At 34.5% G+C, this 144,179-nt stretch overlaps 2 protein-coding genes across 2 annotated transcripts in view; both read left to right on the top strand.

Annotated features, from left to right (window-relative positions):
- LOC136033665 (regulation of nuclear pre-mRNA domain-containing protein 1B-like) overlaps nucleotides 1-15,174 on the top strand; it is a 42,597-nt gene extending 27,423 nt beyond the window's left edge. Inside the window, exons 5-6 of the mRNA XM_065714497.1 lie at nucleotides 8,081-8,256; nucleotides 13,597-15,174. Coding sequence (XP_065570569.1) covers nucleotides 8,081-8,256; nucleotides 13,597-13,734 — 314 coding nt within the window. The 3' untranslated portion in view covers nucleotides 13,735-15,174. The remainder of the gene's footprint in view (nucleotides 1-8,080; nucleotides 8,257-13,596) is intronic.
- Nucleotides 15,175-29,757: 14,583 nt separating this feature from the next.
- Nucleotides 29,758-139,938, top strand: LOC136033663 (ABC-type organic anion transporter ABCA8-like). Its single transcript, XM_065714496.1, has 24 exons — nucleotides 29,758-29,908; nucleotides 42,315-42,887; nucleotides 55,361-55,596; nucleotides 57,564-57,750; nucleotides 61,154-61,297; nucleotides 63,398-63,616; nucleotides 75,215-75,458; nucleotides 87,663-87,829; nucleotides 91,937-92,086; nucleotides 92,975-93,204; nucleotides 96,419-96,644; nucleotides 102,715-102,839; nucleotides 104,881-104,992; nucleotides 106,779-106,887; nucleotides 110,786-110,922; nucleotides 119,199-119,347; nucleotides 121,555-121,741; nucleotides 124,113-124,751; nucleotides 126,891-127,040; nucleotides 128,968-129,168; nucleotides 130,362-130,522; nucleotides 132,332-132,631; nucleotides 134,362-134,603; nucleotides 138,896-139,938. Exons 1-24 carry the CDS (start codon nucleotides 29,795-29,797, stop codon nucleotides 139,003-139,005), a joined length of 5,112 nt encoding a protein of 1,703 aa, XP_065570568.1. The 5' UTR covers nucleotides 29,758-29,794; the 3' UTR covers nucleotides 139,006-139,938.
- The last annotated feature ends 4,241 nt before the right edge of the window (nucleotides 139,939-144,179 follow it).

The raw sequence follows: 144,179 nt of genomic DNA, 5'->3' as shown, positions 1-144,179 counted from the left end.
TGGATTAAGAAAATGCTTCTAGATAATATTTTTCGTTTTTGTCTTTAATTTAAAACAGAGATAAGCTTAAGCTTATGGTCACGGCTAAACTGTGGAGCGAAATTAATCAGTTTTTGGTTAAGAAATAAAATATTTCTAAAACATGGCTCTAAAAAAACTTTTTACTCTGAGTTTGAAAATGCAGTTTTTTGAAAATGTAGAGTTTTTCCAGCATCCTTAGGTATTGCGGCATCTTTTTTAAAAGATTTTTCTGTCAAACTCTTAAATACCAATAATTCTATGCAAAAGCGTGAAAGGTTATCTTAAAAAAAGACTCAAAAAAGTGATCGTAATATAATATTTAGCTTACTAAGGGACATAGTGTTCATTCAGCTTTTGACTAATTAACATATTAGTGACTAACAAAAACTGATCCTTCCCTAAAAAATAACCACGTATTCAGGTTTGGAGTTACCAAAAAGCCCACTAGGCCAGGGTCTTGGGGCGCACAATGCCCGGGGGCGCAATAAATTAACACCGAGTAATTCTTTTCCTAACAAAACTGGACTGACGTTTTTTATCGTCAAAGTACCTGGTACTCTCCGCCGCCGTGTGGCCTTACCTTAGAAAAGTGATCTTAAAACAACACAGGAATTGTGGCTACTTATAAATGGTCAGATGTCTCCCAAGAATGGCAGCTGAGAATTCGGTATCACCTCTCTTTTTTATTACTTTTAGCTCATCAGGTGCATTCTGTTCATTGCTGCCACTATCTCCAATTTTTGGGATTTCCCCGAAAATCTCTCATAAACGGAGCGGCAAAAACGCTTGGGCCTAGAAGCCTCAAAGCTTTAATTCCGGTTATGCACCTATTCATTTCTCTTGGTTTACAATCAGTTGCAGTTTGAACTTTGTCAAATTTGGAAAATGAGCAACGCTATCTATATTTAGGACCCGCAACTAAAAGTCGATCATACGCCTTATGCGCCATCAGTGGCGCATTAGAAGCTCAAGGTGCTATGGTGATTTTATTAAGAAGCCCCAAGCTACCACTCAGACTTGAGCTACATACAATCTGAAGGATCAATGGGTGAAACACCACTTAATAGTGTTTTGTTCAAAAGACTCGAAATTGGAACGATATAGTAATGGGTCTCTAGCAGAAACATTTATAAAGTGCGAAATAATTTTATCATTTCAAAGTCGGGTATGATCTACGCTGCAGGAAAGCTTAAACGAGGACAAGAACTGCGTCTTGATGGTATTTGTCCTGATCGTTTGCGTTGCGGCTCACCTATTCATTTTGTTCATTTTTACGCCTATGTTCCTGATATGTGTTTATAGGGCCACAGTTCCTCAGTTTTGTTTTTGATGGTATTGCATTTGAACATACCTAAAAACGCTAAAGACCCAAACAAATGTACTGGGTGTGGGCCAATTGCTACGTGTGATGTCCTGGGAAATATTTTGGAGCTACTGCTCATTCCCAAGATCTTTGAGGTTCGACTACTGGTAATTTGGCTTTTGTCGATAGCTCAGTTGTGTATTTGTTCACAAACTTCTAAGGATAATTATTAGAAAAGTAGATGATCCCGGATTGTTCCTATTTCTGGGTGGTATAACATTTCAGTTGCTTTTGATTTCGTAGTGAAATCTCAGATTTTATTAATGGTACTCGTCAAACTGTTGAGAATTCAGATGACCCATTTTAGTTTCAGAGCCATCGTCAGATGGCTCTTATCATTATTTAATGGTCCCATTAGGCTTATCTGTTGTCTTAGAAAAGGGTCCGTCCTGAATCCTGCACTATTTAATATATTGAATTAAGTTTTAACTGTGAGTATTGCAGGAGGATTTAGCATTGATCTATGCGACCTGAAGAGCATTCGTACGAGCTACAGAATACGCATTTCTTTAAAAGTGATCTAAATGTTGGCAAAATAATATTCAGCTGTAGCCTTCTCCACCTTGTTTACGTATTGCCTTTTTGGATTGGTTAAACCAAACTGATAGATCTAAACTTGGTCTACTTATTGCAAATACTCAGATACCCGCTTTGTGTGATAAACACTTACGTTCTGCGTTTGAAAAAAAAACTGAACCCAATTGAAATGTTATTGTCTTCTGAATCTACAGCCGCGAAAAGAGCAGTTAAATATTCGTTGTAATATTTATCTGTTCACGTATTTTTTTAGCGCAAATTACATATTGTATGGGTCCAAAATCATAGAAGCGTTGACCTCAAGTTTATGAAAAGCAAACCAAACTTATTATTGGCATACACATGTCAAATGTGGAAAAATCTAAAGTACAAAAATAAAGAGTATAGCCATTGAACGAGAGGCCAGTGAGCATATTGCCAACTATGCTTTTCTCTGAAAGCAAATTATTATTAATAAAACAAATTTATTGGTGCCCTCTCAAACAAATTTATTCTTCAAAATTCGCAAATTTTATTTCAAACAAAGGACATGGGAGTTGTTCTGATCTCAGTGTCCTAGGGATGTTAAAATGAACCTTCAGCTATGGTACCCGAAGATTGTTTGAATCTTAATAAGTTTTATCTGACTATACTCCTGATTTGGTGACCGTTCAATGCTGTTTTATACCGGTGTTATTAGTATTTTTAATTGTGGTGACTAAGAACGGGTCAAGACTGACTATTACCGATATCTTAAATTTTTGCTTTGCCTTTCTAAATATTTCCCTAAGGGTAAATTAGTTACTGTATGCACGGCAGCAGATATCATGCCAACAGTTCAAACCAGTACATTCGTCTGCTGACGAAGTTAGACTGGGTATAAAAAGTTGGAGCTGTTTCGGTGTTGTGAGATGATTTGAGATTCCCGTAATAAGTTCTTTCCCTTGAAGGGAAATACTGTTTGTGTGACCTCATAGTGGCGTCAGGATGGCCCTTTCGTGAGTTTGCCTTATCAGAACCGTGAATGCAATCGTCGCATCAGGCTGACCCCTCGAGGAAAGTATAGCCTAGTAAACGACACAATATTTGCTCTGAATTTTGATTCATGGATATTTCTTCTGGGATTTGTTGGGATTTGTTTGTTTTGGTGTGCTGAAAAACGTCTTCCTAGCTAAGTTATCTATTATGGGCTGCCTCGCTATATTAGCCGGGGTGGCAGAATGGATTGATCCTCTGCTTGGCAATACAAGGCCTAGGGATCGATCCCCGCTGCGGCAAGGCTGGACGACAGGCTTCCTACTTGTCCCTGTGAAAAAGACCCAGCAAGTGAAACGTCAATTTGACGCCCTGTGTGCCAGCAATAGCTCTGGAGGATCTTTTTTTTTTATCCTCATAGCGGCATAATATTTACAAGCATATTTAATGAATATATAAGGAATGAGAGGCAAAAGGTTTAAGATTGCTTACGCAGGAATTTTTGACTGTAGTTGATACGATGTAATGATATTACGCTGCTATGACTGTAGTTGAATCTGTTGATGTAATTATATAAAATTGAATGAAAAAGTTTGTGACACTTTGGAAGCGAGGGAAGATTTAATTTGGGAGGATGAATTAGTGAAAGTGCTAAAAGGGATAAAAATAGTAAGGCCCTTTGCGCTGATAGTGTGTTACACGATTTTTTTCAATATGGGGGTTTTAAAGTTGGAGGTAAATTACTGAAGATTATGAATATGATTTTTGAAAAGCGGGAAGTACCTAGCGATTTTAAGAAAACTTTAATTAAAACTCTCTATAAGACGGATTATAAGAGTGAGTGTGGTAAAAATAGAGGCATTAGCTTGGTTTATACAGAAAGCAGATTACTTAGTATAATGATACTTTTTAGACTTAGAGATGCTGTAGATGAAGTTTTAAGACAAGAACAGTTTTGTTTTTGGAAGGGGAGAGGATGCTTCTATCAATTCTTACTCTTAAATTAATGATTGATAAATGGCTGAGTCATCAGACCCCCTTAGCCCTTAGTTTGATAAATTATGAGCAAGTGTTTGGTTAAGCCGATAGAAGAGCTTTAGCGAAGGTCCTATCCTTGTATGGTATAGCACATAAATGCAGTAAACTGATTCAAGCTATGTACGGAAATAACATTGGTGCGTTTAAGGTAGGAAATGGGGTTAGTAGCGGTTCCGTATTGAGTCAAGAGTTTTGCAGGGTTGTGTTCTTTCCCTGTTTGTATGGATCACTTTGATCGACTTTGTCCTACGGAACTTGGCAACGGCTACGGGAAAGGATGGGACCAATTGGCATAGTAGAACCCTCCTACTCTAGATTATGCTGATGATTTGAGTCTTCTAGATGAAAATGATTTCAAAAGGAATGATTGTTTGAAAGTTATGAGAATTCAGAGTGGAGGAATAGGTCTGAAAATGAATTTTAAGAAGACTAAACCGCTAAAGCTGGGAATAAGTGAAGGTGGAGAAGTGATACTGGGTAACGTGAAGATTGATAAGTAGATAGTTTCACTTACCTAGGTAGCATTATTAGTTAAGATGTTGCAGTGAAGTTAAAAGGCTGCAGTGAAGATGCTAAAAGTAGAATTATCAAGGCCCAGGTTTCTTTTTTCCTCACTTGGAAAAAAGCTTGGAAGAATAGGAAGAAAAGTCTTAAAACCAAAATTAGAAGTTGGAAGCCACTGTAATGGTAGTGGTCAAGTATGGTTCTGAAACGTGGGTACTCCGAAAGACGGAGGAACATTTATTTGATGTTATCCAGAGGAATTGACAACGGATTCTTTTGAGTACCAGTCGGACTGCCTGCATTCCAAACAATGAGCTGTACCGAAAATGTGGTTCTTTTCCACTTTTTAGGCCTATAATGAGAGAAAGGTTTTGATGGCTAGGACACGTCTTGCGGATGACAGATTGCTAAAGATCGTCCTTTTCGGCTAACCATCTAGGGCCAGACGAAAAGCAGGTCGTCCCAGAATGGGCTAGGAAGAGGTCGCAAGGAAGGATTAAAGGGAAATTTGAACTTCTTTGGGAGTGTAAGAGGGAGGCTTTGAATAGATTGGGATGGAGGAGGAGCATGCGATGCTGTGTGGGCCTCAGGCAGCATGGTGCTGCGGTGGGTCGGTAGTAGTAGTAGTAGTATTTCAAACATCAAGTTCTTGATTATTAAATAAAGCGCCGTTAGACCTTGGTCTCTTCCACCGTCTTATCTGTGTTTTCCCGTAATTAGCTTTGTTACCTTATGTTTTTGATGATTTTTGTGATCATTCATTTCTTTTTTTTTCTTTTTTATGTACTGAGCTTTTGGGAAAGAGTGGGTTGCAATTCAACTGTAATCATAGAATGTTCTATAACAACCATAATCATTTTTTTTTTCTTTAATCCTAAACAACCAAAACTTACAAAAAAATGATTCGATAAAACTATTACGTACTAGCTGTGATTGGTAAAAAAATATTTTAGTTCATTAGTTGAATCCAGTTAAAAAGTTGTAATAGCAACACGAAGGCATCCTCTTGAATTCGAAATATTTTCCAATGTAGATGAAGTAGCAAAACTGCTTCAAATATGCAATGCTGCTCTTTAATTATACATAAAATGTAATGAAAACCAAATGGAGACATCAAATATTAAGAATCCCTGGCTGATTTTTTTCTTCGGGGGAGGGGGGTAGACGGTAGCTTAGGTTTGATTAAGTCCAATCTATTGATGTGGGTGAGGAGAAAACATTCATTTGATGATGTCAAGTCTTCTAAATTGCCATTCCTCTCCCTCCCTCCCTGTGTAAGTATGAATGTTAGTATTCGCCGCATGAATTTTCTAGTAGCTGCTATTTTCAAGCTTATGAGTGATTCTTCAGAATATGACACATTCAACTTCAAGGAAAAGTTTGCTCTAATTGTCTGCAGATTTCTGTTCATGTTGCATGATTGAATATTAAAAAGCTTTGTCTTATACGAAAAACTTATCCTTTATACAAGGGGGCCTGCTGTCTCCCTAAATCCTGATCTGCTTATTATACGGAAGTTTAACTTCCGTATCAACGTCGATCTCGTATAATAAGAGGAAACATTGGCGCAAAGGGTGATGAGGGGATATGGTGTTTAGTGGGTATGATGTTTAGGAGAGCAGCAGCCTCTTGACGTATAGCATAATGTATGTTCGTTTTAAGATCAACGTTGCTCTCTATATCATTTGAAAAAAGATCACTATTTTTTAGGATCAAACTCAGGCTTTTCCTAAATAAAAGGGAGAGGGGTTACCATCCCCTTCGTCCCCCCGCTCTTTAATTTTGAATGTTTCTTCTAAGTAACGGTCTTCCTCTCCGTAGTAAGTATAAAAACATGCAATAATGTGTAACCCTTAAAAATATTATCGATATCTTCTGAATAATTACCATTCATCTTACAAGTGAAGGAGTACCAATACTACTCCGAATGGCGTAATAGCCTCTAAATCTTAGAGAATATGTAAATAGTTTTTTGATAGCTGTACATTGATTGGCTATCTGAACGATTTTACCCAACTGTGTTTTGGCCCTAATCTGTCCAAAATTGTTCTTTTGTAGCAAAACATGACAGAAACCAAAATCTTGCTGCTCCAACATCTCTTCTTTTTTTTTTACTTAAAATGGACATTGTAAATTTAATTTCCATTCAAATAATCACTTCCTGATATTATGTGGCCACTGGCTTATAACAAATCTTGGTGAAAAAAAGAAGATAATATACAAACTCGAATTCAAGACCAGTCCCCTCAGGAATTTTTTTTTTTTTGGAGACACAGACTTGAAAACTTCCGGTAAGAGGTGGATGAAAACCTTAAATTTGATGGCGTAGTTCTCACTTCACTGGATGTAAATAATCATGTGCATATAAATACATTATAACTATAAACATATTCCTAAATAAACAAGCATCATCTAAATTATTATAATTATCAGTTGTATTCTATAAATTATTACGTCTGAAAATTTAAGAGAAGTTATTGACCGGAAATATCAATTGGGATGGGAGAGGAATGGGCAGTTGACCCCCTAAACATTTAAAATTCTTTTATATGTAATATTTTTAAAAGATTGAAAAAATCGTTCTCCCCCTCCCATATTTCTGTGAGTTGGCGCGACTGCTATTGACTTTTTTATGTTTATGCTTTTTGGGCTCTCAGAGAAGGGAGAGGGGTGATGTAAATACAAGGGCAATACTTTTTCAGAAACTAACCTTTAAAAAAATTATTTCAGAGATGAAATATTTCTGTAAGTCTTGAAGCATTTGATGTTGACACACTTAAACAAAATACTATTGTTTTATCTTGACTATTGTTTAATCGATTAAAACTGTTGTTTTATCGATGTCTATTAACTATTTATGAAAATGTGTACTTTTGGAGAGGTTTTTTCGATGATGTTTCGCTTTATTTCTCTATTTGATTTTTTTTTTTAAGACTTATATAGAGCAATTATATAGTGGAAAAAAAATAAGAGCTTGTATTATTGCATTTTACTTATTACATTCCCACAAAGCTTAATAGTAATTGAAATTTTAGGGTTTGAACAGTTGAAAAATTTACTTTTAATCCTGCTCATTTAACGTTATTGTAACATTCTCTTCTTGGCGTCTACTTTGTTCCGGAAACCCTAACCAGTGGCGGTTTTGGCCTCTCTTGCGCCTGAGGATAAATTTTAACAAAATTTTCATTTATTAACAAAATTTTTATTAATAAAAAAAAGTTTCATTCCTTTAAGTCTGTTTTTTTTTTCGTAGTTTGTATGGGAAAAGATATAGGAAAAATGAAAATTTTGTATTCAATTTGCTTATACTTACTTTCAACTGCGCCCTCTACTTTATTTTAGTAAAAACAAATTTTCAAAAATTACAAATCCTTATAAATGTTAGATTATTTATTTTAAATTTTACACCCCTAAAATTTCTCCGCCTGGGGCAAGTACTCCCTCTTACTATAACTCTAAGTGTGATTTTCTACTCTAAATGTGGTTGGAAGGTTTCCCCTTTGGAGGGAGAAGAGGGAAATAGCCTTTGAGTTATTTTATCAGAGCAAGATATCGTCCTCCCTCTATTCAAGTATTAATTCCTACTATTTTAGTGTGTCACCTTAGATTTTTTTTTTTTTTTTTTTTTTTATACAATTACGTTATTATTGTTGCATATTTTAGACCCCGTGATGATGCAGAAGTTCATAACCCAAGTCAACGAGGCAATGTTACTGCTTTCAGAGTATAATAAACGACTTTCAGAAGAAATGGATGAAAGACGAAACGTTAGCCGAATGCTTAAAGATTATCTATTATCTCAAGAAGAGTTGCTTGATCAAGCCCAGCAAAGGCTTGAGGTGTGTTTTGATTTTGTTACAGATTTGCTTGTAGTAAAAGCTCAATTTTTTACATGATATATTTTCTAGGATTTCCCATTCCTTTGGTTATATCTTAAGACTTTATTGTTACAGTAGTTACTGGTTATTCAAAAATTTAATCCATCCGTCTTTAATTAAGTGTGCATGTGTTGTAATTTGATTTGATGTGAACTACACAAAGTTTAAAAAAAATTAGTGGGTTTCGACAAGAATGAAATGTGTGACAAAAGAAAAATCTATACCAATGGGATTTGAACTTGCGACCAATATTATTGATTTTTACGAATATTTGACATGTTTGAAGACTGGTCGAAAAACATTTGGTAAGATTGGGTTGGATATTTCAGCAGAAGAAAGGGAGGGTAAAAAAAGAGAACCCAGTATCAGACAAACTTGATTGAAGACATATAAATTTATTTTATTACTTTTCGTCTATACATTTTAACTTTTTTCTGTTCCATATTCATTGCCTATTAAGAAAGTTTTAATATTTCCTGAAAGTGAGATTTTTTGCAATCACACTTAGTAAAAAGAAAAAAAATAACATAGATTTCTCCAAGTGATTTAATTTTCTATATCAGTTTTTCCGTATGATTTAATTTTCTATACGTAAGAGCGTTTTTTATGTTATTCGAGGCAAAACGAGCATGTTGATTAGAATCCTAATTTTGAAAAGTTCGAAATTAAAATATTAATTTATGTTAAGTTATGTTGTTTTATACTCTGAGTGTATTTTTGGATTTAAATAAGATAGTTTTGTAATGAAATGTTTTTTTGCATTAGTTCTTTGCAGTTTAAACGATAAGATACATTTCATTGGGGTGGGGCTATGCATTGATGCTTAGGAGGTGGTGTAAGGACTTTTTTGAACAGCACATAGCTTTAAAAATGGTTGTACTTAAATACTTTTTGTGGCAAGGGAAGGGAGATCCAGGATTCTCTGGGAGGGCGTCTCTTTCCAATTAGATGCCTAGACTCTGAGCAGGGTTACGCTAAAAAAGTGATCTATTATGAAACTTAATAACCGAAACAATGGTTTAGCATATTATACTTGAGAAGAAAATATGCTTTTTCCATTTTAGTCGAGGAATATATATTTTTTTTTCTTACAATTGTAACTTGAAAATTTGGATTTCAACAATTTTCAGTTTTAAAGTAGTCTGCTTTCCAGCTGAAATTTTATTCACACACAAAAGTACTTACGTAGATGCGTGCTGTTATTCGTTATATTAGCTATCTTCTTCTTACTCAGCAACAATCGTACACAGCCACGGTAATAAAACTTAACACCACTTTTTTTATTCCTTGAATAAAAACCGTAAGTAGTGACCGAGATGGCAAGAATAAAATTTTACTCACATGTTTTTTATCTGAAAATTGGACTTGTAAATTGAAATAGGAGTTCAGTTAAAATGTTGAGGTAGAGACACGTCCAAGGTCTTATTACTGTTGTGGTATCATTCAGTACAATTACTCGCAAAATTTCCAGCTATACAGTCAACTATGAAGCTTGTCTGCAGGTTTTTTCTGCATTTCTAGCATTAGTGCTAAAGTTAGTTCTAAACTGTCGTTAGTCATAAATGGCTATTAAGTTATTTTACTTGTAAAGATTTTACCCAACCCTATATTATAAATAGATTAATGAATTACTTTTTATTAATTTACTTTCTGCGGGAGCCAGACGATAATCCATCCTGTCCTGCAGTACTGGACGACAGAATAACTGACGTATTCCGGCCCAATCCGTCTGGAGCTATTTTTAGCCTTTCCTTATCCTAGCAACGTTCGTATCGGCGGAAGCCAGCCCGAGGATCCAGGTTATTCTTAGATGTTTTTCAGAGATTCTTTGTGTCCAGATTGGGAGGGGGTCGTAAGTGAGGACATCTCAGGCTATGGTTCTAAGTTGCCAGCGTAGTGTGGCTTCCAGGAATTTCAGTCGCTGTTGTTATATTATTGTCGAGAAGGGGTGTTTCCGGGCATGGTTTCGTCAAACCTCAGCGTTCGAAGAAGCGCTCTTAATCCTAAAAAAGGCAGAAAAGCATAAAACAAGTCTCATGGTACAAAATGTCAATTGCTGTTTTCAATTTAACCACCAGAAGAAGAAAAGGTAAATCCATTATCAAAGCAGAAAGTCAAGTTTCGAAGGACGAAAGGGTGTAGACTGTCTTATCCCAACCCAACCAGCAGTTTTAGGCCGAAATTAGCCATTGCCTTAAATCTTAGTGGCTCGGCCAAGATAAGAGTAATTTAGAGAAGGTAAAACTTCGGCCTTTCTTTACCTCCTAACAACTTTGTTACAAACAATATTCCAAAATGGTGCGTGACTAGTAAAAAATTTGAATGTGTGTATGAAAGATTCCTTAGAATTTACAACGGTTGTAAATATGGGCAAGAAAATGACACGGATTTGTGCTGTAAGTCTGAGGAGTGTGTCTCCTGTGATGAATTGTTAGTAATAGTTGTTGCATTAACCAAATCGGTGAACATTGAATTTAGAGCAAGAAATTAGTGTTGGTATACTGTTGTAAACCACACTAACTCATCCAATTAACTCAAGGTAATAAAAAATTCGGCATACAACCTAAACTAAAGGTAGCAAAAACATAAACCAGGTCTCATCATTTTTCTATTTTTGCTATCATTTTTGTAATTTTCGCTATGGTTTTACTTTTGAGAATTTTTTTTTTATTCTTGAAGGACTCGGGTCTGGTTTTCTCAATAAATCGCTATAACCCAGTTGTAAAAAATATAAACAAGTTATCAAGATGTATAAGTTATTATTGTTTATTATGCTGTTTATTACATAAATATTTCGTATATTTATTTACTATATTATTTATAGAAAATAAATAACTTATTTACATTTTTATGGCTGCAGTCTGGGAGATGCGATCCGATTGATTATTTTATTTATACTCAGTTGGAAACATTATTGTTGTATGTTACAATTTCTTCAGAGTATATAGGATGGTTTTTCAATAAAGTAAAGTATAAATTAGGACAAAAAAGATGTACACTGCCCAGTCAAAGACGACCTATTTTCTGTAAAATCTCCAATTAGATTGGAAAATTTATGATAACTTGAAATCCGTGTTTTTCAGTAATTTAATAAATCATAATACAAACCACTATTTAATAGCATGAAACAAGGAATAATAAAATTGTACGTACAGAGTTCTATTGAACTGTTGTCTATATTTCTCGCTAATACTCCTTTATTCAGCTAGGTATTTCACGGCGACTTGTTGCACAAAAGGACTTATCATAAAATCTGAAATATTTGCTAAAAACTCGACACTAATTATTATAAATAAGAAAATGTCTTCATTTCTTTGAGTGAACATGAATATACAGTACCTGGCGTTTTTTAAAGTTTATATATATAATGAAAGGATCTGCTATTGATTCACAAATGTACCAACAATCAAAATACTTTAGAAAATATAGAGTTGAACTGCAAAAGATTTAACTAAGGAAAAAGATAATTTTTCTCATAATTAATATTTTAGATAAGCTACATCCAATGTATGAGTGTTTTCATGTTTAGCCTTTATCGTATCTTCAAGGCTTCAATTATAGGCTAAACCCATCCTGCAAATTTGAATCTTCCTAAATATTTATTGCATTATTATTGATAAATTAATATATTAATTATATTTCTAAATTTATAACGTATATATAGTTAGTAACATTTTGTTTAAGTCACATTTAACATATTGGTGGGATCATGTTCAACAATTGTCGCCCTTAAGAATCTACATTAAGCTCAACGAGCTTAGCTCATCCTGCTTTGTTGAACCTTCCTTACTTGCCAGCTGTAGTGAGCTTCTCTGGTGTTAAATTATTGTTCGTCAGTGCCGTCAATTTGGGTTACAAGGCATTTGCCTCTTTCTAGATTCCCTCTTCCCTTCCATCGATTTTGGAAAATACTTGTTTTCGGTATTTTCATTGAAAGATACCTTTTTTATTTCCATTGAAAAGTTGAAAAGAACAATGGAATGTCTCCATAATTCCCCATAATTTTGATCAAGGGGATTTTGTTATAGCTTTTGTTGGAGGGGGGAGAGGCTAAAGAAAAACCTTAACGAAACGGATAAAAAATTGTTTATATGCATTTTGATACTTTTCTTTGGGTCAGACAAAAATTTCAAGGGGGTTCAAATACATTAGCCATGATTGAACTGCTAAGATCTTGGGTCTGACTAATCTCAGTACAAAAATGTTTAAAGTTAAATTCTTATACAAGATTGGACCTTGAAAAGAGGGTTAGAAAACTTGAAAACCACTTAACTTACTTATATACCTAATAACTAAGTACTTAACAACAATTAGTGCCAGTAAAGAACTAGTCCTCCTCAGAAGGACACACTATAAAATTCTGAGAATGACTTTTAAAAACTCGAAAATCCTCGCTTTTATCATTCTTAAAAGCGATTCCCTTTACTCTCCCCCCCCCCCTTAATTTGTAAATATATTGTTTAAATTATATATCAACTTTTTCTGTTTCTTGATTTCGTCGACATTGCTTTTTTCCCGTTAAATCTATTCGAACAAAAGAGCAATGCATGGAAAATGCCTGAAAAGTACGTAATTTAGGTTCTATGTTTGCACATTAGGAGGAGCTGTTGGGAATGATATAACTAAGTGTTTTAGGGTTTCCTTCTGAGAGGGAGTAATTCTGCAATAGCACCGTAAACTTTATTTGAGGTACTTTGTTAATATACTTAATAGTAAAATAATAACACTTAAATAGTACTTATACTTAAATAATCAATTAAATGCTAAATAATACTATATTAAATAATTTTTTATGCTTAATAATACTTAAATGTAGCTATCATGAAGGACTTTTATCACTTTTTTCGATTTTGGAAAATCGAAAATCTTTCGAATTTTTTTACCCTTCCATCGATTTTGGAAAATACTTTTTTTGGTATTTTCATTGAAAGATACATTTTTTGTCCTTCCATTGATTTTGGAAAATACTTTTCTTTTGGGATTTTCATTGAAAGATACCTTTTTTATTTCCATTGAAAAGAACAATAGAAATTGTCTCCCTTCCCCATAATTTCCGTAAATTGACGCCACTGTAGGTATTTGGCATTATGTTGTTGTTGTTTTTTTGTGTTTTCTTTTTAACTCTTGGCTCTGCGTTATGGTAATTTTAATTTTTATGACGGCCTTACGGAATATTGAAATAATTCCAAGTAATTGTTATTCCAAATACTTCTTATTTTGAACTTTCATGCCACAATACTCCCTAATATCTACATGACCCTCACACAATTTGGTGGGAATGATCTAATATCCTTTTTTCAGGAATACCAAGGAAAACTTCAGAAAATCTATCAAGTCCGAAAAGAACTAGAAAATCATTTGAATAACCTACCAGATTTGACGCGACTACCCACTTCGAAGAACCCTCTTCCCTCTGCCGGGGACCTATTTAAAAGATGAGTCACCTTTTGCATCTTTATGAGTACTTCTTCGTTTATTTAAGAAGTGAGGATAAAACCTGGACAAAAGTGAAGACTTAGTTGATGCTCCATAAAGGAGTGTGACTTTTATATTTTAATGTGTTCCTTACTAAGTGAAGTTGTACAAATTGTGGGATGATTTTTGAGACTAAGTATATGCAATATGTTTACACTTCAGCCATCTTTCTTTGTATCTCATCTTTAATAAGTTCTTTTGGAGGCTTAATAGACCGTTTACCTTCAGGTCACAAATTGAGTAAATTGTTGCAGCACTTCCTAGCAAACAAGAATTATATCCATTGTAAGCAGGCGTTACCCAAACGGTATGGACAACTTATTAGAGTGTAAACTGGTACTAGTATCGAGAAAAAGAATCACTAATGTCATCTATCGTTCGGCTTTTCATGGCTTTTTTCAAGCCTCGTTGTATTTTTTTGAAGACTGAAATCAGAACTTATTACTATACTATTTTTGGCTTATTATTAAACTGAAATAAATGTCAAAAACTCCAAACGCTAGATGATGCTGGTAATTTTTTTGACGACACTAATGCCAATTTCCACTCTTGCAAGTTATCTATACCTTGCAAGTGGGGTATATCCCTACCCCACTCTTGCATGCTATCCGTAACTTGCAAGAGTGGGGTATATCCATACCCCACTCTTGCGTTTTATCATTTGGTGTTACCATTGAGTTTAGGATAAGAAACGCCTCAACACATGGAAGAACACATTTCTGATCCAGTTTTCTGAGATACCATCTTTGATAGCGGAATTGTTGATATTTGTATAATTATCTGTATTCATTTATAACTGAAAATGAACTATATCCATATGTAGTTCCCTTTTCTATGTATTTTATCCCTCTTATCCTTTTGTGTCATTGTCATCAATCCGTGATATTAGTTAAGGGGAGGGGCTAGGAGATAGCTGTGTTCACCTTTAGTTTGCTTGCTATTGCAGGAAAGCCTTTTAACAAGGCAGTTTTCATTAGCAATTTTTTACGAAGAATGGTTTTGTTGCAGCACATAAGGCAGATATGTGAAATTTTTCCTTGTAATTTGGCTTAGTAATTTTGTTCCTAGTAATTTATGTGTTTACATGCAAGCGGCAGATGCTAGAAATACAGATCTGGGTAGAAAGCTTTTTTTTACTATACATTACTTGCTTTGAAAAATGGATTAATATAACCGGAATCGCAAAAATGGCCGTTTTTTCACAAGAATTAGTGGTAGGAACCGAGGGACACGGCACAGTTTTATGTCTTTCACCTGGTTTTTGTGTTCTCATATTTCTCAAGAATTGCATGAACTTGAGGCAATAAACGCTACGACATTGTTGAATGTCTAGCTAGTATTTTTATTGAGATGGTCTAATTTTGTACAATGGAGTTTGTTAAAATATACCCTAGTACGTATTGATTTCTTAGTTTATGTATTTAGAAGCTAAAACTTACAATTTATATATTTCTGAAATATCCCTTTCTTACATTTCTTGCGAGTTCTTACAACTTCATTATTTTATGATGCTAATTCCAATATGGGAACAAATTATTGAAAATTTGAGCGTGAAGACCCTGAATCAGATTTTAGACTTCGTTGCAGTTTAGCTGCTTGATCAAGTTCAACATTCTCTGTTTGCTTATCAAGTAAAATTTGCAATAGACAACTAGACTATCAAATTTTATTCGCCTTGATTTCTTAGGATTCCGAAATTCTCAAATTTCCCTAAAAAATAAACTTTAGAAATCAGAATACACTAACAGGAAATTTTTAAAGGTACTTTTCTCACCATTAGGCGCTCTGTCAAACCTCATATTATGAATAAAAAATTCTGAAAACATCCTCTGTGCGAGTAGTTTAATGTATTGTCATTGATATTCTTAGGTCTCTCTTCTGTAAATTGAATTGAACTAAAGATTAACATCTAATCACTTAGGATTATTTCGTAAATAATGATTTAATTCAAAGGAAGTGTAAAACCGATCAGAAACATTTAAATGATTAAAATATTATTTTTCAGGATCATTTTATAAATAATACTTGAATTTCAAGAGTGTTGCAAATTGATAAGAGAGAAAATCATGTTCATCTCTAAAATAAATAAAAAACAAAAAACGGTGCATGTATTGTCTTGGATGGTGCATGTATTGTTAACCAGCAAAGTCTTGGAGCTAATCATGTAAATCTAAAAATATAAATATAAAATTTGTAAATCAAAACCTATGTATTTACATTAATTAATTGAAAGGTTCTCCATCAAATTATTGTTATATTAATTTAAAAATAAAATAATCGGATAAGAAAATATAATCGGGTTACTTGCTGAAAATTTCTGGTCTGATCCAAAAATTACTTAAAACGAATTTTAATAGTTTAAAATTGAGCGTGCTGTCGCAATTATGGCTGGTTACTTTTAGTTTCTATGCAGTTACGCCTTTGCATATGCCATAAATAAATAAAGACCTGGTACTAGAACCTCGCATCTCACCAACCGAAAACAAAAGTGTTGATTGTTGTTGTGCTTGTGTTCCCCTCTTGTATTTAGAAAAATTTCAACTTTTTCATGAGAAGAAAAAAGCTAATTTTATGATATTTCAACTGGAGAAGAATATAAAAAATGCCCGAGAAAAGGTGCACAAGTTTCAGATATATACCAATTTAAATGCTATAAGCAGAAAATAAAGAATATTTGAGGAATATCACGCAATATGCACATATATTTTCTAGATTTAGATTGGTACTGAGGGTTGATTCTAGTTATATTCTTTGTTATATTGGGTGAATCTTAAGGGTTGCACAATTCTCGCAGTTTCAATAATTGCATATAGTTGAAATCTTACATAATTTTTCCATAACATATCAAATGCAAACTTTTTTAAACACTGTTCCTCAAAGGTTTTGCGCATTTCATTAAATTGAGACTAAACATTTCGACTTTGTTCAACGTTTCAGTCGGATTTGGCTTTACAAATCAAAGTAATTATTAGCAAATCGTGTATTTTCTTTTTCGTACGACTAGGAGATGAATAACCAAATATATAAAAAAAAATGGGTTATGTGTATTTTGTATTCCGATCTTAGGTTTTGAATGTTTAATTTTAATTCATGATCGGCTGTTGAAGGCTGTTTATTGATATTGCTAGAATTAACTAAATTTAAAAAGTGACAAATTTGGTATTTCTTAAACATCATTTAGCTCGTTTTAGAATCCTGCTTTCGTTTTTTTTTTCTTTAAGACCTATTTGACCTTCATTATATCATTTTGCCTAAAATTAACAAGTCGTTTTTTTCTTTCCAGTCTGATTTCTTAATAAAACGTGGAAAATTACGGATGATCAGTTCTACCAATGATTTTGTTATCAAAACACAAACGTAGATGAAATATTTGTTAAATCTTTCATTCATTATAAGTAAGTGGGAACAAAATCAGGGTAACTCCTTCTTGAATTTACTTTAATGTGTTGCAGCAGGCCTGGCGTACTTCTCCAATTTCCAAAAAATCACAATTTCTCAATGTACTATTAAGTCTTTCGAATCTAATCCGATTCCTGCATATTTTAAGGACTCGTATAATTTTATAATCTCTTGGATCTGAGATGAAATCCCTTCCTCTAATTATTTGTCTTCATTTTCATCTTCTGTTAAAAATTTCAAGCTTTCAGTCCAAAGATACATTGTTCTTATATTTTCCTCCCCTCCTCCCAGAGGTACTTTTATTTAACGAATTGCTAAGGTTTGTCGAAGAACTTCGTCATCGTTAATGACAAAAATGGTCTTTTAGGTCATTAGAGAACTAAGGCTTTCGTTTTAAGGCGTATTTTATTTGTCATCAATCTTCCTAACCAAGTATGGCAAGCAAGAAGTTTTATGAGAATATCATCAGCGTCCTTTAGCGTTAATCTTTTCAATAGATGGAAGGAATGGCTAGCCTAATTTAGTTTGTAAGTGATTACTATACCACTACTATATACCACTAAATTATCAAAGCTGATTCGGTGTCTTTGCATCAACAGCTAAGGGACTAGAACTTAGGACTAGTTCGGACTAGGACTAGTTAGAGACTAGAACAGCTAAGGGACTAGTGGAGGCACTTGGCATATTTGTGCAATTGTCAAAACTCCGAAAAAGAAATCCCCCATTTTTTGTCAACTTTTCAATTCTACTACGGATCCCACATACGTCGCGATTTTTCATACTTTTCCGATTTCTGAGGCTATATTGGGAAATTTCCAATTTGTTTCGTTCAGCGTAGATTAAAAACATATCGGAGAATCAAACTGGAGCTTCTTCACATTTTCTTTTAATTTTACTGCCGCAATGGTTGTATCATTATTAAAAAAAATAACAACAATTAAAACTTACTTTATTTTTTAATAGAATTTTTCATTTACTCTACTTCAGTTTTCTAATTACAATCTAAAAATATTGCTACTTTGTCCATTCTTTCAATAAGAATAGCGTATCTACCAGGGGCTCAGATGCTTCTCTGTGCTCTTAAATTAAATGCAAAGGACAGTTCAGTAGGTTTCTTTCAGGCCATATGTTATTTTTTTGGGGGGGGGTAAATTTTTAACTCTTATTATGTAAGTTTGTGAAGGCAATATTGGTGGAAATTTACCATCTTTTCTTAACGAACAAGATATTCCATTCCATTGCAAGATTCATTTTTTTTTTAATCAAAAATTTTGTTTAAATTAATTTCAGTTTTTTTATTACAATTTAAAAATCTTGCTACAACTCGCCCACTTCTCAGTTAGAAACAGGATTAATTTCTTTCTACATTTTTCAATCAAAATAAATTATTTGTCAGAGACTCAGATGCCTCTCTGATCTCTCAGGCTAAATACAGAATATGTTACTTTCAGGATATGTGTGGAGCTTATTTTGTAGTAAATTGTTTTGATTTTGATATTAATTAGTGGCAATTGTAAACTGCACAGAAATTATGTCAAAATATAAAGGCAATATTGGTAGAAATTTGCCCTCTTTTCTTAACGAATAAGATCTTTCATTGCAAGAATATCGCTCGAACAAGATAGGATATCTTCTATTCTAAATAGGAATTAACGGCGCTCTGTATTTCGTCTAGTTTACCTGTCTTCGGTGTCTATGCTTGTCATTCCATTCAAAATAGGGGTGCATTCTCCCTCCAGGAAAGGTAATTGTTATTCAAAACGATCTCTTTTGTCTAGCTGAGTGGGAGACTCTTAAATCTGTGATGGGCCTCTGTAGAAGAGGAACACCCTTAGCTGGCTACCTAATCTTTTACTGCTACTTTACGGTGATTTTAAAGAGAAGCAATCGAAACTGATTGAAAAAATATTGAGGGAAATGTGAAGTGCCTATCCAATAAATTATATGTGAAGTAAAAGAACTGGGATTTTTCAGAAAAATGAGTAATCAACTATAAATAATTTTCAGCAACATTAATAATAAGAAATAATAAAGCATTTATGTTAAAATTTCTCGACTTGAACTGGTATAAAAGTGAATCGAACTTGAGACTTCTGAATACCCCATTTTCCAAACCCTTTTTATTGTCATCTTAAAAACATCAATTCGAAGATCACACTATGCCCAGAACTTGTTTTATAGAATAAACTCATGCTAATCTAAAATACTGTTTAAGACACAAAACTTATTGCTGGGATTAATTCTGCAGCCCTGACAAAATGATTCTTAGGCTGTGATTGAAAATGTCTTAGGAATTAAAAAAACTTTTTTTGGCCTTCCTTTGGGGCAAAAATAGACTTGGCCACCCATAGGGGCGAAAATAGACTATACTTCGCCGCAATGTGACAATTTGAAGCCACCGCTAGACTTTATTCTCCCTACAAAATAGTCGACTGGAAGGAAAAGACTTAGTGCTACTTTGTACAGTCAACAATCAAAGTAGAGAATACATAACATTGTGATCAAAATTGAAAATCTCACCTATGCATAGATAAAATAAAGTCGTTAATAAATTAAAAGAATATTGTCAAATTAAGATATAGAAAACTTAGTAAAAAGTATAACACTGGTGGGACAAAACGAAAAGTCTTTTAAGCGATTATACGTTTATGAAATGTTTGTTTTTCTTGCAATGTGTAATTTTCGGTTATACATGCTCTTTGAAATGAAAATTTCATGTCAAATAACGCTTATAATAATCCGTGGATGAAAATGTGTTTTTCATATCCACAATATGGCTGACACATTTGTTTTACCATCAAACAAGGGAAAGACGTCCTGGAACTGGTTCTTTATCCTAGTTGTCTAGATTAATCGCTATAATTGTCAAATTGTATTCTCTGTACTTAAAATTGGGTCTGACCTTTTATGCTTTTGAAAGTATTCAACCATGAAATTTAATGCAAATAAAATAATTTGTATTGGTGAAGAATACCATAAGAGGCCATTCGTACAGCCTTAGAATTTTAGGCTCATAATGTGGAAAAGGTGTATTTATCAGCCCTTAAGTTACGCAGGGATTGTATTTAAGTGTATTTCTTGTGGGATCAAATGCGAACGTCTCCGGTGGAATCCAGAAGACCTCGTATGACTGACTCCCATCTATCATGAGTTTGTGCTAGCTCTTGACAAAACTGGATCCACTGGCTATTTCCTCTTCTGCCAAACTTTCAAACCCAAGCAATGGATTCGAGGTCTTTTTTATAAATTCCCAACGATAGTTCAAATGAATGCCTCCTGTGCAAATGTGGTAAAGGAGCAGATTGAAGCACTTACTTGATGATGAAGTCAATGAATTTTCTCGGGGTCTGGTCGAGTCACCGCAGTTTTCTTAAAAACTGCATTTGAGACAATCGCCAACTTCATATGCTTTATTTGGGAAGTTTTGGCTCTTGCAGCGTGAAGTTTCAACATTTTACAAATATTTCATAATTTTTTGTGTTCTTTACATAATTTTCCTATTTTATCATGTTTCCAGTCCCTTCTTTAACTGTAAAATCAAGTGTATATGTTACTATGAATTTCGGAAATATGGTTAATGTAGATATTTACTGGTGAATGTCCGAAATTCCTTTTCTCTACTTGAATTCATTTAGCTTTGCGAATCAGCTTTTGTAGTCTTATAAAAGCTTTGATGGTGAAAGTTAAAGTTAGGTTAGGCTGGGTTAGGTTAAAGCAGGGTATAGAATCTCAGAAATGGGTTAAAATTTTAACCCAAGCTATCCTAACCTGTTACCATAGAACCTTGCATAAAACTGAAAAAGTGGAATAGCAACGCTGACTAAAATCAAGAAGAAAAAAAGGTATTTCGGACATTTACCGTTGAATGTAACATTAGGACTCAAATTTTGTCCAACATTAGGACATTTGCGTTGAATGTAACATTAGGACTCAAATTCTTCTGAGACGAATAGTTTACACTTTTTTTGTGTATATATTTTATAGCTAAGTTCCAAGTACTCTTCTGTAAAATTAATTTATAACAACGGCTACATAATCTTTAGATGATGGAAAGTCTTTAACAAAGCATTTATTTGATATATTGCCATGAAACAGCAATAGCGCTTAAGAATAAAACCTAGGGAAAGAGCTGAACGATAAACCTAAAAATCTGAATTCTACGGGTTTCCTGACATCTAAGGTTCATATCATAGTTGATTGGCAATAAGATCAACCACTAATTAAAATTAATGGTTATTTCTTGGCAGTCAACCCGTCGAAAAGGGTCCTTGTTAAGCTTGTGTGTTTTCAAAAGGTAAACTCAACCTCGGTGGGAGCTTCTCCCCTCGCCACTGTATTGCCTATGTTTTGCTGTATCTTGATGTATTGGTTGTAAAAGCTGTCTATTTGTAGTTATGTTAGAGTCATGAGTAATGAGTTATGTTAGCAGAGTCATGAGTCATGAGTAAGAGTCATGAGTAAGCTGCGGTGGATGTTACATACAATAATTATATGAACCGTAGTGTTTACTGGTGGTTTTGTTTCTTGTTTTAATTAATAAAATTGTCAATCACTACCTTTAAGAATTGCTTGCGTCACATCAGGAACTCTCAAGTTTGTTCAATCAATATCAATCAATCAATATTTATTAATTCAAATTAAAAATATACAAAAACAATATTATGCCCCAACAGAGAGCAGAGCTCGTAAGGTTGGGGCAGCATTAAATTGGGGCAGCTTCTTAGCTTTATAACATTTGAAAATGTAAGTGGGAAGACGCTGCTTTGGTTGAAGTTTTCTTTCATCGTTGAAGGTGTGTTGAAAACTCCTTATTGGTAAATTGGAAACTCCTTTAAAATATATGTCCGTAAAGATCAAACGAAAATCCTACCTGCTTCAGTATAATCCGCTATACTGTTACTTTCGCTTCACCTGTACAATAAATGAAAAAAAAAATCAAATGAAAGTAAAGGGCAAAATTAAAACAGAAAGCAATTATTCCGTATATGAGGTCGCCTGCCTCCTTCAACCCCCTTTCTCTTTACGGTGAAGTTTTATTGTCTTTAAAATTACATTTTACCACAGTTAAATGGTCCTTGTATTTAAGCAGTAGTTTTTAAAGAATTTGAACAAAAAAAAATCAAGTTTTCCTTCGAATAGGAATGATCATCATCCCCAAAAAAGTTTACCCCACCATATGTGAATTCCGATGGGGGAGTCGGAAATATTGAAGGTTGATTATAGCCTTATTATTTCCAAAGTTTTCAAGGTGATATTTTTCATAGGGACAAATATTTATTGGGATGTTCCCACAGAATATTTCCTGGAAAAAGTAGCTTCCGGTTTTATTGCCTACCCCTACCTAGCCACCTTCGTGCCGGTAGCATTTGAATGCAATCTTTTATGCAATAAGGACACATTTTAAGAGGGGCATTGCTACCTCTCAGCATCAATGTTACAGGCTTAGTATAAAATTTTCTCGAGAATCAAGAGGGATTGGGGATTAATCTCCATTACCTCCATCGGTTCTTCTTGTATATTTATCTGAAGGCTCAGAGAGAGGTAGTATGTTTGGCAATTGAAGCACGCTTTTTGAGGCTTTGAGCACAACGTGCCAAACTACACAAAGATCCACCGACCTTCCTCCAGAATGGCTGACGGGCCATTACACACCACAGTGAATCGTTTTTATCAAGCCTTAAGTCAATAAATGAAGTTAAATCAAACTTTCAAATTAATGTATCAGTTAACCATTTCTTTTCCATAGACTGTGTAGATCTTTAGGCACGAATGTGTCACAGCATAGCTTTACTGTCTTTGAAACTTGAAAGCTCAAAATACAGTTTTTAACAATGTTAAATCGATCGGATATCTCGAAGTTTTCACTTGTTTGCTTTTTGGTACCCTTTAGGGTCAAATTGTCATTTTACGGCACAAAATGACTGAAATTTCACTTTGCTGTGGTGAAATCCTTTTTGCCACTAATAAAGGCCGATAAAACTTTCAACGTTATTTCTAAAGTGTCTTTTCTTTGATATTATAGGACCATCTGTTCGATACAAACATCCCTGAGGAAACAACCAACAAACAAATGAATTTAAACATGTGATCATCTTTCTCGGAAAAAATTACAAAATCCAATGTTTTTTTACAAAGGGGCTTGAAATCTCTACATTAGAGCTCTTTGATATGCTCAAATCGATTTTGCAATCCCCAGCAAAATTGCTTGCCTTTCTGGTGTTGTGTCCCCCTTTTCTTCTTAAATGGAGTAAATTTTTTCAAGCTCGTAATTTTTGTTAGGTAATTTTAGACTTAATACATCTTATATATTTTAAGGCATCGTTGAAACTTAATCATTTTTATAATTTTATCGATTTTTTTGAGTTCTTACTACTATTAGCATGGGTCACTCCTTCTGGCTGGTTTCCTCCTTCTGGTCACTCCTTCTGGCTTCAAAGCCACGCATTTTGAAATCTTTAATTACAAAAAATAAGCATAAAACCAGTACTTCCATTCAAACATCGATAAAAACAAAGCTCCCTGAAAAGCCCCCTCTCTTTAGAAAACTCTCTGACTACGTTCAAGTTTCACTCCCCTCACTCCACTTTTGTGCCCTTAACCTTGTGGATTAGTTTGCCATGTTACAGCAAGGACTTTTTTCTGCAATAAGAAAGGAGTTATCATCCCATAGCACCTATATTCAGGATTAATCTAAAGGAAAGCAGATTAAAGATGAATCTTTACCCCTTTCCTTCCTAACTCTCTATATTTATCTGAAGGCTCGCGGAGAGTTAGAAAATTGCGGGATATAAATGCACTTTGAGACAGCAGGCAGCCCCCCTCCCCTCCATTTACGCAACGACTGACCGGCCACCCTCCATAATAGTTAATACTCAAAAGTGCACTCAATTATGCATCACTGAACATACTTTTATCAAACATCAAGTAGATCAACTTAGTTAAAAGAACCTTTCAGATAAATGTCCAAATTTACTGTTTGTTTTGTACGAACTGCGTAACTCTTATAAATGAATACTCCAACGTGCAGTCCTTACTGCTTCTGAAACTGGGAAGCTTCCCAGTTTCCAAGTTTTTCGATGACATTCAATCTATTGGCCACCTCAGAATTTTCAGTCGATCGTAATTGGGCCCTCTTTGGGGCAAAATGTTTGCTTTGTGGAACAAAATAGTGGAAAATACCATTTTGCTTTGGTACAATCTTTTTGCTTTTTTCAGAACAACAGTAGAAGTTTTTATATCTTTTCGAATAAACCGTTTTCAAATTCTTTAGGACTATTTGTTCGATATATGATCACCACATGGGAAAAAAACAAATTAACTCGTATCCCTGATCTTCTCAAAAATATGTTGTATATTGGACCTTGAAACCTTCACAATGGTGTTCTCCGATTTGCTGAGTTTGGTGATGAAATTTTGATCAAGATCGCTTCCCTGCATGGGGGTGATTTTCCCTTGTTTTTTTTAAATCAGGTAACTTTTTTTACAGCTCGTAACTTTTAATGGGTAGCTTTAAACTTGATTAATTTTATAAATGAGCATTTGGAATCACCATGGAAAGATGATTGTTTGATGTATATATTAATCAAAATTCGATTTTTGGAGTTTCAGTTTCTATTAGCCTAGGTGACACCTTGCTTTCAGTTTTTTTTTCACGAACCGTTTGATTTTATAATTATCTACATTTTATTTTCGTTTAGAGATATTTAGTGATATTTAGTATTAATTTACGATCTACGCCGCCCAGCAAAGAACGGCAATAGTAAGAGAGAAGAAAAATCAAGAGCCAAAGCAAATAAACCCCAAAATAAATTCTCCTTTTCATCATTATTCTTAGTATTGGTTTGGTTTTATTCAGTAAACAGTATTAACAATAATAAGAATTGTATTAACAAAAAAAAAAAACAAAAAAAAAACAAATGACCCTGAATTGTCAGTTTAATTGACATATACTGTTATTTCTTCCGCAAGGTTTTGCCAATTTCTTATTTATGAAACTAAGAAAGGTGAAAACATTTCAAACGTATTTTGTTTTCAGTAAAGCACAAATTGTATTCTGGTCTTGAGAAGGCAAGGGGGTTATCAGCCCTACCCATGTTAATTTTATAATAAATGAGTTAATAAATGAGTTACATTTAATTATTCATAGTGATTTGTGGTAGATTTACGTTTGGAAGATTACTTTACTTCATTTTTGCTGATTCTTTGCTTAATGGAGCTCTTTAATTTTCTTTGAAAAAACTTTTCTTGTGGAAACAGTTTTTTAAATTAATTTATGTTCGTTTATTATTGACATAGTCTTTTTCGTGGAAAAAAATAATATCGCATATCTTTTCAGTTTTTTTTTTCTATAAGAAAAAATAGTACGGATTGCTATTAGTATGTTGGAGAAACTTTTTTCACAATTTTTGATCCTGACACGACCAGTATGTTTTAATATAATTTGATAGCTTCTGAAGTTGACCTGGAAAATAAAACTTTATATAATTGCCAAAAGATTCTATCTATGCTCTTTGACAACCGAGATACGCATACGATCTTTTTATTTACTTAATTGTAAGAGCAGAAGCAGTAATAGTAGTATCCCCAAAAGTGGCAATTTAATGCCCCCAGTCGTTCTCAATACATTGATGAGGTTTCTTATTGGCAACCATAAGCACAATACCTTCTATTTCATTTTAAAGCAGCATTTAGTTTTAAAGCATAATGGGCCAATTGCATAGTTATGGAGGGGGGGGGTGTTGAAATGCCTAACATCCCTAAAGACATAGTCGCTGGACCGATCTACTATGCTGAACAAAATAGCTTGAAAAAATTGTCAAAATTTTGACTGGATGTATTTGGCAAATGAGCTTGAGAGAAGGGCTGCTTGCCCTCTAATCTCTTGCTATTCTTAAAAAGGACACCCGACATTCGTGCTGTAATTGGATTGCTAGGGGAAGGACTTTCCCCCTTCATATATCTAGTCAAACATTTTAGACAAGTGAAAACATAAGTAAAAACATTTTTAATATATTTTATTTTCAGTAAAGCGTAGATTATGGTCTGGTCCTGAGAAGGCATGGGGGCTGTCAGACCTCCTCATGTTATTTTTTATTCGTTTTGAGCTTGACTCGGCTTTTTATTGTATAATTTAAATAAACAAAATACGTTTAAAATGTTATAACTTTTTTAACTTTAATAACTAAAAAATTACTAAAACTTCAAGGAATATGTATCAGTATGTGTATACTAAACTGACAACCCATAGCCATTTTTTTCCAGTAAAGTGCAAATTATGTTTTGGTTCTGGTCTAGTTTTTATTCGTTTTGAGTTTGACTCGGTTCTTTATTGTATAGTTTAAATAAACTAAATACGTTTAAAATGCTATAAGTTTTTTAACTTTAATAAACAAAGAATTATTAAAAGTTCAAGGAATATATATCAGTATATGTATACTAAACTGACAACCCACAGCCATTTTTTTTCAGTAAAGTGCAAATTATGTTCTGGTCTTGAGAAGGTAAGGTGGTTGTCAAAAGCATAGTTTCCAGACCTTTCAACTACGCTGAACAAAATGGCTATCTCAAAATTTTGACTAGATGTGTTTTGGGAATTGATGGACGTGGAAGAGGGCGTGTTCCCCCCCAATAACTTTTGAATAATAAAAAGGACACTAGCCCTTTCAATTTCCAATCGAATGAGTCTTTTTTGAAGTTTCTACGGCAACAAATGACCATCTCAAAATTCCTATGCATTTCAGAAAAATATGAGATGGGGGTGGGGTATCCACCCTCCGATCACTTTGATTCTTAAAAAGGATGCTAGAACTTCTGATTACCAAACCAATGAGCCCCCTCTAACTTTTATAGATCTTCTTTTCTATATATACCTTATACGCCCCCGGGGTATAACTTCAAACTTGCCCTGAAGCTTTGGAGGGGTTGTCATCCTCAAAGACATAATTACCGGAACTTTAAATTATGTTGACCAAAATGGCTATCTAAAAATTTTGATTTGATGTGTTTGGGGAAACGGTGGGCGTGGGAAGGGGATTAGATGCCCTCCAATAGCTTTCGACTGTTAAAAAGAGCACTAACCCTTTCAATTTCCAATCGAATGAGCTCTTTTTGAAGTTTTTACCGCAACAAAAGGCCATCTCAAAATTTAAATCAGATACACTTCGGGAAAATACGAGGTGTGTGGGGGGAGGAATATCCATGCTCCGATCACTCTGAATATCAAAAAAGGCACTAAAACTTCTAATTAGCAATCCAATGAGAACCCTCCGAAGTCTATACGATCACCCTTTCTACATAAACTTTATATGCCCCCAGGTTATACCACAACCCTTGCCCTGAGGGCTGCGGGGTGGTTGTTATCCTCAAATACGTGTTTACGGACCTTTACGGTTCGTTGAACAAAATGACTGTCTCAAAATTTTGCTTAGATGTGTTTAGAGAAATAGCGGGCGTGGGAGGGAGGTTAGTTGCCCTTCGATAACTTTTGACTAGTAAAAAGGGCATTAGCTCCTTCAGTTTCCAATCGAATGAGTTCTTTTCGTAGTTTCTACGACAACTGCTTCGATACGAAGTACCCTGGTCTATTACACAAAAAAATATAATAATAATAAATATTATATTGTACCCATATCACTTTTTACTTAGGCAGAGCTTTTGCGCTGCCTATGATAAGATGAGACGTGCTTTTGAACATGCTCCTACAGTATGGGGTCGCCTAAATCATGGTAGTTCTGATCATAGGAGTGGATTTAAATTTCGTTGGCTAGGTTCAGACGCCTGAATAACTGACGGACGATTTTCTGACGTCATCAAGTGTTCTTTTCACTGTCTCCTGTCTCCTCATCTGTTTAAACATTTGCTCAGCGCAGCTTTATCACTCGCTAAAACCATACACGACATCAACTGGAGAGACCCTTATCGACGAACTAGCTTATGCAAACGACATCGTAAGAACAGTCTTGGAATCTCCTACAAGGTGACACAAAATAGCTACTGTCATCAACTGAAGCCTTTGGAGTGGCCATTAATTAACTAAAACGAAGATCATGGGGATGTCTATGGACTCTGCATCCAGAGCCGTGCAGTTCTTTTGTACACCTCGATAGTCTCTTAACTTCTGATAAAAATTCCTCGAAATTGATTAGGAGAAGTCTTGGTCTAGCAAGCAGCAGCTATAAAAGTCTATTGTCAATATTGGGAAGCAAGTCATTGTCAAAGTCCTTGAAGGTTCGACTTATTACCTCTCTATTAACTCTCTTATAATCCCCGTTATATTTATGCAAGTGAATGATAAGAGTCAAATACGATGATGAGTGTCAAATCTCCGCATTTGAAACAAAATACCTCTGTCACATTGCGGGGTCACCTACATTGACCGAGCATCCCATGAAGATCTCTGCAACCTCCTCTGCTACGCACACACTATCGTACGCAACTCTGCTGGCTTGGTCTTATCCAATGAATGTCATCGAGTAAGATAGCAAAGATCACCTTTGATGGTCGGGCACCTGTCGCATGACCTCTAGACCAATCTCGTAAGCTATGGCTTGAAAACTTAAATGAAAACTTACATCCACCAGCACTTTATTTGGTTCCGGGCTTAATCAAATACCATCTCCATTTTCATCCCCTAGTAAGAAGAGAAGAAGCCCAAATACAGCCACAGAAACCTAATGGGATGTAAGTCAAGGATATATACCTAGTTAATTGCCTATAGAGAAGGAAGCATGTTAAGAAAACAATTCTTACTTCATAATATGCAGAATAATCGCAAGTAACACATTTTGACATGCAGTCCCGCCATACTTTACCCCCTCCCTCCTAATGTACAAATATATAGCCCATATTATATACTTCCCGTCTATTCTCTACTGTTTCAACCCGTGTGCCTGTAAATTCAATCAACTTCGACGAAACAAAGAAACTCAAAACAAGTGACGAGTGGCAGAATGTATTAAAATTATTTCATTTAGGCTATTTATTTACACATTAGGGGGGTTGAGGGTAGCATATAGTGAAGACGCTTGCAAATTAGCTATAATTATTTTGAATATTATGAAGTAAGAATTGTTTTCTTAACATGTTTCCTCGTCTATAGTTAATTAGCCAAGCATATACCAAATTAAGTATGTGAGTATTTTTTTTACTGAGGTAGACCTATAGAAAACCTTTTTTTACAAGAAAACTTTCTTTTCTCAGCTGCCTTATCTCAAAAGAAATGTCGTGGGTAAGACATAATCCTCTGCTTAATGTGTATACCAATAGGTCATTCGGTATACTGAATGTATAATTTGAAACTAGTCCATAAGCATTTTTAACAAAGCGTAAAGGAATGGGTTCAGTCAACCTAATAACAGACAATATTTAGTTTTGCTTTAGCTTGCTTATTTTTGTTTAGTTACTCAGTCTGACTATTTTTATTTTGTCACCTTAGTATTTCTTTAAACATTCTTTTATTTGCTACATTAACTCTGGCCATGGATATGACAATTATATAATCAAACGCATACAAGTAATTATCTTTCGTACTATGTTTTCTTATCAGTAATGACATTTTCTTTTTAACGATCCCAAAGTCTGCTCCCTTGTCAGTAATAGCTTTTGTTTAGTTTCGTACGTACGAGAAATGGAAGAAAATTCAAAGCGGATAATTCATGACCCTTCGTTTTGGTGTCAGTTAAAAGCCACAATCAGAAGAAATATCCTTCTAAAGATAAGGGATAAGAGGAAGACGATTGCTGTAGGGTTTTTTTTTTTACTTTTATGGCAAACTTAAAATAAATAAAGCCGAAAAAAATACGTAAAATAAATATCTTAAAAAAGTTTTAAGACATGATCACGTATATATCATATACTAGCTGTTGGGGGTGGCGCTTCGCGCCACCCCAACACCTAGTTGGTGGGGCGCTTCGCGCCGACCCCCCCCCCCCAGGCCCCCCGCGCGCGTAAGTCGTTACGCGCCAAATTAGTTACGCACCATTGTAGTTGTGTCCCTGTGTCCCACCTGTGAATAGAGATAGATATCTTATATATATATATATATATATATATATATATATATATATATATATATATATATATATATATATATATATATATATATATATATATATATATATATATATATATATATATATATATATATATATATATATATATGTTTTTAACTACGTAAAACATGCGAATATACAATATTCTTCGCTATCCCATTGTCTGTGCATATAAACAGATTGTCAGGTTTACTGACTCTTGAACATGCAACATATAAAAACAATCCGTATTTGTTTGTAATTTCTCTTTGAGTGTCCCGGTCGTCATTTATATTCCCTGTGTCCCGGTGTCCCGGTCGTCATTTGTGTCCCGGTGTCTCGGTCTGTAATTTCTATTCGAACAATCCCTGTGTCCCGGTCGTCATTTATATATCCCGCCTGTGCCCCAGGCGTCCCCGTTGTAGTTGTGTCCCTGTGTCCCGGTCGTCATTTATATTCCCTGTGTCCCGGTCGTGATTTGTGTCCGGATGTCCCAGTCTGTAATTTCTCTTTGAGGTTCCCGGTCGTCATTTATATTCCCTGTGTCGGTCGTCATTTGTGTCCCGGTGTCCCGGTATGTAATTTCATCAGTTGACAAACATGACGTCAGTCGACAAACAACTTCATGACGCATACAGCTCAATCCTTATAATGACGTCAGTCGACAAACATGACGCCAGTCAACACACAAACATGACGTCACTCGACACACACACAGACAACTTATTTTTGTATATATAGATCTAATGGATCATAAATAAATCATAGATAGTTCATAAGCCTTTTTGTATTTTCCTTCAAAATCTTTGAAAAACAACGAAATTTGCCTCCCCCCCTGTTTACGTTGAAAAATACATGGTATATATATATATATATATATATATATATATATATATATATATATATATATATAGCTATATATATATAGGCTATATATATATATATATATATATATATATATATATATATATATATATATATATATATATATATATATATATATATATATATATATATATATATATATATATAGTTGTCTGTGTGTGTGTGTGTCTGTCGAGTGACGTCATGTTTGTGTGTCGACTGACGTCATGTTTTCGACTGGCGAAATTACAGACTGGGACATCGGGACACAAATGACGACCGGGACGCTCAAAGAGAAAGCGACCGGGACACAAGGAATGTTCGATTAGCAATCATCATCAACAAAGCACCGGGACACAAATGACGACCGGAACACAGGGAGTATAAATGACGACCAGGACATAAGTAAAAAAAAAACTAAAAAAACTAAAAAAAAAGGTAAAAACTACAAAAAAACTAAAAAGAAAAAAACTAAAAACTAATAAAAAAACTAAAAAAGCTAAAAAACTAAAAAAAAACTAAAAAAGAAAAAAAATAAAAAAAGGAAAAAAATGAAAAATAAAGGAGAAAAACAAAACTAAAAAAAAAATAAAAAAAAACTAAAAAAAAAGGGGAAAAATACAAAAATTTAATAAAAACTATACAAAATAAAAAACTAATAAAAAAACTAAAAAACCTAAAAAACTAAAAAAATAAAAAAGAAAAAAAATAAAAAAAGGAAAAAATGAAAAATAAAGGAGAAAAAAAAATAAAAATAAAAAAAAACTAAAAAAAAAAGGGGAAAAATACAAAAATTTAATAAAAACTATACAAAATAAAAAACTAATAAAAAAACTAAAAAAGCTAAAAAACTAAAAAAACTAAAAAAGAAAAAAAATAAAAAAAGGAAAAAAATGAAAAATAAAGAAGAAAAACGGGGATACAGGGAATATAAATGACGACCGGGACACAGGGACACAACTACAACGGGGACGCCGGGGGGCACAGGGGGTATATAAATGACGACGGGGACACAGGGAATGTTCGATTAGCAATCATCATCAACAAAGCTCAAGGGCAATCATTAAAAAACTAAAAAACCTAAAAAACTAAAAAAATAAAAACGAAAAAAAATAAAAAAAGGAAAAAAATGAAAAATAAAGGAGAAAAAAAAATAAAAATAAAAAAAAAACTAAAAAAAAAGGGGAAAAATACAAAAATTTAATAAAAACTATACAAAATAAAAAACTAATAAAAAAACTAAAAAAGCTAAAAAACTAAAAAAACTAAAAAAGAAAAAAAATAAAAAAAGGAAAAAAATGAAAAATAAAGAAGAAAAACGGGGATACAGGGAATATAAATGACGACCGGGACACAGGGTAACAACTACAACGGGGACGCCGGGGGGCACAGGGGGATATATAAATGACGACGGGGACACAGGGAATGTTCGATTAGCAATCATCATCAACAAAGCTCAAGGGCAATCATTAGAATCATGAGGTATAAATATATATATATATATATATATATATATATATATATATATATATATATATATATATATATATATATATATATATATATATATATATATATATATATATATATATATATATATATATATATATATATATATATATATATATATATATATATATATATATATATATATATATATATGTGTGTGTGTGTGTTTTTAACTACGTAAAACATGCGAATATACAACATTCTTAGCTGTCCCATTGTCTGTGCATATAAACAGATTGTCAGGTTAACTGACTCTTGAACATGCAACATATAATTGTCCATGGGAAAAACAATCCGTATTCAGATCTATACCTCATTATTCTAATGATGTGTCCCTTTGTCCCGGTCGTCATTTATATTCCCTGTGTCCCGGTCGTCATTTGTGTCCCAGTGTTCCAGTTTGTAATTTCTCTTTGAGTGTCCCGGTCGTCATTTATATTCCCTGTGTCCTAGTGTCCCGGTCGTCATTTGTGTCCCGGTGTCTCGGTCTGTAATTTCTGTTCGAACAATCCCTGTGTCCCGGTCATCATTTATATATCCCGCCTGTGCCCCCGGCGTCCCCGTTGCAGTTGTGTCCCTGTCTCCCGGTCGTCATTTATATTCCCTGTGTCCCGGTCGTGATTTGTGTCCGGATGTCCCAGTCTGTAATTTCTCTTTGAGGTTCCCGGTCGTCATTTATATTCCCTGTGTCCCGGTCGTCATTTGTGTCTCGGTGTCCCGGTATGTAATTTCATCAGTTGACAAACATGACGTTAGTCGACAAACAACTTCATGACGCATACAGCTCAATCCTTATAATGACGTCAGTCGACAAACATGACGTCAGTCGACACACAAACATGACGTCACTCGACACACACACAGACAACTTATTTTTATATATATAGATCTAATGGATCATAAATAAATCATAGATAGTTCATAAGCCTTTTTGTATTTTCCTTCAAAATCTTCGAAAAACAACGAAATTTGCCCCCCCCCTGTTTACGTTGAAAAATACATGGTATATATATATATATATATATATATATATATATATATATATATATATATATATATATATATATAGTTGTCTGTCTGTGGATCTGTGGATCAGGTGACGTCATGTTTCTGTGTCGGCTGACGTCATGAAATTAGTTGTCGTCATTTTTGCTTTGACGGTGACGTCATTAACGGTATTTGAACGCAAAACCGCGTAGTTAGATGAAAATCCACCTGGACAGCGAGAGTCAAAACATATCAAAACTGAAAATGATAGCGATGATAATTGGGTTTGGGATTTTGACTTGGATAAGGTCATCAATGCCTACAAGATTTAAGTTAAAAAAAACAAAGGTTCGTCGATATGTACTTCATAGTGACGCTGAAAAATAAAGAAGAAAAAGAAAACTGAAAAAAGAAAAAAGGTAAAAAACTAAAAAAAAAACTAAAAAGAAAAAACACTCAAAGAGAAATTACAGACCGGGACAGAGACAGAGGGAATATAAGTGACGACCGGGAACCTCAAAGAGAAATTACAGACTGGGACACCCGGACACAAATCACGACCGGGTTACAGGGAATATAAATGACGACCGGGACACAGGGACACAACTACAGGGGGCGCACTGGGACACAGGGAATATAAATCACGACCGGGACACTCAAAGAGAAATTACAGACTCTGACACCGACACAAATGACGACCGGGACACAGGGAATATAAATGACGACCGGGACACAGGGACACATCATTAGAATAATGAGGTATAGATCTAAATACGGATTGTTTTTCCCATGGACAATTATATGTTGCATATTCAAGAGTCAGTAAACCTGACAATCTATTTATATGGACAGACAATGGGACAGCGAAGAATGTTGTATATTCGCATGTTTTACGTAGTTAAAAACATATATTTATATCTATCTCTATTCACAGGTGGGACACAGGGACACAACTACAATGGCGCGTAACTAATATGGCGCGTAACGACTTACGCGCGCGGGGGGGGGCTTGGGGGGAAGCGAAGCATCCCACCAACTGCTAGTATATATATATATATATATATATATATATATATATATCTATATATATAAAAATAAGTTGTCTGTGTGTGGATCTGTGGATGGATCAGGTGACGTCACTTGAAAAAACTGGATCAGGTGACAAAACTGAAAACTGAAAAAACTAAAAAAAGGCAAAAACTACAAAAAAAACTAAAAACTAATAAAAAAATAAAAAAGCTAAAAAACTAAAAAAACTAAAAAAAGGCAAAAACTACAAAAAAAACTAAAAACTAATAAAAAAGCTAAAAAACTAAAAAAACTAAAAAAAGGCAAAAACTACAAAAAAAACTAAAAACTAATAAAAAAAATAAAAAAGCTAAAAAACTAAAAAAAATAAAAAAACTAAAAAAAGGTAAAAAACTAAAAAAACTAAAAACTAAAAAACTAAAAAAAAGGAAAAAACTGAAAAATAAGCTAAAATAAAGGTAAAAACCAATAAAAAACTAAAAAAAAAACTGAAAAAACTAAAAAAAGGCAAAAACTACAAAAAAAAAACTAAAAACTAATAAAAAAAGTAAAAAAGCTAAAAAACTAAAAAAACTAAAAAAACTAAAAAAAGGTAAAAAACTAAAAAAAAAAAAATAAAAAAAACTATAAAAAAGGAAAAAACTGAAAAGTAAGCTAAAATAAAGGTAAAAACCAATAAAAAACTAAAAAGAAAAAACTAAAAAAATTTTCATCTAAAAAACTAAAAAAAACTAAAAAAGGTAAAAACTAAAAGAACTAAAAAAGAAAAAAATAAATGACGACACTCAAAGAGAAAGCGACCAGGACAAAAGGAATGTTCGATTAGCAATCAACAAAGCACCGGGACACAGGGAGTATAAATGACGACCAGGACATAAGTAAAAAAAAAAACTAACAAAACTAAAAAGAAGGTAAAAACTACAAAAAAACTAAAAAGAAAAAAACTAAAAAACGGCAAAAACTACAAAAAAAAACTAAAAACTAATAAAAAAGCTAAAAAACTAAAAAAAACTAAAAAAAGGCAAAAACTACAAAAAAAAACTAAAAACTAATAAAAAAAATAAAAAAGCTAAAAAACTAAAAAAACTAAAAAAACTAAAAAAAGGTAAAAAGCTAAAAAAACTAAAAACTAAAAAAAACTAAAAAAAGGAAAAAACTGAAAAATAAGCTAAAATAAAGGTAAAAACCAATAAAAAACTAAAAAAAAAAACTGAAAAAACTAAAAAAAGGCAAAAACTACAAAAAAAACTAAAAACTAATAAAAAAAGTAAAAAAGCTAAAAAACTAAAAAAAAACTAAAAAAACTAAAAAAAGGTAAAAAACTAAAAAAAAAAATAAAAAAAAACTAAAAAAAAGGAAAAAACTGAAAAATAAGCTAAAATAAAGGTAAAAACCAATAAAAAACTAAAAAGAAAAAAGGAAAAAACTAAAAAAAATTTTCATCTAAAAAACTAAAAAAAACTAAAAAAGGTAAAAACTAAAAGAACTAAAAAAGAAAAAAATAAATGACGACACTCAAAGAGAAAGCGACCAGGACAAAAGGAATGTTCGATTAGCAATCAACAAAGCACCGGGACACAGGGAGTATAAATGACGACCAGGACATAAGTAAAAAAAAAAACTAACAAAACTAAAAAGAAGGTAAAAACTACAAAAAAAAAGAAAAAAAACTAAAAACTAATAAAAAAACTAAAAAATCTAAAAATCTAAATAAACTAAAAAAGAAAAAAAAAGGAAAAAAATAAAGGAGAAAAACAAAACTAAAAAACGAATGTATATACAGACCGGGACACCGGGATACAAATGACGACCGGGACACAGGGAATATAAATGACGACCGGGACACAGGGACACAACTACAACGGGGACACCGGGGGAAACAGGGGGATATAAATGACGACCGGGACACCGGGACACGGAATGGTCGATTAGCAATCATCATCAACAAAGCTCAAGGGCAATCATTAGAATCATGAGGTATAGATCTGAATACAGATTGTTTTCCCATGGACCATTATATGTTGCATGTTCAAGAGTCGATAAACCTGACAATCTATTTATATGCAAAGACAATGGGACAGCAAAGAATGTTGTATATTCGCAAGTTTTACGTAGTTAAAACCATATATATATATATATATATATATATATATATATATATATATATATATATATATATATATATATATATATATATATATATATATATATATATATATATATATATATATATATATATATATATATATATATATATATATATATATCTATATTCACAGGTGGGACATAGGGACACAACTACAATGGCGCGTAACTATTATGGCGCGTAACGACTTACGCGCGCGGGGGGGCTTGGGGGGGCGCGAAGCGCCCCCACCAACTAGGTGTTGGGGTGGCGCGAAGCGCCACCCCAACAGCTAGTATATATATAAAAATAAGTTGTCTGTGTGTGTGTGTCTGTCGAGTGACGTCATGTTTGTGTGTCGACTGACGTCATGTTTTCGACTGACGAAATTACAGACCGGGACATCGGGACACAAATGACGACCGGGACACTCAAAGAGAAAGCAACCGGGACACAAGGAATGTTCGATTAGCAATCATCATCAACAAAGCACCAGGACACAAATGACGACCGGAACACAGGGAGTATAAATGACGACCAGGACATAAGTAAAAAAAACTAAAAAAACTAAAAAAAAAAGGTAAAAACTACAAAAAACTAAAAAGAAAAAAAAACTAAAAACTAATAAAAAAACTAAAAAAGCTAAAAAACTAAAAAAACTAAAAAAGAAAAAAAAAGAAAAAGGAAAAAAAAAATGAAAAATAAAGGAGAAAAACAAAACTAAAAAAAATAAAAATAAAAAAAAACTTAAAAGAAAAAATGGGGAAAAATACAAAAATTTATTTCATCATATACCATTTCAAAAACGAATGTATATACAGACCGGGACACCGGGATACAAATGACGACCGGGATACAGGGAATATAAATGACGACCGGGACACAGGGACACAACTACAACGGGGACGCCGGGGGGCACAGGGGGATATATAAATGACGACGGGGACACAGGGAATGTTCGATTAGCAATCACCATCAACAAAGCTCAAGGGCAATCATTAGAATCATGAGGTATAAATATATATATATATATGTATATATATATATATATATATATATATATATATATATATATATATATATATATATATATATATATATATATATATATATATATATATATATATATATATCTCATGGGGGATTTTAACGGAGGAATTTTTCGTGGCAGAAGAAAATTTCCATGAAGGGAGCGCAGGATTTTCTAGCATTACTTAAAAAAAAACAATGAAAAAATAAGTATGAAAAAGTTTTTTTCAACTGAAAGTAAGGAGCAGCCTTAAAACTTAAAACGAACAGAAATTATTACGCATATGATGGGTTCACCTCCTCCTAATACCTCGCTCTTTACGCTAAAGTATTTTTAGTGATTTCACCTATTCATTCTATGGCCTTTGTGATTCATGGGTCATTCTTAAGGAGTTGGGACAAAATTTAAGCTTTAGTGTAAAGAGTGAGGTACTGACGAGGGGGCGAACCCCCTCATATCTATATATATAAAAATAAGTTGTCTGTCTGTGGATCTGTGGATCAGGTGACGTCATGTTTCTGTGTCGGCTGACGTCATGAAATTAGTTGTCGTCCTTTTTGCTTTGACGGTGACGTCATTAACGGTATTTAAGACATTTGTTCACGGAAAAATGTTTAGTTGTAAAATGACTGAAGAACCTATTGGGTTTGGGATTTTGACTTGGATAAGGTCATCAATGCCTACCAGATTTAAGTTAAAAAAACAAAGGTTCGTCGATATGTACTTCATAGTGACGCTGAAAATCTATATATATAAAAATAAGTTGTCTGTCTGTGGATCTGTGGATCAGGTGACGTCATGTTTCTGTGTCGGCTGACGTCATGAAATTAGTTGTCGTCATTTTTGCTTTGACGGTGACGTCATTAACGGTATTTAAGACATTTGTTCACGGAAAAATGTTTAGTTGTAAAATGACTGAAGAACCTATTGGGTTTGGGATTTTGACTTGGATAAGGTCATCAATGCCTACCAGATTTAAGTTAAAAAAACAAAGGTTCGTCGATATGTACTTCATAGTGACGCTGAAAAATAAAGAAGAAAAAGAAAACTGAAAAAAGAAAAAAGGTAAAAAACTAAAAAAAACACTAAAAAGAAAAAACACTCAAAGAGAAATTACAGACCGGGACACAAATGACGACCGAGACAGAGGGAATATAAGTGACGACCGGGAACCTCAAAGAGAAATTACACACTGGGACACCCAGACACAAATCACGACCGCGACACAGGGAATATAAATGACGACCGGGACACAGGGACACAACTACAACGGGGACGCCGGGGGCACAGGCAGGATATATAAATGACGACCGGGACACAGGGATTGTTCGAATAGAAATTACAGACCGGGACACAAATGACGACCGGGACACAGGGAATATAAATGACGACCGGGACACTCAAAGAGAAATTACAAACTAGGACACCGGGACACAAATGACGACCGGGACACAGGGAATATAAATGACGACCAGGACACAGGGACACATCATTAGAATAATGAGGTATAGATCTGAATACGGATTGTTTTTCCCATGGACAATTAGCGCCACCCCAACAGCTAGTACATAATAAAAACATACGAATATAGAAGTTCCTTACGTAAGCTAATTCGTAAGTTTCATATATATTTTCCTAATAAAACCGTTTGTAAAAAATCAAAAGTTCTATTTGCCTTTGTAAGTAACCAAAAAATTGGAGGGCAACTAGACTTCCTTCCCCGCTCCTTTTTTCTCAAAATCATTCGATCAAAACTATGAGAAAGCCACTGGTTTTGTTTTAATTATTCCTCTGCGGAGAGCCAAAATCTAAACATGCATTATTTTAAAAGCATTCAGAAATTGAATTTTAAAAAACAAGTTTTTTTTTAACTGAAAGTAAGAAGCGACATTAAAACTTAAAACGACCAGAAATTACTTTGTATATAAAAGGGGCTGTTTCCTCCTCACTGCCCCGCTCTTTACGCTAAAGTTTTTTACTGTTTTAAAAAGTAGAGTTGAGAGGAGGAGTTAAACCTTAGCGTAAAAGGTGGGACATTGAGAAGGGAACAGCCCTTTCATATATGTAGTAATTTCTATTCGTTTTAAGTTTTAATGTCGCTCCTTACTTTCAGTTTAAAAAAACTTGTTTTTTTACTTAATCAAAAAGAAAACAACACTAACCAAGGAGTCATTGCATTACTTGAACTCATTAAGTACATGAATAGGTAGAAAAGACCACAAATTTTCAATTGCTATTTTTGCTGCTGTAAATTCAGAAATGGTAATATTTTCAATCGTTTTCAAATTTCAATAATTTCAAAATTAAATAATTCAAATTCAAAATTTTAATATTTTCAAATTCAATAACTCCGAATATTTGTAATAAGCCGACCGAATACTCATACCCACTCTGCCAATATGAACTCTGGAGCCTCCAAAAATTAATTCACTTCATCATATTCTTTTGCGGTCACCGCAAAACACATTTGTGCCGCTTAAACCACCTGCGTAATCTAAAACAAAGAAGAATTCGCTCTTCTATTTTATTACCATGCTCTTCTATAGACTTTGTAGTGTAACTTTAGGCAAAACCTATCAAGATGATTCAGTTAAACCAGGATACGAACCTTCTCAACTCCTTAGCTAATATCAAATTTACTACTAGCCAAGCTTCCTTCCTTAACCACAGCAATGCTACTTTTGCACGTACTAATCACTTAAATGACTGTCCATTAATTATAAAACTCAGATGTAAAATGGCTGGTAGTTCCATTATGTCTTGATTATTTATTCAAGGATTATAATCTAGTCAACGCACTTTGTTCCTGTTCGATAAACACATTATTCTTCTCTTAAAACTTTATTTACCATGTCTCTTGTTCTAGAATCTATATATATAAAAATAAGTTGTCTGTCTGTGGATCTGTGGATCAGGTGACGTCATGTTTCTGTGTCGGCTGACGTCATGAAATTAGTTGTCGTCATTTTTGCTTTGACGGTGACGTCATTAGACCGAGACAGAGGGAATATAAGTGACGACCGGGAACCTCAAAGAGAAATTACAGACTGGGACACCCGGACACAAATCACGACCGGGACACAGGGAATATAAATGACGACCGGGACACAGGGACACAACTACAACGGGGACGCCGGGGGCACAGGCGGGATATATAAATGACGACCGGGACACAGGGATTGTTCGAATAGAAATTACAGACCGGGACACCGGGACACAAATGACGACCGGGACACCGGGACGCAGGGAATATAAATGACGACCGGGACACTCAAAGAGAAATTACAAACTGGGACACCGGGACACAAATGACGACCGGGACACAGGGACACATCATTAGAATAATGAGGTATAGATCTGAATACGGATTGTTTTTCCCATGGACAATTATGTGTTGCATGTTCAAGAGTCAGTAAACCTGACAATCTATTTATATGCACAGACAATGGGACAGCGAAGAATGTTGTATATTCGCATGTTTTACGTAGTTAAAAACATATATTTATATCTATCTCTATTCACAGGTGGGACACAGGGACACAACTACAATGGCGCGTAACTAATATGGCGCGTAACGACTTACGCGCGCGGGGGGGCTTGGGGGGGCGCGAAGCGCCCCACCAACTAGGTGTTGGGGTGGCGCGAAGCGCCACCCCAACAGCTAGTATTTTATAATTCTAAGAAACTTGCTTCCCAAAGCGAAGTCAAACTAAACCTTCTAAGCACGACCCTCCCTTCTAAACCTTCTTTAAAACAACCCTCATTTAACTCAATCCTCGTTTAACTCCACTCGGTTTAACTCGACCTCCAAAAACTCAACCCCAATTCAATTCAGCCCCTTTTTGAGTCGATACTTTCAGATTGCCATATCAATAAGTTCGAACTTTCGCAGATTAGAAGCCCAAAATTTACTTCTCCTTTCGCCCGGTGTTTCCAATTTGCATTTTAACGTCTTAAATTTTAGGTCAAAGATGGTTTTGTAACTTTATAAGATTCAAGCTTCAATTGAAAATTAGGTTTTGTGTTTAAAATTTTGTTGGTGAACTTGTCGAACTTTCAATTAATTTGATTGCTGAATGACCAGTTAATGCATGCCAATGAATGACCAGTTATGGAGAAGGGAATTAAACCCGTAATTCATTTCATTGGGGGATGTTCATTGGGGGCTGAGCTGTTTTGGGACTGAATGTTGAGTTGCATGGAGGTTGAGTCGAATGAGGGTTGAATTAAACGGGAACTGACTTAATTGGGGTTGTGCTGAATGTGCCTTTGGTTAAACGCATGTTCGATTGAACAAGGATTGAGTTAAATGGGCTAGATTAAACAGGGTAAGGCTACATGAGGGTTGACTTGCATGGGGACCAATTTCCTTTAGTTTTCTAATTAGTTATGACTGGCCAATTCTTACCTCTTAGGATCAGATTAAATATGATTTTATTCATCCTAAAATGCAAATACAATATTACATTTTAATGTTGTCTTTTTGTCTTTTAGCGTAGCTAAGGGGTATAAATGAACTCTTATATTTGTTTAATATAAAGTTCTAATATCTGATTATGTTTTTTTTTCTTAGGAATTTCTTCTTCCTATTTATTTCTTGGCCATTCTGATCATAGTTAAATTGGCCATCCCAAACCCAACATACCCAGAAGTAACAGAAGAGCGAGGATATCCTGCTTGGACTATGAATAGTATATTGACCCGTCCTGGTCCACCCCTTTTTTATACCCCCAACACAACCGAGGCAACTCAGTTTATCAAGCAGATTATTGAAACATGGTTCATATATACAGAAAGTTTATCAAATTCCATCGAGGAAAAACTTCTTTTTCCTCCTATTTTTATTCCAATTGAGTCAGAAGAAGCTTTAAGTGATCTGTACAACAGTGAATCATCTGGAAATTTTACTTTGGCTTTAGTCATTGAGAAAAATATAACAGTTGCAAAACAATATCGAATAAAGAATTCACTTGAAACGAGTGGACTGCCGAATTCGAATTCTTTAACTCTAAGCGAGAGAGAATGTAGAAACCCATATATAGGAGATCCGTTGGATTTCCCTTTGGATTACACCTGTCTGCCAAATAACTACTATTACAGTAGAATTATGGGTCTACAGAGTTTAGTCGATTTCACCTTGACACGCGTAAGTTCTTCTTTTTTTACTTTCCTCATTTATTGTATCCTTTTTTATTCCTTTTTTGTTATTGTATTGGACTTATGGTTACGTGAAAAGTACACCATACAAAAAGGTGACTTTTATTCGTGTATGTTTCTTGGGTTTGCCATATGTCCACGGACGATCAAAAATAAAAGAAGACCTGGTTTTAAGACACCATGTATTCCGGAACCTAGTATTATTTATATGCATTGAGAACAACGGATTTAATATCATTAAATAAAAGCTTTTAATTTATGAAACATGCTCAGTTTTAGCTCCATGTACCACTAAATATTGGTTGATGTCTGACTTTCCGCCCGTTCGTTTTTGTTCTACCTGTTTATTTCTTGCTAAATGTCAATGATATTATTTGAATGTGTTGGTATCATAGGCAGCACAATTGCCCTGCCTAAGTAAAGAGCGATATGGGCGTAGTGTATTTTTTTTCTTTTTGACCAGGGCACTTCGCATCGAAGGACTTGTCGTAGAATCTTCAAAAAGGGTTTATTTGATTAGAAATTGGAAGGGCTTGTGCCCTTTTTCAAAGGTAAAAGTGATTGGAGGGCAAGTAATACCCCTCCCACGCCCACCATTTCCCCAAGCACTTCCAATCAGAATTTAGAGACAGCCATTTTGTTCAACGTAATTGAAAGGTTCGAAAATTATGTCTTTGAGGATGACCTACCCCCCTCACAGAACCCTCAGAGCAAGGGTTATAAGTTATGCCTTGGGGCAGATTAGGTATATATAGAAAAGGTGATCGTATAAACTTCGGAGGGGGGTCGTTGGACTGGTAATCAGAAGTCCTAGTGTCCTTTGTAAGTTTCAGAGTGATCAGAGTACGGATACTCCCCCCCCTCGACACCTCGTATTTTCTTAAAATGCATATGATAGAAATTTTTGGATGGCCAATTCTTGTCGTAGTAACTTTGAAAAGGGCTTATTCGATTGGAAATTGAAAGGGCTTTTTAATATTTGAAACTGATTGAAGAGCAACTAGCCCCCCTCCCACGCCTACCATTTTCCCAAACACAACCAATCAAAATTTTGGGATAGTCATTTTGTTCAACGTAAAGGAAGGGTCCAAAAGTTTTGTCTTTGAGGATGGCAACCCTCCAGAGCCCTCAGGGCAAGGATTCCTGAAACGTATGTGATATAAATTTTGAGATGGTCATTTTTTGTCATAGAAACTTCAAAAAGAGATAATTTGATTACAAATTGAAAGGGCTAGTGCCCTTTTTAATAGCCAAAAATATTTGGATGGCAACTAGCCCCTTCTCCCACACTCATCATTTCTCCAAACACATCCAATAAAAATTTTTAGATTGCCATTTCGTTCAACATAATTTAAAGGTCCAGAAGTACTGAAGCCTCAAAAGTACGTTTTATGCTCAGGTTATGTTCGTAGCGATTTAGAACCAGTGATTAATTTATTATATCCCACTGAAAGGGAAATTTTTAGGGTTAACAGTGCAATAAATGTGCTATGAGGAGTAGTTCTATTATTGCAAAAACGCAGATTTAATGAAGAATGATAGTTTCCAAAATTGATCCATTAAAAGCTGTACTTTATCCTGAAAAGGGGGACTAAATGCCCTAATACCAAGGATAATTCTATTTTGCTGTGAAAAGCAAACTCTCTTTACAAAAAAAATAACAGTACAATTACTAATTACTTCAAAGAGGGTAAAAAGTTAGACACGAAATGGGCTAATAATTGGGCAGTGACTTGACCGGATAATTGCACGCTGGAAAATCTCCCAAAAAAAGGCTTCACACATGTATCTAGATTCATAATAAAATTCCTACTTTTGCCAGAAATCCCAAGAAACCATGGTGAAATTAAACATTTCACAAAATTTCGGGGGGGGCATTATTAGTTTTAATTCTCAGATTTTAATCTAAGTTTGTTTATATATATATATATATATATATATATATATATATATATATATATATATATATATATATATATATATATATATATATATATATATATATGTCATATATATATATATATATATATATATATCGTTCTCGTATTGTGCTGAAGACGGCCCTTGGATATAGGGCCAAAATTTCCACATAAATGATTTCCACTGTCTTGAAAAGATTGTCCCTATTCTTTTTACTTTGTATTTGTTTGTTATGGAAAGGCAGTTTGGTCTTCGTCGCTATTTTTTAAACCCTATGACGTAACAACCAAAGAAAACATTTGCATAACTTAACAATTCTTATTATGTAACGAAAGCCTGCATCTTGAAAAAGTTTTAAAAAAGGTCCGGATCGGTATTTGAAGGGATACGACCCTTGTCGGACCTTAAGGACTACTCTTGCGCTCTTGTTGGCTATTTAACAAAGAGCTCTTGGTATAGATCTGTGAGGAGTGACTAGGACAAATAGTAACAAAACTCTAAAAATCGTAGTTTATAAAAATTAACACACCAAAAGAATTGGCTTTTTGTACTAATTCCAAATGTACAAGATTCATTAAGTTTAGTGTCACCCATTAGAAACTAGTAGCCCGAGAAAATTTAAATTTTTTTAACGAGGAGCCAACCACCCCCAAAACTTCAGACGATCTTAATGAAAATTAAACCATAAGATTCAGCATAAAGAAGAACTGTTGTAGAGATTTCAAGCTCTTCTATGAAAATGTGGAATTCAGCCTTATTTGCCAGGGAAAAATTGCGAATGTGTTTCTTTTTCAGGGGTGGTTGTATTGAACCGTTGGTCCTAGAAGATTGGGAAGGATCTCATTTGATCCTTAATTAAAAGCTCCAGTGCCTTTTTTTGTTGACTAGACAAATTGGAGGGTAAAGAGACCTATCTCCAACGCCCTTTTTCCCCCAATGACATCTGACCAAATTTTTGAGATGGTAATTTGATTCAGCTTAGTTGGAAGCCCGATAACTGTGCCTCTGGGGATGATATGACCCCCTTAGACCCTGGGGATTGGGAGGTAATTTATGCAATTCCCCCATTGTTAATATATAATATTTGTTATTTGGAAATATACGGAAATTATTCGGGGGGGGGGAGAATTTTCCAGAAAAACTCTCCAGGATGATTTGAAAATGGTCAGAAATTATAAAAAAAAAATCCACGTAAAAGCAAGAAGATTTTTCGAGGGGGATTATCCGGGTGAGAAGAATTTTCAACGAGGAGGAAATGGCCCAGGGAGAATCTCTGGGGGCAGAAGAGTTTAATCTGGGTTGAATTTTCTGCGGGCGAAATTTCTCTGGGGGGAGACCTACTGGGGCAAATTTTTCAGGGAGAGCGGAAGATGATTTGTTGGCATAATTTGAAAAATAATCAGGAATTCAATAAAAAAACTTTTTTCAACTGAAAGTAAGTGGCATGATTTAAACTTGAAACGAGTAAAAATTATTACTTATATGAGGGGGCGATCCCTTACTCAGCTGTAGCATTTTACGGTAAAGTTTGAATTTTTGGCCTAATGGCTTAAGAATGATTCCTGAAGCACAAGTGCCGTTTAATTGGAATATAAAGTTTTTTTTAAGCACTAAAAAACTTTGTTAGAACAAGAGATAGTTGAAAAAGGGTTGGTCCTCCTTATCTTCAGAATGATATCTGTTCGTTTTAAGTTTTAATCTCGTTCCTTACTTTCAATTGAACAACTCCTTTGTTCAGTTTTTGTTGTGTTAAGACTAAGGATCGCTTCACCCCCTTTTTCCGAAGAATAATCACTGTTCTCTTATTTTATCTTAACCTGCTATTAATTAAAAAAAGTTTCCGAAAAAGATGTTTTTTTTTTTTAAGTAAAGACCATATTAAACGTAACATCAACAGAAATAAATTCCTACAATAATTCAAATTCAAGACGAGCAGAAATAACTATTAAAGAATAAATGAAACCCCAAACAAACAGACATTAAATAAAAAACCATAGCAAACAAATATACAAAAGGTACTAATAATAACTAATAAATATTATCTTTATTACGAGTAAAATACACCCCCCCCCCCTCCAATTCAGCCTGAAAAATTGTCCGTGGCATACTTTCATTTGAAAAAGATTTTATTTTCTAATCGTTTTCTTGGTTACTTCGGAATTCTTCTTTCCATGGAATATTTACCCCAGAAATGTAAACACGGGTAAATAACCCATGGATAATTCCACTGGGGTGTCTCCACATACACAGTTAGGTTCGTAATGAGAAAAAAGACAAATATTAAAAAATGTCAAGGAATTCTATCAAATACCACTACTGTAAAATTTCCCCTGGAGAGTTCACCCCCCGTAAAATTCCCTCCCCACAGAAAAGTCTCCTTTTGGAAATCCATCCCAAGCGTAAAATGTCCACCCCCCTCGAAAAATGTCTGTATACTTCTCAATAACAAACACTATACGCAAACAACGTGCAAATTTCATAACTTACAGGCCTCTCCCCGTGGGTTTTGGGAAGTTAAAGATTGCTAAAGACATAGCTATTGGATCTTTCGACTATGCTGAGCAAAATGATTCTCTCAAAATTTTAATTGGATGATTTTAGGGGAAATGGGCATGGAAAAGGACTAGTTGCCCTCCAATCTATTTGGTCACTTAACAAGGGCACAAGAACTTTTAATTTTCGGTCGAATACACCCTCTCCCTATCTTCCAAGCGTATTCTTTCGACATGATCACCCCTGGGAAGAAAAAAAAACAAAAACAAATAAACACGCATCCGTGATCTTTCTTCTGGAAAAAAAAATGCAAAATTGCACAGTTTTGTATATAAGAGCTTGAAACTTCTACAATAGGATTTTTTGACCCGCTAAATCTGATGGCGTGATTTTCATTGAGATTTCTTGACTTTTCGAGGGCGTTTCCCCCTGTTTTCAGAGGATCGTAACTTTTGATGGGTAACAGTAAAATTGATGAATCTTATATATATATGTAGAGTCATTATAATAAGTTAATTCTATTGATGTATTTATTGATATCAAAATTCTTTATTTTTTTTAGTTTCGGTTGCTATTGAGCCAAGTCACTCCTGCTCCTTAGATGCACATAGTATCTTTTAATTGCATATTCTAACCTTTGACCATCTCAATATACTATAGGTATACTCTTTTGATAATGTAGATGCATATAGTGTCTTTTATTTAGCTTAAATCCCCTTATGCATTCCCCGAAGTTTCAAGCACTGTCCAACATACACTGAAAGTTTTAACTTAATGCCCTCAGCCGTTCTTGAGATATTGATGATATGCTGTTTTGACAATCTAGCATGAAAATAATGAGTTTTGATTCTGTTTAACCTCCCCTGACATTCACCGAATGTAGTCGAAAGTAAATGTAGTGCTAGTTGTAAGTAGCCGCAGTCACAGTCGTAAGTTGTCGCAGTCAGAAGTAGTTACTGTTGCAGTCGAAACTAATTGCATTTGTAGCCAAAGCAGTAGAAGTGCTGATCCTGAAAATTTCAGTTTAATATCCTTACTAGTTTCCTGAAATATTTCAGATACGTGTTTTTGATAACATGGACGCAGATAGTAGCCATATATGCCCCAGAGCATAACTTACAACACTCAAACTGGGCTCTGGGGTTTTGTGTCTACCCTGGAGGTATTGTTATATCATATTTGGACCATTTCGAACGAAATATTAATTTCAAGATTTCAGTGGGAAAAAAGAGCACGGGGGAGGGGGAGGCTGGTTGCCCTCTGATTACTATATACTCTTAAAAAGTAAACTAAACCTTTCAATTTTCAATTCAAGAGCCTCCTAGAAAGTTTATACTACCACCCCTTCCCTCAAAACCTTTTATACGCCCGGGGTATATCTTGAAACCCATGCCCTTAGATTCTGGGGGGCTGTGTCAATCCTGAAAGCACTGTTATATGACCTTTTGACAGTCTTGGGCAAGATAGGTTTCTCAAAATTTAGGCACATTCTCTGAGGCCATCCTGACTCTTATATATAATAATTAATAAGGTTACCTAGGATGTCAGGTGATTGATTTTTTCAAACGTTGCCCTCTTTTATTTTTTACTTTAAAAAGGGACTAGGGATTTCAATTTCCAATCAAATGAGCCTCCTAAAGTTTATACAACCACCCCTTCCATAAAAGTCTTATATGTTCCTGGGGTATTACTCACAACCCTTGCGCACGTGCTCTGGGGGGCTGTATCAACCATGAAGGCATTGTTATATCATGTTCGGACTATTTTGAACAAAGTGGGTATCTCAAAATCTCAATCGGATGTAATTGGGGGAAATAGGGCGTGGGGGCTACCTCCCCTTCAATCACTTCTGGCTGTTAAAAAGGGAACTACAACTTTAAACTTTCAATCAAATGAGTCTCTTCCAAAGGTTATGCGACCACGCTTTTCATAAAAACCTCGAAGCATAACAACCCTTGCTCCTTAGTTCTGGGGGAGGGAAGTATGTCAACCCTGGAGGCATTTTTATATAATCTTCGAATTATTATAAACAAAATGGCTATCTCAAAATTACGATCGAATTCATTCGGGGAAAAGAGGGCATGGGAAGCTTATTGCCCTTCGATCACTTTTGACTCTTAAAAAAGGAACTACAACTTTCAATTTCCAATCAAATGAGCCTCCTCCAAAGTCTTATGACCGCTTCCATACGAACCTTATATACCCCCAGGGCATTTTAAACACTTGCCCCAGCTCTAAGGGGCTATGTCGATCCCAGAGTTTTGTTAAATTTTCTATGGACTATTTTGAACGAAATGGCTATCTCAAAATTTCGATCTGATATATTCGGGAAAAAGAGATCATTAAGGGATCTAATTGCCCTCTGATCACTTCTTACTCCTAAAAGGGACACTTGAACTTCCGATTTCCAATCAAATGAGCCCTTCAAATTTTTTACAACCACTCTGTTCATATGAATTGCCTCTGGAAAACAAGAGCTAAGAGCTCATATGGCGCTTGTGACAAGGCCAGAAGAGCTAAGAGCCAAGAGCTCATATGGTATGAGCTCTAACAAAATTCTAAGAATGAATAGATTGATTTAAAAGGAAAATCAGAGGCTTAATGCCGGTCGGGATTTAAAATAAGAGCGCTGAGTCACGATGTCCTTCTAAATACCAAAATTCATTAAGATACGATCACCCACTCGTAAGTTATTAATACCTCATTTTTTCAAATTTTTCCTCTCCCTTTAGCCCCCCCCAGATGATTGAATCTGGGAAAACGATTTCATCAAGTCAATTTGTGCAGCTCCCTGACATACCTACCGATTTTCATCGTCCTAGCACGTCCAGAAGCACCAAACTCGCCAAAGCACTGAACCCCTCCCCCAATCTCTCCCAAAAAGAGCGAATCCAGTACGGTTACGTCAATCACGTATCTATGACATTTGCTTATTCTATCCACCATGCTTCATACCGATTCCTCCACTCTAAGCGTTTTCCCAAGATTTCTGATGTCCCCTCCAACGGCCCCCAATGTCAACAGATCTGGTCGGGATTTGAAATAAGAGCTCTGAGACATGAATTCCTTCTAAATATCGAATTTCATTAAGATCCAGTCATCCGTTATTAAGTTAAAAATACCTCAATTTTTCTAACTTTTCCAAATTAACACCACCACCACCCAGTTCCTCCATAAAGAATGGATCCGTCCCAATTATGCCAATCACGTATCTAGAACTTGTGCTTATTCTTCCCATCAAGTTTCATCCCGATCTCTCTACTCTAAGCGTTTTCCAAGATTTCTGTTTCCCTCCTCCAACCCCCTATGTACCTGGATCCAATTCGAGTCGAAAATAGAGCAACTGAGACATCAGATCCTTCTAAATATCATGTTTCATTAAGATCCGATCACCTATTCGTAAGATAAAAATACCCCAATTTTCATGTTTTCCAAGAATTCCAGTTTCCCTCTTAAACCCTTCCCCCCAATGTCACAGGATCTGCTCGAAATTTAAAATGAAAGCTTTAAGGCACAAGATCCTTCTAAATATCAAATATCATTAAGATCTGATCACCCGTTCGTAAGTTACAAATACCTCATTTATCCGAGTTACCCCTCCCCCTCCCAACTCCATCAAAGAGAGCGGATCCGGTCCGGTTATGTCAGTCACGTATCTTAGACTTGTTTTTATTCTTTCCATCCAGTTTCATCCTGATCTCTCCGCTTTAAGTATTTTCTAGAAATACCGGTCAGCCCCCCCCCCCAACTGCCCACCCCAATGAAGCTGGATCCAGTTGAGATTCAAAATAAGAGATCTGAGTTACGAAGTCCTTCAGTTCCCATATAGCATTCATTCAGTGAACATCTTAAACCGGATTTACTCTAACAAAGTTTTGATAAAACAAGAATGCATTCGAAGTAAATACTCCTACTTTGCGTCGGACCGTTCATTTAGTGTTCAGCAAGGTTAATTTGCTGTCGAAATTTTTTTGGACAGATTCAGATGCCAATATTACACAAATTGAGTAATTGAAGGAGTTTTATGTGGTAGTATATTTCTACAGTCTGTTTTTTCTTGGAGTTCAATTACTATTTTGTATAGTGTGAGGAAATAAGAAGAAGGAAAAATCTAACGAGTTTCTTCTCACATCCAGTCCTATGGAAGGAATCTCATTGAAATCACTAGCTGATAGTTTGAGTCTAGTTTTACAGACTTTTAAAGAAAATTCAACTACGTTAAATGAGCTGAATGTTAATTTTAAAGGATTAGATCAAAGGATTTCTAAGATCGAAGAATCTGTATTGGAATCGAAATTGGAGATGGAAGGTATTAAGCCTAAAGTGATCAGCCTTGAGGTAGAAACCAACGATTTGAAGAACCAAATTTCTGTGCTGGTTGATGAAAATTCTTCAGTTATCTAGACTAAGGCATGCAATGATGAAGCTGGAAAGTAAAGAAACTGATAAAAGTATTCTGGTATGGAACGTGACAGCGACTGATACTGTAAACACTAAGGCGATTTTCGATAGTATAATTTCATCATGCCTTGGAATCCATGAGGTACCCAAATACACGATAGCTGATGTTAAGCCTGAAAAAAGCTGATAAAGGTTATCATGGAGAACAGGGAGCTAAAAGTGGTAGTTCTAAAACAGGCTCGAAATCTTCTGGAAAAACTATCATGGGCAATCAGAATGTTTTTCTATCCGATGATTCTCCCCCGTCTGTTCGAGAAATTCTAAAAAAAACTTTTAGCTATCCGAACCAGTATTCGTGAAAAAACAGGTTTTGAAACTTGCATTGCTAGATCCATACCACCATCTCTATGTATTCGTCGCCTTAAGGAAGGGCCAGTGGAAATGTTTTTGTTTGATGAAATCCCGCCAGATATTAGTAGCCTGATTCAAACCCAACGACAGCGAAGGCAAGGAAATGGCCGGGGCAATTCTATGGACTGGATTACATGACTGATTTTTTTTTATTTTTTTTTGTTTAGTGAGTTTGTGGAAGCCCGGACACTTTTTGTGTTTTCATAAGAAAAAAGTATTGCTTGAATTATTTGTTGAGTTAGTTTGGTCCGATACAATAAAAATAGTAATTGTGACTTATATAATGGTATCTTCTGCTACAACAAATATCGTGTCTTTTTTATTGTATTGTTATTTGTTTTTTTTGTTTTTTGTTTTTGCACCAACAATATAGTATTAGAACAAACCCATTTACTGTAAGTTTTAGTGCTTTTACTTTTCAATGGGAGAGTCATGGGGGAGGAGCTCTTAGTTTTTTCTTGTTTCTTTTTTCTTCTCTTTCCGTGTTTTTTCTTATTTATTCTTACCTTGATTTTATTATCATTATTTATCCATACCTTGATTATATTATTTTTACTCTTCTTTCCTTATATTTTTTTCTTATACCTGTAGCCTGTAGGGCTTGGTCGGGGGGCGAAACTGAAAATCGATGGTAAAATCGTTCAAGGAGATGTAGATGTTCAGCTAGAGCTTGCCTCTGATTTTGCTAATATAGGAAAGGTAACTGCTTCCTCTGCAAGCTCTGCAACTTCTCGCTGCAATTTCAGGGCCTTTCTTGGACCCTCATGTTTGAAGTCGATGGTCTTGAATTCTCTTTCTGAATTTGAGGAAGCTCGTATTGTGAATGCCTTTAAAGGATCATCCTCTTCAGGACCAGACAAAATTGGATGTCTACTTTTCTGTCTACGCTGCGGTCAGTTTCCGTCATGTATAATAAAGCACGGCGTCTGGTTATGGACGCCAACCGTTCTTCACCAACACAGCTCTTAAGTCTACAGTCTATTTACATTATTTCTTGTGCTTCTTTTGTCTTTGATCAACTACACGGCAATCTTCCAAAATCTCTTCGGAAAACTCCTATGTTTATTTCTGATTCAGTTCCATATATTTTCGTTCTTCAAATAATACCCCCATTCTGCCTACCCCTACTATTCGATCAGATTTCAATCCCCACATTGCTTGTCAACAGGTCTGAAATTCACTACCTTCTTCAGTACACAAATGCCACTCGTTTGGGACTTTTAAAAGGATTCTTAAGGATCATTTAATAAAGAATCAAATAGATTAATTTTTTTCCTCTGAGGAGTTGATGGCCCCTGTGTGTTGTTAGTGGTGTTTGGTTTTCCTCTCTGCACTTTGCTCCCAGGCCTCAGGTATGTTCTCTATGGGGTTTTTTTCTCATTCTAGTTGTTGCTTATATTGTATCTCCCATAAATATATTGCCTGTAAACTTCTATATGTGAATGCCTATATTGAATTTATTGCTTGTATAATAATATTTTTTTCTTATCCCCCTTGTATCCCTGGCCATGGAGCCTTTCGAGGGGAATTATGTGTATTGTAATTCGATTTTGAATTTTATTTTGTATTGTCTTCTATTTAATATTAATAAACTTCTCTCTCTCTCTCTCTCTTCTCTCTCTCTCTCTCTCTCTCTCTCTCTCTCTCTCTCCTCTCTCTCTCTCTCCTCTCTCTCTCTTCTCTCTCTCTCTCTCTCTCTCGCTCTCTCTCTCTCTCTCTCTCTCTCTCTCTTCTAAATATGGATTTTCATGAAGATCCGATTACTCTTTCGTAGGTTAAAAATACGTCATTTTTTTCAATTTTCCGAAATTAAACCCCCCCCCCCCAATTCCTCAAATAGAGCGGATCCGTTCCAATTATGTGAATCACATATATAAGACTTCTGCTTATTTTTACCACCAAGTTTTATCCCGATCCCTCCACTCTATGCGTTTTCCATGATTTTAAGTCTCCCCCCCGAACTCCCCCAATGTCACCAGATCCGGTCGGTATTTAAAATAAGAGCTTTGAGACACGATATCCTTCTAAATATCAAATTTCATTGAGATCCGATCACCCGTTCGTAAGTTAAAAATACCTCATTTTTTCAAATTTTTCAGAACTAGCCCCCCCCCAACTACCCCAAAGAGAGCGGATCCGCTCAGGTTAAGTCAACCATGTATCTAGGACTTGTGCTTATTTTTTCCAACCAAGTTGCATGCCGATCCCTCCACTCTAAGAGTTTTCCAAGATTTTGGGTTTCCCCCTCCCAATTCCCCCCTAATGTTACCAGATCCAGTCGGGATTTGAAATAAAAGCTCTGAGACACGATATCCTTCCAAACATCAAGTTTTATTAAGATCTCATCAACCGTTCGTAAGTTAAAAATACTTCATTTTTTCTATTTTTCCGGATGAACCGGTCCCCCACTCATCCCCCGCCAAATGCTCAAATCGGCAAAACGACTATTTCTCATTTAATCTGGTCCGGTCCCTGATACGCCTGCTAAATTTCATTGTCCTAGCTTACCTGGAAGTGCCTAAAGTAGCAAAACCGGGACCGACACACCGACAGACAGACAGACCGACAGAATTTGCGATTGCTATATGTCACTTGGCTAATACCAAGTGCCATAAAAGCTATAAAACATTTATGTATTATAGCCTTTACTTTAGGCAACGCTATAGCGTTGCTTCTGATGAAGTATTTGTATAGCAGCATTTACTCTGTAGGAGGTAGGGGAGACTAGTTGTAATCGCAACAAAATGCATATCGCAATATAGTGTGCATGTTTTTTCATTTTATGCACTCAAAAGTCATAATCGAGATTATCATAGATTTAACTTATCCTGTACCTCTTTCAATGAACCTTACAACAAATGTAATTACATGACATGTTTTATTTTGAAGGTGATATTTTTTTTCACCTTGAACGGTGGATGAACCACCTAGAAAAAAAAAACAATCTATTTGTTAAAAAAACAATCTACCTAAAAAATAAAAATATTTCTATTTTCAGAGTTTCAGTTACTATTGGGTCGAGTCATTCCTTAATTACAGTTCATTACCACCAACGGTTTGATTTCTATTTCTCTTCTTTCTTTTACTTACGTGACAAACATGAGGAAATTAAGCTCCCCTTAGAGGGAAAAAATACTATTTGGAAAATCTAAAAAAAAAATCTCCCAGATAAAGTTTGCTCAGAAAAAGCAGTTCTTTTTTTTTCTTTTCTCATTGAAAAGTAGTTTCTTTTTTCAGCTTGAAACGCCTAATGCATGGCTTGACCATATACCTAAGGTACAAATGGCAGGTTTTCCAAGGCCAGCATATACAGACGAAGCTTCTCTTTACCCTCTAAGAGCAATTATACCTTTATATATGACATTGGTTTTATCACAATTTATCACTTATTTACTTACGCTTGTTGTTGGTGAAAAAGAGAAGAAAATCAAAGAGGGAATGAAAATGATGGGCCTACGTGATTCTGTATTTTGGTAAGCATGCCAAGTTGTTTTTCTTTTTTTGTGTGTGTGTGTTAGCGTGTAGGGGAGGCGGGTATCAGTAGAGAAGTGGGGTTTCTGCTGACTCAGAAACTCGTTGTGTTTGGTGAATAAACATTATAAAAATGAATTAGGTTGAAAATTGGGGGCAGAAAAGGAACTTTCAAGTTCTTTACTCCAACCCTACAGATTTTATTCTGATTTGGTTTATGTTTTTTTTTTATTATCTTGGACTGGATTTTTCCGTCCAGTGCTTCAATAATAATAATAATAATAATAATAATAATTTATTTATAAGCCACAAAGTACATTAAACTGTGGAGTAAACACAAAAAAAGAAAAAAAAACAAGACAAAAACATAACAACATAAATAAGATAGAAGCATAACAATAGACTAAATAAGTAAATTACCTCAATTCAAAGAATGGCCAAAGAGGGTCAAAAACACCAATCATTTGCCGAGTTTTAAGACATATATCCTTAGATAAATGTAATTATCTAATGAGTTATCAATGAGTCAATGAGTACAAGACGTAATTGAAGCCGAATTTGAAATTTTTAAGATTAGCATATATTCTCACAGAGCTTGTCAAACTTAAATAAATTATGAAGACGTTGGGATGAAACATAATTTCATAAGAAATCAGTGCTCTGAAGGAGGAAGAGGGCTTGATTGAAGATACTTGTTTTCTTCAAAACCCGGCCCTTATTTTGAGTTTTTTTTTGTTTTGTTTTTTTGACAGTCTCTTTTGCTTAGGACGACAATTTTCGAGTTAGCGGAAGATTCTAAACTGTTCTCCCCAGTTCATTACTTTTTGGAGTTGGGGGGGCGAAACCGTGATTCATGGGAAATGTGAAAATTGAGGTATCTTTATCTTACGAATGGGCGATTGGATCTTAATGAAACTTGATATATAGAAGGATCTTACGTCTTAGATGCTCCATTTTCAATTCGAATCGGATCCGGGGACATGGCGGGTTGGAGGGGGAAACAGAAATCTTAGAAAACGCTTAAAGTGGAGAGATCGGGATGAAACTTGATAGGAAGAATAAGCACAGGTTATAGATACGTGACGGATATAATTGGAACGGATCTGCTCTTTATGGAGGAGCTGGGGGATGGTAATTTGGAAAAGTCAGAAAAATTGAGGTATTTTTAACTTAAGAATGGGTGACCAGATCTTAATGAAATTTGACATTTAAAAAGAAATCATGTCTCAGAGCTCTTACTTCAAATTCCGACCAGGTCTGCTGACGTTGGGGGGAGCTGGAGGGGGAAACCAGAAATCTTGGAAAACGCTTAGAGTGGAGAAATCGGGATGAAACTTGGTGGGTAGAATAATCAAATGTCGTAGATACGTGATTGATGTAACCGTATTGGATCTACTCTCTTTTGGGGAGTTAGGTAGGGCTCCGCACTTTGGTGAGTTTGGCACTTCTGGACGTGCTAGGACGATGAAATTTGGTAGGCGTGTCAGGAAGCTGCACAAATTGACTTGATAAAGTCTTTTTCCCCGATTCGACCATCTGGGGGCTGAAGGGAAAGGAAAAATTAGAAAAAATGAGATATTTATATCTTACGAGTGGGTGACCGGATCTTAATGAATTTTGATATTTAGAAGGACCTCGTATCACAGAGCTCTTATTTTGAATCCCGACTGGCATTAAGCCTCTGATTTTCCTTTTAAATTAATCTATTGATTCTTAGAATTTTGCTAGAGCTCATACCATGTGAGCTCTTGGCTCTTCCAACCTCGTCATAAGTGCCATATGAGCTCTTAGCTCTTGTTCTTTGGCATTTTCCTTGAATATACTATTTTGTTTGCGCTGAAGAAGAGAGGCGGTTGTCCTCTCCAAATATTCGCTTAGGCCTTATTAAACCCATTTTTGATCGTTTGTTTTTCGTTACAACCAGTTTATAGTCCGTTATTTTTCTCATTTAATTTTCATTACTTTACAGGTTATCTTGGTTCTTAATATATTTCCTTTTGGTGTTGTTCCTTGCTACCGTTTCAACTTTGGTGCTATTTTCCATTGGAGTATTCCAAAACACCGACTATGGTCTTTTGTTTCTACTGTTCATTTTGTATGGGCTTTCAGTTATATCACTTGGATTTGTGATCACTGCTTTTTTTGATAAGGCCAGGGTAAGTTTTAGTTAAAATTAAGAAAGTTCTTATCGTTAAAATAGAACCAACCCAAAAAAAACGATCAAGATAGGTCAGAAGTTCGAGAAAATTCGTTAAGAGCCTTATTTTTTGAAAAAAATTCAACCAAGTGACGTCATTTGTATATACATCATTGCAGTATTGCAATGGCGTTGTCACACTTGTCACACTTATGTGGAAAAATTGAAGATTTTTATTCATGGAGAAGTTTATATTAAATTTCTTAAAGAGCAAAAATTTTAATTGAGAAAACATTTGTATATATTTCTACCAGGGATTACAACAGTTCAAAAACCCTGAAAAGTAAACCAAAAGTTCAAAGCCTAATAGAAATCTTTGTTAGAAGCCAGACTTGATTCAGTAATGTCTTTTTAAGACATGAAAAAAGTTGAAAAAATTATAACTTCAGTTCAGAATCGCTAAAGTTGTTATGTAAACTGAAAAAAATATTTATGGTGGCAATGCAATAATTTAAAATTTTTAATTCAAATTTGAAAAATACCTGAAGATTTTAGAATTAGTTTGTAATTTTGTTAGATAAGATTTTCATATACATCAGTATTGCAATGTCGTTGTCACGCTTGTCACACTTATGTTGAAAAATAGGAAGATTCTTATGCATGGAAAAAATTTACATTAAACTGCTTAAAAACTGGTAATTATTGAAATATTTGTATTTATTAGACAAGGAATTACAACACTTCAAGAACCTTAAAAAAGAAAACCAAAAGTTTTAATCTTATTAAAATTCATTGTTAGAACTCGGACATGGTCTTTCTGAGTTATGAAAGAAAAGCTAAAAAATTTAAGTTCAGTTCAAAATCGGTAAAGTTATTGTGTAAACTGCAAAAGTATTTATAGTGCCTGAACAATAATTTTAATGTTTTAAGACAAACATGAAAAATACCAGGAAATTTTAAAAGAGTTTGTTTATTCTTTTGGTAAAATCAACTCACTACGTGGAATGCAACCAGTGAACACAACATAATTAGTTGTGCAGTGTCAGTAGGAAGGCCCAAAAAGCGAAAATTTCTAATTATTACAATTATAATTCTTTAAACCACTTGAACTATCCAATGTGATAGGACCGAGAGAAGTGCCCGAACATATTAAATTTACAATTGGTGAAAATTAACAACCTGGACCATCAACTGAGACAAGACCAATACGGGCAGCTAAAACAAAATGTATTGCTAGCTTGAAGTAATGAAAATCCAAAATGAAGAAGAAAGACAAATGCGTTTAGAATGTATTTATGTATGTATCAGATTAACGACGCTTCTTGATTACTAAGGTCCCTGTGTCGGCCCTGCAGTGCATTCCTGCAGCATGGTTCGATCTCTGGGTCCCGTATTACCATTACCAAGCTAAGGTCAAACTCACTGCGCCACCACAGGACAATGCGTTTAGAAGACATATGCAACAGCAAGTTTCAAAATATAAAAAAAATTAAAAACTTAAAAATGAAAATGAAGAGCAAAGACACGGGCAGTTAGAAGATACGCGAAAACGAGACTTGGAGCGTCTCAAAAATGAAAATCAAAGAGCAAAAACAGGGACAGTTAGTAGATATGCAAAAACAACAATTAGAGCGTGTCAAAAATGAAAATGGAGATCACAGACACGTGCGGTTAGAAGACAAGCGACACCGAGAATCTGAGTGAGTTTAATAAGGCCATGTGTATTTCATAATGACAAAAGACAAACCGAGATGAAATGGCTCAAGCAAATTAAATTTACAATGGGTGAAAATAAAAAAAACATGGACTGTCAAATGAAACAAGACCCAAAAACACAAAAGTTACAAGCGTTATAAACGATAAATTGTTGGAAGAAAAATAAGTTGTTGTCTCACCACCTGAACAATCAAAGAAACAAAGGTTCGGCGGTAAATATTTCATAATGACAAAAGACAAGGCAAAAGTTAAAGATCCAATTAAAATGTAATTGTACTAAGGCACAACTTCCAATTTAAGGTTCATTTGGACGTCATGACATCAAGATATATATATATATATATATATATATATATATATATATATATATATATATATATATATATATATATATATATATATATATATATATATATATATATATATATAGATATATACATATATATATATACTAGCTGGCCGCTGCCACGCGTTGCTGTGGCACTGGGTGACCCAGCAACACGTGGAGTGTCAGCTAGTCCCCTCCAAATCCCCCGGATATCTTGAAGCAAACTTTACAGGACAGGAAAGATGTTTGTCATTAGTTTGCCTTTTCTGAATCTCAACCTGTTTCTACCCCTCAATAGAAAGAGGAAGGGGTTTTTGGAACACAGTCTACTTGTCCAGTAGATTCTACATTTCAAACTCGTTGTAACTCGTGCGTATCAGCAGCATCGTCTAATTTTAATAATTTTTGCCAACTCTTAGAAATAATAAACTGAAATAAGATTGAGATTGCAGATCAAGGAAAAACACCATTGATAAATGGAAGATGGGAGGGGGAGTAAATAAGCATAATCGGAACTCTTGAGCTGTTTAATTGGCTGAAGGGAGTACAATAAAGCCTGGAGAAATCTAGAGGTGGTCTCATTATTAAAGCCATCAATCTTTATTCGAGGTAAAATTTTTAACAAAATAGATAAGACTTCAACGTCTCCTTTGGAATCCACAAGAAGTCCAAAGAAATAGTAAACATTTCCTGCCACAGAAGATTCTTTTTATACTTTATTATTCATTAATTTACTCGTATATAGCCGATGGTTGTTTTATCTTGTGCAATAATTTTTTTACTAATTATAAGCGAGTACAAGTTCTTCAGATTTAAGCGAATAGGATTATTGGTAAATATGTTAAAGAGGTCCATTGAACTAGTGCTAGCTATGAACTCCTGAATCTATTAAATCTTGGACAAATTAGAGATTTTCAAGCTTCTATATTTGTTTTTCAGTATATGAATGATTTACACCCTGCAATTTTGTAAGAAATTTTATTGCTTGAATAGCCAATTGCATGATTATGAAACTGATGATATAGCAATTGAGTCAACTGGTATGGTACAGTTAGACCAGCATTTATAAAATGCTAGAAGGAGGGTGGGGGGTGAATAATTTTTTTGTGTTGGGAGGGGTTGAATAATGTGTTGATTGTTTAAATAAGAGAGATTGATTTGAAGTTTGAGTTGATTATGGTTATGTTGCGATTTGTAATGGAATATAAATTATTACTTGTTACTGCCGTGCATCTACGAAACTGTAAAGTTTTTCTTAGTGCGGCAGCATTTTAAAGAAGATGTGTTTTGGTTTTGCAGGTAAGAAAATAGTAACAATAATAATTTTGTTCCTATACTTCGACGTTTACTAACCTTTAGTTTTATACTTCATTTATAGGTTGCTGGAATTTTCGGAGCCCTCGTAGTATCTTTCTTAAATATGCTCTACTATATTCAGGTGTTCGCCTCAGGATCTGATGTAGCTATTTTCTGGGGTCTATCTCTTATAAGCCCAACCGCTTTTGCATTATCTATGGATAAAGTAAGTAGTTCTATTTATTGCAGCCATATACTATTAATTGGTCATTTGGGAATTCAGTAGTCGAATTTTTTTTTATTTTACCTTTTTAATTTTCGAATACTATTTCAAATTTAAAATGTAATTTAAATGTATGTAATATAAAGTAAAAAGTTCTAATTTCTAATCTTGTTGCACTCTAGAGTTTGAATATAACTTTCAATTAGGATGACTTTCTCTTTATTCTTTGAAAGTGATTGAATATACTGGGGAGTTTTAACTTGAAATAATTAATTAATACTGACTACGAAGTTGTGTATCTTTTTATCATCTTTTCTAGGTTTTCACTTATATGAAAACCCCGATTGTTATCTCTCCCTTTTCTTTTGATGGTATTGAAAGGTCATAGGTGGTCGATTGAAGGCTCATTTGACTAGACACTGTGTCATTTAATGACTTACGTTGGATAATTGGAGCCGCAAGAGCCCAGAATGCTCATTTCGGTGAGCAACAGCCCTTAATAAGAGATAACCTTGATTGTTTCTTCAAAATTGCTGTAAACGAAAGTGCTAGGCGAACCTTCAGTGTTTTTTTTTTTTTAGTCTCTCCTAACGGTGGGGACCACTTAGAACCCTAAAATTTAAAAAGACTTCAAATCTCCAATATCGAAAAATAAAAAGCTATAAGGAACCCAAGCTTCTCGTAATTTCATTTATCCTGTCTCAATTATGCTGTGGTATTTTAGACAGTGAGAATGGTAGCCTTTGCATACATTGGAAGTTCTTGTACTTGGACAAGGAGTGAAAAACTTAGTAAAGAAAAAGGGCACATTTGTAAAAACCTATCTCGTTTAACATAAATGTACATTGATTATACTGAGATTCATCTTTTTTATCCCACTACAAAAACACGCTTTTTTTAATCGAGGCTATTCAAGAGGTTGGCTTCCCGACCTCTCTTCTGAATCTTCTGAATCTGCAGCTGCTTTCATTTAGAGCAACTCTAGCTCCTTCGAGGTTTCAATCTCCCAAAAAATTTTGATTAAACCATAATTTATATGATATATTTTATTGTTAAAATTAGTAGATTTAGTGCTATTAGTCTAATAAAACAGTAGGCTACTGATAAGGTATATGAAAAAGTCAAACAGCGAAAGGCAGTTTAAGTATGCTATAAAATATTAATTATTTTATACGTAAAATATAAAGAAGAAACCTGCACTGCAAGTGATATATTCGAGAATATTGTTTTATCTGTCAGTGTCACAGTTGATATTGCCTCATTTCTTGAAATTATTAAAAAAAAATTTATAGAATGTTGCGTCGACCTCAAAAAGACAACTATTCAACAAGGATATGTAACCAGTAGGAATAATTTGTTTTGATAATAGGAAGCTTATATAAATTCTAGAGTCTACATAAGTAAATACTTAACATTATATAGCAAGTATACACATACAAACACTATTCCGTCTTAAAAATAACTATTCCGTCTATTCTTTAACTGTATAAAAACAAAAGTCACCATCATGGGGCTCTTCCCTGATTCGCATAAAAAAAAACAAAGTTTGTCTGTTTTGGTTGGTTTATTTACATATACAACTTAAATTTGTTGTTTTTTCTTTGTTTTTCTTCTTTACTTCTTTCTCTTTTGGTATTTCTCTTATGCATGTTGTAATGTGTCAAAAGACGGTAAACATAAATTATTATTATTAAAGAAATTTCTTATCACTACGATTCCGGTGTCTTGAAATTAAAAAAAAAAGTCAGGAGCCACTCCACTAATACTAGGGTTGCTAATTTCAAGGCTAGGGCTGCTTTGAGTCAATATTCATTAACACTCGTATAAATAACGTTTACAATTGCTACTGGAAATGACTCGTGTATCAAATATCAGTTATCCTAGTCATGATGATTTACATCACTATGCACAATAGAGGAGATCGATTCACTTTTGATGTGAAATAGACGAAAATGAAAATACTTTATTTACTTATTTGTCAAAATAAGATTTTATTTATTCGTTTGTCAAAATGCATACAATTTTTCAGAGTATTAATCAAAATCTAACTAGCCAGTATAGGAGCTCAATCATAAGTATTTCTTAGTCCAGTTAATTTTTTAGGCTCTTCTATTAGATATTCAAGGTGTTGGACTCTCTTGGTCAACAATATGGAATGGCCCAGATATGCCATTTGCTGGTGGATTGATTATGGTTTCAGTGGATATTGTATTATACGCTTTCTTGGCTTTTTATCTTGACAATGTGCTACCTAGTGAATTTGGTGCAAAACAAAAACCATGGTTTATCTTAACTCCCTCTTTCTGGGCAGGAAAAGCAAAGGTATTGATTTGTTAATTAAGTGCAACTCTAAATCCAAGCTATAGGAACTTCAGAGATGATTCAAGCAGCATAGGTGAATTTCCTTTAGAATATCGAATATAAATAATCAAGAATTAAAGACAGTATATTTCTGCTTAGAGTACTATAAAAAGCATAGAAAATATATCTGTCGACAGAAAACTATGACAGTTCGTGGTCTCTTCGTGTTATAAAACGATAAAAAAAAAGGCAAACATAGAATACTTCAATGGTTTTTAATTTAAATAAAACAGTTGACTTTTGATAATTTCTGTTGTTCTAAAGTTTATTGTTCCCAAAGAATGGTACTATTTTATTTATTTCTACTTTATTGATGGGACCCAAATTAAGACTCATAGAACCACCCCCTGTAATTTAACTGGTCCTAAAAAGGAAGTGTAGCACAAAGAAAATCAACAAGTGAACGGCCGAGTAAAGGCGATATTACATATGTAGTAAAAATGACTACTGGATTATCTCCTATATCAGCAAATAAAGAAAGGGGTATAAGTAGAACAGTATATGCAAGAAGATCTAGACACAATTATTTGTGCCTTTATTAATTTATAAATACATATAATATTTAGTATTTAGCATATATTCAGTATTTATAAATATATAGAAGTATTTTTTTTATAAAACTTTTATAACGCATAACGAGCATAGACCGAACTTTCTTTTCATTTATAATTAACATAAAATGTATCGAAACCGGAAATACTTTTAATAAGACAATTAAAGTTGAAAAAAAAGAAAACAAATCTTTATAGAAATAACAATTAAGTATGAGTGTTTCGACTTCACATCTGGAATCCTTTATTTATAAATTTATAACAACTTTTTTAGTAAATAAAGGAAAGGGTCTAAGCGGAACAATATGTCCAAGAAGATCTAGACACAATTATAAAATTAGATAAACATAGCTAAAAGACGGACCTGATAATATTTGTTGTTATCTGAAGATGAAAATTCCTATGATAAAAACATAAACGTGAAACGTCGCTGACATTTTGTGATTACTTATTTTCTTAAAATTATTAAATATTTTGTTAGAATTAGCTAAAGACCATGTTCACATTAGATTAAATCCATATTACATACTTCAAAAGATTTTGAGTCTTTCTGAGACCAAATACCTCTTACTTCTAAACCCCAACGTGTCTATAACTATATAAAAAACACAAACTACATGTTTTGTATTCCTTGCACATGGTTCGCTATAAGTGTGATCCGACCAAAAGCAGAGGCATATCGAAATTGTTTATAAAATATGATTCGCTATCTAAGCGTTTTGGCTCTTCTTCTTAAGCGTTTGGCAATATGGATTGCAATCGTGCAATCCTCTCAGCCGATAATACACCTTTTTTTAATTTACTTTTTCTTATTATGGATTTTTGTTCACCAAAAATTACAACATAATTTCCAATAGAAAGGGTTTATTCCTTGTCTGCATGGAATTTTCTCTATGGATATAGGTGTTATGAGGCTCAGGTCCAATGTAATCGACAGGTAGAACCTCATTAGACCCACTTAGCAAAACACACTTAATACAATCAAGACTTATAAATACATTTGATTTTGAAGCACAATTCTTAGCTTCTCCTTCATTTCTTCTATTAACATCCCTGCTTACATGAAAGTGGGGCAAAATCGGGGGGAAGGGGTAAGATTAGATTCACTCCTGAAAAATTTCTATCACAAGCGCAGATGGGTTGAATTCGCAGTTTTCAGTCAATGAACACACACAAAAGAGCTAACTGAATAGGGCTAGTCAGGAAAATAAATTCGAAATGTCCAGGAGGTTTTAAAAAATGTTACAACATGTCAAAAATAGTTAAGACTAGGAAGATTTAAAGGGAATAAACCAAATAAAAGCACGGGCACAAAATTTTGTCTTATGACCAAAAAATAAAAACGTAAGAGAGAGACAGATAGAGTATAAAAAGAAACCCCAAATTTTCGAAATGAACGTTAAACAACTGGAAGGAAAGATGAGAGTGTAGGCAGGATTTCACGTATATAAAATATCAACTATGTAAGCGACGACAATGGTTTTATATCTTTCAGCGGAATATATATGGGTGTAAGTAGGGGATTTTTACTGTACATGAATAAGGGAGGCGATGTCGGAGGGGGAAAAGTTGACTAGGGAAAAAAGAATTAGTTATAGGATTATAATGGGCATTGTTGGCGAAACGCAAGGAAATTTGTATTCTCGTTTCCTTGAAGGTGACCAGATTCACTCTTCGAAGAAGAGAGATTTAAGGGATTGTGTCGTCATTGAAGATAGTCCTTAAGTACCTTTCTTGGACTGACTCCGGGCTGTCCGACAATCCATCAGAAATTTCCAAACGCCGAACAGAACATGCCTACTTGAGGATTGGGAGTACAAATTAGAGGAAAATTCTTAAACAGTGGGTTTTAGGACACCTAAATTTTCAAGGTTGAGGAGCGAAAATGTGTCAATTGTGCCTTTTTATATAACATTAATGTGAAAATCTCATTTTGTCACTGGATATAGTGTGTTCCTATCAATGTGTTGTGGTTAATTAATTCAAATGTTTTGTAAGTCTCCTGCTGTAATATTGAGCCAAGCATTGGGTTTTTCTCGTGACCATAAAATAAACAATATAGTGGGTGGTGGATGTAGACCGTAATTTTCGAATTGCATTTGCTGAATAATTGGGATTATCTTTACTTTCAACCACTCAGCTTACAAGTGTTTATACAGTTTGGAGAAAGCAGAAGTAAGTGTGGTCAGAATCTTGTTCAGAACTTTTTTCCCCGGAAATAATAAAACCTAATGTTCAGCAAAATGGAGCTTTCTGGACCGTACAAAGGTTTTGAAAGATTGTGAGCAAAGACTTTGGTTATTTCAGTTGGAATGTCCAGCGGAAAAGTACTATACATGTTTATGTTCTTTATTTTTGTCTCCACGTCTGTGGGCGAAATGACGGGAAATGGACAGAGTTCAAATTATTAGGGTTTTCAAAAGAGAGCGGAGGGTGGCTTTGAACTATAGAGGAAAGGAATTGGTTCAGGTCATTGGTTATAGCTAAGGGCTTCTCTTTGAGGTAGAAATCAGTATTATTTTGGGTATTGCACAATTTTTTTTTTATATTTTACCGTTATTTTGACTTAGTAGAAAAGAAATCATCGCCTTTATTTTTGCAACACGACAACTTAGATTTAAATATCTCTTTTATATGTTTATACAAAAAATTAGTTTCAGACGTTTTACCGTGCTTTAGACGATTCATTTTAATTAACGTTCATTGTTTTCAGTTGACTAGCAGTGTACAATTTGTCGTTAGAACATTTTTTTGCTTTCTTCTCTAGGAAGAAGTCTAGGTGTTTTGTTTTAATCAGGTTTTGAAGATCTGAAGCCTCATCAGCATTACCGTCGCTCTCTATGTGAGTCAGCATTTACATTTATAACCTAAAATCAATAAAGCCATCTTTGAAAATTAGTCAATAAGAGAATTCAGTAACTGAAAAAATATTATTAAAACTGGAAAGACGCTCATTAATAAGCACAAATGGAAGCTTCCCCCTTAGGGGCAAAGGAACTTATGGGCTGCAGAAAGTATGCATTTTTGTGCAAATCAAATCAAGGGGCGAATTTCCCTTTGCTATTTGTATGTTTATTATATCCTTAGATTAAGGGAATTAAAAAGGAAATTTAATTTTAGATCATTAATGTCACTTACTAGAATACTATCCGTATTTGGAAATTTACAGTGGGCAACATTGACACTACTTTGCACCTGCCTGTAGAATCGCTGTCTTTGTGCAGCGTTTTCATTTTCAGAAATAATAGAAGCAGCAAAACACAATCAAATTAAAAGAACAGGGTAATACTTTGGGGTTATTACTACCCAAATGACCTCATTATAATCTGAGAGGTTGGGGGGGGGGGCAGAATTCGAGAAAAGGTATTTGCGTACAACGCATACTATTCTTCCTCTCTTTTTACCTGGGGGAAGCTCATTACTAAAAAGTCCTATGTATTGGGAGTGATTGTTAGTTTCCAATATGTCATTATTTGGCGTGGGAAGCTCTGTTTCTGCAATAGCATCGTTTTATACACCTAGCAGTAATTTTTAGTTCAGTCAATTTGCTGAATTTTAGGCCTTCAGCATTCGGAACAAGGAGCCTAGTAAAACTAATGCAAAAATTAACACAAAATACTTGCTAAAAAACACAAAAATTCTATCAACACCCCAAATACTTCTTATACAAATACAGAAAGTTCAATTGTTATTCTAAATAAATCCAACAACACAAAAAATTATTCTTACGAAATACAAAAATACTTTGCACAATTCTACAATACTTCTAACGGAATCAAGAGTAGTTGGTGCAGAGCACAAAAACTTGCTACAAACGACAAAAATTCTAACAACAATCCAAACGATATTTATAGAATACAATAAGTTCAAACACAACCTAAATAATTCTTATAAAACAGAAATAACTCTTACAAAAATACGAAAGTACTTTACACAATTATCAAATAGTTCTAACACAATGAAAAATAGCTAGTTCAGAACACAAAAATTCTAACAAATCATAAATACTTCTTTTAAAATACAAAAAATTCATAAGAAATCCAACATTAATTCCTACAAAACAAAAATAACTCTTACACGATACAAAAATACTTTGCACAATTCTTAAATAGTTCTAACAGATTGAATAGTTGGTACAGAACAAAAAATACTTGCTAAAAAACACAGAAATTCTAAAACCATTCCGAATGCTTCTTATAGAATACGAAAAGTTCAAACATGATACAAATAATTCCTGAAAAATACAAATAATTCTTACAAATGCAAAAATACTTTGCAAAATCCCAAAATAGTTCTAACAGAATGAGAAATTGTTGGTCTGGAACACAAAATACTTGCTACAAAACACAGAATTTTTAACAACGCCCCAAGTACTTCTTATAGAATAAAGAAGTTCAAATATAATCCAAAGTAATTTCTACAAAACAAAAAATTATTCTTACGAAATACAAAAATACTTTGCAAAATTCTAAAATAGTGGTAACAGAATGAAAAATAGTTGTTTCAGAGCACAAAAACCGGCTACAAAACACAAAAGTTCTAACAACATCCCAAATACTTCTGATATAAAACAAAAAGTTCAAGCATAATCAAACAAAAGAAATTATTATTCTACCGAAATAAAAAAAGACTGCACAATTATAAAATAGTTCTAAGAGACTGAAAAATAGATGGTGCAGAATATAAAATATTTGCTTCGAAACACAAAGATTCTAACAACGTCAAAAACACTTCTTATATAATATAAACAGGTCAAACATATTCCAAAATAACTCCTACAAAATAACTTTTTTACCAAAATACAAACTGCTTTTCACAATTCTAAAATAGTTATAACAGAATGAAAAATCGTCGGTACAGAACACAAAAAACTTGCTACAAAACACGAAAATCCTAACTGCATCGCAAATACTTCTTATAGAATAAAGAAGGTTTAAACATAATCCAAAATAATTCCAACAAAAGAGAAATAATATTCCTTAGGAGTCGTAATTTGTGTCAAAGAGATTTCACGGGCTATTCACATATTACCATGGTGGCGTGAATTGACATTCTGTAAGACGAGAGGGTTGTTTATGAAAAACGTAACGCAACGGATTTAAAGCACAATTTTTTTCTAGAAAATATCCGACAGAATGTCTTAGAAATGATAATAAGTATCACCAGGATGTCGCAGGTCAGCCACATATTGCCATGGAGCCGTGAATTGACATTCTGTAAGACGAGAGGGTTGCTTATGAAAAACGTAACGCAATGGATTTAAAGCATAATTTTTTTCTAGAAAATATCCGACAGAATGTCTTAGGAATGATAATAAGTATCACCAGGATGTCGCAGGTCAGCCACATATTGCCATGGAGCCGTGAATTGACATTCTGTAAGACGAGAGGGTTGCTTATGAAAAACGTAACGCAATGGATTTAAAGCATAATTTTTTTCTAGAAAATATCCGACAGAATGTCTTAGGAATGATAATAAGTATCACCAGGATGTCACAGGTCAGCCACATATTGCCATGGAGCCGTGAATTGACATTCTGTAAGACAAGAGGGTTGCTTATGAAAAACGTAACGCAATGGATTTAAAGCATAATTTTTTTCTAGAAAATATCCGACAGAATGTCTTAGGAATGATAATAAGTATCACCAGGATGTCGCAGGTCAGCCACATATTGCCAAGGAGCCGTGAATTGACATTCTGTAAGACGAGAGGGTTGCTTATGAAAAACGTAACGCAATGGATTTAAAGCATAATTTTTTTCTAGAAAATATCCGACAGAATGTCTTAGGAATGATAATAAGTATCACCAGGATGTCGCATGTCAGCCACATATTGCCAAGGAGCCGTGAATTGACATTCTGTAAGACGAGAGGGTTGCTTATGAAAAACGTAGCGCAATGGATTTAAAGCATAATTTTTTTCTAGAAAATATCCGACAGAATGTCTTAGGAATGAAAATAAGTATCACCAGGATGTCGCAGGTCAGCCACATATTGCCAAGGAGCCGTGAATTGACATTCTGTAAGACGAGAGGGTTGCTTATGAAAAACGTAACGCAATGGATTTAAAGCATAATTTTTTCTAGAAAATATCCGACAGAATGTCTTAGGAATGATAATAAGTATCACCAGGATGTCGCAGGTCAGCCACATATTGCCAATGAGCCGTGAATTGACATTCTATAAGACGAGAGGGTTGCTTATGAAAAACGTAACGCAATGGATTTAAAGCATAATTTTTTTCTAGAAAATATCCGACAGAATGTCTTAGGAATGATAATAAGTATCACCAGGATGTCGCAGGTCAGCCACATATTGCCAAGGAGCCGTGAATTGACATTCTGTAAGACGAGAGGGTTGCTTATGAAAAACGTAACGTAATGGATTTAAAGCATAATTTTTTTCTAGAAAATATCCGACAGAATGTCTTAGGAATGATAATAAGTATCACCAGGATGTCGCAGGTCAGCCACATATTGCCAAGGAGCCGTGAATTGACATTCTGTAAGACGAGAGGGTTGCTTATGAAAAACGTAACGCAATGGATTTAAAGCATAATTTTTTTCTAGAAAATATCCGACAGAATGTCTTAGGAATGATAATAAGTATCACCAGGATGTCGCAGGTCAGCCACATATTGCCATGGAGCCGTGAATTGACATGGTGTATCACAAGGGGGAGGCTTGCGAAAAACAAAACGCAATGGATTTAAAGCATAATTTTTACCAAAAAAAGCGTCTGAAATTTTTTTTAGGAATGATAATACACATCACAAAGATGTCACGAGCCAGTCACATATTGCCACGGTGCCGTGAATTGACGTGGTGGTATCACGATAGGGTGGCTTGCAAAAACACGAAGCAATAGATTTAAAGCATAATTTTTATCAAAAAAGTGTCTGAAAATACCTTAGAAATGATAAAATGTATCACAGAGATGTAAAGGGCAAGCCACATATTGTCATGGTGACGTGAATTGAATAATACCAACAATGATTGAACAAAGTGTAGAGTTAAGTGATATGTCTTCTGCCCCTTTGAATTTACCTCTAATATCTCATCCCCATCTTTCTTCACAAAATACGTTTTTCAAAGAAAAGTAAAGAACTCCATTAAACCAAAATGAACAAAAATAAAATGAAATAATGTGCCAAATGTAAAACTACCGCAAGTCAGCATCGATAAATAAATGAAAGCCAGTCAAATGAAACCAGTTTCTTGTAATACGTATGTATTACCCTTTGTATATGAATTATTCCAGACAAAGGAAGCATGCAATCAGTAGCTCAAGCTGAACGGGAATAGGGAATTTTTTTGATTCAAGCAAAAATCATCACGTATTGTGCATTGTCAGGATGGCGCTAAGATATTACCGGAAACAGCTTCTCACGTAGAAGGTATTTCCCGAATCAAAATATTATGAATTGTTTGCTGGTCCAGCTTTCTAAGGCTCTGGTCTGGTCATTGGGGAAATCGCTGCTCTTGCATTCGATTACTACGGTGGACAAAAATCTTTGGATGATAGAGGTTCCCTGAGGAAAAACTCTTGAAGAAAATGTCTTGAAGAAGAAATGTTCTAAATAAATAAGAAAAAATCTTTAAGAAAATGACATCTTGAAGAAAAAACCTTGAAGAAAAAAAATCTCGTTCGTCATTACGTAACACTCACGTTTGCACCGCCATTACGGAACACCCACGCGTGTGACGTCCTCAGGTACAAGCGGGGTTCCCCACGGGCTCTGAAGAGACAGGTCACACGAGATTACGTTCTCCTCATTAATTCTGACAAGTCACCCGAAGTTACATCGTCCTCAACATAGGTAAACATCCCCTATTATGCTGGCTTCCCCACTTGACTAGCGGAACTGTAGATCTTACTTGTCATGAAAAATTGATAAATAGGTGTACTATACCATTACAGGTGCACTAAAGTATTGTGTAATACCCAGATGTGGGTAATAACATCTTAAGGGGATAGTACCTCCAATAGTATATCCCGTATGGCTCATTTTAAGTCCATAACCTCATCACTACTCCTGTTTCCTGTCAAGTCCATCAAATTTTATTTGTCTTTGGTTGGCCGAATTATTTTTTCAACTAAGCTTTCAACTCAAAACTTCTCTTCAAAATTGGATCAAATAAGATATGATTTTCTATACATTATTAAAATTGATTCTTATGGGGAGTTTACTTATATTTTTGTATCTCGTTCCAATTTTTGTGGTTCTGAATGGATAAAATAGTTCTTTCATTTAGTGTTTGAACTCTTTTTTTTAACAAGCCAAACAAAGGACTTTGATCACAAATATGGCAAATTTAATAAAACAAAGTTTTTACTAAATGTAACTTTTACTTAAGTAATTAAATGAAATGGCTCAGAGAAGAGAGCGCTTAAATTTTTGCTTGTCTAATACTTTTTCCGAAATCGTCTGTTCATAATTTTTAGCCAAAAAAAATAGCTTTTCACACAGTGAAGACACACAAAAGGGAGTTTTCACTAAAATTAGGCCTTTGGTACCCAGGTTGGTGCTCCTTGGATTCTTGGATCGGGCTGTGAATTTGCTAGTTTTAGGACTCAAAGGCATCAAAATAAGGATAGCAGCTTGAAATTCAGGTTCCCTAGGAAAACTTATTAACAAAGTGCATGTATAATAAAATCTTCTTGTGTATGCGTTAGAGCAACAATAGGCATTTTCTAGCGAAAACGAATAGTGATTTCTTAAGGGGGGGGGCTGGAGGCAGATGATAAATGGAGTTTTTTCCAGTTTTTTTTCCGTCTATATTATCAATATCTGGTTTCATCGCGCAGCTGTTTCGTTAAATGATTATCTCACTGGGACCCTGTCTACATGACGGTACTTTCGTACCACCCAAATTAATTTTATTGATTTTTCTAAGTGCCAATGACCCTACCGGTATCTGGTAGCCGGTAATACAGTAATACCTAAATTACTTTATTGATGCTTCATTGTACCAAACTTAGCAAACTGTACCAAAATTGATCTTAGATACCTTTAAATTTCCTCCGTACCAAAAAACTACCAAGCAGCTGTCTAAACTTTAGATGAAGACAGACGCCATTTGGATACCAAAGAACCGAAGATATTTCTACCCAGGGTTACTATGCCTAGTGATTTGTTACTATTTTTAATGATATTTTATACTGCCTAAAAAAAATCACTAAACTAGTACATAAATCACTAGGTTATTGAAGAAAATTACCAAAATCTAGTGATCTTTTTCTCACCTGGTGGCAACCCTGGTTCTACAACGTAAGTGGTCAAGAAACTTGGCAAAGAGGAATAAAAATATGGAATAATTTTGTTGGCCTGTACATTAGGTGAATATGTTGACATGATGACATGGTTAATGAGCATAAAGTCAGTGTTTCAAACAGATCTAACGAAGCATACTTACTCAACTAACTGAAAACTCGCACTTATTCTATTTATTAGTAAGCAGTTCGCACTGATTACTTGATCACTACTGGTTAACAAAATACCGCTGCAAAGCAGGAAACATAAAAAAAAAATAAGATAACCAACCGAGTTTCAGAATTTTTTAGAGTAATTTTTTTCCTCCTGCTTTTAATCAGTTTTGCTGGAGCAACCCAACTTAATACGATAGTTTTAAATTCCAAAAGCCACTGTTCTCCTAAAATTCAAGTCTACTGCAAATGTTATGACTTATAGCAAGAAAAATGTTGAAAACAATTTTTTACTTCCTAAAGAATGAAAGCTTAAGAATTCCAGAACCAGCGTTTTTTTTCCAAAATACGAGTCGAACAGATAAGAAAAAGAATCTGTCTTCATTTCTCATGTATTAAATTTTTTTCTGCAGAAAAGTCTTGGGTTGTGATTGCAAGTTCACTTGCATAGGCGGAACTTGGATAGGCTGGGAGGCGGTGCCCGCTGTCTCCAATCACTATATTTTAATCCTATAAACGGAGATAGAGTTTTTAATTTTTTCCAAAATATTAAAAGAAATTGAAAAAAAAGTTGAACTAGTTTTATTTCCTTTTTCATTCAGAAAATGTCATAAGAAATCCAGGCACAAATGGTATAATTCATGGCTGCTATTGGTGATTTCCGTGCATAAGAACCATAGTATTTGGACAATAATATCGATTATTAAACAACTAAATACTCTATTCTCACTTTTTTCTTGACGTTGTAAAATTAAAGTACCGTTTAGATTAGAATTCCCAGAATTAAAGTGAATCAAGTTCAGTATAATTAACTTCCAAGGTATAGATTCCCAAAGTTAAACCGCTAGGATTTTATCTCTTACTTTTAGTTATAAGTTTGAAAGACTAATAGACAAATGCAAGAGCAAAGTGCTGTGAAAGATATGATTATGTTTCAGTTAAAAATGAGAGCAACCAACATAACAAAGCCAGATGATTTAATGACATTTTAGAGCCCTTAGCAACTGCTGGAATATCTTAGCCAATGCATTAGATACAACATATGCAGTTTATAAATGGAACGGTCGAGTTTTGTTTGGAGTTTCGGTACTTGGAGTTTTGGTACTTAGAAAACATATAAACAGAAGTAAAAGAGGTAGAAGTATAAAAGGTAGATTATGTAAAAGTGGTAGTATATAAAAAGAGGTAAATCATTATAATTTTAATTAATATCTGCAAACTAAACCGCTGAACCGGAGCTCAGGTCAAAAGCTCCCAGTGCTTCGGCGCCCCAAAATGGAACTAATCCTCGGTTTTGGGGCTAAGAGCGGTATTAACCCTTCTGTTTCATATATTTGGCCAGGTCTCAGACTTCAGATTCCGCGCACATCTTGCAACTTAACATCCAACTGGTAAAACGTCTTCAGATGACATTTGACCCCGGCTGGACATTTTCGCATTAAATGCTTTATAGTTTCCTTGGCCATCTGATATATTTGTAGATAGAAAGCATTATATAATCCACTCATTGTGTCTTTTATTGTAAGTTTTGCTGAAATCCAATATATAAAATACCGACTGTCTAATATTTAATTGCCATTTAGAAAATCAAGTCATTTGAATTAAATTCTGAAGACGAGAACGACGCTAATATCGAAGCGGTTTCAAGAGAATCTATTGGGAAAGAAGTGATTCGAATTCAAGGCATTACAAAAAGCTTCAAAGCATGGGGAAAACTTTCCGTGAGTGCTGTTAGAGGAATCACCCTTAATTGTTATGAAGGACATATAACTGCAATCTTGGGTCATAATGGAGCTGGAAAAACTACGCTTATCAATATGCTAACAGGTAATTTTTAGCGCTTAGTACATATTTTTTAAGAAAATTGTCAAGGATTCTTCTAAGAGGCATAAGAATGTCAAAATGGCAATCTTGACTAAGTTTTAACAAAATCTTCAATACTCTAAAGACTTTCAAATGAATTGCTTATTCATTTGATATGAAAAGCATATAGAACATGAATGGTATTTAATGCTTGTATTTCTTCAATCCATGGTTTTAAATTCTTTTGAAAAACTTTTTTACTGGCACCTCTCAAGTGTCCATTATTCTACATTTTTCTAGATGTTTTACTCCTAAATTGTAAAGAAAAATTATTTAAAGGTACATATCTACTTAAAAAGTATATAAAACAAATTTATTTATTTACCTTTCAAAACTAATAACACGTAGAAGGGATACGAGTAAAAAAGAAAAAAAGAAAAAGAAAATCCTAGCTACCCTACGCTAAAAATCAGACAGCAATAGGTATGTTCATTATATCAGATTTGTTGGTGGGCTGTCAAAGCTCAGGGTCAGTAGTAGAGAATGGTTCTTAAATAACATGAGGTTGGTGCGTTTGGTCCTCAACAAAGCCGAACTTTCGAAGGAAAATTCAGTTTGGCTAGCCCCTGTACTTACCTCATACATTGTTACATTATTGAAAAAAAATTCTTCGGTTTTGTATAACGATCTCTTAAAACTCCGTAGCCCTCTATAAGTGGAGAGGAGGGAGGGACTCTATATGCCTATATGTTAGGCAAGTATTGTGGCTAGCAAAACTGAACTTTTATTTGAAAGTTAGGCCTTGGCGTCGCCAATTACCTCACACATTGTTACATTACTGACAAAAGCTTAGATTCCAACCGATTTGGCGATGGGTTCCTAAATTAGCTAATATATCTTTTATTTTCTTACTCAAATATTTTGATGCAAAACTATATAACTGTTCAAACAGCGATGAAATTTAGAGCATTGGTTCGGTCTTTGATTTTGTAAGGGTAATGCAGTTTAGGCGTAGTCTCCGAAGACCAGCAGCAGCACTCATTATATCAGCAAGCCATATAGATTTTGATAGCGCCCATGACGCGGCCATGGATCTTCTGTCATGTACTTTCCCTTTGCTGTATAATATGCCATAGTTATGACCTGTCTTATCCAAGAAAACATAGTGTCCGCTGCCACTTCTCATGGTTTTATTTTAGAAAAGGGAATGAAGAATCTCTTCCTTTCATTTCTGATTGCCCCCTTAGAATTTCGTTTTGTGAAGGTCAATAATATCCTCACTGGACACAAGGCCGGATATACATCCAGTGCGGGCAAAAGAATAGGAGAAGGCCTCTCATGGGGCTTGGGTCTATTGGTATTGGGTATGGTATTGGGTCTAAATGAAGAAAGAAATCTTTGAGTTGCTAAATTATCTGAGAATTGTGCTGCTTTGAAGAAAAAGGCATGAATTTCACTCCTTCGCCGACCAGATGGTATGGCAGTAATAAATACCATCTTGAGAGTAAGATCTTTCATACTGATATTGGACAAGTCGAGAAATCGCGGGGATTTTAAATACTTTATGACACGGCCCAGATCCCAGACAGGAACGTCGTGGTGAGTTCGCGGTGATTCGTGCCAAAAATTCTTGATCATTCTCCCCAAATAAGAATCTTTACTGATATGTGTTCTTGTAGCCAGAGTACTGCTTACTGCTTCTTTAAAACTTTCTATTGTTGATGGCGCAAGGTCTCAACTAGTCTTTAGATGCATCATGAATTCTGCTACTGTCCGAGTATTGGCTTCGAGCGGATTAATCTTCCTTTTACTGCACCAACCTACGAACACTTGTCACTTTCCATTATACAGTTATATACAGTTCATTATACAGTTCGATGGTAGGTCTTCGCTACGGCTGAGCAATCGCACGTGCTGATTACTAAGAAAATTCTCTGTGTTTGAGTCCGTGCTTGATGTCTTTCAGCTGTTTAAATTAAATTCCTTAGTTTTGGGTGGCGCAGTTGACCTTGATGGAGATGTACCTCATCTCCGATGGGTTCAGGCAAAGTGTATTAGCAGGTTGAGAAGATTCGTCTACCATGCCTAGTAAGGCCATTTCAGAGCAATTAGCGTAATTTGGCAGGTCACAGAATTCTGAACCTTCTCTAGAACCTATGGGATCAAAGCAAATGGAGGAACGACATAGCTGTGTTTGTCTGACCAATCGTGGAGTAGGGCATCTGTGTCAATCGCAAGAGAATCTGAAACTGGTGAGAAATATGCGTTGATCTTCTGGTCCAATCGAGCCGCGAATATATCGACTTCTGGCAATCCGTACTCTTTTGACAGTGCTCTGAAGACAATCTCGTTGAGACTCCATTTCGTGGGCAGACCTTGTCCTTCTCGTGACAGCGTGTCAGCTACTAGGTTGATTACCCCGCTGATGTGTCTTGCCCTCAACTGAACATACGGGGTCATTGTAATCCCAAAGAGTCTTATGGGTTCCTTCTCTAGGGAGAAGGAACGGGTTCTACCCTCTCTGTTTAAGTAGTTGACTACTGTCGACTTGTCTGTCAATGCCATGACTACCTCGTTTCTTAGCTCCTCCGCATAGGTTTTGATCGTGTTGGCCACAGCTCTCATCTCAAAACGATTTATATGAAGAAATTTCTCTTCTGGAGGCCAAGTCCCCGAAGTGTCTCGATATGGGCTCTCTAGATAGCCACCCCAATCGTAAGTCAAGCTGTCGAACAATATTGTTTTAAAAAGAATAGGAGGCTTGAGAGGAAGGTCTTGACTGACCCAATCTTTCTTGAGCCATAGTGAAAATACCTCTTTCATCTCTATGGTAATCGGGATGTTTATATCTATGTTATTCCACAACATGTCCCACAACTGGAGCAGTAGTAACTGAAAAATTTTCTGAGATGTGTCCTTTTGAGAGGAATTGCTCTTGAGCCTGCATTGATGAGTCCAATCTACATCAGTTTTCATGCTGAGCTATGCAGTTTTTTTGGAGCTGTCCTCATTGTATAGATCAAGTTTTGACTCTTTTCCGGGATTTTGCATATTGCATAGATTGCAATTCATTCTTGTTCAGCATGAACCCAAGTCTATGCAGGAGAATCTTAACGGTCCTTATATTGTTATCTACTACTGACTTTTGGTAATTGATCAGAAGCCAGTCGACCGTGTACGCATGCAGTTGGATGGTTCGGAGATACCAATAGCTCACGGTGGCACCGACCACGCAGCAGAAAATGACCGGACTTGAGGCTAGCCCAAAAGACTAGCCTCACTTTGGACTGATAGATTTTGTTTTTGAAGGTGAACCCTAAACTCGTTCTGTGAGTTAGGTCCTTAAAGTCGGCAGAAAACAGGAAATACTTTCCAGAGATGATGATCTCGGTTCATTTTTAATCTCCTGAGCCAAGTCAGAAATGATATCAAGACAGTATCTTTCCTCACGAGCATAAAATTTTAATACGTTCTAGACATAATATTTGAAAGATTTTGCTAACATCTCTTGATAGATTCCAAGAACTTCATCAGTTTTGGGATAGTCTCAGGAGAGACGTTCTCTGCCTTTAACCTTTTTATGACAGTGCTTAACATAAGTTCATTGTATGACAGCATGCTCAGAGCCACTCGCGTGGAAGACTCTAATGCCAAGAAATTACCTTCATTCAACTGATGTGAACTTTCTGTCCTCTACTTTCTGACCTTATGCAGTGCCGGTCTATACACCCAAGACGTTTTAATCTTATATAATAACGCCTGTACACCCAAGGTGTTAGAACCTTATGTAATGAATATTATACCATACCATAAATGCTGGGTTTACCGCACCCAAATGATTAAAAATACAAATAACTACAAGCAAAACACAAAAAATCACCTCTGTCATGTTTTTTTCCATGTTTTTAGTATACCATCATTTGTAAATGATTACAAAATATCATGGAATCAATGAGCATATTATCCTTAAATTTTTCAAAATGTTTCAAATAAAGTCAGGCGGACTTGCTGCTTAACTGAGCCTCTAAATAATAAATTAAATAATAAATCTCATTTTCATTATAGCTAAAAGAAAATGTTTTGCTAGAAATTTGCATGTGTTAACTTTATCTCCGAGTTTTTCATATAATTTAAAATGAACTATAGCTGACTGCACTGTAGTCAAGTCAAATACCACAACATAGCAGTCGAAAATGGTGAACGCATTTTTATGTTACTTATCATCATTATTTTTTATTTACTAAAACAAATGCCTATATTTTGTAACCAAAAATATACCCTACAGCTAATAACAGGGTAACTATATTTATCCCACTGTAAAATATTTAAATTGGCCACTGGGACTTAAATCAGCTGCAAATCTCCAGCACAAACTACTTGTTGTGAGAAACAAATCTATAGGCCAACGTTGTAGATGTTACAGCCTTATGTGATGGTGTTCCGTACGCCCCAGGGCGTTAGAACCATAAATAATGACAGTCTTTACACTCTAGTTGTCATGGTCTTATGTAATGAACAGTCTGTACGTCTTCGCCGTTATGATCTTATGTCATACTCTTATTATTCTACTATATAATATGCTATTATATGAAATCATAAAAACAACAAAAAATATTAGATATGGGATACAATTCCCCAATCAATTAAACAAGCTAATTCGCAATTTGAATATTAGCCAAAATTCAATTTGAGTAGGCCATTTACTTTTAAATATTTTCTCTGACATATTAAGGGTTTACATCTATCAAATAAAGAAGTACGTCAACCATTAGAAGTCAACGACTTTAAAGATGGCTTTGCTAAATCTTTAGGGCAAAGTATGAGGATATGTAAAGGTAATATACCATTTTACTATACCCACGTCATTAAAATACAAAAATTACGTCTCCAACACAAACACAACTGCAACCAAATTAAAATACACAGAATATAATCCCAAAGAAATCTTCTTTGAGATGGTTTATCTGTTGAACTCCTTTCTCTTGCCCACACAGCCTATATAGACCCCAGTTGCGCGGAGTCGTATCTTACCCATATTAAATAAAAAAAACTAATTTTTTTAGCTGAAAGTAAGGAGCGACATTAAAACTTAAAACGAACAGAAATTACTCCGTATATGAAATGGGTTATCCCCTCCGCTATCCCTCACTCTTTACGCTAAAGCTTTTAATTGTTTTAAAAAATAGAATTGTGGCAAAGAGTCAAACTTTAGCGTAAAGAGCGAGGGATTGCGGAGGGGACAACCCATTTCATATACGGAGTAATTTCTGTTCGTTTTAAGTTTTAATGTCGCTCCTTACTTTCAGCTAAAAAAATTAGTTTTTTTTATTTAATTTCTGAACGTTTTTGAATTAATGCATGTTTGGTTTTGGCTCTCCTCACATAAATTATTAAAATGAAATTTGTATATTAATTCTTTTTTTGGCTAAATGGCTTTCTCTTAGTTTCGATCAGACGATTTTGAGAAATAAAGGGTAGAGAAGGAGGTCTGGTTGCTCTCCAATTTTTCGGTTACTTAAGAATGCAACTAGAACTTTTAATTTTTAACGAATGTTTTTATTAGTAAAAAATATACGTAATTTAAGAATTAATTTACGTAACAAACTTTCATAATCTTATATTTTTATTATGTATACGAGGGGGTTTGTACCCTCGTTAATACCTCGCTCTTTACACTAAATCGTAAGTTTTGTCTCAATTCTTTAAGAATGACCCCTGAATCAGAAAGGCCGTAGAATAAATAGTTTAAATTACTAAAAATACTTTAGCATAAAGAGCGAGGTATTTGTCCCCTCCTAAATACCTCGCCCTTTATGCTAAATTATTTTTAGAACCCCTCATTTGCGTAATAATCTCTGTTCGTTTTAAGTTTCAATGCTACCCCTTCCTTTCATTTGAAAAAACGTTTCATATTTATTTTTCATTGTTTTCTTATAGTAATGCTAGAAAATCCTGCGCCCTTTTCATTGAATTTTTCTTCCCCCATGACAGATTCCTCCAAGGAAAGATCCTCCAACATAGCCCCCTCCCTTCAGCCCCACCCCCAAACAAAATCAAATCCCCCTGAAAACGTCTGTACACTTCCCAATAACCATTACTATATGTAAACACTGGTCAAAGTTTGTAACTTGCAGTCCCTCCCCCAGGGATCGTGGGGGAGTAAGTCATGTCCAAAGACATAGTTATTATGGTTTTCGACTATGCTGAACAAAGTGGCAATCTCAAAATTTTGATTTGTTGACCGTGGGAAAAAAAATGAGCGTGGGAGGGGGCCTAGATGCCCTCGAATTTTTTTGGTCACTTAAAAAGGGCACTAGAACTTTTCATTTACGTTAGAATGAGCCCTCTTGCGACATTCTAGGACCACTTGGTCGATACGATGACCCCTTGGAAAAAGAAAAAAAAAACAAATAAACACGCACCCGTGATTTGTCTTCTGGCAAAAAATACAAAATTCCACATTTTTGTAGTTAGGAGCTTGAAACTTCTACAATAGGGTTTTCTGATACGCTGAATCTGATGGTGTCATTTTCGTTAAGATTCTACGACTTTTAGGGGGTGTTTCCCCCTATTTTCTTAAATAAGGCAAATTTTTTCAGGCTCGTAACTTTTGATGGGTAAGACTAAACTTGATTAAACTTATATATTTAAAATCAGCATTAAAATGCGATTCATTTGATGTAGCTATTGATATCAAAATTCAATTTTTTAGAGTTTTGGTTACTACTGAGCTGGGTCGCTCTTTACTACAGTTCGTTACCACTAACTGTTTGAGAAGGATTTCAACTCGCATCTTTAGACTAGGCGTTAGCCTCCGTTGCTCCCACAGCCAATCAGTGCGGAAAGATCTTGGCTCTATTCCGGGAGTGGCTCTATTCCGCCAATCAGCGCGGAAAGATCTTGGCTGTATCGTCGATGTCACGACGACAGCTACGTGTTGCTTTTGAAAACTGTAGCGCAATAGGCTGTGCTTGCCCACAACGGAAACTGATCTTGATTTAGATATGTATGTAGGGTTGTTTTGTCGTGGAGATGTTTTCACAGAATTTATGTGGGGCTTTGAATTCCGGCTTCGTATTACAAAACCAAAGAAGCTTTTGTCAATAACATAACAATGTGTGAGGTAATTGGTGACAAAGAAAACATTTTCGTATCTCATGTTTAGCATTAGTTAACCCAAATATTGTTATCTTTACTAACAAATTTCGTTAAATATAACAAGCCTTGCCAAGCCATGTGGAAAAACGTTATCTAATGAATCATGGAATACAAAAAATAGATGAAAGTACAAAGCTGCATAATAATTTGTGTACAGAAATTAATTGATTGGGGCTATCCCCTCAAACCTTTATTCCTTACGTTAAAGTTTTGTAGTGCTTTAAAAATACTTCTTGTTTCGATTAACTGGTCTTTGTGTACGAGCACTTGTTCTTAAAGAATCGAAAAAAACTTCGGCATGTGGAACTTCCACATGCCAAAGTTTTTTTTTCCATATCACTTTTTACTTACTTCTTGACTTACACGACATACAAGAAAGGGGCTATTGTCTCACATTACCTATATCCAGTCTTAATCCAAATGAAAGGAAATGAAAGGCTAATTTTTGTCCATACGCACAGACTCTATTCTATACTTATCTGAAGGTTCACGGAGAGTTAAAAAATTTGACCACAAAACTACTTTTTTTGAGGCATCAGGTGGGCATACCCTCATACTTACACAAAGATCCACTGGCCCTTTTTCATTATTAATTAAAAAAACTTTTTCACAAAAAAAGCAATTCAAATAAAATGAAAGAGCTCCACTAAGCCAAAAATGAGCAGAAAATAGGTCAAATAACCTTTAAAGTGTAAAACTACCAAAAAGCACCATCAATAAATAAATGAAACTCAAAATGAACAGAAATTGCAATAAATAACCAAGTAAAACTCAAAACAAGCAAAAACTAACCTGAATAGGGCTGACAACCCCCATGCCTTCTCAAGACCAGAACATAATTTGCACTTTACTAAAAAAAAAAAAAAAAAAAAAAAACAACTGAGCGTGGATTGACAGTTTAATACATATATACTGATATTTATTCTTTAAAGTTTCAATAACTTTTTATAACAGCAAAGAGAGAAAAAACTCAATGAAAAACAACAAACGAGAATGTGGCCAGCAGAGAGAAAAGATGAAAAACTAAAACAATGCGGATATTTCACTTGTATGTAAACAAGGCGTCTTCAGCACAGAAGAAACAAAGATAAAAAACTAAAATAAACTAAAAACAAATAAAACCACCATCAGTATTAATAAAATAGAATTGTCGTAACTGACACCGATAGGTCGCAGAAGCTAATCGAGTTACTTCGATGAGAACACCAAAGCAACGAGTAAAAAAAGTACAAAAATGGCAATGAAATTAATTATTCTTTTGCAAAACAGTCCTATTATTAGCTACTATTGAAGCAATTCTTTTTAGTCTGGTAGGTAATCTCGACCCCCTGGTGAATTTATAAAATCTTGATTCCATTATTAACTATTGGTTCATTTTTCAGAAGAATATTATAAAATTGGGTCAATATTTAAATTTCCCGTATCTCTATTTATTGAAAGATTACCAAACATATTTTTTTTTTCAATAGCCTCCCCCACCCATGGAGAAAAACCTCTTTTATTAGAACTGGTTGTGGCCTCATCAAAATGTTAAGGATGAAAGAAAATATGTTTTTCCAAAGCCGAAACAAAAGTTTCAGAAGGCTTGCTGAATTGTAGAGTTTCTTCTATTGAGTTGGAATGCTATATAAATCTTTCAACAAATTGCTGGTTTGTTCCACCAATATAAAACTTCCCACAAGAACAAGGAATCTTATACACACCATTTATTAAATTTCCCTTGGTTAAATCCTACCCAGAATTAAGGAAACTACCCATTGGTCTCACCGATTGGAAACATGTATCAATGTGATATTTTTTGCAAAATTCGTATAAGCTTCTCTCCCAAACCAGGTACTTATGGCAAAGAAATGGAACTTTAAGACATATTTTATTTCTAAAGGCTGCAAAACTCCAGTTACACTACTATTATGTTTAATACGTCTGTTTTCTATTATTTTATCAACGATTCTACTTGGGTAACCATTACAAAATAAAGTATCCTTCAAACAAAATCATTCAGAACCCACAAATTCCTGGGAATAAATCCTGAAAGCTCTATCCACTAGAGAAATCACAACCTCTCGTTTCACCGAAACAGGGTGGCATGAATGAAAATGTAAATATCTATTATTTTGCGTAGGCTTTCTGTATATTGAGAACAATAGATGGTAATGTCTTTTAATTAATATGATATCAAGAAAAGGTAGTTTGTCATTTTCTTCAAACTTCGCTACAAATTTTACATTTTTTTCAAAACTATTTAAATTTTTACAGAAAAGGTCTAAGGAATCTAAACCATGTTTTCAAGTGCAAAACTACATCTTCCATGAATCTGCGCCAGAAACAAGAAAAGAGCCTAAAATTGTGTATAACGGAGGTATCAATAGAATCCATGAAAAGATTTGCCAACAACGGAGAAAGAGATGCCCGCATAGGCAAGCCAAACACCTGCTTGTAAAATTCTCCTCTAAAACCAAATTCACTTATTAAAGTAAAAAACAAAAACATTTTAAGTTTATTTTGTTTTCAGTAAGAGTACACATTATGATCTGGTCTTGAGACGGCATGGGGGTTTTCCGCCCTACTCATGTTAATTTAAAATTTTAAAACTGAGGGATTCTACGAATACACTCCACTTGGCAAAGCCATCTAGTACCATATTAAGTGAGCTAGGGAGCAGCTCCGCAAATTTATATTGGATTTCTTCCAAGATAACTAAAAAATCTGTCAAACATAAAAGTCAAATTAAAAAGCCTCAAAATGAAGGTTAACCCAGAAAGAAGTACTGGTTCAGAAACTGACATGAATACGACCATATTCAAGAAAGAAGGTTGTTTTAGCAAGAAAAAAGCTTCCTCTTTTCAGAGGAAAGAGAATCTTTTCAGATTCCTTAATGTTTCTCTTTCTCTTGCTTTACTTACCTTATTTAATGTTATCGCTCTTTTTTATATCGCTCTTTTTTATGTTATCGCTTGTCATTATGAAAGCACCTTTGCATCATGATTTGACAATTTTATTGGATATAGTGCTCGCTTAATCAGTATAGTGGCAATTTAATAATGAAGTTTAAATGGTATTTTTCAACTTAGTAATTGGACTTTACTTAATCAAATTAAATATTTACATACAAATAAAAATGTTAAAAAGATATATACAAAGACATATACGAAAAAAATTAAAATGTGTAAAATACAGAAAAAAATCAAAACTGTTCATAAGCCACTTGTTTCATAACTTATGAAAATTATGTCTCGAGGTTCTAACTTTTTTTTTTATAGTTGTATATATATATATATATATATATATATATATATATATATATATATATATATATATATATATATATATATATATATATATATATATATATATATATATATATATATGTATGTATATAATAATAATATATATCTTGAATGCGAACAACTAAAGTTAAGATGTGCCATGAGACTCTGGGCTGTTAGAAATATAAATGTTCCTTAAATTGAGGAGCTTATATTACCTATGATCGCTGTTGCTTCATTGTGTTGCGGAGCAACACTACTGCTTTCGTAGTTTTTTTTTTTTTTTTTTCACCGTGATCAGCGACCAGTAGCTCCGAAGTGGTAAGAGTTAAAAATTTGAGATTTTTCAGAGGGAAGGGAAACGTGAAACAGAGTAAAAAAGTTCCGGAGAAGTTCCTAAAATTTCTAACAGTTTTCCATAAAAAAAAATAAAACGGTTTTTTCCTTAGAAACTGTGCGTTCGATGTTTGGCGTCAAGTTAAGACGACCCTAGCTTCGGAAATAAACTTGTTAGAAATACAGTTATGCTGAACTCATGTAAAACTTTCATTTGTCTCTTCGAGAACTGAAGCACAAAATTCCGTAGCTCTTACAGATTTCCCGGAAATAATTCCGGAAAAGTCCATCTCGTTCCAATTTTTTTGGAATTTTCTCAAATTTTCGATTTTGATGTTTCTTATATTTTTATCGAGTAGTGCTATGAAAAGTATGCAAGAAGAAGTGAAGTGTTCTATATACCAAGTTGCTTCGTTCTCTAAGAAATAATTTCCGAAGTTTCGACGTTCTAGAGGTAACTTCTGTTCTGGACCAGCTAGAATTTTTTTTCCAACGCGGTTCGACAGGTCTCGATCTCCTAACAACTGGAGCTTACAATAGTTGCTCCGAAATAAAATTCCTTCTTTGGGTTTTTCTATTTGGAAGTTTTGTCATGCCCTCGGGGCAATTTAAATTTTTTGGTGAATTTGGTTTGTTTTATATTTTCCTAGTTTAGACCATCAAAAGTTAAGCAGAAAACTATAAGACGTTATTTCCGTATCTCTTTCAGATTTCCCGGAAATAGCAACTGTGTCCCGTAGGGCACAGTTGCACGTGTTGCTCCGCAACTTTGCCCTAAGGAACAGAGCACAGTTGCTGCAACACTTCCCGTTGCACAGGCAACGGAGGTCTAGTTTTTTGTTGGGCCATGGACCTTGAACACAAGTGCAACGTCGTTCCTTAGACTTAAGCTTGTGCACAGGAGGATAATGCTATGGATCTGCATAATCTTGATGTCCTTTACTAGCAAAAGTTCATAGTTCTTTGGAAATTTCTAACAAATGTCTTTGTGTTTCACGTTTGTATCTCTTTAACTTTAATACACCCCCTCCCCCTCATTCTTCGCTGCCATTTTGCCACTTTTTTTAGTACATCCCTGTGTGTATGTCTATTTATATCTGCAGAATTGTGTTCTTACATACACGGAAACAGCCTTACTATTTGAGAAGTAACAATACTTGATTAGGTAAAATTTGGCAAATTATAAATTTCGGGAGTAGCAAAAGAATTCAAATTGCCCAATTCATATCATTTTTTCAATTATCGTTAAATTCCCTGAGAATTTTGAGGAACTTATCTATACATCAAGAGAATTTTAAGACCTTCTCATGAGCTGTTCAATAGCATTATCGACATTAGTTCTCATTTCTTTTTTTGTCAAATTGCAAACAAGAGTGACAAAAATTATGTTTTTTGTAATGTATATGAAACGTAATCGTACATCTTTACAAAAAAGTCATCATAGCAATGTTCTTATCTTCTTTATTAGGAGTAACTAGTCCGTCTGAAGGTACCGCTTATATTGAGGGAATGGATATAAGAGATCCCAGCTCCATGAAAGAAATTCGCAAGAGCTTTGGTGTTTGTCCACAGCATGACATACTACTTGACAACCTAACTCCAAAAGAGCATTTGGAGTTCTTTGCTAGAATTAGGGTAAGTAATCTTACTCACACTCTAGTGTGATTTTAGTATGTATGACTTTGGTCTTAAATACTGGTAATTAAAAATAGGTAATAGATGTCGTTTAAACTTAGTGTGGTAAAACTTTAAGCTAACTTTATAGAAAATATCTTAAAACAGCTCTTTTTGAATATTATAATTTCATTGCATAAACTGTGTTATTGTAATTTTAAAATGAATAGTGATACTGCGCTTGAAAGGAAACATTCTTGCACTATTTTAAGGCAGATTTCAGGTAGATTCCCAGTATAATTGCCTCATTATCATCATTAGCTATATAACTTTCATCAGTAATGTTGATAATCAAATATAAATTTTTGTTTAAATATTTAAAACTTACTCCACCGTGGTGCCAGTTTTAACGCTGACCAGAAAATTCGCTGACCAATTAATGCGAAAATACCGATTAGGGGTGAAAATACGTCTGACCCTAAGAGCCGAGGATTATTTTTGTGAAAAAAACTTATCAGAAGGAACCAGAGTTCGCATAAGGCTGTAGGACCTATTTTTGCGCTGACCAGAAGTCCAGCAAAAAGTATGGACTGTTTATATGAAACTACTAATCAGGGGGAAAAGCGTGTCTGGCTCTCATAACTGGAAAGGATATGCACAAAAGGACCTGGCTGGAGAATCAAAGGGATCATTGTTGGTGTAATCTTACCATTGACAGAAAGTATATATCCATTAGGTTGTCTAGTAAAAACTAGATGACAAACTTGCTTTTGCGTTATCATTTGCTAATGAGGATGAATGCGATGCTGACCAAGACAAGGAACAGTAAAACGAACTGTTCCATATATGCTTTGAATCGCTTGCCTGATCGAAGCTACAACCAGCTTCTTATAAACAAAAACAAATCAAAAGTTCACTAAGAACAAGAAACACGAAAATTTTGTTTTGCATACCTTAAAAATCTTGGCTAGCGTGAAAACAGGTTTGTAATCTTACCTTTAACAGAAAATACCTTGGTTCTATAATACATTCTAAATAATGAACTGGGGGTCATTTTAGCGCTAACCAGAAGCTCTCCGGAAACAATGACCTGATATGAAAAATCTTAAGCAGAACTGGCCAGCCATGACAACAAACAACAAAGAGAGATAAAACTGAACTACAAAAAACTCAAACGAGACAGCTGGCTTATATGTATCGCTTAAATTGCAAATAATTAAGACACCGCTCAAGTATTTGGTTCAAAACCTAACGTTACAAAGCTTATGCCAAAAACCTTAGCTTAACCAGACTCCAAATAGCAATAAAATTACCTCATTAACCTGATACGAGTTAGATTTCCGGTGGATGGCACATAGCTGTCCTTACTTACACACCTCAAATGCATATTTTTGGGTGATATTTACTAGAGGTCTATTCCAGAAATACTTTCTCGAGCTGTGCTGAATGGTATTGTCCAGTAATTCCTAACATTTATTACAAAAAATGTTATAAAAGGAATACCTCGTATTTTCTATGGAAGAAACATTTATAAAATCTGAGTGAAATTGATAGTAAACCGTGTATTCTTTTAGTAGCTTTTCAGTTGCCTTATTAGTGAACAAGTTTACATTGTGTCCCATGAATCATTTGTATTTATTACATAGAGAAGAGTCCTAAAAATTGTTTTCTCCTTCTCCTTAAAAGAGATTTTTTTTTTTTTTTTTTTTTTTTTTTTTTTTTTTTTTTTTTTTTTTTTTTTTTTACGACCGAGGACCACGATTCAGAAATCCACAGTATGTGGATTTCAAACATGCAAGCTTCAATCTTGCATCACCCGTGATTCTGCCTGTACTATGTACTAGTAATTTATCTTTCATTTGGTTAGCTCAACTCGTTGACTATGTTTATACAAAATTTGAAGGGCATAAGGACCCTGTCATCCTGAAAGTAATGGCGCATAATGATTACTTTGAATAGCAATTTTTGGTGTCTTAGGGTGTAATCTGATTCAAGATGGGCAAAATATTTCTTCAGTATTATTTAATGAACATAGTGACATAGTTATATCCTTAATAAAAAAAAATACATTATGTTATGATTATCTCTCAAAATCTTAGCCAAGAGGGAAGGCTGCCCAAGGGGTTATTTAAAAGGTAACACAGGATTATTAACATGACAATAGAAGAATATTAGATACAAATATATTGTAAATAATAGCCTAAATTTATTATATAGTCACTCAAGTCCTTAAATAAGAAAGGAAAGCAGGCATACGTAGGAATTTTTGGGACTGAGGGTGAATTTTGAAGAGAGACGACAAATTTGCTAAAACAGTTTTAAATAACCAATTTAAAAGAAAAAATATTGGGAGATATGGGGAAAAAGCTTACATTTCCAGAGGCCTTGGCTTAGAGCCTTCCATCTTATAAGCCCAAAAAGAAGCTCCTTTACATAAATCTATATATATAAAAATAAGTTGTCTGTGTGTGTGTGTGTGTGTGTCGAGTGACGTCATGTTTGTGTGTCGACTGACGTCATGTTTGTCGACTGACGAAATTACAGACCGGGACATCGGGACACAAATGACGACCGGGACACCGGGACATAGGGAATATAAATGACGACCGGGACACTCAAAGAGAAAGCGACCGGGACACAAGGAATGTTCGATTAGCAATCACCATCAACAAAGCACCGGGACACAAATGACGACCGGGACACAGGGAATATAAATGACGACCAGGACATAAGTAAAAAAAACTAAAAAAACTAAAAAAAAGGTAAAAACTACAAAAAAAAACTAAAAAGAAAAAAACTAAAAACTAATAAAAAACTAAAAAAGCTAAAAAACTAAAAAAAACTAAAAAAGAATGAAAAATAAAAAAAGAAAAAAACTGAAAAATAAAGGAGAAAAACAAAACTACAAAAATAAAAATAAAAATAAAAAAAACTAAAAAGGTAAAAACTACATAAAAACTAAAAAGAAAAAAGAAAAAAAAAACTAAAAAAACTAAAAAAAAGTAAAACCAAGAAAAAACTAAAAAGAAAAAAAGGGGAAAAACACAAAAATTTATTTCATCATATACCAATTCAAAAACGAATGTATATACAGACCGGACAACCAGGACACAAATGACGACCGGGACACAGGGAATATAAATGACGACCTGACGACGGGGACACAGGGAATGTTCGATTAGCAATCACCATCAACAAAGCTCAAGGGCAATCATTAGAATAATGAGGTATGGATCTGAATACGGATTGTTTTTCCCATGGACAATTTTATGTTGCATGTTCAAGAGTCGGTAAACCTGACAATCTATTTATATGCACAGACAATGGGACATCGAAGAATGTTGTATATTCTAAGTTTTAATGACGACGGGGACACAGGGTATGTTCGACTAGCAATCACCATCAACAAAGCTCTAGGGCAATCATTAGAATAATGAGGTATAGATCTGAATACGGATTGTTTTTCCCATGGACAATTTTATGTTGCATGTTCAAGAGTCGGTAAACCTGACAATCTATTTATATGCACAGACAATGGGACATCGAAGAATGTTGTATATTCGCAAGTTTTAGGTAGTTAAAAACATATATATACATATATATATATATATATATATATATATATATATATATATATATATATATATATATATATATATATATATATATATATATATACGAAAAGAGAAATCTTTTTTCTTTTATCTATATTCACAGGTGGGACACAGGGACACAACTACAATGGCGCGTAACTAATATGGCGCGTAACGACTTACGCGCACGGGGGGCTAGGGGTGTTGCGAAGCGCCCCCACCAACTAGGTGTTGGGGTGGCGCGAAGCGTCACCCCAATAGCTAGTATATATATATATATATATATATATATATATATATATATATATATATATATATATATATATATATATATATACTGATAAGTTAAATCACCATGCGTTACAATCGAGGATCGAGGCTGACAGTCATTCCAATATTTCAGTCAGTAAATGGTATCAAGTTTAATTTTTATTCATTTTAGACTAGTTTTTCAAATTTATCTTCCCTTAAAACTTAAGGAATTACCGTGCCCCTTCTTAAATAACCCTCTTTGACATCAGAAATTTGATTTTAGGGTGTCCCGGAACACGAGGTTGAACAAATGGTCAGTGAAACACTGAAGGACGTTGACCTGACAAGCAAGACAAATTGCAAAACTGGTCAACTCAGTGGAGGGCAAAAGAGAAAGCTCTCAATAGGAATAGCTCTTATCGGCGATCCCAAGGTATGCAGTCTGACTAATACTAATCAATTTTGATCTATTTAATCTGAAATTTTCTGAAGTTAACGATGCTCGTGATGGCACCCTACTCAAAGTTTTACCCTTCGAATTTTAATTCCATAGAATGTGTAAATGTCTTCTAATTTAATTAAAGGCCAGAGAAGCGTAATTGAGATTTAACACAGGGGATATCTTTATCCTTCAGTCGCAAATACTGGAACGTTAGCATGAACTGCAAATCTCCCAGAGTAGATTTGAAGCACTCCTATCAGCTCTTCTGTCAGTTTCTTTTCATAAGAACATTGTGGTAATATCAAGAGCGGTGGTATTCAAGGTTCAAGGTTCAAGCTTCAAGGTTCTTTTATTATAACCAATATATACAAAATATTAGGCAACTCAAGGCTGAGAGTATAGCTCGAATGCAATTGAGCTACCTTTAAGAAACACTAAATATGCACAAAAATTAAATACATATATATATATATATATATATATATATATATATATATATATATATATATATATATATATATATATATATATATATATATATATATATATATATATATATATATATATATATATATATATATATATATATATATATATATATATATATATATATATATTTTAAGGGGCTGATTATTTGACTTTAGTACTTTACAAATATATTTAAAGAAACAGAGGATAGAGAAATATGTAGAGAAGTTACTTTTTTCAATTTGGAGAACATTTATCGATTTTATTTCAGCTTAGGCTAACTTTGACGGATTTAAACCCAATTTTAACAAGTTTCTGTTAAAGGAGTTTAGACCAAAAACAGAACTTAAAAAGTGAGGGAAAAACAATCTAGCGTTATAGAAACCTCTTGACGGAAACTACACTTTCTAGATTATTTTTCTTGACGAGCCATCAGCTGGTGTTGATCCATATTCAAGACGGCATTTATGGGAACTATTGAAGAAACGAAAAGAAGGAAAATGTATTATCTTAACAACTCATTTCATGGACGAAGCAGACATATTGGCTGATCGTAAAGCTATCGTCAGCCATGGTAAAGTACGATGCTGTGGCAGCTCACTTTTTCTTAAAAATAAATTTGGAGTTGGATACCACCTTACGTGAGTTTTTTATACTCTTTTTTTGCGTAAACCCTAAAATTCAAGCTTCGGACCATCAAACTTGCATTTAAAAGGATAGACATTGATCAGCTCTAAGCAAAAATAACAGTTTGGGATCAAGGAAATGTTCGAGTTAAAGAGGAACACAAAAAATTACTTGGACTTATATACCGGCGTTTTAAGTTTCTTTAATTTTAGTATCTGGTTATCAGTTTAAATCGTCATCAGTGTCTTAATTTTATATATCATTATATTTAATAATTATACTATATACTTAATCATTTAATACTTAATATACTTAATCATTATATTACTAATAAATATTATTTGCATTAAGTATTTAATTTTTAATATTGAGTGTCTTAATTTAGAAATTTGGGTGATTTTTCAATAACATTACCTTAGACCTCAGTTCCATCATGGCCAGGTGTGGGACATAGGGCATCAACAAACTCTCGCCGATGTCTTGGAGCGAAACAACAGCCATGGCGTCCTCTAACTGTGGTTGTAATGACAGCTCAGCACCCCACAGGTCTCGGTCATACTGTCGTCAGAGGGTGTGTTTCGGTCACCCTCTTTTTTTGCCCACCCTGAGGTTGCCACTCGTAGACAGCATTCGGAAGACGGTCTCCTATCATTCGGAGGACATTACCAACATAGGTTCATCTTCTCTACTTCAAGAGATCAGTGACTGGTGGTTGACCTGTTCGTCTGCGGATCACAACGTTCGTGACCCTGTCCTGCCGCAAAATGTTAAACATTCTTCTGAGACATACAATTTAAATGTTAGGTTGCGTTTTTCCAGCCAGATATTCAGCTTCTAACATTCACTTGCATAAAGGCGAATAGACATGACATTGCTGTGCAACAGGCGGAGCTTTAGGGGCAAAGAATATTTACTGCTGCACCAGACCTTACAGGTTTCGATTTTTTGAATGCCAATGTTGCTTGTCCAACTCTCCTTTGCATCTCGTTGACTCTTCTACCATCGTATTCGATCTAAGGTATTTGAACTTCTGGAGTTGTTCAATTGTTTTTCCGTTGCATTTAAGGATCAAAAGTGAATTGGATGTGGCCATGCTCTTCAATTTACCAACGTTTACTATTAGTCCCACTTTGTCAGCCTTTTCTGCTACGATGTCAAGTAGTAGCTGCAAACGTTGCTTCGCCTCATATAGAAGTACTACACCATCTGCGAAGTCTAAGTCTATGAGCCACTGGCCATTGACTTTGAAACCAATGTCTAATGCTTGCTGTAGGGCGTAATTCATTACTTGAACGAATAGGAACGGGGATAACACATATTCTTGTTTCGCCCTAGAGATAATCTTGAAGAATCATGTCTCCCCATTTTCCTTTCGGAAACATCATTTAGCTCTTCGTAGAGGGCCATTATTAATTGGACTAGTTTATTAGGTACTCCATAGAATTTCAAAATCTTCCATAGAACATCGCGATTGATGAAGTCGAACCCTTTCTATAAAGAGCAGATCCAGCTTTTTATTTCTTTCTCTTGGCTCTTCCACCGTAAGTCTGGGGATAAAATTAAGGGCAGAACATAATCTACCAGGCCAGGACCCATGTTGTTCTTCCCTTAGATGGACGTCAAGAGCTGCTCTCAAAACGCTGCAATATAATCGTTGCCAAGAGTTTACTTGACACTGAGGTCAGGTGATCCCCCTCCAGTTGTCATAGTTAAGAGCATCTCGCTTCTTAAATAATTTGAATAGAATATCGCTAGTCCAATCACTTGAAACCTTTTCCATGCTCCAAAGTGCTACTGGGAGAGCAGTTCATGCATTTAAGCAGACTCGAAGGGATGTCTTTAGCGTCTCTGCTATTATCCCATCGACTCCCGGTGCACAGCCATTTTTAAGCTTTTTGACCGCTGCTTCTACCTCTACAGTAATTGGAGGATTCGCACTTACGTGATTTTGCAATAACGGGATATCAAGTACAGTTTCTGGGTCATGGAATGGGGACGATTAAGTATATTTTCGAAATGTGATGTCTATCTTTCATCTACTTTCTTGTCATCTGAAATTACATTCCCTTTTTCATCTTGACTAAGCAATGAGCGGTTCACCATTTGTCCAACTATCTTATTGGTTAGTCCGTAAAACATCCTGGGGTCACCTTTCTTCGCAGGCTTTTTGGCAAATGCCACTTTCTCTTCTATCTGGTTTCTCTTATCTCTTCTTGTTTTCTTTTTATAGCTTTATCTTATTCTTTACAGCGAAGCTGCAGATGGTCTTTATCTTCAGGCCTTGACGCATTCGGGATTTTCAAAATTTATTTGGTAAATTAGAATTTTGGATTGAATAAGATTTTGAACAATAATTTCTATATACAGCCTTATCGGCTAGTTTCATTTCAAATTTAGCCTCTTAATGTTTGTAAAAATCACTGTGTTCTCGACAGGACCAGATTGTATAGGTACAGGGCCCGATTGGAATATTTTTGTGGGACCCTTTCTGTACATTAAATATTTAAATAAAATATACCTGCATAGTAGTTTACGCACGTAAATCAGTTTACGTACGCATGCAAAATTTCTCTAATGTAGGACTATCTTGATGAAATTCAAAAAATTCAACATGAACTATTACGCCTATCAGATTTCTATCTTACAAAATATATAATAAACAATAATAAACAAATTAATAAATTTCATCCAACAATGCAAATTTAAAATAAATATATTTCCAATTATTTTAATATCACATAATTTACCCCTATCATCAGAAATAATTTGCTTTAAATTTCAAACTCTTCCATTTTTTTTGTTCATTTTGATGGTAAAAACGTGCTCTTTCAAATAGGAGGCCCAATCACCTTAATCGTCCTTTATCCGCCCCAGTTTGTAAACTACTCTATCCACTCTTTGTGTTTACACAAGGACACTCTTTTTCATGAGAGGTAGACTATACCGGCCAAGGTTGATCTAAATATTATCTGCCTCTTACCGACAAAATAACTGCATGTACCGTTTGCCCAGGTGAAACTACAACTTGTAATTCTTATAGGTCTCTTTTACTTCAATCTTCAAAAAGACTTCCCGCGACCTGCCTAAAAACTTTATTATTACTCCCTTTTAAAATATGACACTGTGAGTAGAGCTCATAACTGCAAAATCGTATTGAAGTCTATCGTGCCTGTCGCTGAAACGGTGATAAGGCTGAATGAACTAATGTAAAGGAAATTTTCATTACAGATTTGTTGCTTCTGAAAACTGCAATGTTGACGCTGTGACTTCAGTTGTTCAAACGCACGTTCCAACAGCATTTTTAAAACGACGTCATGGTAAAGAATTATCTTATATACTGCCGAGAGACCAATGCTCCCAATTTGCTGACTTGTTTGAAGATATTGAAAACAAGATGAAAAATCCTAACTTTCAAGTTTCTTCATGTGGTATCTCTATGACGACGCTGGAAGAAGTCAGTTTCTTTTGTATAATCATTTGAAGCTATTTTTGTATCCTCCACAATCCTACGCTTAAGTAGTCTTCGTCTATTATGCTTTGCATTTATGTGTTGTTTGCATCTAGGTTTACCTATGCATAATAGGCCTTTGATAGATTAAATGTAACTAAATTAATAATATTTTGGGCGGAAAGCTCCTATTCATGTGGAATGCCATTTTAAAAGTGACCACACTCACCAGTTGAAATACAAAAAAAAACAAAGCAGCAAGAATAAATCTGTACTGTTGAATGGAAAGTATAGACCCCTGGCCTTTAGTAAATATGGTATTATATATTAGAAAACAGTGTGCACTTTTTGCCTTCAGGCTTCAATGAACCATTGAAAACCTTCTCATTGTTGTTCTATACCACTCAGTGCTGGGAAACTAAATCCGCATATTCCACCACGATATTACTCAGTATTTTCACTTTCACCTACCTTTCAGCCTTAACTTACTACGTTTTTATACGGTATGTTTCGTTTTCGTTTGAGTTTGTCTCATGTAACGAATATATATTATGCGGAACTATAGTTCAAAGCTGGTTTATATAGTAATTTAAGGTATAGCTTTAGTTTTAGGAAATGCCTTTTAGTGAAAAGCTCCTTGAAAGAGTAAAGGAGTTCCTAGGCAAAATTAATCAAAGAGTTCGTGGTAACGAACTAAGTAAGGAGCGACCCGGCTAGATAGTAAACGAAACGCTAAAAAACGAAATTTTGATGCTAAAAGATACATCAAATGAATTGGATTTTTATGCTGATTTTAAATATATTAGTTTCATCAGATTTAGTCTTTGTCATCAAAAGTTACGAGCCTGAGAAAATTTGCCTCATTTTGGAAAATAGGGGGAAACACCGTATCAGAGAACCCTATAGCAAAAATTTCAAGCTCCTATCTAAAAAAATGTGGAATTTCGTATTTTTTGCCAGAAGACAGGTGACGGGTGCGTGTTTATTTGTTTTCTTTTTTCCCAGGGGTCATTGTATCGACCAAGTGGTCCTAGAATGTCGCAAGAGGGCTCATTCTAACGGAAATGAGAAGTTCTAGTGCCCTTTTTAAGTGACCAAAAAATTGAAGGGCACCTAGGCCCCCTCCCACGCTCATTTTTCCCCAAAGTCAACGGATCAAAATTTTGAGATAGCCATTTTGTTCCGCATAGTCGAAAACCATAATAACTATGTCTTTGGGGATGACTTACTCCCCCACAGTCCCTGGGGGAGGGGCTGCAAGTTACAAACTTTGACCAGTGTACAGTAATGGTTATTGGGAAGTGTACAGACGTTTTCAGTGGGATTTTTTTTGGTTCGGGGGTGTGGTTGAGGGGAGGGGGCTATGTGGGAGGTTCTTTCCTTGGAGGAATGTTTCATTGGGGAAGAGAAATTCCATGAAGGGAGCGCAGGATTTTACAGTATCACTATAAAAAAACAATGAAAAAATAAACATGAAAAAGTTTTTTCAAATGAAAGTAAGGAGTAGCATCAAAACTTAAAACGAACAGAGATTATTACGCATATGTGGGGTTCTAAATATACTTTAGCATAAAGAGCGAGATATTTAGGAGAAGATAAATACCTCGCTCTTTATGCTAAAGTATTTTTAGTAACTTAAACTATTCTACGGCCTTTCTGATTCAGGGGTTATTCTTAAAGAATTGGGACAAAACTTAAGATTTTGCGTAAAGAGCGAGGTATTAACGAGAAGACAAGCCCCCTCATATATATATAATAAAAATATAAGAATATAAAAGTTTGTTACGTAAGTTAATTCTTAAGTTACAAATATTTTTACTATCGTTAAAAATTAGAAGTTCTAGTTGCCTTTTTCAGTAACCGAAAAATTGGAGGGCAATAGGGCTCCTTCTCCACCCCTTATTTCTCAAAATCGTCTGATCAAAACTAAGAGAAAGCCATTTAGCCAAAAAAAGAATTGATATGCAAATTTCATTTTAATAATTCATGGGCAGAGAGCCAAAATCAAACATGCATTAATTCAAAAACGTTCAGAAATTAAATAAAAAAACTAGTTTTTTTTTAACTGAAAGTAAGGAGCGACATTAAAACCTAAAACGAACAGAAGTTACTCCGTATATGAAATGGTTTGTCCCCTCCATAATCCCTCGCTCTTTATGCTAAAGTTTGACTCTTTGCCACAGTTCCACTTTTTAAAACAATTAAAAACTTTAGCGTAAAGAGCGAGGGATTGCGGAAGGGACAACCCATTTCATATACGGAGTAATTTCTGTTCGTTTTAAGTTTTAATGTCGCTCCTTACTTTCAGTTAAAGAAAACATTTTTTTTATTTAATATGTGTCAAAGGTTCATTCTGAACTTCGTTTTAAGGCGGTATAGCAGCTCGCGGATTCCGATACTCTAGGAAATGAAACAAATAAAATAAATTGCATGGTAGTATCTTTTTGTATACAAAGAGCTTTCTGTGCTACTCGGAAATTGAATCATTTTTTTTAGGTTTTGAGGGCTTTCAAAAATTTTTCCGAGACGGAACAATTAAAAATCCGTAGCTTTGATTTCAGACACCTTTAAACTTCTTGGGTACCAAAACGTTGTGCCACATTCTGTTAGAGCTTCTCATGAAGAACACGTATGTCTAAAATCTGTGGAATGAATAAGGGTTTTCGCAGTGATAATAAAGATCTTTTAAAAGTTTAAAATGCCTTTTATAAGATGAGTATGTTGACAAGAACGCTGCCTGATAATTATGCCAAGGGGAGAGGAATATCCATAGAGTAGATGTGATAATACTAAATTAAAGAACTAAATGTGCTTATTGTCTTCATTAAAATTATACTGACTTAGTTTTAAGTAGATCTAAAAGTAAAAGGGATGAGGGAGCGGTTAAACACACAGGGGCCAAATAACTTTTCATTGTCTTCATTTTAATAAGGGTGGAATATTACCACCCCCTCCATTGGGCACTCCATAGTGGCACTCATGGCTGCTGCTACTTGATCTCCGGTGATGATTCTATGACATGTTGCTGCTGCTACTACTAAAAACACATTAGAACTCAAATCCGTCAGAAGTCCACGCAGCTTTGCCTACTCTTCCTGAATTCTAGTTAACTCAGATCCTCACTCTTTGTTCCCTTACATGAACTACCTATTCTTCTAAATATCGTCTTACAACCTCTTCACTTCCTATTCGTTGGGCTATTGTGCTGTGATATCATGGTGAATTTTGTTGTGATACATGTTTTGTGTCATATTGTAATATGTATTGGGCACAAGGTGACTGCATAACACACAATTTTTGGTAATATATCATCCTTCATCCATGGAACATGTTTTTGATAATAATAATAAACTATTAACGATTTTATTATTGTATCTTTCAGATTAAAAATGGCTAAAATTTGTGAAAAGGAAACAATGAATCAAATTAAAAAGAAGCTAAATTACTGGGTTTGATAATAATTTACAAATAATCAAGGTCAAGAGGTTATAAATATTTCTATTGTATGTTAGGTCTTTTGAATTTGAGCAATAAAATTTATTGAATAGGTTTCAGCACGGAAATCAAGCAGAGTAACGTAAAAATTATTCTTCAATATCCAGAGTCCGACCTTCTGGTGGCCTATTATCCTCATTATTTGGTATTAATCCTTATTTCTACTGGATTGCCTTGTGAATTTACAAACCTTTAAAAATTTTCAATGTGCAAGGTCAATCGAGTGCTTCAAAAGTCAAATAATATTAGAATTATGTAAATCAAGATTTAAGGATTTGACTTATGAACAGTCAACCTATGTAATTCTACGTCAACTGATCTGCCTAGAGGATCAAGGCTAGCTAATGGCTACTGGCTGTTTGAAGAAGAACTTTTAATGACCAGATTTATAAGTATAAAGTATGAATGGTTATCATGTAATATAATAAAAAAATTTTTACTGTCCTAGAAGATTTACTGAATACTAAAAAAGTTAGGCTCTTCGATTAGAAAATAAGATTTTCATAGAAAGACTATACTGAAAAAGAGTTTTCAATTTTTGCACATTTTAAGATAAAAATCGTTTGTTTCGAAGTTTTATTTTTAATAATTTTTTAGTGATTAAAGTTCTTTTTTTTCTCCTGTATTACTTTTATATTGAGCTTACTTAAATTTAACGTAATCGTTTAAAACTAAATATCGTTACCTGTCTGGTATCAAACAGTTCGTGGTAACGAACTGTAGTAAGGAGCGACCCGGCTCAATAGTAACCAAAACTCAAAAAAATTGATTTTGATATCGATAGCTACATCAAAAGAATCGTATTTTAATGCTGATTTTAAATATATAAGTTTCATCAAGTTTAGTCTTACCCATCAAAAGTTACGAGCCTGAGAAAATTTGCCTTATTTAAGAAAATAGGGGGAAACACCCCCTAAAAGTCGTAGGATCTTAACAAAATGACACCATCAGATTCAGCGTATCAGAGAAATATACTGTAGAAGTTTCAAGCTCCTATCTACAAAAATGTGGAATTTTGTATATTTTGCCAGAAGACAAATCACGGGTGCGTGTTCATTTGTTTGTTTGTTTTTTTTTTTTTGTTTTTTTTTTCTTTTCCCCAGGGGTCATCGTATCGACCAAGTTGTCCTATAATGTCGCAAGAGGGCTCATTCTAACGGAAATGAAAAGTTCTAGTGCCCTTTTTAAGTGACCAAAAAAATTGGAGGGCATCTAGGCCCCCTCCCACGCTCATTTTTTCCCAAAGTCAACGGATCAAAATTTTGAGATAGCCATTTTGTTCAACATAGTCAAAAATCATAATAACTATGTCTTTGGGGATGACTTACTCCCCCACAATCCCTGGGGGAGGGGCTGCAAGTTAAAAACTTTGACCATTGTTTACATATAGTAATGGTTATTGGGAAGTGTACAGACGTTTTCAGTGGGTTTTTATTTTGTTTGGGGTGGGGCTGAGGAGAGGGGGCTATGTTGGAGAATCTTTCCTTGGAGGAATCTGTCATGGGGGAAGAAAAATTCAATGACAAGGGCGCAGGATTCCCTAGCATTACTATAAGAAAACAATGAAAAATAAACATGAAAACGTTTTTTCAAATGAAAGGAAGAAGTAGCATTGAAACTTAAAACGAACAGAGATTATTACGCATATGAGGGGTTCTAAAAATACTTTAGCATAAAGAGCGAGGTATTTAGGAGGAGATAAATACCTTGCTCTTTATGCTAAAGTATTTTTAGTAACTTCAACTATTTATTCTAGGGCCTTTCTGATTCAGGGGTCAATCTTAAAGGATTGGGACAAAACTTACGATTTAGTGTAAAGAGCGAGGTATTAACGAGGGTACAAACCCCCTCGTATACATAATAAAAATATAAGGTTATGAAAGTTTGTTACGTAAGTTAATTCTTAAGTTACGTATATTTTTTACTAATAAAAACGTTCGTTAAAAATTAAAAGTTCTAGTTGTCTTTTTAAGTAACCGAAAAATTGGAGGGCAACTAGGCCTCCTTCTCCACCCCTTGTTTCTCAAAATTGTCTGATCAAAACTAAGAGAAAGCCATTTAGCCAAAAAAAGAATTAATATACAAATTTCATTTTAATAATTTATGTGCGGAGAGCCAAAACCAAACATGCATTAATTCAAAAACGTTCAGAAATTAAATAAAAAAAAAACTAATTTTTTTAGCTGAAAGTAAGGAGCGACATTAAAACTTAAAACGAAAAGAAATTACTCCGTATATGAAATGAGTTGTCCCCTCCGCAATCCCTCGCTCTTTACGCTAAAGTTTGACTCTGCCACAATTCTACTTTTTAAAACAATTTAAAGCTTTAGCGTAAAGACCGAGGGATTGCGGAGGGGACAACTCATTTCATATACGGAGTAATTTCTGTTTGTTTTAAGTTTTAATGTCGCTCCTTACTTTCAGCTAAAAAAATTTGTTTTTTTTTTATTTAATAACATAAAAGATTTTTTTGTGTTGTCACCGTCATGGGAGAGAAACTATCGATCACAGCGAAATTAAATCTGAAACTTATTGCAATTGTATTAAACTAAGAGTGACGTATTCTAATATATTTTGTTAGGTTTTCCTTAAACTGGGCGAAGAAGAAGAAGAAGCTTGGCAAGAGCTACAACGGAAGGAGGTGAATGGAGTGGATAACAAAGCTTTTGAAGAAACAAGTCAGGATAATAATTCGGAGAGCAAACTGTAAGAATTCCTTTCAGAATCTCTCGAATGGGCTATTTCAAATTTGTGTTTGTAATTAGATTCTTTATTTGGCCACAAAAAAAGATGAAGCTGGGTTGTGACAAAGGTGATAAAATAGGTCAAAAGCCAATGCTTAAAAGATACAATTTTCGCCATCAGGGCTACTTATATGGCTAGTCCTTTTTAACCAAGATGTAATTTGCCACACATGAAAACAAATATTTGTCCAGTCGTATATTATTTATACCAATTAAAGTAACCTAGAATTACAGTTTTCACCGCATATATATGTAGTGAGAGGTAGGTAGCGTATTTAAATCCTATGGCTTCGGATACCTTTATTTATTCTTCTTTTCCTACAACTATCGAGTTTAACTTATTTTATTCCTTGGCTATGCTATATCACGGTGTTAAGCCTTAATGTTAGCTGGTGTCAAACTACTATCATGCATGAAGCACCGAGAACTTTTGACCTTACTTATTGGGTCAGTAACGCAAGCAGGTAAGTAATACTCTGAAGGAGTAAAATGTAAACAAAAAAGTCATAAATTGAGTTGGAACCAAATATTTAATCCAGACTAGCAAAAATTATCCCGTGGTGTTTTATAACTCTACAATGGTTTATCATTTGGTTTTAATATTAATAGCTCTGTTTTCCGTGCTTTATATCCAATATAGCCTTTTCTCCTCCCCACTCCCATCAGAGAGGATAACAAGTGCAAAGTTTTAGCCCAATATTATTTTGTATAATTAATGATAATTACAGGCCCCCTCCCCATTATACTAAGTCCCACTATAATCCTTATCCCATTCATAGCCACCAAATTGAACGCACATCCATCGACTTCAACGTCAATCCTTTCATAATAGGTTGCGAGTACCCAATTAGGGATATATAGCAAAGAGACAAATGAAGCGATTTGTATTAGAAGTTTCTGTAATTATTTTCCTTCTGAGATTTCTCTTTTAGGGATTTATCCTGTGTTGATTTTGGATGATTTTACTTTTCTTTTTTTTTAACATCATCTTTAGTTTAACTATAAATGTGCAGAACAGGAAAAATGAGCAAATAAAATTTCGTCTTAACCACATTACCAGAAGTATGGCTGGTGCTTTTCTGAAAGTATTTTGAAATCCAACAAATATAATCAGATGGTAGTTTCAAATATTGTATTTGGTAATTGGATTAAAAATTGAGAAAGGGCCCAAATCATCAAGCTCAAAATTCGTCTTCTAAAACTTTTACTTTCCCACGGAAAATGTCAAACAATAATGGACTCTATCCATCTGCCAACCTCTACCTTCTCTCTCTAGGCTCTAGACTTTCTAATTTCTAGTACAAAATTTAGCTTTGGGTTTTGGTACGCTAAATTTATACCTGCTTGAGTCATCGGTCGCCTGCATTTTGTCAGAAGCCAGATATTTAACGGATTCTTTCCTGACGTCCCGTAATCAGTTAATTTAGCGAAAGTATTAACAGGGAGAAAGGACATTTAATAACATCTAGGCCCAGTATTGAAATTAAACAGAAATGTAACTAAGTTTACAAAAAAAGGAATTTATCTGATAAACAGGGCCAAAGGCCCAAGCATAGACTTTAATTTTTTTCCTTAAAAAGCATGGGGAATTTAGAAAGCTTCAGAGGAGCTTTGGTATTCGTTATACCATCCCCCACACTAGAAAAAGTTTTGAATCTTGAGGTTGATCTTACCTTCACCTAGCTACAGACCTCTGATCACAATAAAATGTAGATAAAAGCAAATAAAAATCCTAAAGATGCAGAATTACAATCAAAAAGAAAAATTCATCTTTAGTGGTGTAAATTAAATGTTAAAATTAGCATAAATTGCTAGTTGAGACGTTTACTCACTGCATTTTCTACTATGTTGTTTAATCACTGAGATTTGCGGACTTTTTAATTTTCTTTCGGTTTTTAGTTTGGTTTTCAAATTTTAAAAATGTAAACCCTTTCATTAAAGTTAAACAGATAGAAAATCAAACCTACTCTTAACTAGTGTTTTTTCAGCATTTTTATTTTTAGGTATCCAAAGTTTTCTTCTGATGAATTAAGAGTCAAAATAAAAAAGAGCACAAGCAGAAGTTTGAAAGCTATGTTGAAAATCAGATTTTTGTCTCTTCTCCGAGAACCTCAGGTAATTTTTTTCAAGTGCCAGGGACACTAAAAATTAAATCTGATTTTTTATAAATTGGTTAAGTGAAACAACCATATACACTTTGAAAAATTAGAAGAATTGGGAACTCAATTTTTAATGCAAAATATGTTCGATCCAGGTATGCAATTTTGAGACTTAGCGAACACCAAGTTTATAAGCGTTGTTAGAAATCAGCAAAAAATGAACAAAAAAAGTAATTCATAGTGGGGCTCTAGAAGCTTTAATTTTCTTGATTGCTATAGAAAAAGACATACACTTCCACAAGTCAAAGCTACATATTAATATGTGGATAACTCAAATTATTCTAGGTTAAAAACATCAAATTATTAGCTGCAAAACATCTTTACAGAAAGACCAATTAGGCTATCATATTCTGTTATGTGTATCCCTTTAGTTGACTATTGGTATATCAATATAGTTCTTATTTTCTTCTGATTTAAAAATATCACTTTTGTTACTGAATTTTTACGTATTCCCACTAGCCTATACCTGTTCAATATAAATGAACGTAACGGTTATGAGCCTATTGAATTTTGCGTTGCTCGACGGTCAGATGCAGATAAATAGGGTGTTACATCCGTTTGGTTGGTCTTGCTTTTAAACATGCAAATTTAACCACGTGTTTCTGTCCACAATTCAAGTGTGGCAACCAAGGATAGAAGTTATGCAAACAAAAAAATCTTACTATTTGTATAACAACCAAAAGCAACATCATAGGAAATTCTGGTTTTCAAGTATGTATATACAGAAAATTGCGCCAGGCAGGGTCGGACCGGCTACGTGCGGGGCCCGATTACATTCTTTTTTTGCGGGCCTCTATATACAAAATTCTAAAAAGTCCAGATATAATATATATATAGTTATATATATATATATATATATATATATATATATATATATATATATATATATATATATATATATATATATATATATATATATATATATATATATAGTTTAGTATTTGTTTGTAAAACTCTCTAGAGAGGAAGTGATATCCTATAACAAACCAAACAGATTCATTTGGAAATTGTTCATCCAAGAATGCAATTCGACCAATCAGTCAGCAGGCCCCCAAGTAAATCATCTTTGTTCGCTACTTTGTTGGTACAGTGAATACATACAGTTTTGAAGGATCCCAATGACTTGTAAATAACTCTTGCGTAGTTTACGGTATCTTTGTATGTTATTACTGGGCTTTACGCCACAATTTATTTGCATCGAATATTGTAATCGAGCTGTTCTCCTAACATAACATTTTATTTTCTTCTGCACTTTCAGTTTTGACTCGCTCTGATTCGCGCTTTCTTGTAACAGAACAGTTTTTTGTTCTTCATTGTCATTTTTGACACTTTCTGATACTCGCTTTAGCAAGTCTGCTAACCCTAAAATTCTTAGTTCTTCACTTTCGTCTTTGACGCGTTCTGATTCGCGCTATTGCTTGTAATTTTCGCTGCTGATTATCTTCTAACTGAATATTTCTTTGTTTTCACTGTTGGGGTGGCGCGAAGCGCCACCCCAACAGCTAGTAAGACATAAAAGTGTTCTCACTATTTCGTAACTACTGAAAGAATTCAGTGTCTAATTAAATCAGAATAAAAATCCTTTACCAACACCTGGTTCGAAACTGAGATTAATCCTTTTTGAAGAATAGATAGAGCTTAACTATTCAATGACTAAATATAGACTGAATATATTGGTCAAGTCTAAATCAAACTAATATAAACACTAATATGCTACTTTTATTAACTTTGCTTTTTTTCAGGCAGTATATTTCATGCTAATTGCCCCAATATTATTCACAGCTTTGGGCATGTTTCTTGGAACTCTGGACATCACACAAGAACAACAAAAAGGGCGGACTTTTAATTCAAGTAAGCCAAAATCTTTGTTAGATGGAGAGATTAAGTGCTTCTGAATTTCATTTTCTGAATTTTATTAAGCAAATTTTGTCCTGCCCAAAATAAAAGGATGTATCTGAGACTTAACAAATTGGTTATTGGGTACTAAATATTCTTAAAATCCGTCTTTATTTACCTATAAAATCTAAAAAAACGAATTAACGCTGGGGGAGGTTGGGGACCTCTTCAACCTCGTGGGTTTCGTCATATTTTGTTAGTTGTGCCAGGATTTCGAATAGCGAAATAAGGAGTCGCTACGGAGTATAAGACGAACTATCACTTATCATAAAAATCTGCCGCCTTAAGTTTCTAGAGCACAAATTGCATCGTCTCCAAGGCACGATATTTTGGGGTTGCCTAGTCGGTGAAGCAGTGGCCACCAAGAAATAATAACCAGGAAAACGAAGAAAAATATCTGGCATATTTATGGAGGACTTGCTACTCTGAGTAGGGTCTCAAATATATGGTTGGAGATAGGACAAATACTGGCTGAGGGCCAGTGAAAAAGTTGCTGCTGACAAGTCAAAGTCATTGCTCGAAGTAACTCCAAGGTCCTTTGGTGCCTTGCAGGATAGTTCATCATGTCTCTCTCTCCAGAAATAAGTTAACAAGAAACTTGATCGACTAGTCATAGCTGATATATAAATGTTTCAACAACTCTAGCTCAAAGTCTGTCGAAAAAAGTTATATATAGTATTTAAATAATGTAATAGTATAAATAATATAGTACAATCATAGAATTATGTGAAGTGGATAATTGCGTAGATTACTATTAGGTACTCAAACTTTTCACGTTTAAATCTTAAAAAAAAGTCTTTCTTCATGAAAAGCATATAAAAAGAATTCGTCTCAATCTGAAAGCCAATTGAATTTAGTTACGGCTGTTTCATAGCCCAGTTAAAAAACTAAAGCCTCCGTTACTCAGAAACCCAAGTTTCTGCTGATTTCCCTCTTTTAAATCTGACACTAGCTGCTTTTGCTAAAAGCATAGAAATTTCAGTTTCGCTTTTGTGTAGAATTGTTTAAATATAAGATGCTACTATTACTACTAGCACTAATTAACTCAGTGCAGCACTAAGCCGCCTGAGGCCAACACAGCTCTCCATGCTTCTCCCCACCCTTTTTTATTCAAAGGGATGGGACTAAGGTAAAAATTTGAATCCTCACATGTTCCACATGTTCTCTTTTTTGGTTGGTTTCTCATCCTTGGTAAGGATATAGGTAGGAATTTCAAGAGGTTTTCTACAGCCATAACCCTTCCTTTGTTCTAATTGATACCCTTATGCACATTAGCATAGAGCTTTTGGGGACGAAATTTCATATGGAAACGGAATGACTTTGACAACTTGTTCCAAAGTTTCCTATGATTTGTAGAAGCTGTCATGTCTCCCTGTTTCAACATTTACCCCCCACCCCCACCCAAGAAAGTAGCAATTTTGAACCCACCATCTTTCTGGCTTCACAAGTAAAACTTCAGTCCCAAAACTAAGTAATGAATACTTTTTAAAAAAAATACGACAAGAAATGTTTTGTCTCATAGGTATCGCTTTGATGTTCTATATTTTATACCTTAAGTTACTTTCTTCCTATTATCAAACATTTCGTGGTAACGAACTGTAGTAAGGAGCAACCCGGCTCAAACTCTAAAAAATAGAATTTTTATACCAATAGTTACATCAAAAGAATTGCATTTTAATGTTTATTTTAAATATATAAATTTTATCAAGTTTAAGCTTACCCATCAAAAGTTACGAGCCTGAGAAAATTGAAGGGCACCTTCAATTTTCAACCCGACAAACCGAGCCAAAAAATTGGAGGGCACCTAAGCCCCCTCCCACGCTCATTTTCCCCCAACTTAACCAGATCAAAATCCTGAGATAGCTATTTTATCCACCATAGTCGAAAAACCTAATAACTATGTCTTTGGGGATGACTTACTGCCCCATAGTCCCCGTGGGAGGGGCTGCAAGTCACAAGCTTTGGCCAGTGCTTGCATATAGTAATGGTTATTGGGAAGTGTACAGACGTTTTCAGGGGGCTTTTTTTGGTTTGGGGGATATAAGATGTGAAGGGGGGTTACGTGGGAGGATCTTTCCATGGAGGAATTTGTCATGGGGAAGAGAATTTCAATGAAGGGGGCGCATAATTTTCTAGTATTATAAAAAAAAATGAAAAAATAAATATGAAAAGTTTTTTCAACTGAAAGCAAGGAGCAGCATTAAAACGCAAAACGAACAGCAATTATTACGCATATGAGGGGTTCGCCTCCTCGTAATACCTCGCTCTTTATGCTAAAGTAGTTTTAGTAATTTCAACTATTTATTCTACGGCCTTTGTGATTCAGGGGTCATTCTTAAGGAATTGGGACAAAATTTAAGCTTTAACGTAAAGGGCAAGATATTGACGAGGGGGTGAACCCCCTCGCATATGTAATAAAAACCTACGAATATAGAAGTTCATTACGTAAGTTACGTATATTTTTTACTAATGAAAACGTTCGTAGAAAAATTAACAGTTAAAGTTGCCTTTTTAAGTAATCAAAAATTGGAAGGCAACTAGGCGGCCTCCTCACCCGCTCCTTTTTTCTCAAAATCTTCCGCTTAAAACTATGAGAAAGTCATTTGGCCAAAAAATTAATATGCAAATTCCGTTTTAATTATTTATGCGCAGAGAGCCAAAATCAAAACATGCATTAATTCAAAAACGCGGGGGTTCAGAAATTAAATAAACAAAACAAGTTTTTTTTTTCACTGAAAGTAAGGAGCGACATTAAAACTTAAAACGAACAGAAATTACTCCGAATATGAAAGGGGCTGTTCCCTCCACAACGCCTCGCTCTTTACGCTAAAGTTTTTACTGTTTTAAAAAATAGAGTTAAGAGAAAGAGTCAAACTTTAGCGTAAAGAGCGGGGCGTTAAGAAGGATGCTGAGCTTGCTGCCAAGGTGCTTTCCTTGACAACCGTCATAGTCGATGAGAATCTCTTTCAGATATCTTATCACCTGTAGGACATTCGCTCTCTCTTATCTCCAGAAAGATAAAAAGAATTGGTTTAAAAGGAGATAAAAAAAATATCTTTCTATGGAATCCACCCTTTCCTATATTTTGAAAGATACTTTGTGCTCTTTCACCCTAGAAAACTAAAATATAGGAAACGAAATACAAACTACAGATTAAAGTAGAAGAAGCACTGTTTGAATCTATATTTTATATGACCGACATTTGTTTTAAATAGTCTGGAATGGATTTATTTCAAAAGACTTTTAGGTTTATTAAAGGACTTATCGTCCTTTAATCACTGTCGGGTGAATCAAGAGTAAAAGCATAGAGAACAAATACGAATTTTACTTAGTTTTGTAAAGTTTGTTATTTCTATAAAATTTTCGTTTGTGAACTGTCAGTTTACTTTATTTTATCATTTAATCAGTCGTGTTTACAATAGTATAGGAAAAGAATGCCAATCAAATAATAATACTAAAATAATACAAAAAGAAACACATTCCTACTTTAATCCAAGATGCCTATATTTTGGGGTGTTAAGGATGACATGGATTTTTCAACCTTGAACATAGTTACTTGAGTTTTGTTCTCATACTTCAGAAAGTGTCTTTTTTTATCAACTCTCTATTAAAAAGAGGATGACATTTCTAACTTCTTATCTATGTATAATTTTTTCTTCTTTTTGGAGGGAGGTATATTCGAAAAAAAAAAGTGAAAAAAGGTAAATTATATGGGATATGTAATTAATATTAGCATAAACCGTCAAAATCTAGAGATTTTGGGCAGGACGGGGAGGCAGGACCCAAAGAACTTCCATGCCTTATAATATAACTAAATGCGTGCATTGTTAAATAACCCAATTTTACATTTAAGGTACATACGCAGGCAATACACTTTTGTTTAATATAGAAGGAGCCTCAGAAAGTCAAATTCAATTTTGGAATGAATTTCAGCAGTATATTGACCTAGATACAAGAGAGTTTTCAGGGAATTTTGAAGAGTTACTTCAAGTAAGTAAGCAAATCTTTTAAACAAAATAAAATGGCAAGAATTAAAAATGCAAATGGTATTTCAAAATTTAAAGTTAGCCTATACAAATAATATCTTCCACTAATTTTGCTGATTTTGACGATTTATAAGACACTTCTTGTGGAACACATTTTGGTTATTGAATGCAGGCACTTGATTGTGGCCAAGATTAATAACAGTAACGAATATAGGATATTAACAAATAGGCCACAGGCGCTATATTTTTGCCCCCTTGGGCCTAGTATTTGAATAACACTCTGTTTGCCATTTTCATTGAAAGAATTTTTTTTAAACAAAAATAATTTGTAATAATTATAATTTGTATTAATAATTTAAAAAAAAAATAAAAAACAAAAATTCACTGAAAGAATTTTTAAAACAAAAATAGAAAACATAATTAACCTCCCGCAGATTTTGAAAAATAAATTTTACCCCACCTATACAGTAGATTGCCTCCCAGTACTTTACACCGGCTTTTCAGAGGGTTATTCGCCACATGGTGTGCTTGTATTGAATTTCCTAACACATTTACATGGGGTTACTCGCCACATGGTGTACCTGTACCTTGTTTCTAAGGGCGCTATCACATTTTTTCTTGATTCCTTCCCCTACACGCCATTTTTCTTGTATCTATGGGAATACAGACTTTTACTTTCCACACCTTTCTAAGACATTAATCAGGCCAGGAGACGATATTTTTCCTGTATCTATGGGAAATATAGACCCATCCAAACATTTAGTTTGAGATCTATTTCTAAGACATAAGTCAGGCTAGGAGACACTGTTTTTTTTATTTATTTGAACAGGCATTTTATTTTCCCACCTATTTCTATGACATCAGTCAGCCTAGGAAGTATATTGTATTACATCTTGCTATTGAAATACATATCTCCCGTGTTCTCATACTCCTTGTTTACAAAAAACATAGCATAGCCCTTGTGAATTCTAACGCCACCTCCTCATTATACTTTGTCTATATTATCATTTTTCGGATCAAACAGACTTAGCTTAAGTCTTAGGGCACAAACCCTTATGGATTTTGTTGTTTTAAATAAACCTTTTTCATATTTTATTGTCCTGCTAGTATCTTTTATGACTTGGCGTTTTTGGGATTCACACCTCTGGGTTTTCCACAAATATGGAGCCATTTTCCACTTCACTTCACTTCAGCATCACTTTTTGGGGAGAGGTGGGGGGAAACCATCATCATCCCTAATTTTCCACACTTACGGCCCTTTTTCCTCAATTTATTTCAGGGGCTCTTTAGAGGGTTGGAGGACACCACCGTCTCAACTAACTTATCCACACATACGAGACCCTTTCCTTCTCAGTGGGTCTCTAACTCTCCCCGAATGGTGCACCTATACCGTGTTTCAAAGAGGCGTTGCATCAGACTTTCAGCGGGTTCCTTACCACATGGTGTACCTATATTGAATTTTAAAAGTTTTTTTTTTTTATTTTTTGGTAGTGAGGGCTTAGGAATAGGACTCACAAGGGACAAGTAGTCGCTGCGTATTATGTGTGAATCATAGCATTTCACGGCAAATCCGTTACATTGGGAATACAAACGGAGTATTATTTTACCCCATCCAGGCATTTCTTTTGAGACCTATTTCTAAGACATTAATCAGACTAGAGGGTATATTGTATTATATTGTTGCTATTGATATGAAGAGAGTGGCACTTGCTGCTTTCTATGGGAATACAAATAGATTGACATTTTTCAAGACATTTTCAAATAGATTTTTCATAAAACTCTTCCGTCTGATTTATTGTTTTATAAGACATCTAATCTTCAGGCTATGACATTGAGATATTTGGTCACATGGACACTCGAATGGTCGGACATTCGGATAATTGGATTTTTTTTTTTTTAAGTTCGTGTTAGGAGAAGATTTAGAATTTAATATTATTAAGAGCTTGTTCCATAAGACACTGTATAAAGACATAGCGGAGTTCTCATGGCATTGTATAGGCAGATAAGGGGGGTTCCGGATGAATTGCATTGGATAATAGGGGGAATGCGGACAGAATGGCATTTTTCTCATATCTATATCGCTAAATGCCATTAGTTAAAATACTTTATTATATTAACTGAAAATAACTTTAAACATTATTTCTTACATTTTCGTAGGCTCCTTTAAGTCTCCTAACATTAGCTTTCTAGCTTTGCCAACCCTCCTACACAAGCTATATTGGCCAGAAGAGATTATTTTATCAACTTCAAACAAGTTTAAACCAGATTTCTCACACTTTTGTAGACTCTTTAACACTCCTAAATTTAAATTTTCAGCTTTGCTAGCATTCCTACACCAAGCTATATTACTCGGAAGACATTTTAGCTTTTCTGACACTCCTACACCAAGCTATAAGACTCAAAAGATTTTATTTTAATAAACTTCAAACTAATTTAAATCTTATTTCTTACATTTTCGTAGACTCTTTTACGACTCCTAACATTAGCGTATCAGCTTTGCCAACACTCTTAAACTAAACTATATTAGTCAAATGACCAACTTCAAACAAGTTTAAATCTTATTTCTTATATTTTCGTAAACTCCTTTAACGCTCTTAACTCTAGCTTTTCAACTTTGCCATTACTTCTACACCAAGCTATATTGCTCGAAAGACCTTATTTTATTAGCTTCAAACAAGTTTAAACTTCATTTCTTACATTTTCTTACTCATTTAAGATTCCTAACATTAGCTTTTTAGCTTTGCCAACACTCCTACACAAGCTATATTGGCCAAATGAATTTATTTTATTAACTTCAAACAAGTTTAAACCAAATTTCTTATACACTTGTAGACTCCTTTAACACTCATAGCTCTCATTTTTCAGTTTTCCAGCACTTTTACAACAAGCTATATTACTCAAAAGACTTTATTTTATTAGCTTCAAACAAGTTTAAACCTTATTTCTTACATTTTCGTACTCATTTGAGATTCCTAACATTAGCTTTTTAACTTTGCCGACACTCCTACACAAGCTATATTGGCCAAATGAGTTTATTTTCTTAACTTCAAACAAGTTTAAACCAAATTTCTTATACACTTGTAGACTCCTTTAACACTCATAACTCTCATTTTTCAGTTTTCCAGTACTTGTACAACAAGCTATATTACTCAAAAGACTTTATTTTATTGGCTTCAATCAAGTTAAGATCTTATTTCTTTCATTTTCGTAAACTCCTTTAACACTCTCACCTCTAGCTTTTCAACTTTGCTATTACTTCTACACCAAACTATATTGCTCGAAAGACCTTATTTTATTAGCTTCAAACAAGTTTAAACCTTATTTCTTACATTTTCGTACTCATTTAAGATTCCTAGCATTAGCTTTTTAGCTTTGCCAACACTCCTACACAAGCTATATTGCCCAAAAGACTTTGTTTTATTAACTTCAAACAAGTTATAACCAAATTTCTTATACATTTGTAGACTCCTTTAACACTCATAACTCTCATTTTTTTAGCTTTCCAGCACTTGTACAACAAGCTATATTACTCAAAAGACTTTATTTTAATAGCTTCAAACAAGTTTAAGTCTTATTTCTTTCATTATCGTAAACTCCTCTAACACTCTTAACTCTAGCTTTTCAACTTTGCCATTACTTCTACACCAATCTGTCATATTGCTCGAAAGACCTTATTTTATTAGCTTCAAACAAGCTTAAACCTTATTTATTACATTTTCGTACTCATTTAAGATTCCTAACAATAGGTTTTTAGCTTTGCCAACACTCCTACACAAGCTATATTGGCTGAAAGACTTTATTTTATAAACTTCAAACAAGTTTAAATCAAATTTCTTATACATTTGTAGACTCCTTTAACACTCGTAACTCTAATTTTTCAGCTTTCCAGCACTTGTACGACAAGCTATATTACTCAAAAGACTTTATTTTATTAGCTTCAAAAAAGTTTAAATCTTATTTCTTTCGTTTCCGTACACATTTCACATTCCGAACATTGTTTTTTAAGCTTTGCTAACAGTCCTACAGCAAGCTATATTAGTCAATAGAATTTATTTTATTAGCTTCGAACAAGTTTGAACCTTACTTTTTAAATTTTCGCACATTCCTTAAATAGTCATAATCTTAAAAATAAAAGAAACGTCACAAAATAATGCAAAGGAACGTTTTCAATATTATTAATATCAAATAACAACGCTGGATGTTTAGAATCCACATAAGGGTATTCACCATGTTCTCTCTTGAAAGGACACTAATTCTCTTCTCTTACTTTGTAACCAGTACAATATTAATTATTCAATTTTGGGTCATACCCAATTTTTATTGCAGTTTCATCTACAACCCATTAATTATTTTGTCATTGCTATTATTGAATCAAATTAGTGCATTTGTTGCTACACCATCAATACCACTATTAATGTTCGCACGTGCTTTGCTTTTCGCCAATTCGTCTTTATATAAGCCTAGAGATATTATCAACCAGTGCTCTTTCTATTCTACTAGATATTTCATGGTCTATTACTACATTGTTTTTGGAGACGCTACAGTTCGATATGTAGATAAAACATGACTTATGACATTGTTACAGCAGTATGCATGTCTCCTTCCTGTCTTTTTTAGTGTTAGTACCAAAAAGATGATGATACGATTTATCAATCAGTAGTGTGTTACCAATGGCACTAGCAAGAAGCTTACCCTAAATATTAGTTTTAAACTTCCATTGTCTTCGAGCACTAGCTTCTCTGGATATATTACATTTGCATATCCACCATTACCGTAGTCGAGTTGTTTCGGCACTTGAAAGAAATTAATCTCTCGCTTTCATGACAACGCACACATAAATTTTCAATAAAGTCTCCATTAGCACTTATTTTGTAGTTCAGATATCCATCTTTGGGAGCATTCAATGCTACGATAGCTTTATCATTTACACACACTTTGTTGAAGCGATCCAGCTTCACTTTTCTGTTCACTATCACACTGCTATTTACAAACTTGCTCACACTCAACGAAAAAATTACATCCATTTAATTTCGGGTACTCGTTTAAGGCCATCACCTACTTGTTCCTTGGAGATGCGTAGATTTAATAACTATATCTATTGGTAAACCACTAACACTAGACAAAGGGGATTTCTGAAGTTCGAAACATGGAAACAGGTTTTTTCAAATTGGAAATATGCAAACAAAATTTTCTTAAATTCAGAGACGCGTGAACGGGATAATTCAAAAGGGTGAGACGGGTGAAGGGGATTTTTCCAAAGTCCAAAGCCAATAAGCTGAAGTTTTTATTCGAAAAGTTGGAAACATGCAAACCATTTTTTTCAAAAGTCAGTCAAATGAATGGGATTACCAAAACTCAAATACGGTTGAAGTTGAATTTCAAATCTTAGGACCAGGTTGTATTTTCCAAAGTCAAAAATATGTGGAATGTTTTTTTTCTAGTTAGAAAGGTGCAAACAGGACTTTTTCAAAAGTCAGAGACACATGAATGGATTTTTTTCAATAGGCTGAGACAGACGAAGGGGGTTTTCCTAAAGTCAGAAACGTGTGGTTTGAATTTCTTATTCAAAAAGTTAAAAACGTACAAACAGATTAAGTGTAAAAAGTAAGAAAAATGTGAGCGAGATTTTTTAAAATTTGGAGACTGGTTAACGGAATTTTCTTAAAGTCAGAAACTTGCAAACATTTTTTTCAAAAAGTCAGAAATATGCAAACAGAATTTCGTAAAAACGCAGAGCCAGGTGAATGGGATTTTTGAAAACTCAAAGACATATGAACGGTTTTTTTCGAAAGTCTGAGGCGTTAACTTAGGTTAGATTTTTCCATGTGACACTTGTGGAAGACGTATGAATTGGAATTTTTCAATAGTCCGAGACAGGTGAATGGGATCACCTTAAGTCAGAAACGTGCGGTTTGCATTTCTTTTATTTAAAAAGCTAAGAACATATAACAGAATAAATTTCAAAAGTCAGAAACACATATACGGAATATTAAAAATTCTGAGACAGGTGAAGGGAGTTTTTCCACGTCCAAAGCCAATAATCTGAAGTTTTTATTCGAAAAGTTCGAAACATGCAAACCATTTTTTTCAAAAGTCAGTCAAGTGAGTGGGATTACCAAAACTCAAAGACAGTTGAAGTGGATTTTCAAATCTTAGGACCAGGTTGTATTTTCCAAAGTCAAAAATATGTGGAATGTTTTTTTCTAGTTAGAAAAGTGCAAACAGGTTTCTGACTTCAAAAGTCAGAAACACATATACGGAATCTTAAAAATTCAGAGACAGGTGAAGGGAGTTTTCCTAAAGTGAGAAAGGTGTTAACTGTTTTTTCCAAAAAGTCGGACATATACAAAGAGAATTTCTTAAGAACTCACACACAGGTGAGCACGATTTATCAAAACTTACAGACACATGAACGGTTTTTCTTCTAAAATCAGAGATGTTAAGTCAGGTTAGATTTTTCCACTTTTAAACTAGGCTAACTCTGCTACTTTTAAGTTACATTAGTGCAGGTATAGAAACTATTACCTCTTTCAGTTGGCTTAGTTATACCGCTTTTAAGCTCAGTTAGGCTAAGCAAGTTGGTGGTTTAAGTTAAGTAGGATAAGTTGGCATACCAACTTAATCTTAAGTAACCCAGTATAAAAGTGGTAAATCAAAGCCAACGTAACTAAAAGCAAGTCAAAACATCTTAACTTAACCAAACCTCAGTTAAAAGTGGTCAACTTTACCTTGCTTAAAAGCGATAAACCTAAGCAAACTTAAAAGCAGTAAAAGTTGCTTAACCTGAACTAACTGAACTTAAAAGTGGTAAAAATAACCTAGTTTGAAAGTAGGAAATCTAACCTAGCTTAGCGTCTCTGACTTTTTAATAATTCATTTTGCATCTTTCCAACCGTTTAAAAACCCAGTTTGAAAGTGTCTGACTTTAGAAAAATTCCGTTCACCAGTCTCTGACTTTCCAAGAATCCCGCTCATGCGTCTCTGACTTTTTAAAATCCTATTCACGTATCTCTGAATTTCGAAAAAAAAATATGCTTGTATGTTTGTAATTTCTTGAAGAAAATCCTGATAGCACGCTTCTGAATTTGGAGAAATCCCGTTCACCAGTCTCACACTTTTGAAAACTCCCGCCCAAGTGCTTCTGACATCTAAAAAAAGTCTATTTCGCACGTTTTTACGTTAGGAAAGAACTCTTTAAGGCGTATTTGTCGTATAAATCTGGTTCATACGTCAATGACTTTTGAAAATATACAGTTTCTATCTTTAAAAAAGCACAGTTGGCACAGTTTTGAATTTGCAAAATTACAAATATATATATATATATATATATATATATATATATATATATATATATATATATATATATATATATATATATATATATATATATATATATATATATATATATATATATATATATATATATATATATATGTATGTATCAGTATACGTATAAGGGTATGTCTGCTTATCAATATATAATATACGTTTATCAATAGATATATAAAGGGGAAAGTTCCTATTCACGGGCCTCCAAACCTTTTAAAACAGAATTTATCTAAGAAAGGTTGATTTAAGGATGACTATTAGTGACCCATGATTACCACTATTAATAGAATCTCCTCTTAGATTCCCAAAATAACATATAGTGGGCAAGTTCATAATCTGTTTGTAAGTTTAAAATTCCTCCAGTTTTTATACTCTCCAGGTAGACAGTTGGCACACACCTGAACCCAAATTCTAATGTACTATACTGATATTTTGACGTAATATAATAATCTTCACCATTACTTTCTTTAATTCTACTATGGGAAAATAAGCTTTTTTTGGTAAGATTTCATATTAGCCAAATACCAATTTTGTTAAATCACTAGCTATTTTATAATGTATGTTTTGTCAGAAATACTAAAAAAAAATAGGAAGTACTTGTGTCCACAGCTAAAAAGTGGATATCTTGCTTTTCTAGCCTAGGCTTTAAATCCCTAAGAAATATCCTCACGTTCTGTTCATGGATTCCATTATTTCAAAATTAGAGAAACAGCTTTCGAAATAACACGCCTTGAATATAATTCAGAGAGTGATTTTAAATGCATTCAACTAAAGAAAAAAATACTCCAACTAAAGCGTATTGTGGTATCATGGCATATGGTATCAGGGATGTACAAGTGAAGTTCTAAATTTTGTAGCTTTTCTCGACGATTTTTATTCAAAATATGAAAAACCGGCGTATATGTATGTGTATTATGTTGCCTATAATTCTATTTTTTTTTATATATATAGGAGCTACCAGCAATGGCATTTGTGAATTTTTCAAGTTTTGAGTTTGCTACTTTAACGGACCTGACTTATGGAATAATGATGAATGTAAATCCAGTTTATTCACACTTGCCTGGCGCTATGACAAATGTCTTCAACAATGTGGCGCGAAGGTATTTATTAACCCCTTTACTGAAAATTGATTTATTTAAAATGAGTATTTGTAATATTAATTGATAGTAACTGAGAGTTTTGAATTAAATATGTTCAAAGGTGCAAAACGCCAAAGGCAGTTCAGTGTACACAGTTCAACAGATAATGTGTCTACAGTTCAAAACAAGGGGGTATAAAGGCAATATAATGTACTATAGAAACTGTAGAGCTTAAAAAAATCCAGCACACTTCCACGTTACACTAACATGAACTAACGATAGCATTCTATCATCTTTTATTGATCTTGGTTAGTGTAGTGTGCTTCTACAAGAATTTTATTAGTCCTAAAACGGGTTTGGGGACGGGAGTCAGTGGCGGGACTCTGTAAGCTTAGCCAGAGTCGACCCAGCTTTAAATGGGTACCTGGAGAAATCTGGGGAAGGTAAACAGGAAGGGTGTGCGAAAGCACAGGATGGTTGGCCCCCAACCCCCCATTGCACTTCCTGGCTGAAGGGCCAAGAAACGGAGATCAGCACCGCCGGTAGGGACTGTAAAGTCTAATGCCGTATCCTTTTTTTTTTTTAAACCTTATAATTAACATTTATATTGCTTGAAGTCGTAATTTTATTGCTTTATTTATCTTTTGTAGTTTCTTTTTCCATAGTTCAGTATTGACATTTTTTTTTTTTTGTCCATTTAACTTTTACGTTTAGAATGGCTCCTTCCGTCTCATTGAGATAGGTTTTCTTTCATTTTCGTTCTTTGCGATTAGTATCTACTGTATGTTCTGAGTCAAATATATTGTAAGGTGAACATAGTCAAACGGTTCGTGTCATTGTGACGAACTAGTAAGTATGGAGTGACTCAGCCCAATAGTAACTGGCACTCAGAGAAAAAGTTTTATTCTGATTCCAAATATATAACATTCATTAAGTTTAATTTTGATTCATCAGTAGCTACGAGCCGGGGAAAATTGCTTGATTTTTTAAAAAGGTGTAAAAACACCTCCAAAAAATGAAGCAATCTTAACGAAAATCTGATTTAGCATATCAGATAATCCTACTTTAAATGTTTCAAGCTCCTATCTACAAAAAGTGGTATTTGTATTTTTTGCGTGTTTATTTGTTTGTATGTTTTTTCGTTTTCGTTGTTCTTGTCTGTTTCGCTTTTCCCAGAAGTAATCGTGTCTAACCATGATCCTAGAAGATCAAGAGAGGGCTCATTCAAATGAAAATCAAAAGTTCTAGTGCCCTTTTTTAATTAAAAAAAAGATTGGAGAACAACTAGAACCCCCTTCCCTTTTCCCCCAAAGACAACTGATCAAAATTTTGAGGTAGGCATTTGCTTCAGCATAGTTGATAGGCTTAATAACTATGTCTCTTGGGATGGCACGACCCTTCACAGCCCCTGGGGCTGTAACCTATGTAATATGCCTAGTTTATCACAGTAGTGGAGGCATAATGCCTTCCACAACGCACGTATCCCTTCGAATCCCGGTGCCTTTACTTTTTCAAGCTACAGGATATTTAGCAGAGTTTTTTCAATTCGCAGGTGTTATTGATTATTGATCTATTACGCCCACCTGGTTGTTACGTAATACTTTAGGGGATATATTTTCTTAGATATTTCTTTTTTCAGGATGTTTTTCCCTCAAGGCCTTCTTCCAGCCAGAGTGCCCTAGCAACGAACAAGTGATATTGATTATTGATCTATTGCACACACATGGTTGGTATGTGACAATTTAGGGGGTGGATAAATACGCCTTTTACAAAGTTTTGGCTGAGCCCATAAAAAATAACGTAGAAGATTTTATAGGGTCTAAAAGAAGAAAATAAATGAAAATATAATTCATTTAAAACGCCCCAGCCCTCACGGTAATATTGCGAACTTGCTTCCCGAGTTATATCCCGCCATTTTATAACACAAACAAAAAGTTTGATTGCAAGGGAAATTTTTTATAAATATTAGGTTTACTTCACGACTCTAGAGCTGCCCATTTCCCATTGCATGGGCCCCCTCCCAAAGCATGTTTGACCATCAACTCTATTTGGAGTGACAAAAAATAGCTAAAATAAATGGGAGACACAGCTCTTATTCTTTGTAGTCGACGCTACTGTGTTGGCTCTGAAAACAAAACTTAAATTGTTAATGCAAGGCAAATTTATTTTAAATATCAGCTTTGCTTTGGCATTAACTTATTCTAATTTTGAACTCTAAATCTTTTTAGGATATCCTGGAAAAATGCAACTGGAGAGTATCCACCAGATGAAATTCAGGAGATTTTAAATCCGATGCCTTACAAAGTCCTTCCAGTCCAGTTTAATCCGGGTCAATTCTCTTCAGCTATTTTCATTGGGATGGTGTTTATATTAACTCCCACATCACTTAATATTGACCTTGTACAGGATCGAGAGGTAGGCTTCCTATTTAAGTTTTCCTATGTCAGAACCGAACCAGGAAAATCATCTTACCACCTACTCTTATAGCCCAGATTTATCTAAATAAATTAATGCCTTTTTAGTCAGCAGTAAAAAAATCAGGAAATTTATAAGTTCTAATTTATTGTATTTTTCTATATATGCTATTGAGAGTAATTCAGAATCTATATCTGCTCCAGGAGAGTTTGAAATGCCCCTTTGAGACCGAAACACCTTTATTTGGGAACATTTGTAAAAGATACTAGAAATGGTCGTATTTTTAGACCACGTTCCTTTACGCATGTTCAAATTAATTGAAATAGCAGGTAAAAGCCTTTTGTTTATAACAAATTAGTGCTTTTGAGGAATAAATTTCCAAATGCATTAGATATTTTCAATTTGAGGTACCGTAAAAGAACAGCCGAGAAAAAAGCGGCCTAGAGAATTACCAATAGCATTCGGGGGACACGTTGCCCTTCAGAAAAAAAAACATCTTAGAACTGAAAAATCATGAATTTTGATACAATTCCCAAAGAATCCACGAAACGAATTAGGATATTTGATTATGCTATTACATTAAATTTACTGAATTTTTTAAGGTACGTGGGTTTTCAAGTTATTATTCCCGCTTTATACGCTTTTGGGATCTGAGATTAGCAAGCTGCTAAGCCAATTTTAGATCTTAAGTAGCGCCAGCCCGGTTACAAGATACCAGACTTAAGTGGCAATTCTTTTAAACTTTCAACTTTCATGTTTGGAAAATTCAATAGAGGTCTAATATTTAAGAAATCAAACATTTATTTATGTTTTATAATTTTACTCTGAGATGACTAGAATCTTGAACTTGGACAAATTCATAGGTTTTGGACAATTACCTTAATGTAGTTTGTTTTGTGTTTTCCCTCGAAACTCAAAAAGGATAATCAGGCAATTTCTTGGAAGTTTTTTATTAGCCTGACTTAAAATATTTGATCTTAAATTATTCACCGTAAAAGAACTGTCTTGAAAGAAATGATAAAATTTTAAAGCTGCTGGTCACCATTATTTCGCTTTTAAGTTATTATAAATGACAATTTTATCTAGGATACGACAGTGATAATTTTTTACAAGCAATAAAAAAACATTTTAAGCATTTGAACTTTCTGTTTTGCCCAACTTAAGAGAGTTATAGTCAGTTTATACCTCTTCCTAACTATTTGTTGCCGTCATAGTAGGATACTACTTGCATAAATAGTTTAAGAAAGGCCGTATCCAGGGAGAGCTAGGAAGTTTGACCCCCTCCCCCCTTAATTTTTTTCTGACTAGTAAAAGGGAAATAAAAATGCATATAAACAGATTTTTGATGTTTTTTCTTTGTTTTGTAAACCTCCTACCCGAAAAAAACCGCTGCCCTCCAAAAAAAATTTAAAACGGTAGCTTGAATTTAACATTTTTAATCAAATACACAACGAAAAATGGGACTGAAAAGTTTAATTTAGCGCGCAGCATCTTCACACCCACACTAAGAAACAAACAAATTTTGAAGAGCATTAGAAAATAGACATCAATAAATTACGACCAGAGTAGGACGGGGACAGAATCAGGGAGGTAAATGTATGTCAAGCTAAAAAAAAAAAGCCTTTTGGTGGTGGTGTTTGATCCAGTGATTGAAGTAACTCATTATTTTTTGTTAAATTGATTCCATCTCAATGAATATTTTTAAATGAGCCCCTAGCTTACACACAGACGCTCACAAAAACACATAAATACGCATGTGTGCATTCAGACAAATATTCATACAATATTATGAACACACTCATTAATAGCGCTTAGCTCCGGGTTAGCCCCTTGTTATCCACGGAAAACGGAAGTGTAATGTTCCCGCCCAATAACATGAAATATTGAAAAGATCAACTAAATAAACCATCAGGTAATAAACCATCTAAATCTCTTTTCGATAACCTTGCAAAGAATATGAACATCTACATTGTGTAGCCCACCAAAAACCGGATAATTCAGAGCAGAATCTAGATAATCTGTGAGTTCGTTATTTAGTTGTAATTCACGAGGAGAATATAATTGTGAGTTCCCAAAATTTTTACTTAAAAAAACTATTTTCGGGCATCCATATGGATTAGAGCTCTCTTGGAAAATATTGACTTTAAGCAAAGGTGAAAAGAGAATAATTCCTTGTAAAAAGTTGTTCTCAGAGCAGCCATCTGCAATTAATGTCGTGTAGTGTTATTTGTATTAAACTTATGAGTCTAGATGTTTTTTCAAGTCTGAATCAGTATTCGAAGTTTTCTTTTTGATCTTACTCAACACTATGATGCCCTTATGGCTCTATTTGAGCTGCTTAAACTTTAGTATTTTTTTTTATCTTTTACAGACTCGTGCGAAGAACCAACTTCGAGTAAATGGCCTTTCGTTTGGGATATATTTTGGATCCTACTTCATTGTTTTGGGGGTAATGATACTTTTCACCTACGGATGCCTGCTTGGTTTAATACAAATTTTCAATATTGTATCCTTAACGAGCCCGGCAGCATTTGCCACAACTGCCTTAATTTACCTCCTCTACTGTCCAACTACTCTCCTCTTTGGTGCATGTGCTTCCTACTTTTTCGACAAAGTTGAAACAGCTCAGGCGGTATTTCCAAACGTTGGTATATTCCTTGGATTTATACCTTACATAGTGATAAGTCTTTTAGACATGCTTCAAGTGGGTGGTGATAATAGCATAGCATTAATACTGCACTATGTCTTCACTTTTATTGATACGCTTTACATACCGTTTGGTTCCATCTATTTTGTGCAAAAAGTTTACATCGGTTGTACCGTTGGAACATTATACGGTAGTGGAGTTGATTGTAATAACTTGTCTTTCACAGACTACATTTCGAAACCAGAGATATATGTATGTATTTTGGCTTGTCTGATAATGATTCCTGTACTCATTGTGGTGCTAATGATTCTTGATGTGAAGAAATCAGGTGGCCTTGCTGGAGACGCATTTTTATGGCTCAAGGTAAAAATTAGCTTGTATCTTTACCGTTTCAAAATCTACTATTAAGTTTTGACAAATTTATCACATTAGGCAATACTATTATTATGATATTTCTGATGTTTTGCCTGATCTTTTTCTCTGTCTCACTCTCTTTTTTCTCCGTATGTCACAAGTTTTTTATTGACGAGTTAGATAAAGTATATCTTCATTGTTATACATATCTGTTTATTTAATATTCTACTATTAAGTTTTGATAAATTTATCACATATGGCAATGCTATTATTCTGATATTTCTGGTGTTTGTAGGATAAATCTGGTGTTCTGGTGTTTCTGGTGATCTGGTGTTTGATTGATAAATACTGATCAAAACATAAATGTTAGCGGTCAACAGTGCCCGCGCCAGTGGCACGCCGTTGCTGCCATTTTCCCCCGCCACCACCGTTCTCTTATCGGTCCGTTGCCGGGGTCTAGTTGTATAATCGAAGCCTCACAACAAAAGCTTAAAAATATAAGACAGTGCCATTCAGCCAGCGTAGGCTCGCGTCCTACTCCTGCCCCCCCTTTATGGGCGCACATGTTGTTGGCTCCAGTAAATTTGTGATATTTTATACATATCAAAAAGCATATGTGTTAAAATTTCTAGTGAGGGATAAACAATTGTTACCTCCAAAAAATTTAGTGTTCACGTAATTCAAAAACATGCATGTCTACAGTTCCGACAATGAGACAGTGAATACTTAAAATCATGCAGACATCCGCTGATACTCACAGGGAACTATTGAATGTATGTATGCTTCCAGCAGCCTTGTTTAATACCAAACTAGAACGTCAATTAGAATGGTAATCGAAGCATGAGTACCACATATTGTAAATTTTAGTGTCCAGCTGATTCTCCCCCGTAAAAAATCTCCTGTTAATTTCTGCTCGGGATATTTCCACAGCGGAAATTTCTCCCGCGGACTATTATCCTTCGGGAAATTATCCCGCATGTAAAACTGAGCAGCGAAAGGAAAACAAAAGCAAAGAAAAAGAATGATGAAAAGAAGGAATTTTGGAATATTCTTTGTATGTTCTAAGAACATACAATGCTGTTGAATATACGGTTGCTATAGTATACATTTTTATATTTGTTTTTTCTTCTAATGTTTCTCCATGTTTTTGGAGTTGAGCTATCATAGCGGTGTAAGATAAAGGTTAAAGAAGATAATTTTGCTCGCTTATTTAAGATAAGGAGTTCTTTGGATTTTGAATTTGCTTGGTTCTGACCAGGAGTTTGATTCCATGCTGTTTAAATTACAAAAAAAAAAAAAAAAACAAACATAAAGGTAATTCAGACGGTAAACCTTGTAGTACACACCTTTTGGATGCGTTTTCAATTGCAAGGGGTGAATTTGCATCATGTACAATATATTTTTCTCCCAGACCAAGTAATTATTCTTACTTCTTAGTCCTAATCCGCAACTCTGTACACTTCCGTCATGGGGCACCGTTTCCGCATTTGGAACAACTTTCATATTCCCAATTTTCTTTAACCTTTATCTTACCCTGCTATGATAGCTCAAACCCAGCCCCCTCCCAAAAAAACTAGAAAAAAAACATTGAACTAAACATATAAGAATTAAATATAATATATTTGTGTTAATATTATAACAGATATATAAGATGTTCCACACCATATATTCTACCTGAATTTTGGAATATTGGTAGAATGTTCCAAAGTCTCTTCTTTTTCCATTCTTTCTATTTATCTTACTTTCCCTTTGGCTGCTCAATTTTACATGGGGGGGGGGGGGATTTTCCTTGGGGTGGGGGGGTTCAAACCATAACTGTCAATTTCGTACCCCAAGATTATTTCATTTGAGGGAGGGAGCTGTTCAGCAATTAGTCTGCTTCTGAAGTTAAAAACAAAATAATCCTAAATTACCAATCTGATTTTCCCTGAAATCTGGCCTACATTGATCAATACAAAAGATAATGTATCCAATAGATAATGTATATAGATAAGATAATGCCTCTAAGTTAAAACTGTAAAATTTTAACACAATTATTTGGATCCTCTCTCTCTCTCTCTCTCTTCTCTCTCTCTCTCTCTCTCTCTCTCTCTCTCTCTCTCTCTCTCTCTCTCTCTCTCTCTTTACTTTCTCTCTTCGTTTTTGTAGGTATTCTTTCCTGGAAAAGAAAATGGCAAATCAGTAAGTGACTGTGAAGAAGTAGATACTAATAATGAGGATAGTGATGTAAAAATTGAAAGACAGCGTGTCGACCGCAAACTTGAAGATGATGACTCTGATGCTGTAATTTTAATACAGGTGAGTAAATTCTCATCATAGGTACTCTATTGATGGTAGGCGCATAAGTACTCTATTGATGGTAGGCTACCATACAATAATGATGTTTTTTATAACTATAGCTTACTGATAGCTTCATAAATACATTCGAATCATTCTTTTATAACTATACTGAACTTGTTTTATGTAAATTGAATATTTGTTTCGGTCATCTTGAGTGAAAAATAAAAGATTGAAAATTTTCTTTTCTGGGCTTCATCTTACGTCTGGAATATGACCTGGAATTAAATGGATTTCAGCCAAACGTTCTGATGAGGTGCTGTGCAGTTTGAATAAAAAAACAGATGACAGATTTTTGTCACCAACGGGGGGGGGGGGGATTTCCCCTTTCAGACCTCAGTTTGCACCCCCCCTCCCCCCGCCCGTAACACCAAGAGTTTGTTTTATCTTTCTGGCATATGAGCTTTGTTATAAGCAACGTATACTAATACACTCCTATAAATATTGAAGGATTTTACCAAAGGATTGACGATGCTTGCCCTTAGAAAATGTTTGATACTGCTGGGTTAAATTTCTTGCGCTCTTGATAAGCTTACCGGTGTAACTCCTAGAGCGTCATCAGCTGTAAATTTGGAATTTAAAGAAATTGAAGGTCGGTTTTACTTTAAACCTAATAACCCCATCTGGATATTATTGAGTTCGAGATAAAACGAATGATTCCACGCTCTAGATCATACTCTTCACAGAATCTCGTGTTCTCGTGGCAAGTCTCATACAAAATCATACGTACGAGTATTTAACATAAAGTATCATTGGCCTACATGCTAGCATTTAACATAAAGTATTATTGGCCTTAAGACATTTAGGTAAGACCTCTAGAGCAGTGTTGCCACCCCCTAGCGATTTATCATGATTTTCTGTACTGCTTAAAAAGAAAAATCACTCAATCAGCACACTAATCACTAGATTATTGAAGAAAATCACTAAATCAACCAAACAATCACTAAAATCTAGTGGCAACTCTTCTCTACACGACGGATTCTTTTGAGTCTTTTGAATTCTTTGGAATCTTTGGGGAAAAAAACTCCATATTTTTGTACATAGGAGCTTGAAACCTCTACATCAGGGTTCTCCTATATCCTGAATATGATGGAGCGATTTTCACTAAGGCTACTTGAATTTTTGGGGCACCCACTTTTTGTTATCAGGCAAATTTTCTTATGCTCTTAGCTTTTTATTATTAACATTGAACTTAATGAATTTTATGTTTTTGAATCAGTAAGAAAAGCCAATTCTTTTCATGCATGTATTATTATAAAAATCTAGTTTTTAGAATTTCAATTACTGTTGTGCCCAGTTGCTGTTTGACAGCATAGACAGAACCTTTCATTGGGGGTAATACATATTGTCTTCATGAATATTTCTTATGGATGAACAGGGGGGGAGAGGTTAAATACTGCACTTCGACTGTTTACTTCTCAGAATAGACTATGTAACTACTGCCTTCAGTAAATTAGTTAATACCAATTTATTTTTTAAAATTTATTTTAACTTTTTGAATTACTGTTCATCTTGTATTCAACTCTTGTTCAAACCCCTTCCAGTATGAGGGTTTGCTGGTATTAAACTGAAAATCATATGGGATAAATCAATAAAACACAATGTCGAGTAGTAATTTGGAGTCAAAAGTAGATTTATCTAGCCGGGTTGTATAAGGCTAATTATGTCTCAATAACTCAAGATTCTGGATTTGAAAGGACTTGACGAAGAACTGACTAGGATCTTTGGTTAAGTAGACAACAGTAGGCACAGCAACCTGTTTGCTTGCCCAACCAAGAAATTTAATAACAAAAAACATATTTATAAGACTTAAATAAGTTTAAAAAAGATCCTTATTGGTGTAATTTAAGAGCGAAAAATATATTTTAACCAAGATTCGTTATTTCAGGGACTTCGAAAGGAATATTCAAAGCCAGAAGAGAATGCAAAGAAGAAGAAAGGCAAAAGGGGTAAGAAATTTGTTGCTGTTCGTGATATAACTTTGGCTGTTGAAAAAGGTGAAGTCTTTGGACTCCTTGGTCACAACGGGGCTGGAAAGACAACAACAATGAGAGTAATAATTGCAGAAGAAGCTCCGACAAAGGGCAAAGTAAGTTGATGTTTATGCTTTTAGTTGAGTCTTTGTTCATCCCACGGAACCTATTGGATAAGACACCCGCACGGGCTGAGAGTCACTAGGGCCATGCCTGCCCTAAAATTTGGATTTTGTTGTTAATACTTGAAATACTTCAAGTATTTTCTCAATAAACAATCCTTCTTACCATCCCTCACAATACAATTTACTATTTGTAGATATCTTTACTATGCATTTTACTATTTGAAGAAGACAAGGAAATAAAATGAATCCTGTTCAGCATTGAATTAAAATAATAAAATACAAGGTTTTCATTAAAAAATTAAAAAGTGGTTTTGAAAATTAGAACGAACAGAACGTAGTCCTAATATAATGAGACCTGCCACATACGTGGATGCCTCCCCCCACCGTGCCCTTCTATTTTACTCACAAAAAATTGAACCTGTAGTTCAAATGAAACCTCTTCTGGTATCCCACAGTTGAAGACTCAATTCGATTACTGCTCGAGGAACAAAAAAAAAAATAATAAACAAGCATCTGTCATTGTTTGTTTTAGGAAAGAAAAATCATTTTTGAAGATAAGCTTGATCCAGGGTTTTCAAATACGCTGAACAGACAGTATTGTTTTCGGTAACATCACCCTTCTTTTTGCAGAGAGCCTTCCTGTTTTTCTAGAATAATGCAATTTTCTTACGCTTGTAACCGATTCTTAATGTGTAACGAATTTATATATATTTGGAGTTACTCTAAAAAGCAAAAGCTATAGATGTATTTATTGTTATCAGAATTTCTAATTTTAGTTTTGGTAACTGTTAGCACGGTTTGTTTTTTATTTACACATCATTACTGCAAAATAATTAAATGTTTAGTCCTAAGTAATCAATAAAGTTGACTTGCCAGATTAGTAGATTATCTTTTTCTTACCCGAGACTCAAAGCAGGTGTTTTGACTTTAGACAAAAGGCGAGGTCAACATAGATTTAGGTGGGCAAATGGAGTATTTATTTTGGGAAGTTTAACGCCTGAGCATGATGAGAAAAATTTCGTTAAGAATAATAAATTCAAAGATTCTTTATTACAAACGTCACTTATCTTTGGTAGTATTTGCAACAGTGAAGTTGCTCTTTGACCCATTAAAGCAATTTAAACGGTCATTGAATTCTTGTTCAGTAGCTTCACGCATTTGATGTTGGAAAAAATATCTTTTAGGTAATAATTGACAATAAGAACATTAAGTCGAGTCTTTCTGTGGCCTTTCAAGCCCTTGGATATTGCCCGCAGTTTGATGCTCAATGGAAAAATATTACTGTTGCAGAGCATTTAGAAGCATATTGTGATATTCGGGGAGTCCAAAAAGATGATAGTACACGGCAAGTATAAGCTTCTTCTTTTTTAGAATTTTTCATTTTCAGAAATGGTTTCTGAAAAATGCGTAAACTAAATTTTTCCTTGGCATTGATGAAAAAAAGAAGTTTGAGTTTGACAAATTAAACGGTTTACCCTACAGGCTTTTCAGGCAAAAATTTAGAAATCAAATGAAAATAAACCCAACAGAAGAAATTTCAAACAATTTAATGTGAGCCAAGATATCCCAACTACAAATAAAAAGTACATTTTATCAGAGGCAGCCATAGGAAAGGCCATATGAGATCCGTGGCACATGCTATTCGTTTACAATTAAATTTTTTTTTAAGAATATGGTGATTGTAATACTAGAAACTATAGCAATGATAGTTGTGAAGTGTGGATTTAAAACGTGGGATGCTTTGAAAAGTGAATGGAATGATCTATTCATTTAAACAAAAGAAATTATTTTATCCCATCAATAATCTGCCTAACTATTGTACTAATAAAGATTACCTAATATGGTTGTTTTTTTTTTCTGAGATATCATCTAAGGAAAGATAAAGGCACTCGTGTGAGTGACTATGCATCAAACAAGAAGTTGTACATCGTGTGGTTGGTTCAATCCTACTGACTAGGGCTGTAATGAAATAATGAGGCAATGAAAGGAAGGTGGCTATGTTGTGTTTTACAGAAGAAGAATAATAGACTGCCAAAACTACACTTATTGGCCATCTAATTGAGGGGGAGGGCAAAAACCGGAAAGGACAAAGATATAAGTGTATTATTAGATTTAATTGAAGGAAGTAGAAAACCTCTGAATAGAGCAGGTTGGAGTTGGAACAATCCTATAATGTTGGCTTCATGTAGCTTCGTGTTGTAATAAGGTGCTAGGAGCATTAGTGAGCTAGGGGAAAATTAGGCCTCGGTGGTTGCATTCATTGATTCACTGGGGGTGCACCGCAAAAAGCTAGTACACCACTAATCTTGACGAAGGGAAAGTTTTCTTTTTTCTCTTTTGCTTAGGTTTTCTTTTTTGCAGACGTGTTTTTGCTTCTTAACTTAGAAAGCATAATTCCAAGAGTATCAAATCTACATAGGTAAGGTGGCAGAACAGTTCCAAAGTGTTACGCGGCGATCAAAATCATAGAAGGATGATTTTTTATATTAAATTTTTATTATTACTTTATGAATGGAGTTTCTTAAACTTTAATACATATACAGCTAAGAAACGTTCAAGCATATGGCAATCTATCCAATGATAGCTTAGTAAAACTGCATGGTATCTCTGGAAACAATAACTACTTAAAAAATAATACATTTCTCCCAATTTTCTATCCACCTTCCCAAGCCAAATATCAGCAGTTGAAACAAGAGAACTTGAGAAATGATCCACATTCCACAATAAGCCTATTGAAAGGTGAATTCATCCGTTCAAGCTTTCATATTTTTTTTTTTTTACATTTGTTTAAGCAATAATAATTACACTGATTCAAACGTTCTCAATTTCCATTGCGTTCATATACTCAAATCAACACAAAAAAAAATGGAAACTGAAGCTGACACAAACAAGTAGACGAAATCCAAATCCATTCATTAATGCAACTACACCAGCAATCAGCCTACTCATCTTGCCGAAGAATCAAGTAAATCTAAAACCCTTCATTGTTTTTCATACAAAGCGCTCTCATTGGCTAAAAGGAAGGTAGTGTCATAGAACAAATAATTAAGAAACAAAAAAAGAAGACGTTGAAGACACTATCAAATTTTGAGAAAATTTATTCGTTATATTTTGTGCTTTTACGTATTTTGTAATGTACTTTTGTTTCTTGCAGAATTGTTCAAGTTTTTCTCGATGGACTTCAGATAAATGAACACAAGAATAAATGGTCAAAAAATTGTTCTGGCGGAACAAAACGTAAACTTAGCTATGCAATGAGCATGATCGGTCAGCCCAAAATTGTACTGCTGGACGAGCCGAGTACTGGGATGGATCCACAGTCCAAAAGGTTTTTATGGAACACTATTTCAAACAGTTTTGCATCGGATAAAGGTGCAATACTAACAACGCATTCTATGGAAGAAGCTGACGCATTATGTTCAAGAATAGCAATCATGGTGAAAGGAGAACTAAGGTATGACATTCACATACGTCATCCAATTAAAATCCGATTATTTCACGATATGTTCCAAACGAAATGAATATTGATTTATACTAAAATTGGAGCTTTAATAGACGGGAGAGGGTGCTCCTTGGGATCAAAAATCAGTGTAAAAGCTTGCTATTTTTGGGGCGCAAAGGCATCTAAAGTCAAATGGCAGCTTGTAGGTTCCGATACCCTAAGAAACCTAACAAATAAAATTAATTGCATGATAAAATCTCCCAGCATTGAAAGGGTATGTCCTCCTTTGAAATTGTATAACTATATATTTCTCAGTTCTTAAAAGCTGTTAAATTTGGTTCCAAGGGGTGGAAATTCTCGGAATGTTTTTTCCGTGTGTTTTTCATTATTTAGAGCAGCCTATGATGTTACTATCTATTATATGCTACTGTTACTATGCCTTAAAATTACGGTCCTTGGATGGGGGGGCGGGAAAGGATAGAGGTAACAATTCAACAAAGATTTGTTGTTGGCTTTATTCAACCATTACTACGTATAATGTCAAGTGCATTTCTAAAACGATTTACTTAGCACCAAAATTAACAATAGGCAATTCCCATCCCTGATTCAAGTACTTTTAAGCTTATTGGGCACCAAGCATATCAAGCAGCTACCCGACTTTACATCCAAAATGACCTAACCCTGGGGTCGGTGAGCCAACTTTAGCTTTAATGATGAGCTCTGAGATCTGGAATTTCAAATTTACTTTTAGCTTAAACTACGACTGTGTGATCTGTTCTTCTATAAACCATATCTGAAAAAGAATCTGGGAGATGTTTCTTACAATAATAATATGAAGGATTCAAAAAATAAAATCTCTTAAACCGGCTAATTTTTCCAACTGCCTGTTATGTTTTTATTATCAGTCATCAATTTTTGGATATTCTATCAAATCCCACCCCTACAAAAATTTCTAAGCCCTATCTTGAATCTGCCTGTCGCTTAAGATTATTATTAGCTAAAAATGATATGGTAGGAAAATCGAAGTCAGTAGCAAAAATGGTATGAAACTAGGGAAATGTTTTTTGAAGGTCCAGCAACAAGCACCCCTTCCCCTTCCAAACTAAAAAATGTAAGTTATAAGAAATGAAAAAAAAAATAGCTATAAAGTTTCAAGAGTTGGTCCAGCCCAGGGAAGAAGCCAAGACATAGTTTAACCCTCCTTCGCCCAAGGAGCAAGAACTGTAATGTTATCTTTTTGTAGTTAATGTGCTATGTGAATCTACATGCTTCTATGTCATCTATACAATATCTTTGAGTTTCCTAAGATGTCACAACCATCAATCTAGATCTCTTGTTTAATGTACCTTTTGAGTTTTTGGTTGCTAAGATTAGAAAGCTTCCATCCCAACTTTAGATCGTAAGGAATACAGAATTGATACCCAAGAACAGACTTTATCTCAAAGCTACAAGGAAATTCTTAAAAAAGGAAAAGGGCTGCTTCCTTTATAAACGCCACAACAACCATGCGCTAGGATAAGACTGTAACCTTTCCCTATTACCTAATATCAAAGAAGAACAACTGAAAGTTAGCAAAGGGTAGAAAAAATAGCCAAGGGCAGGGTGAATCGTGTGTGCCAAGGTTAAAAAACACATATAGTTTAAATAAAATAAATTTTTGAATAACTTTAAACAATTTTAATACAAATGACGCTTGCAAAAAAAGTTTATATTGACTATAACTTTCAGATTCTTTTTTCCAGATGCATTGGCTCGTCACAGCATTTGAAAAACCGATATGGCAGTGGCTATGAGCTCGAGGTTAAGCTAGGTGCAATACAAAATGACTTTCAGCACGAGGAGTGTACAAAAGATTTAATTGAATTCATAAAAAATTTGTTTCCTAATTCGAAGCTGGAAGAAAAATTTGACAACAGGGTTATATACAGCGTTCCACAGACAGACATCAAATCTTTGGCAAGAGCTTTTAGAGCAATAGAAAGCAGTAAGTCTCTCTGAGTTGATCTTGGGCAAAGCTCACATTCTGCCCCCCCCCCCTAAAAACAAACTTCGTATGTGCAAAATCTTCCAGCTGAAAGAAAATTATTTTGTTTATTAGGCCTATATCTAAATGCCATTTTTTTTTGTCTTACGTGGTAGGAGCGTGGTAATTGAAAAGAAAATAGTTTCTAATTTTATAATGTCGTTGCTAAATATCTAGAAGGCACTAAATCGGTGTTGTTTTTCTTTATTTACGAGTAAACTCACGAATTTTCACGAGTATTTTTTTTTTTTTAGTTTAATTTCAGTTTAATTAACATGGTAATTGAAAAGAAAACATTTTACAATTTTATAATGTTGTTGCTAAATCTCTAGAAGCCACTAAATCGGTATTGTTTTGCTTTATTTACGAGTAAACTCACGAATATTCATGAGTATTATTTTTATCAGTTTAATTTCCACACTTTTTAACTATGAAAAAACTTTTAGGTTGTTCGATATGTTTTAAAACGCCCATTCCATCTACCATTGTGAATTGAAAAACCTCCAAAATAAAATTCTATCTCTGTATCTGTTTTTTGTATCCTAGTATTGACTCGCTTTATTTTATTTTTGGCTGCCTTATCGTGATAATAAAAAATAGAGACTAATCAACCAAATGATGCAGGGAGGGAGGGGGAGATTTCAGAAAGTTTATGAATTTAATGTCATTATTTTTATTTTGCCTAACTTTTGCTAACTCTCCCTCTCTCTCTCTCTCTCTCTCTCTCTCCGTTTATTTATCGCTCTCTTTCTCTCTTAGCATGAATTGCATTTTTAATATTGCTTCTTTTCATTACGGTTCTTCCGAATCAGTGAATCAAAACACAAATAATAGAATTTTACAAATTATATAGAAAATGAAACTAAAATATACCCATGGGGCAACAAAATTAAATGGCTTTTTGAATGCCATGTTAAGTTTTAGCTTTTAGGAACTCGAAAATTCCTTCGCGGAGTTTTCAGCCGTTGTCAATACGTTTTAGACAAAAAAAAAAAAGTTTGATTAGCCTTGTTTCAATTTTGCATCTTCGAGGTAATTTTTTTTAAATATCAAATTTATTTAAGATAATTACGCAGGAAAATGGTAAAAAAAAGTACAGAATTCGGCACTAGACCGTTAAAGTCCAAAATGGTGGTGCTTATTTCCGTCTCAAGGTCCTTCGGCCAGGAAGTGGAATGGGGGGGGGGAAACCATCCTGTGATTTCTCACACCTTTACTGCTTACCTTCACTAGATTTATCCAGGTACCCAATTAGAGCTGGGTCGACTCTGGCTAAGCTTACAGAGTCATGCCACTGACCCCCGTCCCAAAGCAAATAATCAGCCACACCAGGAATCGAACCCCCGCCCTTCTGACAAAGGATACCTAATCTAGCGCACCAGCTACTCGGCTAGGAGAGCGCTGGAAAATGATGCATTAGTTAAACTTTATTTTTAAAGGAATCTTTAAAAATAGAAAATCGCACCATCAAGTATATCAACAGGCGGCGTCATTAAATATCCGTTGTCTTATCAAGAATATATTTAAGTTTCCATATCTGTTGTATTATTCAAATATTGTCTTTCTTTGAACAGCCATTTGAATTGACGTTATGTGTTATGGAATTTTGTTATTAAATAACCGATCTGGTATCACAGCATTATCTATAAATACAGTCAACCATTTGTTTAGTGTACAACTATGCAAAAAAAAAAAAAAAAAAACCATGATTGTGCTTGCCCACCCCCCGGTATAAATTCTTGGGGGTATCCATGAGTAAAACTAGTTGATAATCAAGTGATACCTAATAGAGTAGCGGATGAGAAGGATTTATAGAAGCCAAATAATTTAGTCAAAGGATCTTGCCTAAAGTTGAAAATCTAGTAGGTAAAAGAAGGTCGTGTACAGCGCTGCCACCATTGCCCAATTGTATTGTTTTTTATACAATTTAGAGATCCTGGTAAAATGCGAAATATTTGAATATTTTATGGTACAATTCAAGATTTCTGGAACAGTTTCATTGTCTTCGCCTGGTCAAGTTTTACTTTCTCTAAATGTTTGAAATTCCTGTAGTTACCTCTTATGGATATTAGCAGAAGGAAATGGATTTTGGTCGATGAAAGCTCAAAAAGAAATCTCCATAACTCTCAAGCTAAATATTTTACGGTAAAAGAATGTTCACAAATATTTTCTGAGAGAGAATGAAGATATTAGGACAGGGGTGAACCCAGCGATAAATTTCGGGGGGGGGATGTACAAAACAACTGAGGAATAGTAATACTGGCTAAAAAGGATAAATAAAGTTTTTGGAATATAAAATACATTCTTTAGAGACAACACTGCACATGTGTAGTTATAAAATAAAATCAAGCAGCCTTTTTTGTTGTGAGCTAGTCCCAAAACGTCTTCTGCATTGAATGGAACATTCCTGTGCGTGGTTAATAAGGCCAATCCATTAAGGCGTTCCTAACCTGAGGCACTCTTGGTGTAAGATTTCACTCTTCTCAGGGTAGAAAAAGAACACTCGCATGTAGCCGTAATGACAGGAATCGTTGCACCAATAATCAAAAATCGATGTAAAGTGGTTAAAATTTTCTTAACATATCTTTTAAAGTAAGTTATAAAATATATTGGTGCCACGTTTCTCGATTGTGTCCAAAGTTTCCTCCACAGATCTAACTCGGCTTCCAAGCCTCCCCTATAGCTCTCTGCATCGAGATACCAAAAATTAGTCAGAGTCTCCAATAATATACGCTTTGTTTTTCTTCGTCGAGGAAAATACAGTGCTGAGGAAGTGGGTATTGCAGTGACTCTAGTAACTTCCGGTGACTAAGGAATTACTGATGCAACTGCTGTAGGAAAAAGTCCATAAATGTGATAAACACAGAAAGTCGGTAATACGTTTCAGGATTCTCTTTCACTTTTGCGTATTATCCCTACACGTTTGTTCTGCAGCCCATCTAGGCACTCTAATGCTGATTTTAAAATCTTGACACAGTTCAGTTACTTCAATAAAAAGTGGATGAAACATAGCTTAACTCCGCTCTCTTTCTCATGTTTCTTACTTCGCTCTTGAAATCGCCAGCATGTTTGAGAAGTATACGAGATCTATAGTTTCCGACTGCAAAGATGTCGACAAATTGTTTTACAGACTAAAAATTTACTCGCAGTAACCATAGTTGCAACAAAACAAAACTGTATCAACAGCCTTAAAGATAATAATGAACATATCTTTAAACAAGATGATTGCTTTTAACTGCTCCACCTATCTAGTCTCGCAAAACTTGTTCAATCTTGTTCTTTTGTCCCTGTGATAGAACAGGTATGTTATACGAATAACACAGGGCTAAGTTTGAGGAGTGACTTGGATAGTGAACATAGACTGCATGGGGGAAGCTTTCACAGGCTATAGCATTACAACCTGGAAACTGGAAGCTCATAAATAGAGCTCCATCAAAGCCTTGCCCCTTAAGTATTTTAAATTGATTCCCATTTCACCTAAGGTTTGTACCAACCAACTAAAGTCTGCTACCAACCAAAATTTTATTTTTAAAAAGTCTACAATTTTTTATTTCTGTTAAAAAAAAACAACAGAAATCCAATTAACAAACAGGGGTATAGATTTCTATATAAACACTACAAAAAAGTACATATGTGATACAAATGAAACTTAACGATCATAGGAGCCAGAGGTTACAACAGCACGTGGCTTACTTGGCGGCAGCCTGGTATTGTTCTCAACTGCATTTTCATAAAACAAAAATTCTTTTGTGGAGATCGTCACACATTACCTTCTTTTTGTGCATACCTTGCTCTACATCAATTGGATTAAAACCCTTAATGAATTTGATCAAATTTTAAGACAGTTGCGTTTTAAATTTTATCTTATAAAATAGACTAATCATTCATTTTCTTATTCTCGTGACAATATGATTTATGGCGTACCTTATCCTTTCGTATTCGTCAAGATCTATAAGAATATCAAACCTGCATGACAACTTTCCCAAATTTCGGGGAGGGGGATAAATCTGCGTTATCCCCGGGTTTTCCCCTGTATTATTGTAAAAAAAAGGGTAGCTTGTGTTTGGTTTATTCTAGTATTGTTGTTTTGTGGTACAATTTTGGTCGGAAAACGGGCACAATTTTTCTCAAACCGTTAGCAACGCCTTGTACATTGTTTTTAAAGAATTCTAAGGCTTTTGATTCGCATAAAAAGCTATTTTCTTGATTCTGTAAATTACAACCTAATTATATTTTTGCATTTTTTTTTTCAGGACGTGACAACTTGCATATTGAAGAATATAGTTTTAGTCAGACAACTTTAGAGCAAGTATTCCTGCGTTTTGCTAAACTACAGGAATCTCCATACGAAGATGACGATTAAAATGTTGTCTTATACCCTAGTCCTAATAAACCATGATTCAGTGTAACAAAATATAGTCAAAAAAATATTGAGTTTTCAAGTTTGGGGTGTTAAATTTCCTTATTTTAACAGCTATTTTTCGTTCGTTGAATTCAAAGTTATTTTTTTATTAGCGCTATATTTTTCAAGATTTTTGTTTCAAGTATTTCTTTTTCGTGCTTATTTTTGTAGGATTGACACTGAATTGGAAGAAGTCACTTTAAAAAAAATGTGCATTCGTCTTTTATCAATGACAAGCTGGGTCCCGACGGCTTCGCCGCCGGGCCCCAGCATGGCACGCGGTAGGCTTCTATATATGGATTCTCATTGTCCCTTATGTTCTGGGTCCCGGCAACGCTATGTCATTTTTGGATCGAATTGATGACATAAATGGGTTTGGTTTTCTGTTTTAAGGTTTTCGAATTGCTTTAATCCATTGTCAAAATATATAGAAATATTTGCGCAATCACCAGTTTTTTACATTTTAAGCAATTTAATAATAATTTCTTTTTGACGTTAATTGACACTTTGACAAATTTCCTTTGAGCAGCAAGCATTCTAAACTTCAAAAATTTCTACTAAACTTCAAACTTTTAGTTTTCTGTTTTAAGATTCTCGAATTGCTTTAATCCATTGTCAAAATATATTAAAATATTTGTGCAATCACCAGTTTTTTACATTTTAAGCAATTTAATAAAATTTAAAAATAGCCTCAATTTTTTGAGCTCGTGTAACGGTAATAACGGTAATGTAACGGACACTACATTTTTATATATATAGATTCTGCCATTCTCTGATTTTCCTCTCGTATTTTGTTTCGCAACAAAAAGCAATTATTTTAGTCTTGTGTCAAATATGGCATTTTATTCCATTCTATTTAGATGAAACCATTAAAAGGCATTCTGTTTCACAAAACCTACTTTATAACATGTGTATTGATAGGAATACCATCGTAGGAGGTATAGTTTTAGAAAAAGGGGAAAACACTGTAGATAAGGGGGAAGATCTCGATGGAAGTCACTCCACGAAACTCAACACGTCTAAAACCTTATACCAATAAGTTCCAAGCTCTTATATGTAAAAACCAAAAATTCGGCTTGGGAAACACAGTCAACAATATAAATAGAAGAAAACAGGTAGCAAATAACCTTCAATCTGCCACCTCTACCCCCCTCCCCCAAGGAGCTAAAAATGCAAAGTCGTAGGAATGGACTGTTCATGTCTGCTGCAAAGTTTCCGTGGTTGCTCTAAACAATAAAAACTGAAGGACAAATTTCCCCAAGGTCTCACCCATCTGATTGGTCCCACCACTTAGAAGGAGGGAAGAGGACTCACAGTTTTTCCTCCCCCTCCCTACATCTTGAAAAACAACTTTCTGGTATCTTTTTGGCAAAAATCTTAAATGCCATCCACACTAAATTCTGAAGATACCTTTCAGGTACTTATGTAACATAGCGACCCCACTCGAGAGTAGTATCCCCATAATCCATTTAAGTGCACACATAGGCGCTACTTTTTCTTCTTTACCGTTAATCACGAAGAGGTTTAACGTCAATTCCCTCAGGGCAAGACGCAAATGTTATTATATACACTTCGGTGTTACATAATACTAAAAGGAGTTGGTTGCTACGTAATTGGTTACTCATGCAGTGTTTTCTTCGAGAATTCTATGGTTTTTACGTAATTGTTTACTAATGCAAATTTATTGAGGATGACGTACCTTCGCATGACTTGTTTGGCTTGAGCTCAGGAGTTGCTAGTCAAGTGGGGATTCAGATTGTAACAGAGAATGACGAATTAGACGTTCTTCAAGATATTTGTCTTCAAGACATTTGTCAAGGCGTTTTTCAAGGGGTTTTTTCTTCTGAGTTTCTTTAAGAGGTTTTTACCTATAATTGCTTACCTATGCAAATTTATTGAGGATGACGTAACTTCGCGTAACTTGTTTTGCTAGACCTCAGGGACCACTAGTCAAGTGGGGATCCAGGTTGTAACTGAGGATGATGAATTGGACATTCTTCAAGACATTTTTCAAGACGTTTCGAGACATTGCAAGACATTTTTTAAGACATTTTCTTCAAGGCGTTTTTCTTCAAGACATTTTTCAAGGTGTTTTTTCTTAAGATTTCTTTAAGACATTTTTTTTACCTATAACTGTTTACCTATCCAAATTTATTGAGGGTGATGTAATTTCACGTGACTTGTTTTGCCAGAGCTCAAGGGCTGCTAGTCAAGTAGAGAATCCCGGTTGTAACTGAGGATGACGAATTGGACGTTCTTCAAGACATTTTTCAAGATATTGCAAGACCTTTTAAAGACATTTTTCTTCAAAATTTGTTTCTTCAGGGTCCACAAATCAAGTGGGGAACATCAGGATATAACTAACAATAACTTATTGCGCACACATGGGGTTTTCTTCAAGATATTTTTTTTCTTTAAGATATTTTTCCTCTGGGAACCTTTATAATCCGATGACTACAAAGGTTTTTGTCAGCTTTAGGAATCACACGTAAGACCAGAGATTTCTCCAATAGAATGGTGCCTTGGAAATCTGAACCAAGACAAACCATTCCTAACATTATGTTCTTGGAAATAGATTCTATGTGACAGGCTCTTTTCCAGTCGCAGAACTCTCTGGGTATTTCCCCGGATCGAAAAGCTAAGAGTCACTTGTTTCTTATCCATCGTTCCCGGAAAATATTTCCTACTGGAGTGGAGATATCAATTACTGGAAACAAGTTTAGGGGATATTATTGTTTTATATGTAACGTACACGTGGGTGTTATACCATAGTTACTTGTTTTAACTATGCCAAGCCCTAGCAACCAATTACTCCGAGCGCACGCTAGAATCCAACAATGTTATTGATCATTGATCTATTACGCAGACCTGGTTGTTATATTGTTATTAATTTTTTGACGCGAGCGAGACAAGGACAGGTTAAGTTAGGTATGGGAGTCAGTGAGGTATTATGTAGCATCCGCTTTAGATCCTTTATTACGCAAATAATATCACTAACCAATCTTCGATCACGTATTTATAAACTGAATGGCAATAATTCACATTATCATTTCAGACTTGAAATAGGGAGTTCTACTAGCAAAAACAAGGGAGTACAGAAATAAACACAGGAAAACAGAATACAGAAAATTGAAGAAATACGGAAAAAACAAAAGAAAGAACGATAAATACATAAAATTCCCGGCCTGTAGCACTATGTGGCTGCCCAGTGGCATTCCAGTGATACATATTATCATTCATAGAACATTTTCAGACATTTTCTTGATAACAATTATGCTTTAAATCCTTTGCTTTGTTTTTTTTTGCAAGCCATCCACTCTTGATGGACCATGGCGATTCACACCAGCGTGGCACAAGGTGGTTCCCCTGTGGCCCCTTGTGGTACACGCTATCATTCTTAAAGCATTTTCAGCCATTTTTCTACAAAAATAACCCTTTAAACTAAAATATGTTCTTGAATGAACCTTCTTATTTCCAGTGATTTAAAAAAAAAATCCCTTTATTGTTAAGAAGGGACATACAATTTAAAAATTCCTTGAATAAGCCTTTCCCTAAGTTTTAACATCACTCCTTACTTATGGCAAAAACATTTGATCTATTTCAATATATTTTCGTATTTAATTTTATATTCCTGCACTGTTAAAAAGGACTTAGAATTTCAAACATTTTCATGAGTGAGCCTTCTCCTTACTTCCAGTGATTTTATAAAAATTGACCACATGGTGGCATCCAGTTGTACCCATCATGATCACTTAAGTGTTTTCTAACATTTGAACATCTTGAAAGATATTTTTTATTTGAACAGTGGGAATATACCATTTCATTATTAGATCGCGGTACTCTATGGCGATTCCCAGTATGTATCATCCTGTGGTTGGCTCTTGGCACCCAATGGTATACATTACAACTGAGACAAGTCCATTTATCTGGAGCTAGTGAAGTGGAAGGCCCCAAATACATTTTTATTTGTAAAATCCACGACGGGGAGCGATTTGAGATCCAATGGTGTGCTTGCAGGTCCGAAGGTGTACTGGGTGAAAATTCACAATGAGGACAGTGTGAGAATATTACCATATGGCAACTACCTGACTTCAGATTGAGACATGTGTGTAGAGTCACAGATGTTTTTTGACAGTCAAATTACCATATATCTACCCGTGAACAGTAAAAAAAGGTCATTATCTGCTATCATGACACTACATGAAAACAGACGTTTATTTTCCCTCCTACTTCATTCAAATCCGGGATTTAGAAGGGCTATTCTCAAACACAGCATTGACAATGAATTCATTTATCTCCTATCTGAGCTTTGTTTAAGTTTAACTGAAGACAATAGTAAACAACCAGAAATGGTTAAGCAACGGATAAAGCAACATCGTTCACTTGTGCGCACTCTGGCTTGCAAAACTAAGGGAAAAGGTTTAAAAAGAAAACAGCTTGGTCAAGTGGGTAGTAGTTTCTTTTCACTATTATTCCGAATGATCATGGGAATTAAAAACACTATTTTCTAGAAAAATGGCTAAATCTTACGCATTGACACCAATAAAACTTGCTTTTTCAATAAAAGAACACTTCGAAGATAATATTGGTCCATTTATTAACAATGAGACAATTGCCAACGATGAAAATTTAACCTTGCTTCAAAATGCCCTTCGAAGTGCCGATAAGCATATACTTTACCGTGAAAGACCACTCAAAAGTAAACTTGATTGATCAACCTCAAAATTCTAAAAGTTAAACACCACCGCCAGCCCACCACCACCGCCAAAACAAAAAGGAAGATTTATCTAAAGTTTTGACAAGTGTTGTAACCCTAATGCCTCTTTCGCGCTGTGAGCAAAGTAAAAGAAACTTGACCTATCTCACTGAAAATGAACAAGTAGAAATTGATGAAAAAAGAGTGAAGTCATGATCCACGGCAAGACCTGCAATCTAGTTGATTTACTATCAGAGTTGATTGCAAATCGTAAAAGAATTTAATCATTTGATAGTCATTTGTATAAATTTTTAAAGTCATCAAACTCTCCAAAAAGTCTTATTGAGAATAAACATATTTTAAATTGATTAAGAGAATATGGAGAAACATCAAAAGATGTGTTTAAATCATGTTTGTAAAATACTAGCACACCAAGTGG

The sequence above is a fragment of the Artemia franciscana genome, chromosome 12 (genome assembly GCF_032884065.1).
Source record: "Artemia franciscana chromosome 12, ASM3288406v1, whole genome shotgun sequence".
NCBI lineage: Eukaryota > Metazoa > Arthropoda > Branchiopoda > Anostraca > Artemiidae > Artemia > Artemia franciscana.
This window is presented reverse-complemented; position numbering and strand designations above follow the sequence as displayed.

Coding starts and splice junctions, on each gene's coding strand:
- LOC136033663 (XM_065714496.1), top strand. CDS start 29,795: ATGGAAGAAAATTCAAAGCGGATAATTCATGACCCTTCGTTTTGGTGT. Junction 87,830..91,936: donor AGTTCTTTGCTAGAATTAGG/GTAAGTAATCTT, acceptor ATTTGATTTTAG/GGTGTCCCGGAACACGAGGT. Junction 127,041..128,967: donor ATGCTGTAATTTTAATACAG/GTGAGTAAATTC, acceptor TCGTTATTTCAG/GGACTTCGAAAGGAATATTC.